At 42.0% G+C, this 144179-nt stretch overlaps 6 protein-coding genes across 11 annotated transcripts in view; 3 read left to right on the forward strand and 3 right to left on the reverse strand.

The window, feature by feature from the left end:
* Window positions 1–4890: 4890 nt before the first annotated feature.
* opn3 (opsin 3) lies at window positions 4891–11458 on the forward strand (the record flags this gene model as incomplete). Its single annotated transcript, XM_080037060.1, has 4 exons — window positions 4891–5209; window positions 7120–7439; window positions 10193–10444; window positions 11186–11458. 4 exons carry the CDS (start codon window positions 4891–4893, stop codon window positions 11456–11458), a joined length of 1164 nt encoding a protein of 387 aa, XP_079893186.1.
* A 1870-nt stretch (window positions 11459–13328) lies between these two features.
* Window positions 13329–24554, reverse strand: kmo (kynurenine 3-monooxygenase; the record flags this gene model as incomplete). The annotated part of the gene is made up of 15 exons (XM_080036457.1): window positions 13329–13576; window positions 13936–13995; window positions 14078–14179; window positions 14350–14432; window positions 14532–14589; window positions 14669–14816; window positions 15277–15398; window positions 17489–17560; window positions 17682–17847; window positions 19707–19794; window positions 22441–22489; window positions 23167–23256; window positions 23813–23910; window positions 24060–24129; window positions 24492–24554. The coding sequence occupies 15 exons, from the start codon at window positions 24552–24554 to the stop codon at window positions 13430–13432; spliced, it is 1416 nt and encodes a 471-aa protein (XP_079892583.1). The 3' UTR covers window positions 13329–13429.
* A 1489-nt stretch (window positions 24555–26043) lies between these two features.
* ide (insulin-degrading enzyme) lies at window positions 26044–53548 on the forward strand. Its single transcript, XM_080036348.1, has 25 exons — window positions 26044–26167; window positions 27186–27370; window positions 27865–28072; window positions 29733–29902; window positions 31082–31204; window positions 31974–32086; window positions 32353–32515; window positions 32838–32930; window positions 33188–33279; window positions 33533–33613; window positions 34188–34291; window positions 36728–36830; window positions 36959–37081; window positions 37495–37577; window positions 39024–39168; window positions 41549–41659; window positions 41743–41863; window positions 44470–44561; window positions 45359–45470; window positions 47632–47799; window positions 48433–48705; window positions 50048–50109; window positions 51252–51324; window positions 51415–51482; window positions 52511–53548. The coding sequence occupies exons 1-25, from the start codon at window positions 26082–26084 to the stop codon at window positions 52604–52606; spliced, it is 3048 nt and encodes a 1015-aa protein (XP_079892474.1). The 5' UTR covers window positions 26044–26081; the 3' UTR covers window positions 52607–53548.
* A 1309-nt stretch (window positions 53549–54857) lies between these two features.
* On the reverse strand, window positions 54858–78824 carry marchf5 (membrane-associated ring finger (C3HC4) 5). Its single transcript, XM_080036602.1, has 6 exons — window positions 78400–78824; window positions 68020–68222; window positions 58807–58937; window positions 58041–58224; window positions 57626–57792; window positions 54858–56500 (listed from the first exon to the last, which is right to left on the reverse strand). The coding sequence occupies exons 1-6, from the start codon at window positions 78438–78440 to the stop codon at window positions 56384–56386; spliced, it is 843 nt and encodes a 280-aa protein (XP_079892728.1). The 5' UTR covers window positions 78441–78824; the 3' UTR covers window positions 54858–56383.
* A 192-nt stretch (window positions 78825–79016) lies between these two features.
* On the forward strand, window positions 79017–121531 carry cpeb3 (cytoplasmic polyadenylation element binding protein 3; the record flags this gene model as incomplete). 4 transcript variants are annotated; one of them, XM_080036369.1, is made up of 11 exons in its annotated part: window positions 79017–79056; window positions 81394–82376; window positions 89613–89766; window positions 102469–102525; window positions 105797–105820; window positions 107596–107763; window positions 109131–109220; window positions 116864–116982; window positions 117812–117926; window positions 118894–119075; window positions 120731–121531. In XM_080036369.1, the coding sequence occupies 11 exons, from the start codon at window positions 79017–79019 to the stop codon at window positions 120956–120958; spliced, it is 2160 nt and encodes a 719-aa protein (XP_079892495.1). In that variant the 3' UTR covers window positions 120959–121531. The 4 variants fall into 4 exon arrangements, with proteins under 4 accessions (XP_079892495.1, XP_079892493.1, XP_079892494.1 ...); XM_080036367.1 differs by lacking the exon at window positions 79017–79056 and having other exon boundaries at window positions 81171–82376; XM_080036368.1 differs by lacking the exon at window positions 79017–79056 and having other exon boundaries at window positions 81171–82376; window positions 89613–89697.
* A 7799-nt stretch (window positions 121532–129330) lies between these two features.
* The window catches only part of btaf1 (BTAF1 RNA polymerase II, B-TFIID transcription factor-associated), a 25651-nt gene continuing 10802 nt past the window's right edge, over window positions 129331–144179 (reverse strand). For 2 of the 3 annotated variants that reach the window (XM_080036743.1, XM_080036745.1), the window contains 22 exons: window positions 142628–142776; window positions 142281–142455; window positions 141966–142169; window positions 140000–140420; window positions 139211–139395; window positions 138951–139107; window positions 138616–138725; window positions 138251–138452; window positions 137940–138088; window positions 137667–137819; window positions 137016–137137; window positions 134738–134905; window positions 134448–134525; window positions 134227–134356; window positions 133973–134114; window positions 133747–133877; window positions 133322–133444; window positions 132993–133145; window positions 132543–132754; window positions 132251–132410; window positions 131224–131394; window positions 129331–130470 (listed from right to left, as the gene is read on the reverse strand). In XM_080036743.1, coding sequence (XP_079892869.1) covers window positions 130330–130470; window positions 131224–131394; window positions 132251–132410; window positions 132543–132754; window positions 132993–133145; window positions 133322–133444; window positions 133747–133877; window positions 133973–134114; window positions 134227–134356; window positions 134448–134525; window positions 134738–134905; window positions 137016–137137; window positions 137667–137819; window positions 137940–138088; window positions 138251–138452; window positions 138616–138725; window positions 138951–139107; window positions 139211–139395; window positions 140000–140420; window positions 141966–142169; window positions 142281–142455; window positions 142628–142776 — 3636 coding nt within the window. In that variant the 3' untranslated portion in view covers window positions 129331–130329. The remainder of the gene's footprint in view (window positions 130471–131223; window positions 131395–132250; window positions 132411–132542; window positions 132755–132992; window positions 133146–133321; window positions 133445–133746; window positions 133878–133972; window positions 134115–134226; window positions 134357–134447; window positions 134526–134737; window positions 134906–137015; window positions 137138–137666; window positions 137820–137939; window positions 138089–138250; window positions 138453–138615; window positions 138726–138950; window positions 139108–139210; window positions 139396–139999; window positions 140421–141965; window positions 142170–142280; window positions 142456–142627; window positions 142777–144179) is intronic. The other variant, XM_080036744.1, reaches the window with a different exon arrangement.

Consider the following 144179-nt stretch of genomic DNA (forward strand, 5'->3'; position numbering starts at 1 on the left):
CCGCCAAATATGTGAGCTTCAATATGCTGATGACTGTGCCGTCATAGCTCACAGCCCGGACTCTATGCAACACGCCATCAACACAATATCCGGTCTGTATCAATCCTTTGGCCTACAGGTTAACACTCAAAAAACCGAGGTCATGTCCCATCTCACCACTCCCGCCCCCACACCCCCCAGTTTTCACATACACGGTGTTCCACTTAAAACAGTGGATCACTTCACTTACCTTGGGTCCACTCTGTCCTCATGCTGCTCCCTTGATGCAGAAATACACACCCGGATCAATAAGGCCTCATCTTCTTTTGAAAATCGTAACCTGAAGGTCAGCACCGAGGTTGCTGTTTATAACGCTGTCTGTCTCTCCACTCTGCTCTATGGGGCAGAGTCATGGACTTTCTAAAAAAGCTACAGCAGTCGTAACACTGATTGGTCAATATTAAGAAAGCCTAAGAAAGCAATTTGAAGTGTGACTACATATTCAGAGAAAATAAGTTATTTACCTCAGCACATAGAGTTTCCCTTTGTACAACGCCCTTGATGTGAAAAAGATCCAGCCTACAGCAAATAAACACTGTCAACAGTAACAACATCAAGATGATAATAAAGCCTTATCTATAAAGGCTTGACTGAAATACCCCAGAGCTATGATTGAAAACCACCAGTGAGTCAGTGGATGAGCTGTGGCGTAATAGAGACACTCACGTGTGCACGATTCCTTGTGTAATCATGCACATCCCAAACACACACTCGCATCTCTTGTGTTGTGAGATTGAGAAAGAGAGATAATAAGAAAGAGAGAGAGAAAGAAAGAAAGAAAGAAAGAAAGAAAGAAAGAAAGAAAGAAAGAAAGAAAGAAAGAAAGAAAGAAAATAAAACTGTATGCACTGAGAAACAAGGTCTGACGGAAATAAGTCACTGCATGAGTAAATCCCTCATTTCAACACAAAGTGACATTTCTCTGTGGACACAGAGCGAGACGACTGGTGGAAGAAGAGCAACTCCAAATGTCAAACGAGTTAGAGACAGACACAAAGTTGCTTCTGTCATCGTTTGGTTCTTTTAGTGAAACTTCGGGACTGCACAAGTTGAGAAGTGGTTTGACCACTGCCAGGCTCATAGTGCTAAAAGGTGTAGACTCCAATGAACACTTTGGATCCTGGCTGGAAATGCAATTATTCTATTTTTAAAGTGTCTACTTTCCAATTATTCACACCCTGTCATATCATCAGTCCAGCACCTTTGCAGAGAAACATATCACACATTGTACAGTATGTGTACTCTTTTTTATAATTGGCAGGAGAATAATTGGATCTACTAGTAAGGTGCCATGTCTGTGACTGCAATGTACCCTTTTTAGGCAGGTATTTAAAATGCTGTAAACTTAAAATGCTTTCATAAACAGAAGTTTCAATGGTTTTAATAAAATGCAGTAAATTAACAGAAGAGAAATCTAAATCCAGCTGTGCCACATTAGCTTAGAACTGGCAGAAATCTTTCAACAGGACAATGCTGCATTTCACAACGGCCGCCTGACCAAGGCCTTCTTCCAGGAGAAGCTTTTGGACCCTCCTGCATGTTCTCCTGATCTAAATCCCATTGAGAAAGTTTGGGGATGGATGGCAAGGGAAATGTACAAAAACGGACAGCAGTTCCAGACCGTGGATGCCCTCATGAAGCCATCTTCACGCCATGGAGCAATGTTCTCACCAGCCTCCTAGAAACATTAAGCACGCCAAAATGAATCTTTGAGGTGATCAGCAAGAACGGTGGGCCTACCCTTGTTTTGAAACTTTTTGTTTGCGTTTTTGAATTTTTTGTTACGGTCGGACAGGGAGGACACAGACACGGAGACAGCACTAGTTTAAGAAGGTTTATTGAACAAGAATCAGCTGGGGGTTGGGTCGGGATCCGGGGGGGGGGGGGGGGGGGGGGATCCAACTGTCCTGGGGAGGGTTCCAGGGAGAGAGCAACGGAGAATGTCCAGGGCTTGTTTGAGAAGAATCCAGAGCAAGCGGGTAGAAGAGGCCGGGGTGGAAGTGCTCGCTGGTGCAGGTTGGAGCCGTGGGGAGTCAGACCGGGAGAGCTGTGACAGGAGAACAACAAAAAATTAGTACGGGGAAAAAATGCAAGCGGAGCTGCAACAGGTAAGTAAAGAGAAGTAGAGCTACTGACTGCGTGAACTGAAACTACAATCTGGCAGTATCTGGAAGGTCGGACCGGGTATATGAGAGGCGGTTGATTGGTGATTGCTGGCAGCTGTGAGTGCTTGAGCTGACCACACACCTGCTCCAACCCTGCAATAAGCCAGACAAGCAAAAGGGCAAACAGGCAAAAAACAACACAGAGACAAGGAGGCCCAGGCAGGATCATGACATTTTTAAGGCTATGGTCTTAAACTTTTGATCAGATGTTGAACAGCCTGTTTGAGTTTAAATTATGTTTCAATTCAGTTTTTCAATAAATTGATTAATAATTGCTTTTGTCTCTTGCTCCTGACCTGATCTACTTGTTTACGATCAACCACCGCTAAATGCAAATACTTTGCTGCAAATTCCCCTGGTCTTCAGATTTTGTTCAGGAGTTTAGTATGGATATATAGATATAGATATATATACTGTAGCCCAGTGGCGGACTCAGACTGTTTGAAGGGCAGGGGCGAAAAAATAAAAAGGACACATTCTTGACAACATGTGGACTAACTCTATGGTGTTTTGTTCCCCCAGCGGAGCCTTAAAGGCAGCGCTACCTGGAAGGCCCCATTCGGGGCACTTGTTACATCTCCATGTAGCACTTACTTGTGGCACTTTGTAGTTTGCTTTATTTGCAGCTATATAGTACTGACGTGATTCTTGTTGTTCTGAGTTTGTACCTTCATTGTTGAATGCACTTAATGGAAGTCGCTTTGGATAAAAGCATCAGCTAAACAGAATGTAATGTAACGAAACACCAAACACTGTGTTTGTAGATGTTTAAAAAAAAATGGTTGGGGTCATACAATTGAAAGGGGGGTCTATTGAAAGGGGGGTCTGGGGGTCCCCCCCCCTCCCGGAAAAAATGTAGCTTCAAAGACACTGTTTCCTCTAATTCTAGCCTCTTTATAAACACTCAAATGAGTTGTTCACCATTGTGCACTTTCACATTTTAGCCAAAGAAGGGAGGATGCCTTGCTGCTTTCATCTTTACTAACATTTAAGTAAATTAGACTGGAGAAAAATCAATGTGCCACTACGCAACCATACAGCCTTTGTCCGCTGACAGCCAGCTACGGAAATATTGAAGAAAGTTCCTTCATGTTGAGGTGATAGCTGAATAGTATCGTCTCTCTTGCATGAAATGACCTACACTTGAATGAGGACCGGATCTTGACGTTCAAAAAATTTACACAAATTTTAAACGGATTATGCAAACTGAAAATATTAAGTTTTTCTAACTTGGCATCTAATTGCGCTTTTCCACTATGGGTACGGAATACTCTTAATCCGCTTTTTGCTTTGTTATATTATAGTAGAGGTTTAAATACCACTCGATGTAGTTGTTTGTCATGGCGACGCCACATGAAAGCAAGGCACGCCTCTTTCGCATTCCCCGTTCGTCGGCTACCAAAGAGAGGAACGTCTGCACCTCATTAAAGTACCACAACATGTCTTTTCGGTTTGCCGTATTCTTGCTCCAGAGGGCACATCATCATCATTTAGGCCTATTGTATGGAGGGGCAACCTAGGGCACTCAATAATTTTTGTTCACGTGTAAAGGGCAGCCAATAAGGCACTTTCTCTCATTTTCATCACCATAGAGGGCACTTTAGCAACACTTTTTCAACCATGGGCGCACCAGACGGGCAGAAGGGCACTAGAAGGGCACTAGAAGGACCAGACGGGCAGAAGGGCACTAGAAGGGCACTAGAAGGGCACTAGAAGGACCAGGTGGGCAGAAGGGCACTATCAGGGCACTAGAAGGGCACTAGAAGGACCAGGCGGGCAGACGGGCACTAGAAGGATCAGAGGGGCAGAAGGGCACTAGAAGGACCAGATGGGCAGAAGGGCACTATCAGGGCACTAGAATGGCCAGACGGGCAGAAGGGCACTATCAGGGCACTAGTAGGACCAGACGGGCAGAAGGGCACTATCAGGGCACTCGAAGGGCACTAGAATGGCCAGACGGGCAGAAGGGCACTATCAGGTTATTGTATGAAGGGGCACACTAGAGGGCACCCAATCATGTTTTGCACATGAAAAGGGAAGCAAATAAGGCATTTCCTCTCGTTTTCACCACTCTTGAGGGCACTTTAGCGCGCTTTTTCAACCATTGAGCCACGAGGGGAGGTGGGGGGGGGCGGTCCGCCACTGCTGGAGCCTATATATAATAAGGTTACATTTCAGTCTTATAGGAGCTACAACAAATCACTGTTGAAGCTCACATCATTTTCCCCGCAGTTAGTCGCAACAACGACTTTGGTTTAAAAATAAGTGTGAAATAATAAAGAAGCAAGGTGCACTATCGCTCGGTCTGTAAATGTTTTATTTAAATGATGTCAGGGATAACTTGCTGGAATGCTTTCCTTAAATGCCTCAATGTTGCATTTTGCCTACCATGTAAGGCTATAGACTAGATTAATCTTCTTTCATCACCAAACATACAGGTCAACAACAAATATTTTATTTTGAAAGTGCAGCTGGAATCAGAACGTGTATAAACGGTGTATAGAGAGTGGTATAGTGGTAAATTGACCCAGTTTCAGCAAACACCAGCCTCTCAGGTTGTTTTGAATGAACGGCGCGGGGACGGAGCGCTTGGAGGAGCGGCGTGGAGCCCACAGCTGAGGACGCGCGCTCTCACACTGCACGCAGCCAGCACAATGCTGCTGGAAACCAAGTCTTTATCTGCGCGATGAATCCTCCCAACGAAACCAGAGCCGAGAGAAGTACTGAGCATTACATTTTCTCAGTTGGCACCTACAAACTTCTCGCCTTTACCATCGGGACTATTGGACTATTCGGCTTCTGTAACAACGTCGCTGTCATCTTACTCTTCTGTAAATTCAAAAGGCTGCGGACGCCCACCAATTTGCTGCTGGTCAACATAAGTTTGAGTGACCTGCTGGTCTCTGTCATCGGAATAAACTTTACGTTTGTCGCGTGCGTCCAGGGCGGATGGACTTGGAGCCAGGCAACATGCATCTGGGATGGCTTCAGCAACAGCCTATTTGGTAAGAGAAATACAATCTCATTTAAAATACGTACTATGTCTTTATCATGATACTTATAAATATTGTCACACATCTTTACATCCATTACCCTCAATTATTTGTCTTTAACTAGAGTCAAATTATCTAAATTGTATTCTGCCATAAATCAGAATATGAAAAAAAACAGCCATATGCACTATTATGTAGATGGCAGAGATGAGCTAATCCACAATAATAATGACTATATTTAAGGCATGAAACAAGGGTATTCCACAATGTGAATCATTTCTCTAAAGATGTATTTCAATTAAAAGCATTTTGGAGTTTTTTCTTGTTTGTGCACTTCCTCACAGTTTACCCCCCCACCCACTCCTACTGAGCTGCAGTCAAGTCCCACAACCTTGAATCCCTCTCCAGTTATAATACCATTATTCTACATTTGTAAGCATGTATTCATTCTGAAGGTAATTGCTTCGTGAGCGAGAATGTTTTTGTTACAGCTTCCACTTCACTAAGCCACGGTCCGTCCACTATTTATTACCAGCACAACTGAGTTCTGCAGTGGACTGTGAATGAACTCCCAGGGTCATTCTACACCCCTTATTAATTATAGCAGGAGGAAGATGGATGGATGGATGTGATACAGACTCGAGGAAACCATCAAGCCCTGTGATGCTCAATCAGGAAACTAAAGACGGAGACACACTGGTCTGGGTGTGCCCTATTCTTCTATTATATTATTGTCCTTTGATCAAGAACCCGTTCACCCACTCATGTCCCTGTGACTCCATGAGCTGGCAACACTGCAAACACCAACTTTGTGTATCTGCTTTGCATCATTGTAAATACTGTAGGGAGAGAGGAGAGCGTCAAATCGATTTGCTCAAAGTTATGTATACATCCAGATTCATGATAATCATATCCAAATATACCGCATGACTTCATTCATCATTGAAATGACATTGAGTTGATAGGAAGTGGTGTCCTGCTTCATCACTCTCAAACAAGCATGACAAATTGACTATGTGGATTTTCCAATTACTGTGAAATGGCATGCTGAGAACCCACCTGGTCACTCCCTGGTCATTCATAGCTGCTGAAAGCGGTCATACAGTATGAGCTGGGTGACATTTTCACACCTGATATACTTCCAAGGTTGCCATGGCGTGATTTGTTATGAACCTATATCTCACGTCTGGATATCCTGATGAAGTGAGCACTATGTACAGCCAGCCCCCTGTTGTGCTGACACAGGTAGAAATGTAGAAAAATTGAAGGGTACAAAAATAAATCTCCTATCTCTATCCCATGTCCTCGGAGTCCTCTGGGAACGAACATGCCGTCATCGTTCAGCCTGAGCGTTTTTTTTTAACCCAAGGGAGATGGTCTCACACAATGTGGCCACAGGGGCTGCAGCAATAAGCCCTCAGTATGTTTGTGATCTATACATCTGTTTATTGACACTTTTCCTATTTCGCTCCCCTTAATCAGGAGATTAACTACAGATAGAGACAGATTACATGATATTGGATAGATATATACGGTATAGGCTATGTGACGTGTATTGAATGAAAGAGATACAGAATACATTTTACCCACTGTACCTGGGTCTGGCTTGCAGATATCTGTATATCCCCTCATATCAATGATGCACAATCTCCGAATATTTGAGGATAAGATGCACACTCCATTAGAACCAGTGGTGGGTGTACTGTAATAACTGTAAATACAGATTTGAGGAACATTTGCTTTACTTGAGTACTATCTTTTAAGTAATTTTATACTTTTACTGTCTGACAAATGTGCCTCTGTAGTGTAGACAACTGTTTTATACAAAGTACAATGAAGCTGAGTGGCCGCTGACCCAGATCCCACAGCGAGCGAGCGCTATGTATGACTCAACCCGGCTGATTGTCTCCCTCCCCTGCCAGGCATCGTTTCCATCATGTCTCTGGCCGCGCTGGCCTATGAGCGCTACATCCGGGTGGTGCACGCGCAGGTGGTGGACTTCCCCTGGGCGTGGCGGGCTATCGGCCACATCTGGCTCTACTCCCTGGCCTGGACGGGGGCTCCTCTGCTGGGCTGGAACCGCTACACGCTGGAGATCCACCAGCTGGGCTGCTCCCTGGACTGGGCGTCTAAAGACCCAAACGATGCCTCCTTCATCCTCCTCTTCCTCCTGGCCTGTTTCTTTGTGCCAGTGGGCATCATGATCTACAGCTACGGCAACATCCTGTATACGGTTCAAATGGTAAGACAGATGTTTGGCAGCTGTTCTTTTTTCCTGTTCAGGTGTTAGCAAAGCTTTAGTTAATTATGAATGAGTTGGACTCATCAGCTGAATGAATTACGTAGACTCAGTTGATGACTGTTGTGCTTCACCTGCTTTCACCCTTTTCTCCCTGACTGACACTTCTACTGTTTTTCTCTCTAAGTCTCCGGGAAACAGGTTTAAGGTGAAGTCAGTGATTCTTTTTGTCAAATCTCTTCACAATCCACTACCTGAAATGTTTGTGCGCTAAAGAAAAAATAAAACTGGTTTTAATACACAGTCTAAGCTCTGTAAACAGGCATGTTTGGGGCGGCTGTGGCTCAGGTGGTAGAGCGGGTCGGCCGATGATCAAAGGGTTGGAGGTTTGATCCCCGCCCTGCCACCTGTGTCATAGTTGTTGTGTCCTTGGGCAAGACACTTCACCCACCTTGCCTCGTGTGAATGTCGATAGTTAGCCTGCTATCGGTGTGTGAATGGTAACGTGTAAATGGGAACAGGTCTCCCTTGCAAAAGAGTCTTCAGACTCAATGGGATACCTGTATAAATAAAGGTTAAAAAAAAATAAAAAATAAATGTTGGTTGAAACGGTGGGCCCCTTTTTACTTGTTAACATAGCCTAGGCTGTGTATTAACACCAGATTGCTTTCCAGCACCAAGTGTAACACAAAACTGACATGTAGTGGATCGTGAGGAGATATTCACTGGTTTAGACAAAAATGACTGCTTTAAGCACATACTGTACAATTACTACTTCCCACAACTTCCACCTTTCATAATGTACATAATCTACTCAAACTGCCATTGTCTCTCAGTTTATACACGTGAACCACCTCTAACCTATCTCACGACAGCTCAATGTATCACACACACACTGGGACATGTCAACCCCTTTCAGCACTTTCACTTCAACTTCAATCAGCTTACGCTTAAAATGACAATTCAAGCTAAAAAAAAAATCTTAACTTCTTTCGACACTTAATTCTGTATTTATATTTGTTGCAATTACAGATGTGAAAAGTATCAAATGCATGCTGAATATAAAAATCCTGAGCACATTATTGCTTCCAGGGAGAGTATGTTCAAGTACAGCCTTTGTGAGACTCTTCTGGATTTCCATTTGAATGAAAAGAAAATCCCTGACCATCACTGGTCAAGTGCTGTGTTTCACTTCACATATTGCGGGCTTCATTATCATAATTATATGCCTCTGTGCCTTAAGTGCTTGTCCTTTAGAGTGGAACTTATCGCAAAGCTCATTGTTTCTTGTGCCTGTATCCAGACATACAAGTGCAGTCACTGATGTCATCAGTCGAGGTCTAAGGGTATTTTCTCCGATTTTACATACTTCTATAAATACCTATTTTAAATGTACAAAAAGATATATTATACCAAAGTGTTTTATATGGAAATGTTCAGGACACATTAGGCCTTTGTTTTCTGAGGTCTACTTATGTCCTAGACCATTGTGTATATAAATAATTGGCTTAAATGCTGAAAAATGTATTGCAATTTTTGAAAAACCTGGAAATGTGTGTGAAAGAAGAACCTTTAGCCATACTGTTAAATTGTTTTGGCTATTGAAATTGCTTCTCCTAAGCCTTAGCTTCAAAAATGCAGTGGAAATTTTCCAAAACACTGTAGGGGAGTGCACAAAACATGACAAATATGAAATTTGGTCCACACGCTTTTTGGTAGAAATGTTGTCTCTACTTTCAAAAAACATTAGGAAATTAAGACTTTGAACCACATATGATGATTCATGGGATATATACTAATAACAGAGGAAGCATCACAAAACATTTTTCAAACAAACCATTAGGTAAATATAAAAACAATAATAACAAACTACTTTCACACTACTCTATGCACTATTTACAAGCTAAGTGGTAGCTTGGGAGCTACTGGGTCTTGCTTCTCGTAGTGATTTATCTAAGCCTGTAAGGGACGGACAGTATCGCAGGAACATACCCTGGAAACAGGAGAACCTGTAGTTTAAGATGATGTTTTCATTTGTTTTTATTTCTCTGGGGTCTACGGCCAGCGCGGCCGTAGACCCCAGAGGGTTTTAATGATTACTGCAAAAACACTGAGGAAAGTGTGTCTGGTAGAAGAAGTTGGGAAGCCACAAGATTCTCTAATCTGTGTGTGCCTTTATCATCTTCATCTGTACTTGGCATCTAGCAGATGGCCACCAAAAAAAGAAAGAAAGAAAGAAAGAAAGAAAGAAAGAAAGAAAGAAAGAAAGAAAGAAAGAAAGAAAGAAAGAAAGAAAGAAAGAAAGAAAGAAAGAAAGAAAGAAAGAAAGAAAGAAAGAAATTAAAAGGATGGCCCAGACTCGAGGAAAGAGGGACCGTCCAGTCACCATAAGGTCGCTGGAGGGTTTTATTTGTAAAACTAGTGGTGGCTGGTACTACATGTACGGTGCCCACCATCTCTACCAATGTGTCCTTGAGCAAGGCACTTTACCCCAAACTGCTCCAGGGGCGCCGTAATGGTTGACCATCGTATTAAAGGAATTTTGAGAAACCTTCCTTGATTCCTACTTTTTCTCATCTTCCTTCACATGTTTATACACACACTTTCATATTCACATACCTAGGGACTGCCCAGTTAAACCACACACCTTCATCAAAACCAGCAACGTATGTGGTCACAAGACAGCCCAGTCTAACTGCTGTTGCCAATGACAGGGATCCTCATTATACCATCTTAATGTCTCCTGTTTCTTCTAGCTGCGCTCCATCCAGGACCTCCAGACGGTTCAGATCATTAAGATCTTGCGATACGAGAAGAAGGTGGCCGCCATGTTCTTCATGATGATTTCTTGCTTCCTGGTGTGTTGGACGCCCTATGCTGTTGTGTCCATGATGGAGGCCTTCGGCAGGACGAGCATGGTCTCTCCCACAGTGGCCATCATCCCATCCTTCTTTGCCAAGTCCAGCACGGCATACAACCCCCTCATCTGTGTGTTCATGAGCAGAAAGGTGTGTATTCCCCTAAGCTCCGTAAGTGGTCGATTGAAAAAAAACTGGAAGGAAGGAAGGAACTTTCAATTATAGGTCAAAGACCTACAAAGTCAGCTGTGGACTCAATTCTCCCCCTATGCTTCTTGCGATGGTGGCATTAGTGAAAAGGTTTGACCGACAGACAGGATGTTCTTCTTTTGCAAAGCTAATGTGTTGAATTAGGCTCAAAACTTGAGCAAGTGTTGAGAACTAATTCAAAACCAAGACAGCGGAATCGGATCGAACAGAAAATAGTGGATCGGTGCATGCAGTCGATGTCCACCCCTCCAGTGGCCACAGCGCTAATCTCTCTGTGGACAAACAGGGCAAATCAATAGCATTTCATTTAAAGGGTGTTGGCTTGTTCTCCTCTTGTGCTGCTTCAGTTTAATGGTTGAGTTAAAAAAGAAAACAGCCTTTGTGGGAGCCATTTTCTCAAAATAGTGCAGAATTCGATTTCCCACATGTTCTTTTTGTACAGGTGAAACCCTGAAAAGATATGGTTTCTGTTGCATTAACCAAGCTGTAATATGTAGAACACTCAGGTATCGTGTGAGTATGAGTAAAACCCTTACTTATAGTAGTCTTAGGTCTATTGTGTTCTTAAAGGCTGACATCTTGTGTGTTTGACGGACAAATTAGTGGGAAAAAGGGTGCTGTTATATCATATAATGTGTTAAATAACATTCTTCTATCCCTTCCCTCTGCTTCTCCTCACAGTTCCGGCGTTGTGCGCTGCAGCTGCTCTGTTCGCGGCTCTCTTGGCTCCAGCGCAGCCTCAGAGAGCGGCCCACGCCTCCAGCCGAGCGACCCATCCGACCCATCGTCATGTCCAGGCCGCGCGGCAGCAGGAACCGACCCAAGAAGAGGGTGACCTTCAACTCCTCCTCCATCGTCTTCATCATCACCAACAATGAGTTCCAGCAACTGGATGAGACCTCCAAGGCTCGAGATTCCCCAGAGGTTAACATCATACAAGTGAGGCCATTGTGATCCATCCACAAGGACTGGACTTGTCTGCCCCACCACTCAGTATGCCTTAGCAACTAATGCTCTGTTTCCACTGAGCAGCACGGTTCGGTTCGGCACGGCCCGAACAGCAGGGCGCGGTAACCCAAGATCTGGCTTGCGTTTCCACTGCCGACAGCACACTAACTTGGTGGATGGGGTTTACGCGAAATGGTGATAGCGGCGGTCAAAGTATAAATCTATCGGTCTGAGCCATTGAACGGCACTTGCAGCAGCAGCTATGTAACTATGGTGACATCTTGGCAGTGGAACACAGTGTAGCCCGCTGGTTCACTCAATGAAGAGGGAAAACACCACACAATATACAAAGAGCTGCTCGCTGTCCGAGGTGACAACACAGCGCAGTTTATCAGTCACACACAAATAAATGCATGCCAAGCAAGCCGCACCGAAATAAACCGCACTGCTCAGTGGAAACGAGGCTTAACATGCAATTCCAAGCCAAAAGAACCCTGTCTGACCACCCTCGACATTCTTGTCTGCACACTGTCACACACTTGTTACTATTTATTGTAAATGTCAGACCATGATCTCAACTAACTGTCCTTACAGTGTTTTGTCCACGCAGGTAGAATGAATGTGTGACATCTTCATCTAACATCAGCTGTGATGATACAAGTGCATAATGATTTAGTTAAAAACTAGTAAAATGTTTCTCTTAGAAAAATAATCACTTATTTTTCAAGTATGCCACACAATGTATGTGACGACGGCAGAACCGCGTTGTCGAATGTGGATCAACATGTGATTTTAAACTGATTTGTTTGGTTGGTACCCAACTGCGAGTGTGTAAAATGGGAAATAAGCCTTAGCCATAAACCATAATGCACAAACTGATATTGTTGTGAATAGATTCAATAAAGAGATGCTATTTTAAGCTACCTCGCTTGTGTGCCTCATCTCATTTTAATATAAACTCTTGTGTGACAAGAGCAGACACTGCAAAATGACATTTGGTGGATTCATATGAGGACTAAAGCAGTGTAATTAGATAACAGGAGATGAGGCTGTGTGCTCCAGGGAGGTTCTCCATTCATAACCTGCTGGGCTGTCAGCTATTAATAGACTTGATAAATGGATTTCCAGACCCCTGAGACGATATGTGAGTGAGTGGTCTTTGTTGTTGTTTTTTGTTGAAATATTATATATCATATTTTACATTGAGAAGAATGGTTTATGCTTCTTTTCAAGATTAAGATGCAAAAGACTGATACGCCTTCTAAGTTTCCTTTCTACTTAGTACAGATGCTTAGCTTAGAATAACAACTCAGTCAGCTGTCCTCTTCCAACAGTATGCTTCTGAAACTCAAACGGCAGTCATGAAACTAGCTGGTGAACACAGTGGAGCTTTTAGCAGCTAATGAGCCTGGTATTTCCCTCTGGAGTTGCATTGGCCAGGTGGCCAGATACACTACTCCGAGTGAATGATAATGTTGCTCTAGCACTGCCTGCTGATGTGTGAATTGCTAACAAGTTCAACAACTTAAAGGTGATATTTGGGTGTTTTGGCTGATCCCAAGTGGCCCAAAAAAAAATGTATTTGTCGATATTGTCAAAACAAAAAGTCCCTCATTCTGCATAGAGAAGGCGATATTGACAAGAATTGGGTCAAAGAAAGACACAATACACATCTGTACATGAACTCTCCCAGTGTTTAATACTGACATTTTTGCATTCACAACAAAATCGCATATGACGAAAAAAGAAAATGTTGGCCATTAAAATAATCAAACCAACCATTATCACCACTGATGAATGTTTTGAAGTCTCATTATCAACCATTATGAGCTGCATATGTTATGACAATCATTATGCCATTCCCCTGGCAGAGCCTCCATTATGTTCATTAGAGGATGCAATCAAACTCTGATTAAAAAATTGGACCCCAATCATTTATAGTGTGTGATGCTCCAGTCTTGTCTGCCACATCAGCGCTCAAGCGGCCTTGAGGGCCAAAAGCCTGTCCCACATTTTCTCAGCGGGGGTGATGAGCTTGCTAATATCGGGAGGGTATTTGACGAGCAGATAGGAGCCTCCCAAAATAGCTCCTGTAGCACTGAACAGCAGCCCACGGTTTATTACCTGTGAAAGAAAATAAATAAATTCGCTTAAATGATGTTCAGTTCAAACAATTCATTTTGAGTGAACAGGCCAAATCTTGTTTAAAAAAAATGTGATGAGGCTTCTCTCAACAGGTAATTTCAAGATGCTGGCGTTGACATACAGTAGTAAGACAATTTGCAACCAAGCTAGCAGACCTATGAGCTTGTATAAGGCACAGTGGTGTTTTGAGCTAAAAGCTCATATTGTCTCAGTGACACAGGGGGAAATGTACCCAGAGAGAGTCACATCCTCATTTGAAGCTGATAATACTGAAAATTCAAAAGAGTCCAAAATTACAATTTTAAAATATTCAAGCTAAGTGTATGACAAAGTCTTACTTTGTCTTGCCAATGCCAGCGCTCCACTGCTTTATGGTACCTTGTCCTCGTGAACGTGACCTGGAAACATTGAAAGGCAACAAATGATACAGGTTTCATGATAGACCTAGCAATGCAACAACTATCATTCTGTACTACTCACCATAGTGTACAGCGGAATAATTGTCTTTGGCATGAGGTAGTGGAGCATGTTATCGACATGTTTTCTGAAAAGGAACCATGTGGAGTTGACATGGGCTCGCATCTACAAAAGAAAAAAGTGTTAGTGAAGTGAATCATCTGTTCTTCATGTTGTATTATGCGACATAAACCTAATCTATTTCCAAAATATACCTTGATAACTACATTTTAATGGTTGCAACATTGAAAAAAAGTAAGAGGTGAAATTGGGCATATTAATTCAATATGTTTTACTTCAACGTAGTTGTACATGGCCAGGTCTGCAATTGCATGGTCGTCTGGAACTCGCACTCTGGTATACTCAGGGAGCACAGCACCTAGGCGGATACACAGATGAAAACAGACAGATTTCCTTATGAATTCTTAAATCATTCCTTGTGTCTCCTTTAATCCTTGTTCATTTGAAAAGCACTTACTGAAATCCTCATTTAACATCTCCATTACTTCGTCAAAGACAAGACAGTCTTCAAAACCCTATGAAAAGCAGGAATGGGTAAATGAGTCTCCATTAAAGAAATCCACCTTTTCTTCTTCTCAATTAAGTATCACTTACAGCATTCATTCCCTGTCCGTAGAATGGCACCACAGCATGGGCTGCATCGCCCATGAGGACACATTTGTCGCCGATATGGTATGGGGAACACTTGATAGACACCATTGGCAGCCCGGGCAATCGGAAATAATCCGTTTTGAGAGTATCCCTTTGAATGGGAATGACACATTGACAAAGTCATTTAGAGATATTCATTGTGACAGTTGTATTTCTATAAACAACAGATTGGGGCTTTAGCTTGCCATACACGAGCATCTGTCACATCTCAGTAAGCTGAAACAATCATGCCCTGTCTGCCCTGGTAAAGTCAAACACCCTAACAGAGCAACCAAAGCATGCAATCGCTTGTTTTAGCATGGACACTCAACTTTTTTTGTTTCGTTTTTTTTTCTCCCGCAACATACGGTTCACCTCAAGTTAATAGCTTGCCACACAAGGCAATGTAAGTGTAAGTCTGCAATTTTACATGTCATAGTTTGAGGCTGTGGATGTCCTGGAGCTGATGGGAATATGGAAAATCAAAGTGTTTTTCAAAGATGGCTTGGCAAGTTAAATGGAGAGATGAAAGAAGAGAGAGAGAGAAGGATGGAGAAGAGAAAGTCACTTACACTCCTATTAGTGGTATGGTGTCAGGGAAGTATTTCTGGAAAAACTCAATGACTTCATCTCCAGTGGTGATCTTGTCAAACTCCTCAAAGGGCATGAAGAGGGTACAAGTGAATGTCTTGTCCTGAATTGGAAAATAAACACAGTACACACAGTGTTGTTCACTCTCCAGTCTGCTGTGACACACTTGTTGTCAACAACTCGAGTCATCCTCATCCAAACAAAGACATTATTTGGCTGCAAGATGCCTTCCAAATTGAATCTTTTACCACCCATTGTTCAAGCAGCTGGAGGCTAGCCTTGTGTAGCCTTGACAGACTGGTAGTGTCATAAGAATGACCCTATATCAGTTTGGTCTCTGGTTGTGCTAATTGGACTTGCTAGGTAACATGCTGTGGTTGATGTGACGATGTGTAGCGTTTACCATTACATCCAAAGTACTACTCAAGTTTTCTTTTTCAAATTGATTCACACGATGAAAGCGCAGGATGAAGACAGTGATCACCAAAGTTATTACAATGAATTTTCTGGACAACATGTGCAAAAGCTGTATCAAAAGGTGCGCGGATCTATCCTGTAAATATACACATCTTTGGTGTAAGAACTATGACCAAGATAAGAATTGATCATCGAAATCATTAGGATTCCCGACATTCAACATACTGGTGGATCGACATACTGAAATATCAACAGATGGACAGACATGGGAGTTCCTTGAGCCATTCCCCAAGACTGGCTGAAAATAATTCATGCACATCCTAGTGAGAGTGCAGTGCAGTAATCAGGCAGTCCAGACCTCATCATAACGGTCTTGGCAAACAATTTGGCACACCACCAAAACATCACTCAAGAAGCTTGCTGAAAATACATAAAATATCTTATTGAAAAAAATTAATTGTTATGTCTAATCCGACAATTAGTAATCTAAATTCATGTCATTCCGCAGTCTGAAGTTGCATTTACAAAAATGAATCCCATTGGTGTCCTTTTCTACGTGCTCCCTTTGTAGTTCTACTTATACAATGTAACAAAAACAAAGCATCTCTGATAACATATTCTTAATGAACTTCTAAATAAATGAGCCTTGCGAACAATTTAAAAAAGGAACTCTTGCCCTGAAAAATAAAGCATAATCCTTTCAACCTCTGGGTTACGGTACGCACAGGACTTTTCACTTGCATTCTCTTTGTTATATTTTAATACAAATCCACTTTCCTCTCACGGGTCTGAAAAATGCCCTCCATGCTGAACTCAACAAAAATTGTCTGTCCCCAATGTTAATGTAACAGGCGAACTCCCACCCAGAACAAGTGATGGCTGGAAGAGCTCTGAGGATGTAGGTTTGCTATTATCTGCCCATCTGAGCAGGTGCTATCCATCAACATTGCAAAGTCCTCCCTGATGACCTTTTAGCACTGTCTCTTTTACCGTTGACGTTTCCACAGCGTCAAGGTATGTGTTGTGTATTTTTTCTTTGAGGTCCTGGGAACCACAGGCAGTTAGCGAAAGTGTCAACGTCAGATGCCTCGACCTGGCCTCAGCTAAAAGAACAGTGATAAGCTGAGTCAGCCATGCAGGGAAATCATTGAGGGATTAAGAAGGGCAGGAGAGACGAAAGGGAAGTCCGACCAAAATAGACAGCCAGACTGATGAGGAGGAGAGAGACTAGTGTGTGAAAAGTAGGTAAGATTCCAGATGACGTCTACACTAGGCTATGAGGAGTCTGTGAATTAGGCTAATTAACCCTTCGAGGACACCGCAGAGGTCGATGACGCCCTGAGATTTTCTGAAGTGATGATGCTTTTGTCTTTCTGCAACAGGTAGCATTCGCATCTGTAGTTTGAGAAAACAGTGTAGCTTTAAAGCTACAGTGCGTAACTTTTTCATATAAATGAATGTCGGTTACATTCGAGCCATCACCAGACGAGTTGACACAAAGTTGATTAAGCCTATCAGCTCCACAAAACTCTCACTGGTGTCACCCCCTGACACTGGCACAGGATCTCAGAAAAATCCCAAGAAGCACCCTGGAAATGTTTCAGTTGTTGATTCTACTGCTAAGAAAAAATGTACAGCAGAAGGTTTAATTAAAAACCTCTTGGAGGTGCGCCGACAGTGTTGTTATAATTACTCTGAATTCCTCATTGAGGCAACATAATTTACGCACTATAGTTTTAAAATACAGGAGGGAAGAAACATGAAACCTGTGCTCACCAAGTTGGGCAGGGCGATCATCATGAATGTGTTTCGTGGCCAGATGTGCAGATAATTCGGCTTCATGGCAAACTGGGGAGGAGGATGAAAGTGGGACAAACAAAATGAAATAAACAAGAAGACGTCGGCGCACGTGCCTTCAAAACTGTGAGTCCGACACGAGCAGAATTTCAGCACACAGACAGCAACTGACCTCTCCGTCGATGGGTGGAATGGTGAGCTCCATGTAGCCGTGAGGGATGTAGGTCTGGCTGAAGTCGAAGCGGCTGCGGCGGAGGAACTGCTTGCGGATGGCAGAGAAAGCTCCATCACAGGCAACGATCAGGTCTGCCTGGATCTGATCCTTGGACCCATCTGACCTGGGAAACAGACCATGTCACAGTTCCAGGGGTCTCAAAACACTCGGGTCTGCTCGGCATTATCCACATTTGACTCCTCAATGTTAGGGTACTCTAGGCAACACACACTTCACACTGATTATGGAAACAATGTCAGTTTGTCAATGTGAGCAAAACCATATTAGTGTTTCAATTACCAGCTTATAGGAACGAAATATTATCAATATATATATACAGTATACATAATAAATACTTATAAATGACAGTTTTTGAATGGAAATCCAATATGTGCACAGTAAACAATAAACATGTCAATTGACCCAGTGCAAAGTTTATCTGACGATATGTGGATTCCTTATGCCATTGTGACACTGGCATCAGAATTGTACCACTGGATTGTGATGGATCTCATTATCATGTTATTCAATTTAAAGCAATAAGGTAGATAAGTGTATGAAAATGGAGATGCAATGGCTATCTCTGAACATGTCCTGCTTTCTGTTTCAAATATTTTTTATTGAAAGCAATTCTCTTGACATTCATACGCAATAAGGAACTGCTTCAGTTTAAATTTTAAATTTTTTCACAAGCATAATATAAAAATGTCCTGCTTTCATAGTATGGTAGGAAAACTTTTATATACTATCTATGGAGTAGCATCATGCTCTCTAACTACATTTAATTAAATGAGATGGAAAGGGCAAACACGAGCTGTCACGGTTCAAGTGGGGAGTGAAGGGGAGGATGTATTCTTGCTGTGTGAGGGTGACTTTTAGATTGCAGGCGAGGGCGTGCTTGCAGCCTTTACGGAAACCTTGATTTTATCAAAGTGCATCAAAGTGGCATTAGCTACACAGTGACTCACTCTGATCCACACTGTCTACTAGGTAAGGTGAGACACTGGGTATAAAAGTGGGCAAATTAAATATAAAACATAACATTTATGATACACATCAAATTGAGTTTGCACATATTAGAAAAGGCTTAATTCAATTTGAAAACTCTGACAAAATTATACAGTTTGCGCGCCTTCATAACGTGTTCATAAATCCCTGCATGGGTGCGCTTATTCCCACAACTACGAAGACCAAAGGGTGTTCAGTGTTAATTGGATTGTAAATTGTGTGTCACATTTACCTCAAGGACAACCAATAACAAGGAAACTCAAACGTCACGCACAGAGGCTTCAAAGGCAACATGCTTATCACCATCCCATCCCAGACCTCTGGACAGTTAACATGTACAAGGCCACGCATGTTAACATGTAAACACACAGTGGGAACAGGATCAATAAAAGCAGGTTATAAAACAAAGTATCCACATGACCAGATCATCCTCCCCTCTAGATTACCCTACGTATATTGTGTTCATGTGAGAGCGTGCTGGGAGTGGGGGTGCACATATGCAGGGCCGCCCATAAGGGGTAGAAAGTGGGAAAGCTTTCTAGGGCCCAGCTACCAGGGGGGGCCCAAGGAGAGGAATTTTTTTTTTGCAATTACCTAATTTAGCCAACCTTTATTATGAACGCTATATTCGCAAGAGAACTTTCTATAAAAGAAAACATTTTATTCATTGTTACTTGGGTAAAATATATCACATTTTATATTGAAAAACTAAAAGTATCATGGGTCATTTTTTCCCCCTCAAAACCGTTGCATAAAGTCCGTATCTCTGCCCACTATTATTTCCAGTAGCCCACCCTAATCTAACTGGCTAGGACCGGTCCTGTGTACAGGTATGTGTTTATGTAGGAATAAGCGCATCATGCACATTGATACAAGTTCAGTATGAGTAAAGGGGGCCCAATGACTGGACCTTTTCAGGGGCCCAGTCATTTGTCTGGGCAGGCCTGCACACATGTAAGATCGGTAACTATTTACCTGGCAAAGGTCATTCGCCCTGTTTCAACACTCCAGTCCTGCAGCTTGTGGTCAAAGTTCAACTTTGTGTTTGGAAATGTCTCTGCCTCTGTGGGAGTAGAATGTTATAAAAGGGGCTTATATCACGTATGCAGGCATGACATAACAGCGAGCACTTTAATAGGACAGGTAATATGTTATGTTAAAAATACACAGGCAACCTTAACAATCCTAATAAAATGCAGAAAGGACACACACTGTCAGCAATTACTGAAATGAATCTCTCGCTGAAGTATGATGAACTCATGCTGATGAGCATACATCTCATAAACAGCACAAAATGGCAGTCGATAAATCTGGTGTTGTGTATGGAAAAAAAAGTATGTTTAGGTTGAAACACGTTCCAAAATCTCATAATCTCATTGTTCATTCCAGCAGTCTGGATTTGCACTGATAAAGAGCCATGGCTTTACAATCAGCTCCCTTTGCACACACAGGCAATCTAATTAAACACAGACCCGCACCGTCAAACATTATCTCCAAGCGCACACTCGGGCGCTTCATTAAATATTAGGCAAAATGTCTTTTTTTAGCCAGAGTAGACTAACACCTCCCCTGAGATCCGCTGGTGTAACCATGAGATGTTCGGGGAGTGTCTGCAGAGCATGAGACTCTTTTCAGACAAAGAAAGAGCACGTGCTTTAACTAGGAGCTTTCTGTTGCAGAGTTCATGAATAAAGAATGCGTCGAGAGCACAGACTGGAAACTTGACTTTGGTGGTTTTTCATTGAATTCAAGAAAATGGATCCATATGCTGAATACTATGCTGTTTGTTAAAGTGGACTGGTGTTATTGTGTAACTTTTAAAAGCAGTAGTTTCACCTTCTTCCACTATCAGAATTAAAAAGTTTATTAGCAATAAAGGGCAAGGTTGCTCAATTCAACTCACTGATAGCCCTTTCCCACTGACCAAAAAACCTGCATCGACCCGCATCAATACGGCTTTTTAGTCCAATGGGAAGGGTTCCACCCTGCATTCAGATCCGGGTCAATTGACCCTGCAGTACAAATGGTTTTTTTTTTCACCTCGCTCGGCTCAGCTTTGCTCGCCATGAATTTTGTTAGTTTATAAAATGAACAATTGTAAAATGTATTTTCTATGAGGCTGTTCAGCCAGAAAGTGACGGATCATAAGTAATCACATCTCTCTATAATACATACAGAATGACACATTGATTTAATGTGGCAGTGTCACAAGTTATGCTCCTCACCCAGGCGGTCAGTCTCTGCCACGCGAGTAAAAAAAGAAAAGAAAAAAACTGCAGGCGATTGCGGACAGCGGGTCAGCGCTCATTCTAAATTAAAGTCAGTAGCCTAATGATCACTGTGAAAAGCAAAACTATGAAATAAAGCTTTCTCTTCTCTCTCTCTCTCTCTCTCTCTCAGTCTCTGTTCACTTCACTGCACAGCTGGAGATCAGATGGGGGTCTGCCGGCAGTGGGAAAAGGGACAATGTCTATTTTCTACCTGCTAATTTTGGTGGGAAAAGGGTATGAGAGGTTTAGCTGCCAGAGAAGTAGGCCTACTTTTTTTTTTAAAGTAGATTATGGCAGCTAATGTTAGCTAACGTTAGCAGACTTTGGTTACATAATCAGTTTAATGACGTCATTTATATTTATTTCACCTCGTCCACTCACTTTCTAGGTCTACTACACAATAGACAGTAGTTAAAGACCTACTTCACCGGTGGACATATGAAGGTGTATTGAACTCTGTAGTATAAATGTGCAAAAGGTTTAGAAATCGCTTCATCCTAGCCTGAGAAAAGGCAGAAAGAGTGTTTTATGGTCTCACTTGTTTAACCATTCATTTTCCCATGTGTGACATCACACATGGGAAAATGTAGGGTTAGGATTAACAGGACAACTGGGCCAAGGGAAGACTGAAGGATGACTGAGGGAAGAAAAACCTCATTCATTATATTATAATAGCGATTTTATGATGATAGAACTCTGGTTCCGTATGGGTGAAGTATTCCTTTATTTCTACAGTAACATTTCGGACACTTAAGAATTTTCACTTCGTGTTGCATGCATTACAGTTGAGTTTTGTCGCAAATTACCACTACCATTGTTTTATTATTAATATAATCCAGTATAAAGCAGTAGGAGAAATTTTGCTTGTCTGGATTTAAAAGACAGTAATTCAGTAAAGAAAACAACAACAAAAAACATTGTTGGGATTCTCCTTTAAACCTTATAAACTCACAGGTTGTATAACATAATTTGCTAGATTTTTCTTTGATTGGTCCATGCAGTTGGCAATGACAAATATGACTGTTACACTGTTGTTTTATGCCAGTCCTATTTTATTTTAGTTTATGGCTTTTGGCTCCTAGACACTTGTCTTGCAGTCTATTGAACTGATTTAATTTTTTTCGTACATGTTCAGTTCTTATTTGTCCTGTGTTAAGAATGTTTATGAAACTTCTACTAGACTGCTGTTTAAACTTTTACACAAGAGTTAGTTTTTCAGACATGAGACCCGCAGGTTAAAGTACCATCAAATGTATAGAAGGGGTGCATGCCTGAAAGGGAATACAACTATTATATGAGTCAATGTATGTGGTCTGTTTCAATTTATCTCACTTACTGTATAATCTGGTTATTTCAGCACACATCCTACAAGGGTTTAGCATTAATGCTCCTAGGTCATTTTGGATGAATCCGAGAAAGGCACTATTAATGTCACTTACTTGTTAGCAGCTCTTTGTTCAGATTGGCCCGGTCCACTGACAGGATGTACTGAAACGAGAACAATCTCTTTTACAGTGCATTTCTACAGCTACCACAGCTTCACACACTGTGCAATTTAAACTAGAACAGGAAGCCTCTGATATTTATAATCTGTCTCCCTGCATTAATTAGTCTGCTTGTACATGCTTCCACCATCTTTTCTTGTGTATAATATTATTCTTGTTTACTTCTGTTTTAATCAGCTATGTACATTACCATGAGATTAAGAATGCCTGCCAAACCAGCTGCGGGGTAATTAAAAACAAACTATTTTCAGACTGATAAACCCAACATAGAGTAAAAATAACAGAAACACATTTCGTAAAACATAGAATACATTTCTATTTTCATGTAACAAAATGTTCCATCTAACTGCACAAGTTTGTCACTTGTGCTCTTCAACATTAGGTGCATCCTTGAGTCAACACACCTCTATGTGTGTGTTGACTCAAGGATATCAGTTTCTTGTGCTTTAGTCTACATCTATGTTGGTGTGTTTAAATTAAATGATCTGCAGGCTGTCTCACTATACATGCAGAAATTCTTACAGTATGTTTAGTTACAACCAATCACTTACTGACAGATCAGTTCTTTTCTGAATGCCAGCAGTATTTCAGTTGGCAAGGGAATCATTTTGTGTTTTGCATGATATAATATTTGTTCAATTACAACAATGGTCGGCTTACCTGGCCCTTCTTTCCATAAGGGATCGGGGACTGCTTCCCGCTCAGAGAATGGATCATTCTCGAATGCATTGGGATTCCCTGGGAAACAATCTAAGAGAAAATAATGAATACAGGACGTTTATCAACATTGACGATCAATTAAACTGCAATCTGCATATTGTCATACTTTTTGCACCAATTAATGAGTGGTTTATAGGTGGAAACAAAGTATAAGGCCATGGATGGTCAAGCTAGTCCATGTGTTCGCACAGTAAGCAAAAAACCTTGTAGAGAAAGCCTTGATTTGTTGTGCTGAAAAGTTATTAAAAAAGGGTCTGACGCAGAGTTCTCAGGCATGCATGACATGGCCAGTGCAGTAAATGTGGTAAAAAAAATTATTTCTGACCTCGGAAACGCAGAGTCGACAAATTTGCGTATGTTATATTTCATTGTTGGAAAAATGTTTAAGTTTCCACCAGCTGGCCTCCAGTTGGGTCTGTGATATGTGTAGTATTAAAGTATGTGCCACCAATTGGTTTCTTGACATATCCATCTCTGTGACCAACAGAACAAGAAAGATAGGGTCACCGTGTATTTGCAGTCCTGAGATCACTGTCACATCATTTCCATTTCATTATTTACACAGTTATTGGTTTAGACAGGATACCTTCTCCTCCATTCCAACATGCTTCAGTGCTTGCCGGCCCCTGTGAGACAAAGCCAGGTTGATGCTTCTCCCCTTAACGATTTTGGCTTCCCGGATATCTGAGAAAAAAAAATAAAACACAATCTTTCAGTCTTACCTTTGAGAATCTTTTGGAAGAGAATAATACTTGGTTGGCAATATTGCAACCTTGAAGTGGCTTTCCTCAGACAGAGGAGCATTGTGATTTCTGATTTGCTTTGAATACTACCTTCCCGGGTTTCAAAGAGTTCCACATCAAAGCCCCTTTTGGCAAAGAAGCAGGCATTCAGTGCCCCAACCTAAAGGGTGAATGGGAATAAGGATATTTCTTTGAACATGTTGCCAACATCTCTGTGTATTACACTGTCACACTAGATATCCTCATGGCTACAGAGTACTAACACCATAGGCTGCATATCAACTTTGAACTCTTTTGTAATCTTATTTCCTTTATTCCACACTTTTAAGTGCAAATACTCATTTGAGTGCAATATTCACAAAATAAAGTCATATTATTTTCTACCAAATAACGCTTTGTAAAGATGTCCCCTTTTAAGATAGGAGCTGTGGTGAAGGTCAATATGCAGATGAGAGATCAAAAGACAAGAGGTATCTACAAGGAATTCACAATCGACTTTCATTTTCATTTTCTTTTTCTTACCAAACCACCGCCCACCACTGCTACCACTTTTTTCTTGGTTGATCTGCCGGTTGACTGCTCCATTGCGTTGACTCTGATCCTCTGGAGGTCTGGCCCTGTCACTGTCCAGTTCAGAGTGAATTACAGAAGTAGGTGGTTTAAAAGAGGAGGAGCAGAGAGAGTCCCATGAATCAGTTCCTCTTGCAAAGTAAACACAAGCATTAGATAAATGAGGACTTTCCTCTCTGGTGTCAAAAGGCAAAAACCAGATAGGCATACTCCTTGTCCTTACATGAACTTATTAGGCTGGAATAAGAAAACTTTAACGCTATTATATCGTTTTTCTGTGTCAGAAAAGCACTGCTTGACTCTGGGATATCAAGCATACAGGGGCAAAAAAGTATCTTTAAAAGTCCATAACACATCCTGGTATATTAGCAGTTAGTTCCCAGAGATCATGTGCAACTGTTAAGCAATGAGGTGACTAGCGAAATATCAAGCTACAGGTAATGAATGTGATTGAAATGTTTAATTAAAGAAATATGTCGCCATCTAGTGGATGTGTGATGACAGCAATTTCTGCCTCTAAATAACCACAGCATTATAGGTGGAATCTTTAAAAAAAAAAGTTTATACCTGGTAAATAAAAGTTTTGTTCCAATTGCTCTCTAAACAGAGCAAATTGTATTCATTACATGTTCTTTTACAATTTTCTTAGTCTTTCTTTTCTCATTGTTATAAAATGCCCAATATTCAGCATTTGTTTTAGTAAATAGTGTTTATATGTGATACGACACAACATAGCAATGTCTCTATTTAATCTACAGAAATCACAAATATATTTAATATACAGCATTTAAATATCCTGTTTTACTAGGCTATGCCCATGATTCAAATATAAGCATATCTTTATTGCTTTAACAAGCAACTACTTTATTGAGCAAAGATAAATTATTTGGCACTTGTCTAAGACACTACAAAACATTTAATAAGAAAAGTAGGTAACAGAAAACGATCATTTAAAAAATAAATCAACAGTCATACAGGCCTAGGCTAGGCCTATATTTTAAGGGTATTCAATTCAATGAAGGGATCCGTCCAGCCAGGCATGCGCTCTTGATTTACAAAGTTATGGAAGTTAGGAATGATTTGAGTTTATTTGCAGACTTTAAGTATGACAACAATTACTACTACCACACCTTTCTTTTAAACAATGATGAGTCGTTTTCATTTCTCAGAACGTAATATAGGCCAATCTTACGCTAAATGCGCCGGAGTTTTTCTGGACATAACAGACTCATGGCATGGACCTATAAAGAAAGGTCCATGGACGTAACCCTTAATCCGCACCCAGACTACATAATAGATATCAGAGTCAATGACACAACGTAATTTCTATAAATATAATGGGTCTATTTATTAGCTGTAAACAAGTCACATTAACTATAACTGTATAGTTGATCCTCATAATAACGTATACTACTCACCATAATCATTCAATAAAGTTATAATCTACCCTGCTGAGTTGTGCTCTGGTTTGTGTTCGACTACTTTTGCCTGTTCCAATATGGCGCTGTAAAAGCCGAGGTTTGTTTTCCATGGGTGCAAAGTATGTTTAAGTGCATTAACCGAACAGCCCAGTTTACGAGACACCTCCAATCAGCAGGCAGCGGCATCTGTTTTAACCAACAATTTAGGTGAGTGTTCTCGGACAAATGTTGGAACTTTTTGTTTAGAAAATAATAATTCATTTCTCACCAAACGCGGGCCTAGTTTACCTTAGCCGGCCGGGCTGTTGAAGCCGGTTTGTCGACCTAAATGAAAACCCCGAGCTTCACTGACACTGTTAGCTTGCTGCTACAGGGTGGTGGCTAACACGGTTTGTGTTTGGAGCTTCGTTATCTTCTGTAAAATGTATTTCATTTTTCAACAACGAGGGGACTTGACGATAACCACATAATTTAATAAACGTATTCGGCTGCCATTCGGATCCTGACTCGCCTTTGTGACGCCGTTGTTGCTAATGTAGCGAGCTAACGCTAGTTTGCCTTGTGTGAGTGGGATTATTTGATGTCCTCTGGCGAGACACCGCAAATAATCTCTGTCGCACTTTGGGAGAAGCGGTTATAATCAAGTTTTCGCTAAACCAGGCTACTTAACATTTAAAATTTGATTTTATAAAATGTTTGACTCTTTAGAAATAGCCTACATTAACGCACGTTGTTTGTAGCCAATACTGTCATGCAAAGTAGTATTGTCAAGGAGCAATAGAGACTCATCCAATACATTGTAAGTGGGGTTGTTGTTGTTGTTGGCACTCTCCGCTATTTAAAACTAAGCGGTGTTTGCATAGCCAAGATAAAGGATTAGATAACATAATAATTAAATAACATCTTCCCACAACAATGGTCTAATGTTACAGCAACTCTGACCTGGCAGACACCAGCCGCTCTCACTGTGATGCTACTAATGCATTTCAGTAGAGTCTGAATGAATCGTGCAGTGTGTGGAACATAACTGAAAGTCACCTAAATGAGGGCTGTTACTTGTATTTGTTGATATTATCACCTGTGCTTATACCTAAAGCTGTGCCTAACCAAAAGTAAACGAATAAAAGGAGTCCCCCTCAATGCTTCAATCTATGTTGACCATTATGTCGGGTTGCAGTACAGACTCCTCAGCTAACATAAATGAATTGATTCCCTTCCACTGCAGGCTGGTGTCATCCTTGCCCCTCAAAATGACTGACCCGGCTGTCAACAGGGTGATCAGTGAAATCATCCGCTCTCCCGAGGACAAACGGGTTTACAGGGCCCTGGAGTTTACCAATGGCCTGCAGGCAATGCTCATCAGCGACCCAACAACAGACAAGTCCTCAGCTGCTTTGGATGTCCACATAGGTAAAGGTCTTTCTCTGTCACTATTGATTTGGCAGGTAAACATGTATTTTGAAAAAATTCTGACCTACATAAATCAATTCATCTGAACATCTGTAGTAGTTGAAGGAAATTATGATGACATTCTTATTACTTCTTATACTATTTATAACCAAATTCAATGAACTGGCTCATGAAGAGATAAAATGCTGCCATGCGACAATAACTTGTTTAGTTTTACAATGTACCAGTTATCACTATCAGGTCTTTCAGTACAAGCTGGGCAGGTTTGCTCTTAGAAGTCAATAAAATACTGTTTCTGTTTGTTTACATTATAATAATTTCTTAACTTAAAAAAGTTGAACATTCTCTGTGTGTATATACAGTACAAGTAGCCTTTGTTGTTGTTCCATTACACATCGACACTCAAAAGCCAATAGTTTTATCTTTGAACTTCATGAGCAAAGAGCTACAACCTCAACTCATTCTTTGTCGCCATTTTTTCTTTGAATTCTCAGGTTCATTGTCGGACCCGGGGAACATCTCAGGCCTGGCGCACTTCTGTGAGCACATGCTGTTCCTGGGGACAAAGAAGTACCCCAAAGAGAATGAGTACAGCCAGTTCCTCAGCGAGCACGCAGGCAGCTCCAACGCCTTCACCAGCGGAGAGCACACCAACTATTACTTTGACGTGTCCCATGAGCACTTGGAAGGAGCACTGGATAGGTAACTCCCTGTTCATTTGATGGGATTCATTTAGCTTTGTACCAAAAGTTCGTTTTTTTCATATCTCGTGTACATCTCTGTCGTGTGTGTCCTCCTGTTATTATTTTTGTTGTTTTTGGATGTGCCGAGATGGGTTCATTTGTGTTGACCTATATGACTTGTTCTCTGCAAAATCATAATTAGTAAACCTAATATTTATATATATGTAGACACTCTACTTAATTTAACTAGTAACTTTTATATTGTTCACTACATTAACATACACAAGTTAAAGGCTCCCCTCTTGTCTTTTTTTTTAAAAGTATGCCTGCATGCATACTTAAAAAATGCATGCATACTTGCAAACTGTCTAATTGGTTGTTTAGTTATCCGTATACAAAGATCCCCTTGGGAGTCCAAGTGTTAATCCACGTAAACTGCCAGGTGGTTAGTCTGTCCCTCTTTGGTTACCAGAGCCAGCGTCATTCTGCTCTTTATTTGTAACAATCAGCATAGTTCCTACCCCCACTAAGGCACAGGGTGAGACCCATTTCCCCAGCACTGCAGGGGGCTGTGCTCACGTGTCAGCTGTGGTGGTGTGGAGCACACAGTCAGCTGGTGGCGTCAGAATGTAACCTCTTGTTGGGATAAGATTATCTACTTATACATTAATGATAGTGTAGCACGCACCTCTTTATGTTTCACAGGCCAGTGAACTAGGAAGGCCACCTGGACTGTAGTGGTGGGAAAGGACAGTGCGCAGTGTGTTGAAAAATTGATGGCGCTGCCTCTTCGAAAATAGAAGGGCAATGTCATGTGTCTGGAAGGATTATATTTGTCTTAACCTGGCTTTAGTATTATAGCCATACGTATGCTATTAACATCTGAATAAACATATTTTCTATTACAATTACTTTACATTATGTAATATTATATTTTTAAGACATATGTTAACATGTTTTTTAATTATCAAACAGGATAGATTGGACATGAATTACATAGAAATGTATGTTCGCATACAGATTGACAAAAAACTTAAAAAATACAAATGATGGATACCACGCTCAACCTGGTTAAAGCAGCAGAAAGTCAGAAGAGTTAAAATGCCTCGCTTTTAAATAATCATAACTTTTTCTATGCGATTTTGTAACTTGGTAAACAAAGAGCCAGACTGTGAGTTCTAAGAAGAACAACCTAAGGCTTTTCATGCTATAATCACTTTTTAGATCCGGGGGTCATGTGTGCATGTGTTTTCCAAGAATGTTTTACTGTTCTCAACCAGCAGCTGCTGTGACAGATGTAGATTTTTAGTCCAATCTCTAAAAAGGGTTTTAGACATGACTTGGCACAATATGCCATGTGTTGCATTGTTCAAATCTACAGCAGTAACTGCCCTTAAATTGAAAGTAGCTATAGTTTTGGACATTAAAATGTTGTATCATTTCCTCATTTGCATGCCAGTTGCTCTTTGAATGTATGTAAATGGGTTTTCACCTTGCCCTGCTTTTTGTCCCTGGTTTACAACAGAACAGCATAAGGCTACTCCTGACACAGCAACCCTATAATGTTGAAAATGACACGGGTTTAGAATAAATAGTATGTTTAATCATCTGATTGATATGAAAGGAATTGCGGATTCTTCCTATTGATTTACTTAACTGTTATTTTGCAATCTGTGTAGGTTTGCCCAGTTCTTCCTGTGTCCACTGTTTGATGAGAGCTGTAAGGACCGGGAGGTGAACGCTGTGGACTCTGAGCATGAGAAGAACGTGATGAATGATGCCTGGAGGCTGTTTCAGTTGGAGAAGGCCACTGGCAACCCCAACCACCCCTTCAGTAAATTTGGAACAGGTAAAAAAAATCTCCCAAGGTGGCCACCAATACTCAATTAAACTGATCTTATAATACACTCTGGACTTTCTGCTCACTACATTCTACCGCATCCTTCCCTCTCTGTCTGTATCATACATTGAACACAATTATACTACACGGGTTGAAATGGTGGATAACTAATGTACTATTCCCTAGGGTAAGTGATCGGATTAGTTATATTTATTTAATACAAGTCCATTTCATATTACGCCACCAATAAAGTACACCAAAATATACTCACAGCATTAATGACTGTTTACTCGGCTAATAATGATTGTAGTGAATATTGTGAGATATTATTATTTAGCATACGTATCCCAGTTAACTTAACTTTGCTTACCAAACCACATTGTATTCTATAACATTATACGAAAGATATTAAACCCACACATTTTTTCACATGCTACATCGTCGATCTTTGAAATGTGTTAGACTTCCTATTGCTCTCAAAGCCTTAAGATTCACTCGACTGACATTTAGCTCTTGTGAGGGAAAGCAACTTGTAGCATGAACGGCCAGTGAATTCCCTGATCAGAATGACGTGGACTTGGAGCAGCTTCAAGCTCCAAATAGCCACCTGATGGCACTCTTGAATTATTTAATCTCTATTCCATGTAAGAGGATCAGACAGGCCTGAAAGTCATGGACTCTTAGCGGGCAGACTGACATAATTGACTCCAGATTGTTGTTTTGTTTTCCCGCCTGTGTCTCAAAGCCTTCACCACTGGTACTTGCCTTTCCTCAGAAGTGCTAGATGTAGGCTGCAGTTAGGGTTAGTAATAAAGTAGAAAACTCATTATAAAAATGTTGCCCAACATATCATGTTGTCTGAATCGCGTGACTCATAACTTTTCATGTTTTTGAACTCTGAATAGCAAAACGGTTCTCAAGAAAAAAGGGTCGACGCTCATCTGCATGTGCAGCTTTGTCTTGTCAAAAAGAGGAAGAGTCATTGTTCCTTCCTTGTGCCGTGGTCATTATCTCTCCATTTCCTACAATCTACTCATCTGTTTGTACACTTATGTGAATATACATATTATGAAAACTACATTTACAATTTTAATTGAACATTGAACGTTTTTTAAGGGGAATATTGTTAATAGTGCTAATAATGCTAATATATAAATATCATTTATTCATCAATATCGTCTCTTCTAGGTAACAAAGTGACCCTTGAGACCCAACCGTGTAAAGAGGGGATTGACATCCGTCAGGAGCTGCTGAAGTTTCATTCCACATACTACTCCTCCAACCTGATGGGACTCTGTGTGTTAGGAAGAGGTAACGTGATGTTTGAATGTTACACAAACCTCACTGGGCCTTTACAGCACTCTTGAGATTTGTCAACCCCTTGTATAGTCAATGACTCAGTACAACAAAGAGGAACAAACAATGCAAGTCGACTTGATATAATCTGCTATAGATATTCTATTTCTAGTCTTATTCACAAATGATCACCTATCAGTCAAATCAATTGTGATACTGTACCTCGGTATAATTAACAAAAACAAATGGGGGGCCATTTTCAAAACAGAATGGCTACTACCTAATGGTAGATTAATGGTAATGCTTGTTTTGTCCAGCTTTTGTTCTTTCTGTTTAACCATTTACAACAAGACAGTCGAACACATTTCCAAATAAACTAAAGCTCATATATTTCATAATTTAAAATGAAATCCATTGGTGGGTTTCTTGAATATGGTTTTTGGGCACTAAATGAATTATACCACCATCTCAGAATTAATGATAATGATTTATAGATGTTAGGATGCAATGTAACACATATTTTTAAGTTTGTGATTTTTCGCAACCTTCTTGCACAGTGTTTTTTTTTATTTATTTTTATTCAAATTCAGAACTAGCATTTATTCGTCAGAAATACCAAAGGAGATGAACATGAACCCTGTTAAAAAAACATAATCAAAGGTTTAAATATGATATAGTTATATCTTCTAATATAAGTGAAATACAGCAGGTTGTCCTGAGTTATGTTAGCACTAATATTATGAGCTATGTAAACTGTAAATGTTCCTCCTCTCTCTACCCACAGAATCATTAGATGACTTGACCGCCATGGTGGTTAAGCTCTTTGGGGAAGTGGAGAACAAGAGCGTGCCTATCCCAGAATTCCCTGAGCACCCTTTCCAGGAAGAACACCTCAGAGTAAGCCAGTTATCTATCTCTCAATTGTTTCTCACTTTATTATGCACTATTTGCACTTGTACCGTAAAATAACTAATGTAGGGCCATTTCCAGTGGTATAATTTATCTAAACAAGATGGTGTTTAAATTTTTTTCAATATTCAGGCACTAAATAACGTTAAAAAATAAAAATAATAATCAATAATCAAAATGTGTTTTCTAATTATCTTGTGAATACATTTTCCTAAGTAACAATTAAATGTTTTTTCCATTGCGTTCTGTCACAGCAATTCTACAGTGTGGTGCCCATTAAAGACATCAGGAACCTGTATGTGACCTTCCCCATCCCAGACTTACAGAAGTACTACAAATCCAACCCAGGACATTATCTGGGACATCTGATTGGTCACGAAGGACCCGGAAGTTTGTTATCTGAGCTCAAATCTAAAGGTAGGACATCAAGTAGAGTACCAACATGAATATAGGGGTTGTGAAAGAAAGTGCTGTACAAAAGCTCAAACTATTATGCATGGTTGATATTATTATCCCACATCCATGGTGGTTGAATGCAAAATATAATTGTATATTTATTTAAGCAATTAAGTACCGATATAAATCCCAAAATATGAATATACTTTTAAAATAAACTTTTTCCAGTTGGGAAATGTTTTTAGTATTCAAGATGTACTATTAAACTCGATAAGATGTTCGATTTTGAATATAAATGTTGTTCTTAATTTGACGCAATGCTACCGTAATCATTATTTTTAAGGCTGGGTGAACACGCTTGTTGGAGGTCAAAAAGAAGGAGCCAGAGGATTCATGTTCTTCATCATCAATGTGGACTTGACTGAGGAGGGTCTCTGTAAGTAGTACCACAGACTGCTTGTGTGTGTGTGTGTGTGTGTGTGTGTGTGTGTGTGTGTGTGTGTGTGTGTGTGTGTGTGTGTGTGTGTGTGTGTGTGTGTGTGTGTGTGTGTGTGTGTGTGTGTGTGTGTGTGTGTGTGTGTGTGTGTGTGTGTGTGTGTGTGTGTGTGTGTGTGTGTGTGTGTGTGTGTGTGTGTGTGTGTGTGTGTGTGTGTGTGTGGTGTTTTTTTTTAACCTTTTTCTTTGTCACTGCAGTGCACGTAGACGACATCATCTTTCACATGTTCCAGTATATCCAGAAACTGCGCACAGAGGGACCTCAAGCGTGGGTGTTTGACGAGTGCAAGGTAATTACTATTTTCTATAAAGCTACTAACATATCTCAATTATTTCTGGTTACTGGAGAAACCAATAGAGCCGCACAGACATTGACAACAGTAACTGATTTAGACCGGCTGACTTCTTAATATTGTAGCATATGTGATCTTTCTTGAGGATTTAGGACATGCTGTTTTATTTTCTGTGCAGTTCTTCTGTACGTAACTTTTGTAAGTGTTGTGAATTCACCAAAACATACCCCCTGTCTCTGTCTCTCTGTAGGATTTAAACAAAGTGGCCTTCAGGTTCAAGGACAAGGAGCGACCCCGTGGCTACACATCCAAAGTGGCCGGTTTACTACACGTAGGTTCCCCCCTCCGTCTGCAAAGGTTGTTTCCAGGGAGACGCAGTGCAGCTCGTTGCCTCTGTACCTGCTGTCGTCATCGGGCTGCATGGTGCTGCTCTATGTCTGAATTGAGTTTTTTTTTTTTTTTTTCGGAGGCACAGTCAGAATGGGGCTGGGCCACTGGACTGACGCAGCAAGCCTCCCTGACTTTAATACCAAATGCTCAATGCTGCACTTATTACAAGACTTATTATGTCTGTCTCCTGGCCAGGTTTGGTAGAGCAAATACTCTTTTTCACCCTGGATAATAAAAGCCCTCACAATATAACCATACTGTGAAAATATATTCTCTTAAAAGTTTGCAGGCTTAGTTAGTTATGCTAAAAGTCACTAAACTATGGATTGGAGATCAATGGACCATGAGATTTAGCAACAAATGTGTTTTACCAATTTCACTTCCCCTCCTGGGACGATTAAAGACTTAAAGTTATTTGTCCTGAGAGAAAGTCTTTCCAGCAGTGTTTTCCACCTATTCATCGCTCCCTCCTCCAGCAGTACAGTACTAACAGTGTGCTGCTCCATGTGTTTCAGTACTACCCTCTTGAAGAGGTTCTAGCAGCAGAGTACCTTTTGGAGGACTTCAGGCCAGATCTGATCGAGATGGTGCTGGATAAGCTGAGACCACAACATGTCAGGTGACTGTTCAAATGATAATCATTGTCCATGTACTGAAAGGGTTGATACCATGATCCATGCTCTTGCAGTAACAATTTCTTTGTTTATTCCTACACCTAAGTATAACAGATTAATGGTAGACATGTTCCAATCACAGCAGACTCCCACCTACAGTATGAACATGATTCATTTTAATTGATTTTAAGAAGTGAATGCTGCTGCAGACGGTAACTGAATGGATCAATGAGTGGTCAGTGTGGTGGATGTTGTGTATTTTATGTACAGAAACTAATCTAACTTCCTGTATTGATTTCACTGTAATTATTATGTTTTGATAAATAGGTGCATTGCAAGCCTTATGTACGTATAATAATGTGTGTAAGAAAGGCCTCAGGAAGTCTCCTGTCCTTTTGTTTGTCTGGTATCTGCGCTAGACACTCAGAGTGGAATATAATTATTTGTGTTGGCTGCCTGATGTGACGAAAAGCTGTTGGTCTTACTTGGTATTAGGATGAAACTGCATTTCAATTGACTGCCTTGAAAAAGAACAAGACAACTGCTGCCAGACAACTTGAGATTTGATTATGTCTGCAGCCTCAGAGGTTAGGTTTGTTTCATCAGGTGTGCACGCGAATACATTATCATGTTTTGCTCTGAATTGGAAATGCTCAAATCATCATAGGACTTTAGCATAAGCAATTTAGCCTGTATAAAATGTTTTCCAACTATTTTGTTACACATGCCCCATGTTATAGAAAGTAGGGATGTACCTAGCGACTCATTTCCCCAACGTTTATCCAAGTCAGAGCTTTTAGTATGGGCAGAGATCGTTATTTTAAGTGTCTTTTTATAACGTTTTTTGTTTAACGTTGGTGTAGACCAGTGCTTCTCAAATGGTGGGGTGCCGTGAGTTTTTTTTTTTTTTTTGTGTGTGCTAGCAAGCGTGATGTGTGCTTGTGTATGGTCATATTCGTGCGAAAGGCCGCGATTTGCAGTACTTTATTTTATTTTATTTTTTAAGTGCTAACAAGCGCGATGTGTGCTTGTGTATGTATTGTCATATTTGCGCGAAAGGCCACGATTTGCAGTAAATAAATGTCCACGTGTCTCTGTAGGCTATTTAAAAAGAAATCAAGCAAGTAGACTAATAATAACATTAATGAATTATAGGTTATCGCATCACAGAAGGCATATTCACACAGACTGAGCAGTCTTGTTTAAATGTTACAAATTGAGCTAATAAACTGAACTTTGAATTTTTTTGCTGCAGAAGTTATCTCAGATATTTGTTATCTAATTTGATAATAAGGTGATTGTATGCAGAATGCTCGTGCCAGAAACTCATACAGTGGTTCTGTACAGATAAATAAATAAATATTAGCAGGTTCTCAATAGTATTTAAATTTAGGGGGGGCGCGAAAAAAATTCTGTCCCCTAGGGGGGGGGCATGACAGAAAATAATTGAGAACCACTGGTGTAGACTACTGTTTCCTTATCAACCGACCGCCGAGTCCCGCTGTGTGTTGTTTTGGGTTTGTCTCCACCGATGTGCGTAAAGGCAGCACTATAACAGCGGATGGGAGGGGGAAAAAAACCGTCTGACAAATGAGTCATCACAGCGGTCCTTTCAGCAGTAGTCGAGAGAACACCTTTTTGCTTTGCTTTATGCTGCTCTCACCTTTTTATCTCTCTCTCTCTCCATCTTTTACTAGCCCACATGCCTACACACACACGTTCATTCTAACCATAGTTTAGTTTAGCCCTTTGAGAAGAGTCTAAAGATGGTCAGCCATTTCTGTAGAAAAAGCCTTTGTAACTGTTTTCTGTTCTGACTCAATTGATAACCACCTGTGTTAAGCATGTCTGATGGATCCCTGGGACAGTCTTCTCTGTGGCAGCCCCTCTTAACAAACGTCCCCCCACGTCTAACGTAAAGATCTTGCCTTATCTAGCTTTAACACCAACTCATATTATGGATTGCCACTCGTCTCGGGCAAAGGGGACACTTGATACGAGTCCATTCTGTAATGCTTCCCAATGAGGAGATTGCATGCGCTCTTTGGCTGACCGTGGCAGTTTGCAATGCCAGTCTCTTCCTTTACTGAAGTGGCTATTTTACCTTGGCGATATTCCAACCCTTTTTTGAACTCATGGTGGTGTTTCCCTACGTATCAATCTCAATGCAGTAGCTGTAAGTGAAGGCACAGCCAGTTATGTTTTATCAATAAAGTTCTCGAAACTTATACTCACATTTGTTTATTTCATCAAGTCCCTAATTGCAAAATCTATTATTGCCTCTTTGTGATTGAATACATGTTTAGGAACTTGTTAGACACACTCTTAACGCGGCACAATAAGAGCCTATATGAATTCTAAACACAGTTCCTTAGCTAGGGGCGGATGACCTGTTTTTTTTTATCAATTTAATGTGACCTTTTTTCTTTTCTTTTTTCCAGAGTTGCAGTGGTGTCAAAGTCATTTGAAGGGAAAACAGACAGGACTGAAGAGTGGTATGGCACGCAGTACAAACAGGAGGCCATCTCTGAAGAGACCCTCGAGGTGAATCCCCACAGACACAGTGCTGAAATCAAACACACAATAGTTTTTCCTTCTGCTTTGTGGTGAGTCTATGGCTACTGCTTGAGTTTAACGAGACGCTTTGTGCCGAATGTACGCCTGTGTTTCAGAAATGGGCAAGTGCAGACGTCAACGGCAAGTTCAAATTACCCATGAAAAACGAGTTCATCCCGACCAACTTCGAGATCTACCCTCTTGAGAAAGACTCTCCATCAGTACCCACTTTAATTAAGGCAAGTGTTTTTGCTGCACAGCTTTTATCCTCAAAGTATGGTCGCTCCTCATTACCTAAATGCAGTGGACCATCTTTGCGTGACTGCAAATTGTGAAAAATCCCATCATGCGTTTCATTTTAATTAGATGTTGTGATTGAGAAATATGAAGTATTTAGTAGTGTTTTTGCCATTATGTCAGGATCAGAGGAACTACGCTATAAACAACTACAGCAAACACTGTATTCCACTGTCTGAATCAAAGACTATATGAAACCCTCTGTGCCTTTGTCTTTCATTGCTTAAAGAGCATACTGTAATATGTTGCGACCAAAGCATGTGAATAATCACATTTCCAGGGACAGCAGATGATTATCTTTAATGAATATGAGAATGAGAACTGCTTGTGTGTGTGCTGTTCATTTCTCCCATAGGACACTGCTATGAGCAAGGTGTGGTTCAAACAGGATGACAAGTTCTTTCTGCCCAAGGCATGCTTGAACTTTGAGTTCTTCAGGTGAGTAATAACTTAACTTAACAATAGACCTTTGTACTTCAGCTTGACACAAGCTACTACCCAGTAAATCAACTTTTCAGAGCTCTTCATTTCCTCATAACACTAATGTGTGAACCATCAGTAGTAAACACTATTTAAAAGTAATCGGCCAACAAAATAAAGATGAGTGAACAGTATAAAAAAAAATTGAGATTCAGATGGGTTTTTACCAATACTTAATGATCATGTCATGTCAAAAAAGAGCTGTTCATTTCGCATTAACATTACCTTAGGGATAGTTTAGTATTTTTAAAGTGGGGTTCTATGGGGTACTTATGCATAGTCAGTGTGTTACCTTATGGAGATGGCAGTCACTCAGCACAGTCATTTTAAGGAGCTTTGCGGGGAAGTTGCTGTAGCAGCAGTCAGCCTTGTACTGTTCCAGAGGGGGCCAGCCCTAAAAACGGATTTTCGCCACAAATATAAATGCTAACCCGCAAAAATACATATCTAAAGCTACACTTTCCCAAACTCGTTTAAATGACTGCGCTGACGTCCATCTCTATAAGGAAACAGACTTACTATGCACAAGCACCTCATACAACCCCACTTCAAAAATACTGAACTATCCCTTTAACCTAAAAACACAGGTAGCAGATTAGAAAAGATTAATGCTCTGGCTTCTGAGGTGAAGACAGGAACAGGAAAGTCTGAGTAAAGCTCCAAACTGCAGTCCCTTAGTTTCCATGGAGCGATAAATCTACTTGAAGCCGAGCATGTGATCTTTTTAAAATGGCAAATCCTCATTTAGTATTTATTGTAATGTCGACACAACTGTGTTGAGGGGAAGACTGTCACAGCTTGGTCATGGAGGCGCACGGGCCTGTTAAAGCACTGGAAATACAAATGGGTCTTTAATTCGCCTTAGTTTCCCCATTATTAACCAAGTTTCTTTCCAATGTCATTACGGGATTTCCTGACATTCTCATCTCCAGAAGAGTAAATGTTTTCTGTGGCAAACAGATTGAAATAATTCACAAGGAAAAAAAGTTAAAGCTGCCTTGTCCAATGTTGCTATTATTTACTTATATAAGAGGCCTTGAAGCTTTTAAACACACCAACTTAACTTGGGAGGGGCATCCAGTGTTTGCAAAACTTACACAGAGGACGCTACCATATAAAAAAGGATAGGCTGGATTAGCTTGGTTGAGCCAATTGTCAACAACTCATACACTGCTAATGATGATTAAGTAATTAGTTGACAGGTTGTAACAAACTACTAAGTCGGATACCAAACCAAACATCATATACCCGAGAGTTTTTAGGAATTTGTGATGACTACAATTGATTTTATTTGAATGTATAGAATAATTTACTGTATGGTACTCGTATACTCTGCTCCTCTTGGAGACCAATATCTCTACGCTTTGTTTCTATGTTGTTTGACCACTGCCATTTTCTCTACAGCCCGTTTGCGTATGTGGACCCATTGCATTGTAATATGGCATATTTATACCTGGAGCTCCTCAAGGACTCCCTCAACGAGTATGCATATGCAGCCGAGCTAGCTGGCTTGAACTATGACCTCCAAAATACCGTCTATGGGATGTATGTAAGTATTCCAAATCCCCTCCCATCGCTGCATCCCAGACCCCGCCCCTCCTGTTTGCATCTTCCTCTCCATTCTTCATCAATGCTCATGCTCAGTGCTCACCAAACATAGCGATCACTGTCATTTCTCTCATTTGAGATGTATTGGGGTTACATGCTCACCTTTTTAGTTCATCAGGTGTAGCAGCGTTTCCTCCAATGTCACAGAATTCCTGCTTTTAAAGGTTCTGTGAGTCCTTCATAGACTATGGATGGCATTTTTTGCAGAGAGCTGGTCGAAGGCTGCATATACATACTCTTCTTATCGTTCTTCTCATGCTTGCATTTTCTTGTTTTCTGTGTTTTTCTTTTATAAAAACCCCTCAATCCCAACACATCTTTTTTTATTTTTTGTCCTTCTTTCCCCCCTCTTCCATTAGTCGCTACCTATATGCAGATCCCCTGCACTGCAACATGACCTACTTGTTTCTCAGGTTACTGAAGGATGATTTAAAAGAGTATACATATGCAGCCCGCCTGGCCGGGCTGGTGTATGGCGTAGCATCTCGGATGAATGCCATCGTCGTAAGTAGTCTTTAAAGTCTGGAAGAAAGTGGGGGCGGGGTGGGGGGGATGTGCCAATGAAGGGTCTAGCGTGAGGTTTTCACTGTGTGGAAAATCATGGCTTTGTTTTTCTACGCTTAGTTTGATTTGATTGTGAAGTGCTGTGTGTTCTGTCCAAGCTGAAGGAGTTATGGTAATCTCTGCTTGCTACTGCATTCCCTGCAGACACTAAAGTTTAGTTTAGCTGAATACAGTCTTCTCAAAGTCACACAGCATTTTATTTCTACTCTACTTCATTATTAAAAGATTTACCAAGGGGAATTATGCCGGAGAGAATCTGTTCATCAGATGAGAGCACAAATGTCTGTATTTTCTGGCTTTTCGTTTTCTTTTAATTATCTTGACACCTCAAATGAAGTGTTTGTCACACGACTCTTTCATTTCTAAGATGAGTGTTTTCTTTAGGAATACATTGATACACTTGATTTATACGAGGGTCCCCTGTGGCACTAAAACTGATACATTTAAAACTTTGTGCAGACTTTCAGGATCCACTTAACCCAGGCCAGTTCAGTCAAGGACACATGAGCGACTGATATTACAGATTCAGCTCCAACATTAATTCAGGGTAATATATTCCGACTGCGCTTGTGCCTGAGGCAGGAGGAGAAATGGTCTCTAGATGGCACGATTTTACCTACTCTGTATAATTAATTTTTTGGGTCTTTTGGCTGCCGCTCTGGTATCAATTGTGTGAGTGTCACACAGGTAGTAGATGAAAAGTGTCTCCGTAGCGAGATGCATGGAATGAAGCCAAATGATGCAGTTCCTCTGACATATTTATAGGCCCGTTTCTGCTGATGCTGGTGCACATTGACAGTGGAAGTGTGTCCAAGAGATTTGATGGATATAGTAAGGAGTGGATTGCTCAATCAGGATGTCTTTTGTTTCCTTAATATAGGAACACAGTAGTTATCTCGACAGTGTGTGTATAACTAACAGCCTGCCACGAATGAAACTGGTTTGCAGTGGTGGTGTTTTCCTCTCTTGCTTTATAACACTCTGCATCCCTCGTCATATGACCCAGTAACCTGCATTCATTAGCTTCCTCAGACAGCGAGCTACTCAACGTGTGTGTGTGTGTGTGTGTGTGTGAGAGAGATTGACTTGAGTCAGCAGTATTGGTGCGGCTGGCCGGGGGTTTGTCAAGGTTAACGATGTTAGGACAGATTACTTTGAGCGGGTGTCACCGCAGGGCATTAGCATCAGGGAGGATTGGGACGAGTCTGAGAGCGCAGCCACGTAGCTGGAGCTTTTGCTGAATCATGAAGGGCCCTAAAGGTGTGGATGACATTGCAAAATGGAGGCTTTAAATAACCTTGAATGTTCCCTTTTCCATTTAAAAAAAAAAGTAATTTGGTTAGGAAAACCATTAAGAGCTGCTGTGACTCCCCAATAGAGTACAGTGAGATATGTTTTCACTGCAGGAAAGTAATGTTTCCTCATATAGATCAACCTTATGTTATCTTTTTCATCCCCCTCCTGGTCAATGGAAGTATTTCTTTTTGTTTTTTTCTATTTTTATCTTAAGGTATATTCCACCACATATGAAGCAAATATAGACGTGCTGTTACGTAGGGGGAGTTACAGGCTATTCTTGACAATCCACTTGGTCAGCCAATATAAACCTTTATAAATAAATAGGTTTAAAACCTTCAAATCAACAAATGAAGCGACACAATGTAGCTTCATTTGCTAAACATGTGATGTGTTAAACACTTGATGATCATGGCAGACCCTTTGTTGATAATGAAACCTCTGTCTCTTTCATCTGGCAGCTGTCTGTTAAAGGTTACAGTGACAAACAGAACATCCTGCTGAGGAAGATCATTGAGAAGATGGCCACCTTTGAGATCGACGAGAAGCGCTTTGACATCATCAAAGAAGCGGTAAGCTCCCACTGCAGCTTCCCCATGTGGCTACTACACAGTTAGGATCAGTCAGGACACATACCTTCTCTTTCTCTCTGCAGTACATGAGGTCTTTGAACAACTTCCGGGCCGAGCAGCCTCACCAGCACGCCATGTACTACCTGCGTCTGCTAATGACCGAGGTGGCCTGGACCAAAGATGAGCTCCGAGAGGCTCTGGATGGTAAGACAGCTGCTCTTACTCTCTGTCTCTGTTTACCACTCTCTCCAAATCTCAGCCCTCGTGCCTTTTAAAAAAAAAATTTAAGCCCATGTCCCACTGGGGGTCAAACAAAGTTCACTGGAACACAGAATAAATCCATAGTGAAGCTTCTTCAGGCTTGATCCGAGCGAGTAAAGCTACCGTCAAACATATAGCCGTAAGAAAATTCACAATTTCTTGGTTTCATAGGCGCGAGTCCCTGGATTGAACCTCTGAGGGGGTTTGTCTTTATAGTCAGTAGAGGGTTACTCTTTCACTCTTCTTACTTTTTAAGTTTATTTTTAAACCTTAATTTGAATGCTAGGGCTGCAGTCTTTCTGGTTTCCTTTTATGTTTGTTGGCGTTCTTGTGGAAAATTAATCATTAAGATAAATTGTGTGTGTGTCTGTAGTAGCTCATCCTTGAATCTGGGTCAGACATGGCTTGAATTGTGATTAGCCTGTGCACATGAAGACAGACTCACCCTGCGTTCCAAATCGCACACTTTCTTTTTTCTGTTGTGCATACTACAGCGGATCATATAAAGTATATAGTTGCTACAACTGGGACATAGTTTTACTTATTCATTTCAACTTCAGTGTTTCCCCCAGCGCTTTATAGCTAAGGCGGCCGCCTTAGCAACGCCAGCCTCCCGCCTTGACTACCAACCGACCCCCCCCCCAAAAAAAAAAAAAAAAAAAAAAAAAAAAAAAATTTTTTTTTTTTCGTGCTGCACAATTAATGTAATAGCAAGCGCGATGTGTGTGTTGTGCATGGTCATAACTGCGCGAAAGGCCGCGATTTGCGGTAAAAAGCATGTGTCTCCCAGCGTTTCTCTATCAGCTGCTCTGTGTCTGCGGCTTTGCGCGCGCGACCGTACCGCGTGCGACTACGGCATGCACGCGGGAGAGTTAAACGAGCAGAAGCAAACCGAGATTTAACTGGTGGCGATAATAAACGCAGTGCAGTTCTATGGGGATATTTAGCTGAACAGAAAGAAGTGCTCTGCAAAGCTAGAATAGTTTAAGACTCCACATCACTGTGGCAACACAACCTTTCTATCAGCTAGGACAGCGCAGAGAAAAGTTTGATGAATGCATGAGAGTCAGAGCCGGCCCGAGGCATAAGCGAACTAAGCGGTCGCTTAGGGCCCCCGACCGCCAGGGGGGCCCCCTCAAAAAAAAAAAAAAACATTTTTATTTTTATTTTTTTTTGTTTCTGTGTTTGATATTAACATCATATTATGCAAATGTGAGTTAACATACAAAAAAAAAGAATACAATTTTTTGGTCTAGATAATTAATAGCCTAAAAATGTAATCAGTTCATCTGGGAGGTAATCCGAATCGGATCATGTCACGTTCACATCCATGCACAGTGTGTATTGAGTTTATTTAAAAACAATTGGAAATGGGGCTGCCCTCAGTTGCCCATGCACTGTGTATAGTCTATAGCCTATTTCAGCCTCGTCTGTGGAAAAAAAGATACAGTAGCTGGACAACAGAGTTCTTCTGCTTCGTTCCTCTCACTGAATTTAAATGCATTCATTATATTACAGAGCAATATGTCCCGTTAAAGAAAAAGAGCTTCAAGCCCAACCCAGAGGACCCTCCATAATATTTGATTTTATATTAATATTTGTATGGAAAATCCATGTGTCCTTCAATAGCTTCTAATTCATCTGACCAGTGTATCCAAATTATTTGTTCACACAAAATTTCTCAGATTCAGCCTCTTAATTTTTCTCTCAAAGTGCACCAGATTCATGCATTTCACTTTAAAAAGGTTAAAAAAAATCTCCCGGGGGGGCATACCCCCGGACCCCCCTAGGAAGGTCGGAATCTCGGCTGTCTAACATTTTCACACAGCTGCACAGTGGAGGCACTAGCGGAAAACACTGGGTGTGTGAATAATATTTAGCAAAGATCTATAGTTTCAGCAGCGCTAACATTGGACTGAAGGCTTGGGCCGGCTCTGAATGTATGGTCCATTATTTGTATTTAGTGTGTCTGTATAGTATTGCACCAAAACAGTAGAAGTTTTCTTTAATTGTGCTTTGTACTGTCTGCACGTTTACACATAATTTGTACCTGCACATAGCAAACAAAATTGCACAACTGTAAGGTCAGTGTCTGTTTTATTTCTTTACGGCGCATTGGCATCTTTGAGCAAAATACCCCTAAAATTTTCGCCGCGGCGCTTTGCGCCGCGCCTCCCCTGACACGGGGCAGTGACCACCTTGACTAAGACATTTTCTGGGGGAAACACTGAACTTAACATCGCACCTTGAACTGGCTTCTTGCTTATATATCCAGCTCATCCCTGGTTGTTTTCACTCGCCGGCTCCGTCAATATGACGTCACTTCCGGTGTGCGTTGGTTTGTGGGTCAGAATCGCCCAAAGAGCTGGAGATCTTTTTCTAGCATACTAAATAGCAGGGAGGTATGTGTATTGGAACACAGGGTTGGTTTTTGTGCATGGGTAATGTGAATGTGCGATTGTCCATCATGTGACCACCATTTTTATGTCCATGAAATGATGAGAAAGTGCTGTGTGATTGACTGCTGTTGTCTGTGGTCTGTCTTCCAGATGTAACTCTCCCACGCCTCAAGGCCTTCATACCCCAGCTATTGTCAAGGCTACATATTGAAGCCCTTCTCCATGGCAACATCCCCAAGGAGGTTTGTTACTGTTTTACATTCTTGCTGAAGCAATCTGAACTGTGTTACCTTTTGGGCATAAAAGAGGTTTTCAATATTTGCAAATCCATCCAGGCAAACTATATTTGAGTTTGTATATTTCATTTATATATGGTTCTCCAATGGTATCTCGCAGGATTGTTGTCGAAAAGGAAACAAAAACTATTTTAAGCTCCGGCGATCAAGTCACAATTTCTATGAGCTCCTAGCTGTCAAAGCACTGGCCCTGTAATGATGGCAGCGTCACAGTCTGTTGGAGAAGGAATTGGACTCACCAGTGGGAGCAATGATCCATTTCCTCATCATGGAGCTATAGCGCATAAGACCAAGTGGTTTGGCAGAGAAGCCTGAGGCTATATGTAGATGGATGAGGAATGAGGAGTAATGTATTGATTGGACAGTTTCAACTTATTAATGTTACCAACACAGTTTAATTAAAAGGAACAAAAACATTGCCTTAAAAAAATGAATTTGAACAAAAGCTATACTTGAGCTTTTATTACTTTCCTGTTGTTTTGTGGCTAGAAGAGCTATCACCATGCCACACCCTCCCTCCTCACAACTGAATAATGAAACCTTGTAGCTTGCTTGTGAACGTTAGAGGCCATTCTGGGACATGTACATAGAAAAGGTTGCTACCTAATAAATTGTTGGCGAGAGCTAAAAATCTGAGCCAAACGGCACATAATGTTTTTCTGTGAGTATAATTTTCCTTCAAAGTCCTGTGTTTTGTGGATTAAAACGTTGTGTTTTTCCCTCCCCGTCTGGCCTCTCTCCAGTCTGCTCTTGGCATGATGCAAATGGTGGAGGACACGCTGATTGAGCACGCTCACACAAAGCCCCTCCTCCCCAGCCAACTGATTCGCTACAGAGAGGTTCAGGTTCCAGACGGTAAGTTGGTTCTGTAAACGCACACACACACACACACACACGCACACACACAAACTCACACTCTCTGCATCCGATACACACACCGGTTAAGCACTCTTTATCATCACCTGCCAGGTCAGGCCAGTCTCCACGGCGACCACCCTCGCAGTGCTCTTGCCCCCGTCAACAGTGACGTGGCATTGCGTTTGCCTTGAGACTTGATTCAATTCAGAGGAACATAATAGACAGTGAGTGTACACAGACGTCATTGGGCAGAAGGCGTGCACTACTTCCCCCTCAGCTCAAAGACCAATGTACGTGCCAAGCAAAGCACCTGTGCTGCTGGCTCTGTGATTACATTAGGAAAGTGGAGGAAAGGCAGGAGCACACAGGGCCACCTGGAGACTTCCTGTGTCTCGTTGAGGGCTTTTTCCAGGCTGGGCTCCAAACCGCTAGTCAGACACAGAGCAGGAGGATGTAAAGGATGTAAACACTACGTTGGCTTGGGACATCTAGCTGAAAACTTTAGAGCAGAGGGCCTATGTCAAGTTACTCAAAAGAAAGCTATTGGTTTTAAATTTGTTGCAATTTTTTTGGGGTACAATTCAGTTTATTTAATTAGGGGGTGGGGCACATTTATAAAACACATGCTAATACATGGGTTAATACCAGAATTAGCCAAAAGGCTGCTTTTCATCTGTAGTCCCCTGGCCTCGATGTTAAAAAAGCATTTTTAAAATACAAATAGGCAAGGAGAGAAAGGAAAAGACAACACAAGCAGAGCAGCACTTTGCACAGAACCAAACAAAGCAGAGCAGAGAGTACAAAGAGCAAACCGTATAGACTACAACTAAAGTTAATGTATTCTGTTGCTGAAGCAAAACCACAATATGATTATTAGGCATTTAAATCAGTAGTGTAGAAATAATATGCAGTTTCGCCTATTAGTATGCAGTATTTAGTGCGTCACGGATGGTTTGAGATGGCTGAAAGACAATTTAGGCCACAGTGACGGAGAAATGTTTAATGAGATGTGGCAAAAGGAAACGCAAAGTGACACACAAGCCTGAGTTGTTCTCACTTCACTAAGCGCTTTGATTAATCAAAGAGCTAATCAGCCCAATACTGTTCATTCTAATGTAAGCAGAACATGTGACATGTAGAAGAGGGCTAGATCAAAATGGAATTAGAACAAACTGAAGCTTAGCGTAAAAGGAAGTGGGTTTCCCAAAGCTAGAATGGATGGCTCCTCTCGCTGGATTTGCTCAAAAAAACAATTTAAAACGCAGATGTTGGCACTTGACACACACAATCTGGAAAGTGTCACCGTTGTCCTCTTTCCGAACCCTTCTCTTTTAATGTATCAGGCTCATCCAGTGCTCAAGCATAACCACATATCCACCATTGAAAAAGCTTTCGCAGTCATCACTTGTGCAAGTTTCTCAGGGCAAGCTTTGGTTCTGTTTAGTGAAAGACTTGGATCATTTAGAATGGATTATATGGAGCTTGAGAGCCTTGGTGGTGAAATTCATGATCACTGTGGATTCTGGGTTAATGGAAAGGATTTAACTTTTCAATACGTTTTGCTCAACTACTGCAGTACATGCTGAGTGCAGCTCTCAACACATCTCTGCACAACCCTGTGATGTTTGACAGAAGTTGGCTTTATAATCTAAATGAAATCAGCCCACACATGATAGGTTGTCTTCCATTACCTGCTGTACTATCTGATTTATTTTTATAAACTGAGGCAAAAACATAAAATCACCCTTACCTTGACAAATAAGCTAAACTAAAGGTGGAGTCAGCGATTCTGGAGAACGCTTGTTGACAATCACATTTTGTCAAGACCAGTAAATATTTCCACATGATCGGCTACCTGTCCGCACTGTGTGTGCGCTGAAAGAAAAAATCCAATGTTAATACACAGCCTAGGCTATTTTAACGGGTATGTAAACAAAAGGGGGCCCATCATAGCTAGGAACATGACGTTTGGCTTTTACAGAGCCTAGGCTTTGTATTAACACTGGATGACACCAAGCATTCTCCAGAACGGCTGACTCCACCTTTTTTTTAAGTCTTCAGGCCAAACTTGAGAACGCTGCCCTCCATGTTTGCCTCTGTATTTCCTCCATATGGCGTCAGCACTGTAAATAATGACATATTGCTGTGCGTCTCTCAGGTGGCTGGTATGTTTACCAGCAGAGGAATGAGGTGCACAACAACTGCGGCATCGAGATCTACTATCAGACGGACATGCAGACCACCAACGACAACATGCTGCTGGAGCTCTTCTGTCAGATCATCTCTGAGCCCTGCTTCAACACCCTGAGGACCAAAGAGCAGCTGGGTCAGCAACAAACTCAAACTAAATACACCAAGAAAATGTGTTCCCACATAGCTTTTAATACACTGCATAAACAAACGTGGGAAAAAAATGATTTATTTTGATACCAAGAGTGGAACATTTATTCGGGCACTTTCTTTGAGCTACGACATGCAGCTTTAATCTGCATGTAGTAATTGGATTATAAACTAAGTGAGGTTTCTAAAGCGCGGTCAATCACACTGATATTGGGGAATGAATGGACTTGAGTCTCTGGATCACATTTCCTTTAGAAGTAGTGCTACACAGACATAGTGCCAGACCAAAACAATTAAATAGAGAAGGTGGTTTGAAGTTAGAAAGCTTCCTGATAATGTACTATTTCACTGTTGTTGTTTTTTTTACAGCAGCAGGGCGCACAGTTTGGTTTACAAACATATTCCAGTCTCACTTAATAATTTAATTTTTATCTTTTAGAATTATTCAATACTAAGAATTCCATGTAGATAAAATATGTTGTATGTAAACCAACTGCAGGCTCTTCAATTGTAAACAAATCCCTTTCCTCTGAAATCGCTTAGTGCACCTTCTTAACCCTCTGACCAAGCCGAGCTTCCCCTGTGTGTCCTGTGTGCTGATCACCTCTCCACCCCACAGGCTACATAGTGTTCAGCGGGCCGCGGCGGGCTAACGGCGTGCAGGGCCTGCGCTTCATCATCCAGTCAGAGAAGGCGCCCCACTACCTGGAGAGCCGCGTGGAGGCCTTCCTCTGCACCATGGAGAAGGCTGTGGAGGAGATGAACGACGAGGCCTTCCAGAAACACATCCAGGCCCTGGCCATCCGTCGCCTGGACAAGCCCAAGAAGCTGTCTGCCGAGTGCGCCAAGTACTGGGGGGAGATCATCTCTCAGCAGTATAACTTTGACAGAGGTGAGGCTCTCCAGCAGTCCCTCTTCCCCTCTTCATTATGTGAAGACTTCAGGACAAATGCCCCCTTTTTTAATTTGAAGTATAGTGGAGGATATTCTCTAAACTCCTTCTGATCTACCGGCAATAATAAAGAGCTTGTATTACCTGGAAAGTCGATAGATTCTTGAGAGTTATCAATATTTTGGTCTATCCCAGAGGTGAACGGTATGTTGCTTGGTGCTGTGCAAATTAGAATCGATTAAAGGCAGAAATACTCTCCGTAGCCGTAGCACAGCTCTCCTGCAGCGGCCTCCTGAGAGCCATAATGGATGGTAATGGGCCTGATTCACTGGTAATCTGCCTAAAGCCCTGAGCGATGGCAACACTGAACTGCTGCCAAGGAGAGTGCTGGTGATTACCGATACTAGCAGCATTAGAGGAGGGCTGAGGGCAGCCAACATGCCAAGGGCACAGAAAAACACACACCATCAGTCTGCTTTAAGTTAATTATTAATGAATACAGCACAGGGAAAACCTTTTTTTTTTTTTTTTTTTTTTTTTTTTTTGCACAAAAAGATTTATTTTTGTTAAAGCCCCTGTAAACCCAAATCCACACAATCCTTCTTCTTATGTATTTTGGGAGCTCGTTGCATGATGATCATACGCATCTGAAAAGTATTTTGAACCAATCTACCCGACCGTGCTATAAAAACGACTGTTGCCTTGGAGACCGGTTGATACGGCCACGCCCACCCAGTCCTGTCAAATGGTCTAGAGTTTTATAATATTTATTTTCGATCCAATTGTTTTGTAAAAGATTATTGAGACACCCAACTTTGATTTGATATATTGATTTTTACTATTTTAGACCAGGTTTAGAGGCATTAACGCTTTAGTTTTAATGAAACTGTTCTTGGCAGTGGACAATGCGTTGAAAAGCCTTCATGCCCGTGACAAACAATAAGCATAAATAAATATCATGCAAATCCTCAAATTTTGCACATCAGAGCTTTCCACAAGCAAATCAAAATCCCTAATAGCCCAGTGCTTTCATATGCATTAATATGCTGCAGTAATAACTTTGACCAATACACTGCTGAACAACGTTTACTATGATGGATCACTAGTGTTAAGGAACTTTAAAGTTTTGAAGCCTCAGTGAGATGAACTGAAACTGCTGGCTGTCTGCAAAGGGAAGCAATACACACATACTGGTAACGTTTGGACACTGGTCTGCAGTCATTTAAATTTCAAACAAACCCAGAGTATATAGTCTTCATTTGATGTGAAGCAAAGCACCTCTTTGACTGCTGCTGATGTTACTATGTTAACAATGTTAACAGTTTGCCCTGTTGTGTTTCAGATAACATTGAAGTGTCCTATCTGAAGACGTTGACAAAAGAAAACATCATGCAGTTCTACAGAGTAAGTAGTGTCACATGATGCCTCTTCCCTTCAATACAGACAGGCTAGTTTGACGGTAATATACAATACCATCTTCAATCCTTCAGTCAGTACTCTAGATATAACCCTTAAATTAGTTTTAACAAAATGTTGCAGCAACAAACACAAAAAAAAACATATTTAGCATTCTGTGTTTATGTCCAGAGACTGCACGATAGTTCCATTCTTTGATAAAAGCTTAGTATAACTCGTATAGTCCAATGAGTGTGGGTTGAGAGTGATACACATGGTTCTGCTGGATTCAGTGTGCCTGTCTAGCTTTCATCTCCCCCTGCTTCTATTCATAGCAGCGGAGGTGACAGTGACACAGGACGCTCACTGCATATCAGCTGCCATAATGACAGCCAGCCCGTTTTCAAGGGGGGGTATAAAGGGCCAAAGACACACAGCCACTGAAAGAATTGGCATTATCTCAGCCTGGCAGAAAACCATCACCGGCTCGCATTGCAAGAATAAACCTAATGCATTTCTAATGTCATATCGGCCGCCATCGCAGAGCTAAAGTCTTTTTTTTTTTTCATTTCATTTTTGGTTGACGCCATCTGACCGCAGACGAGCCCAAAGCTTCAGTCTAATATTATAATCCTCCACCCAGAGACAGTGACTGGAGCTAAATCTCTAAAAAGCTGTCACATGTCATCCCAGAGTCACAGTGACACACACAGCCATACAGACTAGCACAGGCTCTTCCTCTGTGCTACAACACTGGTCAAAATCAGTGTTAAAACCTCCTCACAATCCGCTACCTGTCCGTACTGTGTGTGTGCTGAATTTCTTTGGGCTGTTAATTAATACACAGCCTAGGCTCTGTAAGCTGGTATGTAAATGAAGGGTATATGTTAACAAAAGGCCCAACATAGCTAGCAACATGCCCGTTTACAGAGTCTAGGCTGTGTATTAACACTGTATTAATTATTTTTTTTTTTTTCAGTGTGCAGGTAGTGGATCATGAGGAGATATTCACACACTGATTTTGACAACAAGCATTCTCCAGAATCACTGACTCTTTTTAGATAATGTCTAAAAACTCCACTGGTTGTAGTACTAATGTGGTTGCACCAGTGTTCCTTCCCTTGGCCTCATCTGTCTGTCTGTCTCTGTAGGACCGTCTCACACTGGAAGCCCCAAAGAGACACAAGGTGTCAGTGCACGTCCTGTCCAGAGAGATGGACTCCTGTGAGTATTTGTGTTGGCTTCAGTCTGACACTTTGGCTGGCTTCATTCAGCGTCAGGTTCTAACTGTACGTCACTGTGTGTTTTCAATAGGTCCTATCGTGGGAGAGTTCCCCGCTCAGAATGATGTCAACCTGGCCCCTGCTCCTTCCCTGCCTCAGGTAAGGATCACACTGGAACACAGTCCTGCTGCAAAAAATACCCAACAGAGCACCACATGTGTTAATCTGCAGCTAAAAATGGTCCCCAAATGCACTATTGCCTCTTGTTTCTGTAACTTTAGCTAAAAACTACATAGCCCAGCTGTTTTTGTAAAGGAATTGAATCTTTTAAAAGATGGAATGATATATTTATGTATATAAAAACAAAATGTCTCTGGGTTGAGTGCACATACAGAACAGGAGAGTCTCAAAGTTCTACTGACAGAAGGACTTAACACAGTGATGACTTTGGGTTGTGTTGTTCTCCGTTGCAGTGATTTTATTAATTTTTTTTCTGGTTAAGACGGCTAAAGGAAAATGATGTTGCAGCAGCTGTTGTTGGTAGAAACACACTGGCTGCATTGTTGTTAGAAAGTGCTAACAGTGTAGCTACAGAAGTTACCATAGCAACAGTGTGGGTGTAGCCCATGTTGCCACTGGCACCAGATGTGGTTGAGTGGCTCGTCCTCAAAGGAACGGGCGCAATAGAGTAGTTGAAAGGCCAACCATTATGCAAAACGCACTTGTTCATGGTTTTCTAACATGAGTATGGGTCCCCGGTGTGACTAGAGACTCCCAAAGTATGAGAAAATACAACCCTCTCTTTTCTCCTCCACTTTTCTGAAAACCCATCATGTCTTCTCCCCTTATCACGTCACAAGGGGAGACGCCACGTCCCCTCATTATAAGCACCCTCCTAAATATCCCTGAATTTAATTGGCAGTTAGATTGAGGGCCAATCAGAGCAGACTGTGCTTTTTGGAAGGCGGGGCTTATAGACACAGGCTCTAAAACAAAGCTTTTCAGACAGAGGCTGAAAAGACAAGATTCAGCAATGGCACTGTGAGAAATATGAAGTTATTTTTTTTTGGACACTACAACATGACAACAGTTTACAGTTGAAATCCAAATTACAATTTTGAACCTAGGATAATTGTATAATAATGAGCATAATATGTGACTTTAAAGACGTCTGTTTACCTTCACAGCCCTCACTGGTTCAGGACATGACGGAGTTCAAGAGGAGCCTGCCTCTCTTCCCCCTGGTCCGGCCTCACATCAACTTCATGGCTGCCAAACTGTGAGGGAGGCTGGCAGGGCTCCACAGCAGCACAGGGGGGGGGGGGGGGGCACCTTACCCACTCCTGTCAGGAAGACCTTCATCTGACTGAGCCTGCATGGGCGTGTGTGTGTTTGTGCGGGTGCATGAGAATGCATGTGTGTGTTTGTGTGTGTGTGTGCAGGTGTGGCAGGCTGGAGCCACTAGAAGAGATGCTTGGAAACAAATGTGTATTTGAATCACAAAGTTAGCCGTGGTCGTCGACATAGCTGTGACGGCGATCAAGGTCCCACCAGACTCACCTCATGTTGTAAGTCTCTAAAAGGAGACACACACACACACACACACACACATCACAATACTGTGTAGGCTGTTGTAGAGGAACTAGAAATAACGTTATAAAACAAGCAAAAGAAAAGACAAGGGCCACATCCCCTTTTTTAAAGAAGTTAAAGTGTTCTGCAGAAGCTTGACAGCAGGAGGGGTTTTTATTTGAATGAGTCAGAGACCTGCTGCTTTGACAACGGAAGGCTTGTTTATTGTGATGAACTGTATAGGAGACACAGCAGCTCTATGAACGTCTTCACTTTTATTTGTCGCAGCGCTATGTTTTGTCATGTCACTCTCGGAGGCACCCGCAACTCTCCTGAAAACACAAGGGATGACCCTCAGTCAAATGGAATATTTTATTCAAATGTTTTGCTTTTCTGAAGAAAATCAGCCTTTTTATAATTATGGTTTTAATCCTCCCAGGTGTTGATGTGTTTTTTTTTTGCTTGTTAACTGGTGAAATGTTGGGACCCTTTGAGGAGCTGTTTTGAAGTTGCTAATCGCAGAGAACCGTGCCCATGTTTTGCATTTCACAGTAGTGTGTATTTCAGACATCTCAGGGGTACTTCAATGCTGTTTTTTACTTTCAGTTTTATTAGTGATTTATTGAAAAATAAAAAAAACACTTTTATCTGTCCTCTATACAATTTTTTTTTTGTGTGTGTAAAACTGAAAGGAAATAACGTCTGTATAGACAACAGTATTTTATGTTTTGTTTCTGTAAGCTCCGGTGCATGGAGGTCGTCTTTATTCTGGAACTTTTGCAGAGATGTTCTGCAGCTTGTGCCTTTCCAGGGGGGGGGGCATCGGTTAGTTTGTATCTGGCAGCACTGAGCATACTCCTGGGCAGAATCCTGGAAGATTTAATCCCACCCCCGGCCCCCTAAATAGCTGGACTGTGCATGCACAGCATATAGATGTCAAAATAAATAAGCAGCTAGCCCCTTTTCCTATAAAGAGAAACAATTGTGGTTCTGAATATATGCACTTCTCTCACTAAGCAATAAAGCTAATGATGTGGACAGATGGCGCTCCAGCAGCTGGCTCCAAACACTGATCCCAGTCCTGCGGGTTAGGAGCGTGTCCACTCTGAGCGCTCACTGGTGCGTGGACAGTGATGTCATGCATGACCTGCCATCTCAGGTGCTAACCAGCTTTGATACCACTGCTGGTGAAGCTGCCAACCACCCTGGTCAAACAGAAAAAAAATCAGATTTATAATTTACCCTCCCACTCGTCTCTCCTTTCTTAACATATATATATATACCTACCTGCTCTCAGGTCAGTTCCCTGCTCACTCATTTGATGTTGCGTAGTTTTCAAGACTGAATTGTGGAGTGAGGCGATTTTACCTGTATGATTATGCTGCATCAAAAGCTTCTTGAATGTTTTCCAGCATTTTATTACGTCTCAACCAGATCAGAACTTTAGAGTTTTTTGAAAGCCGCTTCATAATTGACTGCTACTTTGTAAAAAGATACTATTCACTTTAGTGGTCAAAACCCAAAGACAACCAGCAGCAGCAGCAGCAGCAGCAGGCAGGATGACCTTCACTCCCACAGTCAGTAGCTCCATACATAGCAACATATCAGGCTTGGGCGGGCCATGCACTGTTTACCTTGTGAAGTACCTAGTGATTTGTTTACCTTTCAGAAAGTCAGAAGTGTTATTATAATTTCTAGATGTCTTTGGCAAATCAAATAAAAAGATACTGATTGGCTGGTTGGGTTCATGGGCCGGTGATCCGGAAAGAGTGTTGACATTTTCAGTTTGTTCTTTTTATTGTCTCTATTGTGTTTCTAATTAATAAACTACTGAATGGAACTGTTTTATTCATTTTTTTTCACCTTTCCCTCCCCACAATCTCAATACACACAAATCAACATTTGGAAAAATACATTTATTCACAGAACTGATACCATAGACTTGAACATGTCTTTTGGCAGAGTGGAGACTTGACAGTGAATGCACTGGGAGGGGTGGCAGGTTGTAGGAGGTCGTCTGTCAAGCAGGCACAGTTTCTGTTTGCAGGGTAAATAGTCCAAGTGGCCGACTGTATGTCATGCCCTGTCACAAGAAGTCACAGGCTGTTTCCTTGCTGCTTCAGAGGCAGAAAACAGCAACTCGGGATTAGTCAGGCAGTTCGATAACTGCCACATAAAAAGTGAAATTGATCACATCATTTAAAACAAACCTATTGACTATCATGTAATGCAAAACCCCCATGTTCATGCATATGTCTTGTTTACGTTCTGAGATTTCCATTTCTACCCAAATACACTTGTTGCTTTAAAAAAAAAAAATCTGAAATCATAATGGCAATGTGTATATCCATAAATGGTGTGAAAAGTTTACTTACTAAAGGATGGCATGTGTCAGCTTTTTTCTAGGTAGAAATCAGACCTGGCTGAATAAAAGCCAAACCCATCTGCAGTGAGTGCAGGAAAGATTGCTTTTTTTTTTGTTTGTTGTTGAACTGACCCTTTAAATTTTCCACAAGAGTCCTGCCAGAATGTCAACTGCTCCTGTGACTCATTTTCAATGACAAAGTTTCACTTCTGTCTGCATGGTAATAACTTCAGGGGAAAAGACAGTCTGACCTCAGGCACAACTGTCCCATCAGATGATCACATGTTGGAGTTGGGGGAGTGGGAGTGGGAATTGTACGGGAAATAAAATCCTAAAAGTAAAAGTACAGACAGAAATATTTTCACATCTCCCAGTAAAGAATGCTGCACACAAACGTCACCCAAAGCTTTGGAGGGGCACAGCCGAAAACACATCAGGAGCTTCAAACAATCAAGGTGAACACTGCCAAGGCATGTGAAAGATTAGAGAGCCCCGTTAATGCAGAGTCTACAACACATCGCTATCTGTGCTGTGGATGTGTGTTAGCTTGTCTCTTCATTCCCCCTTATTGTGGGTAATATCGCATCAGGATTCACAATTGTTAGACACATTTTTATTGATTTATCATTATCATTAATACATTCCACAAACTTATTATACTTCATTCAATATAAACCCCAAACTTTGGCAAGAAGGGGGATGGGCTTTTATAACCTGCAAAATAAACATTATAAAACAATGATTTATTATTATTATTATTATAAAACTTTCTAATTACACATGCCCCGCATCTCTTTTTTCTTTAAAATACAGTAAGTTTACAATAAGGATTATTTGATGGTAGCAGCGCCTCCACCTGACAGGCACACAGCGCAGAGTTCTTGGGAAAGAGATGTGAGTTTGACGGCAAACATAATCCAATCGGCGTCTTTTCCATCCTCACTTAACCAAAGCAACAAAGTTTAAAAACAAAGTGTAAGTGGCGGCGGCGGTGTGGGGATCCTTGCTTTAATGTCAGTGAAGGTGCCATATAAAGGTCGATGGGTATGAGTTGTAGTAAAGGGGGGTTCATACTCAGAGTCTGACTGTTCATAACCCCCTCCTCTCCTTCCACACAGCCCCTTCAGGCCTCCTCCTGCTCGGGGAAGTCCAGGATCTTGCGGTGGGCTTGCCTCATGTACTGCTGCTGTTTGAAGTAGACCTTAAACGCCCCTTTGATGGCCACAAAGGCGATGCCTCCCTGTAGGAAACAAACACAAAGTGTTGAGAGAGAGAGAGCTTGAAGACACACAACATATCAAAGCTTAAGAAAGATATGCAGCACCTAACATCCCATAAACACACACACAGAATGCTGCATGCGAGTGATAATCTATACGTCATTCTACCGGCTGGCTATGTGGGGTTCAAATGTACATTAAAGAACAGTAGGTGTGATTGAAGCCACACAGGAACGTTGCTCTCCTATAGCAAACTATTTGTATAAAGAAGCAGGCACACAAGAGTGTGGTCTCTGTATTCTTTACCAACTGTTCCAATCGGGATACAAGTTCCCACATTTTAGTTAGCTTGATGCTAAATATTGATTCGACTCATGTCAATGCAGATCATTTATATAATAAGCTACAGCTAGCAGCTGGATAGCTTAGCATAGCTTTGGGTGTGCTATCCACGTACTGTAGTGACCCAGCAGCACCTTTTCATTTGGTTACATAGCTCTGTTGTTTCATCTCTGCAGAATAAAAGGCATCTACTTGTATGATGTTTTTACACTGCGGTTTTTCTACATTGATGAAATGTATTTTTGTTTTTGGCAAACTATTTGTTGGTCATGTGTGGTAATACTGATCGAAAGAATACTCCTCAATTTAAATAAAAAGATGAAAATATGAAGGAGGGGAAGAAAATAACAGAAAGAACATTGAAGTACAACAATGTGACTATGAAGTCTTTGGGCCATTGACTTCAGCCTTTTCTATCTGCTTCCTGCAGAGGTGAAGCTGTGAAGCAGTGTGTCACGAGGACAGAGTGTTCACTCTCTGGTTAGCTCTGTAAGAGAGGAGGCGGGGTTTCTCTTCTCTCTCGCTCATACTATTGCACAGTTAACACCAGCTGAACTGCAATCGTATTCATTCCATCACACTAATTCTGCCTAAAGGAAACAATAGGTGTGAAAGAGAACCGAACCTTTTGAAAAACTAAACAATGTATCATTCTCTAATCTGGTGCAAACCAAGGAAGAAAACTATCATGTGTGAATCCGCCCTTCATTGGCAGACTAGAAACATATGACCCACCCAAGCCTACAAACTGACTGCAGTGTATTGTCCTTATTGGACATAGGAGGAGTGTGTGTTGTACCCACCAGGATGGTCCTCTGCAGGTTGGAGTTGACGCTGCTGAACATGAGTTTGCCCACGATGGTGGCGATGGTGGGGAAGACCAGAGCTCCACACAGGATCCTCGTGGCTGACACGTGGTCCGCCAGCGGGCTGGCCTCGGCCGGGATCCGAGGAACAGGGCAGCCCAGGCCTAAAGAGACACACAGACAGACAGACAGGCAGGGAGCCGTGTAAAACATACAGTTATGTCTGTACCCGCGAGTACAGCTGATCTAATAAAGCTCACAGTCTTATTCATTTAGCATGATTTAGCAGAGAGGAGGCCGCGCACCAGCCGCGGTAACACTATTATCCACACTGTCTTCCAATCAGAACAGTGTTTGAACAGGTTCCAGTTTGCCCCACGGTAGTAGCAGAGTGAAGAGTGTGTGTCCTGACCTGGGAAGATGCTGTTGAGGATCTGCAGCTTGTTGGAGTACTTCCTCCACAGACGCAGCACGTAGTCCTCCCAGCGGATCATCTTGCCCAGGATCAGCATGACGGGGATGGTGGGCAGGCCGATGAGCAGGAACAGAGGGTCAGCCCGCTCCATCACGTCCAGGCCTTCCTTATGGCCCACCACCTGGAGAGCAGACGCACACCAACACAATGGAAAACTACAGCAGCAAAACTCACTTACAATTGAGGAAGAAAGAACCGGGAAAAAGAGCGATGGGAGGAGCACAAACAGGCTGCCGGGATTGGAGCGGTACTATGTCTCATCACAGGCTCTCTATTTTACATGCGTGAATTGCCAAAGAGTACAGTATTAGGGCTGTACAATATATCCAACATATATTGTAATCGCACATGTAATGTTGATACCAAAGTATATCACAAAGACTGCTTGACCTGCAATAAATGATAGCCTATTCCATGTGCTGTGCCATTCACGCTCTTCATGTCAATATATTTGGCCAATCAGATGAAGGCCTACTTCTCTAATGCCATGTAGACGCTAGTGACTGAGGTGGTTAACATGGATGTGACACAATAGCTCTATAGACATACAGACATTATCTGTTTATTGAAGTCTTTGTTTAATTATCTCAAGTGATATGGCTGTCACATTATTCAACAATGTTATCCCATAATTCCATGTTTTTTCCTGATTTTGCGCAGCCCCTATACGGCATGATTTCATTCACAATCAAAGCCAAAGTACCTGCATGACAGTGACTGCTCCGTACGTGACCGCGGTCCAGTAGATGGAGCCCACCATGATGCCGGCAGCAGCAAAGGGGCCGGCCTTAGAGATGAGCCGGTCAGCCAGGTCCAGAACGTACACCACAGGACCTGATGGAAGAAAAACAGTTGAGGGTAAGACCAACATGCAACTCTTCTTACCACTGTTTGGTGAATGTGATAGCACATTGGTCTAAAGTAACGTTTTAAAGAAAAGACGCATAATATTAACAAACCATTTGATACTGATCCCCTGCAGTGTTTCTTATACTTGTACATAATCTACTAGGGGTGTACAAGTGTGAGTAAATCATTACCATTTAGGAAAAATAATAAACAAAAACCTTTTATTTTTTAATAATTATTAAAGGTTTCAAAATGATTTCAATATGTTCTGGAGACAGGCATTCATTCATTCATTCATTCATTCATTTCACATCACAAATAACACAAATTATTTGGGGATGATAAAGGCTAGTCTGCAGAATATGTCTGTCCCTCTCAGTGTGTGTCCTGTTATAAAGCCCGAACTTTATAACAGCTGTCCAACCTGCATAAACGTGGACATGTAGAAAGCCATCATCAGGAATGAATGAAGGTGATAATGACGGCAAGCAAATGACAGGCGAATTAACGTGTGTGTGTGTGTGTGTGTGTGTGTACCCTAAAAAACGGGTGCTTCCAACGGGCAGGTGGCTGCTGGCGATACGAAAATGACGTCAAGTTTAACCGTGTACACGAAGAAAAAAAAATTGACGATAACCGTTTAGACATTTCTGTAAACGTTTCTCACCCCTTATGTGTAATATTGCCATATGCAGTGTATAACGCCATGTGTCGTGATGTGTATCGTGAAGTCCTTGCCAATACCCAGCTAATAGGTATTCTTCAATTAACATCAGTTGATGTCCTAGTTTGCCTTTTTACTATTCCTTTTATTTATTTCATTTACTCAGAGAAAATCAGCTAAAAAACGTTATGTAAATCCTTACAGGCAAGCCTTTAAACACATTTGTGTTACGGGGCTTTTAAAAATCCTCTAGAAGTCTGTGGACCCCGCTTACGAGACACTGAAGTAGAGTGAAGCTATTGCAGTACAGCAGGGGTCATGAGACTAGAGCTGGTAAAACAATCAAACTCAACACATATCTATCACTCAGGTACAAAAAGACAGGCACCAGCCATCATTGCACTGTATGTGTTGCTCTTCTGTCAAGTCAAGCTGACACGCAAAGAATTGAACCAACTCTGTGACTTTCCCTTTCTGCAGACTAACCTGTATTACAGTAGGAGAACTGAAGACACAAGGAAGCTCAGCCTAGATAAACATTGAGTGGCCAGGAAAAAAAAATGTCAATAAGAAAAATGTCAACAATGCAGTCGTGTGAAAGTTAAAGAAAAGGCCAGGTGTGGTGCACACCCTGCATTGCAGAGTTATTGACAGACAGGGAGACGCTTCCACGGTCAGGTTCCACCTAGAATAAACAGAAAGCAGGCTGGTTCTAGATTAGCAATGTGATACGGTTCAATGTAAAGTCTGGACCCTCCTTCAGAGCAGCTAGGACAGGAGCACAATCTAGAAAGGCTTTCTCTACTTCATCTTCCTCTCTGGCATTCCAGCTCCACTCCAGGGAAATCATGCAATATTTACAGGAAGGCAACCTGATTTCCTCACTAACACAGTCTCATCCACGTCCTATTAATAACTAGCCCGGGAGTCAGTGGGAGGAGACAAGCACACAGCACTGGGCCTTTATGTGTTACAGTGCAACTCTTCTTCAATAGACGTTTAGTTGTTGTGTTGCATTGGTGGAGGGAGCCAGAGATTCAAGAAGTAAATGATTGCCGACGACTGTTCCATTCATCTTTGTGAACATGACTATTAAGAACTTGAATTAAAATGCCCTGAGAAAATCTTCTTACTATAATAAGTGTCCTACATATACAAAACTATTTCGGCCAAAGTAGTTTGGGGGAATTTTCCATATTGAGCGCTCACTAAGTGTACCGGTAATACACCATGATACAGTGGACGTACAGTGAACAGGGTTTTTTCATCACATAGCGTCATAGTAGATACATGCATTGTAAATGTTCTCACTCAAGTGTTGGTGAACACATTATTAACACATTAATTTATTTGGGTTATTTTCTGACCTTTTCCCTTAATTCGATGGATTACTGTGCGAGTGACACAATCTCACATATCTACTGAAGTGGGTTGAAGGTCATTTGAACAAGATTTGAAACATGCTTGTCTCTCTTAAACCTAATTTTTTCCGACACTTTTCATCTAGTTGAAAAACCAAGCAGTGACGTGATATTAAAAGAGTGCTGAGTCATCGGTCATTGTGAAAGCAGGTCGTGGTTCAAGAGCAGTCTCCTCCTGTGGCCATGTCGGCAGCTGATTGATAAATATATTCATTCATTTCCGTGACAACGCTGCTGTGCGACCGGTTCAGAACAGATCGACCTTGTGGCAAAGCAAGCGTCAATCAAGTTGAGGTTAAGGACGACTGTGCTGCCGTTGGTTACAGGCTGCCGGCAAAGGGGACTTACTGGCAGAGCTGCAGAGCTATCTCCCAGTCATCACTCAGGATGTGGACCGACTTAATTCAGACACCTGAGAGCAGATACATTTTCCTGAGTCTGCAGAGGAAGTCCAAGCGGCGAGACCAAACTGTTAACATCTCCAACTAAAATATTTCCATCAGCCAACACATCTTGTCTAAAAAAAGAGCAACAACTTTCTAAAATGATTCTGGAGCTCGGTGGTTATTTTGGGGTTATGGGTTTTCTTTTTACAGTGGGGACATAAGACAGACAGACTTTATTTAAGCTGTTTGTACAGCCAGGCCACCGTGAGGCTGTTACCCATGAGCACTTGCCACAAGTTGGGTACAATTCGGCCACTGTTAGCAGCCCACCTATTTCTGCAGCTGAGTACATTCAGTCTATAAATGCTTTTGAGCAGCCCCGTGCTAGAGGCCTCCCTCTTCGGACACACTCCAAAGCTATTGGCCACTTGTTGAGGAAGGGACCCAAAGCAAGCAAAAGCCTTTGGCACATTTAAAGCTACTTATAACACAACGGAAATATCACGCTTGTATTTTCTGAAGTAGTGACAAACACAGTAGCTCTCTCTTTTCTGCTGCCAGCCCTTCTGGTGCCTTCCAGAGCTCCTTTAAAAACAAATGTTTTTTTTACTGCACCTGTTTGCCAACCGCATTGATCTCACAACGCTCGAGTGCGTTAAAATGGCATATTTTGATGACGGGGTTGGAATCTCTTCCGCTCTCTCCCTGCCTAAGCGTTACGCCATCGCGGAGGGCCTGAGGGAACTGGGTCGACCCTTAATGGCCACTGGCAAGGATGGAGAGCCTCTGGCAGCAGATTCCATAATTAAGATAATTAAAAAAAAGAGCAATTCTTCAATAGCTGGCCCACTGTTCCAGCTGGTTTGTTTACCCTTTTCCTACACAGAATGTCAGTGAGGGACGGCGCAGTAAGGACACTCCGTCCTCCTGCGTTATATTGCCAGACACATTAGCATGACAGGGTTGGCTTGGCTCAGTAGCAGGTGCTGGTGGGAATAGGGCCAGGAGCACGACCCTACTGCTGCAGCGTCGCTCACTTTCCCCATCTCCTGCGCCGTGAGTCAGCGGAAACAAATCAAAGCCCAGGGTTAATAGAAAGGCTGATCTGTGGCTCCAAACCAAACCCCACCCTCACACATCTGATCCGGTTGGCAGGTAGGGGTCCCATACCCAAGCAACCAAACATGAGTAATGATTGTCAAAGCTCTAGCAATGAGCCGGCCTTTTGCAGCAACCCTGAGGAAATAACCGTTGTGGCAACCTCCAAACAGTGCTCCTACCTGTCCACAGCTTCGTCTCCATCACCCAAATGTAAAGCCGTTATCCCCGTGTTCTCACCAAGCTGTGAAATTGCTGTTTATTCTGAGGGGCTAACTAAAGTTCCTGCATATACCACAGTCTGTCAAGCCAAGCCACGGAAAATATATAATCATAAAAAGGAAGAATATATATCTGAGCTTTAAGGTTTTTAGCTTTACATGGTGGAGCAAATTGGCTTTTGAACAAGCAAATCATAAGACCAAGGTAGAATTGTGTCTATAATCAATTCAATTCAATTCAATGACCTTGTATTCAATTTGTGAGACACTGACGTTGCCCTCATGCACAGTGACTACACGCAAACAACCATAATACAAAAGATTATAACTAAGGCAGGGAAAGGAAGACTGCGGCAATGATGCAGCAAAACAGACAACGCTGTACTCCCTCTGCTCACTTTGAGGTGCGCTAATGCCCAGCGATCCTGCAGCTAGAGAGCCTCACAGTGCTTATACAGTGTCAGCAAAGAGGTGGGGATTCTGTAATACTCCTCTGTAATTGTTAGCAATAGTCATAAAACAACATGTAGAAAAAATGCCCTGAAAAAGCCCATCTGCTGAAAACATGAGTGATGTTTAGTTTGTCCCTGGTTTAGGTTTCAGAACATAGTTTGCGCTGGAAATATATATGTTATGAAGCAACGTAGTAAATAATCTCATGTAAATAACTACAGCAAAGTAATGTCAAATGTCGATCCGACCCTGATAAAAACAGCCACAATGTGGTAAAAGCTCCCTATCCTGACCTGTAGTACAAGCACCAAGCCTAAACACTTTGCATGTCAGAGGCTTGGTCAAACTACATTTGCAGAGCTAGAGATGCAAACACTTGGCAAATCAGCATGCAGCTTTTGCATGTGGTGCTCTGCTAGAAAAGAATCCGGTCTGACACATCCTGTTCTTTGCCATGTAGAAATGTCACCGTCACACCCCTGAGTTATAGGGATGTGTGAATGAGGGCTTTCAGACGACAGGGAAGCACTGGGAGACAGCTGGGATTTCATGGAGTCATCAGCAGAGCCACCAGCTCCTCCCCTGACCCACTTCCACTGTCCCCTCTCTCTCTCCCAGACACATCCAGCCTCTCTGACCCACTCTCCACCACCTCTGTCTGACACTAGCTAATGGAGTTAGATGAAGAAGAAAAAACCTTTGTGCATGTAACCAACAATTGCCCGCCGTCATGTCTGCGTACATCCAGCTGCCGGGAGAAAGGAGCGACCTTTTTTTGTGTTCAGAACATAGTGTTTGGAAATCACATGATTTCAGTTGCTCTGGTTTTAAAATAAATATTGGACACATCTTAGAGTCATTGTTGGTTACCTGCTGTAGAGAACTCTAGGGTAGATTGATTAATGGTGGAGTCAGCAATTGTGGAGAATGCTTATTGTCAAAATCAGTTTGTCAAAACCAGTGAATATCTCCTCACGATCTGCTATCTGTCTCAGTGCACAAAACCAATGTGGTGTTAATACAAAGCCAAGGCTCTGCATACAGAGCCTAGACTGTTTATTAACACCAGAACCATATGTGCGCAGACACAGTACAGACAGGTAGCAGATTGTGAGAACATATTGACTTATTTTGACAAAAAGGTGATTTTAAGAACAAGAATTTCCCAGAATTACTGACTCCACTTTTGAAGAGGCACGGAAAATGCTGCAAATAATTGCTTAGACTTACTCTAGTTTTCAAACAGGCTTGGTGGTGCAGGGTTATACACAAACTGAAGCTTATCGAGTCAAAAGTCAATCAGCATCCTCTCTTATCCATTAACCAATAGTGGGAATGGCTGGCCAAAAAGGCTAGATTAATAAAACATTCTCAATGGGTGGGGGTCCGTAAAATAATGGCGGATCAGTCCTAAATTCTCCTTAATCACATTGAATAACTTTAGATCAGGATACCTGTCAACAAATCATGGAAGCCAATGTTACTAGGTTTGCAGTTGAAACATGCCAGCCATAGCCACAGAGTCATCTCTGGCCCTTCTCTTAGCTCAGGAGTTACTTCTCTCATGATTTATGACAGCTCCTAGCAGTAAGATACTTTGTGAATACATCCAACCCCCACAGCTCTACTATCCCCACTTCAAACCCAACTAAACAAAACCTTTGCAGTCCATCATCTAAGCTGAAGGGAAACCAAAGCCAGTCACTAAATCAAAAGGTAACACTAGCCTCTTGTTGCTTATTTAAAGTCCTCACTAAATGGACAGTGATGGTGGAAGGAGCCTGCTGTACCATTCTCTCACTCAGTAAGAGGAAGTTGCCTTTCAAAATAAACCACTGTCCCATCCATCGCACCACTGGCTGTGGGCCAAACCACTTGAGCATTTTGAACACATTACAAAGGAACAACGTTTGGAGTGGGCGTCAGGAGCACATGAGCTTGAAGGGAACATGTGTACCTTAAGGGCCACAACTCCCCTCGGCTGTTATACAGTAAAAAAAAGAGCTGGCCAAGAATAACTAACCACAAAGACCTAATGATGTGGCACACCCAGAAGACACTGTGTCGTGCCTTTAAAAGCTACTGTGATAATGTGTCTCAAAGCCAGAGCATGTGAGTGAGACTTACATTAGATAACACAAACATGTCGGTGTGAAAGATTCTGGTCAGATGAGCTCCCTCAGGCTGGACCAGAATAGATTTGCATTCAATTAAGCTGGTGTTTGGTAATTAACCTAGAAAGTACTTTTGGGAGAGACATTTCTGAAATTCCAAAACAAAAATACCAGATACATTTGTTCAGCCCTCCACTCAGCTAGCATTGATTTCAGCGCTGTAATCTGTAAGGATTAATAAAAGCACAGAGTTGGAGGAAAGGGTACATAACCCTAACCCATTCCATGAATGACTGTTAACTGAAATGACTGATGAGATGTCATGCATAATACAAGAACCCACCCTGAAACTGAAGCAGCTAAATGGAATTCAGCCTTCCTTCCTTCATATTATTATGTACACCTCTGATTTTCTGTGACAAATCAAAAAGACCTCTACTGAACAGCTTTTATATAATTTAGCATAAATACCCCAAAACAAACATTAAAATAAGGAGGATGAATGAATCAACTGTGAATTTAATTCTCATTGTATTTAAGTGACCTAGAAATTGGCCAAATGTTACACCTCTTCAAGTGGAAGATGACAGAATCTGTTATACCATCACATACAGCATAACAGGATCACTGCATTCAGTCAACCTGTGTGTGTGTGGGGGGGGGGGGGGGGGCTCAGACAGACACCACAGCCTTGCTCTTATGCAACATTTATTCACTAAAGCCCAATATCAAATCCTCTTTCCTGCTAGGCTACAACTGAAATTTCTGTTGGATCAGATATGTCATAAAAACTAAAGAAATTGAAATCTACAGTCAAACCCCATGTTCTAAGTATTGGAACGTCTCTTTCAGACCTAGATTGATTTGGCATGATTCTTAATGATTCTTCAAGTAACCTGGCCTTGCTGTCTGGAACCGTATTCACAACTCCATATAAGAAATGTCGGATAGCTTTTGTTATTTGTCAGCCAATAAAAGTAGTAAGTGACTTATTCATTTATCACTTAACTAATTTAAACAATTGAATGTGTTCTCAGGGCCTGTTTGGGAGCTGCTCTACTAGATTCTACTCTTCTTTCTGCATGTAATAGCTGATACAGAACTAATTAACAGAGCTGGTGGGACCTGTGAGCCAATTAACACCACATACCTGACGTACTGTATAGACAAATACTCAGCAACAGGTCAACCCAGTGGCAACCCTCAGAGGGAGATACACACATACATGGTTAATCACTGTAGAGGAGGCAGTGTTTAATGAAGTGGAGCTCAACCTTCTGTTTTAGCACCAAAGTGACTGACAGCACAGCCTTGGTCACTATAAATAAACCAGAACCTGTTTACCAGCTGGACATGGCCTGCTGCAGAGTAACATTGTCTTAAAGCCAGCAACTGTCTCAAATGGCAACTTCTTTCTCTATGAGGTAGAAGTAGCATTGGCCCAGCGGCTGATAGGGAAACCCAGTGACAACTGTGCACCATTAATGTGTTCAGGTTTTATTTGCTAAAATCTTCCGTGTGCCTGTAAATTACCGTTACAAACAGCTTGTGGAAAAAGTCAGTCACCCTTTATAAAGAAATTAAAAAGTGGGGAGGTTCTGGCTAAATAAAATGGCAGTGTACGGTGTATGCTGACAAGATGAGTCATAGCTGGTAGTGTTTGTGAACAATGGAAGCCCTCGTCACTCTGACGTATCAGGGTAATTGAGGCCGCGGCTTCTCTAAACAGCGGCTGGTCAATCAACCAGGAGCCGGGCCATAGAACACGTGAACACCCTTCTGTTCCCCGTCATTCAGAAAAGAAATATTTACCCAGATCACCACAGAACCTATGCTGGCTCCGCAGTCAATAAACATTCACTCAGGCAAGACAACCCGAGTAGCTCTCAGAGCTTTGGGTACAGTTACAGGCAGCAGCCATTAAGAGCACCCTCAAAGGAGGAGCTTCAGTCGTCTATTTACATTTGCGCCATAATGATGCCTCAACGTTGACAAGTGTTGGAACATTTGAGTTAACATGACATTTTGACAGGACAACTAATCAAATTCAGATATACAAGTTGAAAACCTATAGGATGAAACCAGCAGCCAGGCAATCCTTTTCACTTCATTCATAGTTCAAACATGCATCACACACTTAGGAGTACCCAAGCTATTTAGTATCGCACTCCTATAACCCTTGTTAGAGTCACAATGCACTTATATAAGAGAAAAAGATCCAAATTGAGGTAACAGAACCAGAGTTATTGCCTTATTTATTCCATAAATGTTTTTCCTTTGTCCTGGCACTTACATTACCCACAATCCCTCTGAAGTCAAGCCATAAAAGGCTTTAAAGAATTTTATATGCAGAAGTACTCCTGCCCTAATGTGTAAAATCAGTGGAGTTTACCTTTAGGTAGTAGTCTTTTTCAGATGTTCAGATGTAGCTGATCTAATGGCCTCTTAAATTAACAATTCAATCTTAGTCACGGAGCTTTCTATGCTTGACCTTTGCTAATATAACAGCAGGAATATTTGTTCCCATACCATTTCCTGACATTAAATTGTCTGCAAGCACAGAAACCGTGCTCTGAAACTTGAGTCCCTTAAAGATCAGCTGATGAAGCATCTTCACCCTAAACCAAAACAAAGCTAAGCTAGTTCCTCATGTTTAGCCCCCAGCATATCTCCCCAGCCTTAGATGTATCCTGTCTGAGATGAAACCCACCCAGTTTGGGGAAGACGATGAGGTATTCTGCGTTGCATTGTGGGCAGGCCACTCGAGCCGTGCTGTTGCCACGCTGCTTCTCGTCCACCCAGCGCTGCAGACAGGACTGATGCACCCACTTGGTGGAGCCGCGGCAGCGACACGGCCGCACCCACTCTGCCATGCGGTCGTCCTCGTCTGTGGCGAAGCACACCCAGCAGCTCCTACACACACACACACAGAGACACAGGAGGGGGATGAAGACAATCAAACACATACACAACCCGGGTAACCAGACAAATGGTTGGAGAGTTCTAAATTAAAATCAGATAGTTTTGGTAGTTGCATTACAACCACGTTTTAACATTTCCCTGCCAACAATTAACTAAAGATTGTTTGTGTTATATGTAATTAATGTGATTTCAAAAGAGAAACACAACTGTATTTGAAAGAGCTACTGCCACTGCTAACATTTGTTAGTTTGAGGTGAACTGGAGAACACCATGAACGAGAGCAAGCAAGACTAATGTGTGACCCATATTAAGTGTTTGTGTGAGGCCATTTTTTAGTATTTAGGGGACGATGATTGAGGCAGTGATCAAAGTCTCTCGCATACCTCCACACTAAATGGCCTCAGTGGAACACATAGACACAGGATCATTCTGGGCCAGTGACTGCATGAAATCAATACAGCCAGGATCAATACATAACCCCTATAGGCAAACAAGCTGTTATGCTGACTGCTTGTCCTGCATATCTGACAGCATGGCAGAAACTGTTACACACACACACACACACACACACACACACACACACACACACACACACACACACACACACACACACACACACACACACACACACACACACACACACACACACACACACACACACACACACACACACACACACACACACACACACACACACACACACACACACACACACACACACACACACAGTTTCTTTGGCCTTTCACTAAATATGGCCACTCTAGTTTGAGCTACATTCTTCTGACATTGCCTATGCAATTAAATCAAATGCCTACTCAAACCTCAATTCGTCCCTGTGCGAGTGAACACAATAGTCTGATGAACCGCAGCTATGATATCCAGTGGCTTGGTTACAGACAATCTAAGGAGACAGTCTCCCCTGTGTGTGACATCCAGACAAATGTCTTGTTCTGGCCTCTAGCCAAACCATATTTTAACATCCACTCCCCCCCCCCCCTCCTCCTACCCACAAGTATCCCAACACATCCGTCCTCTCCTCCCACACACAGAGAAAGTCCTTCTGAGGAAACTCTTCCTCCATTTAAAGAGGGGGATGAGGCAGAAAGAGTCCACATCCTCAAACATATGTCTCCTCACTTACATCAAAAGGACCCCATTCTTACGTTTGGCCAATCTGCTCTACCATCTTCCAATTTATTTCATTCATTTTGTCAACAATAAAACAACCCCACGCCATGTCTGTCCAACTGGGATGAAATTTGATATCCAAGTGCCCTGACCTTATCACAGGGTATCTCCCGACTGTGAGATTATATTGCTTTTTCATAATTAATCAGCAGTGTGCGACTCTGGCTGGGCTGTCTCACTGCATGCGGCTAGGTTCAACAATCTAGACCAGTGACATTCTTATTTTAGCTGCTATGTTCCAATGAAAATAGTCACAAGTTGGGCCTGATTAATTTTTTTTTCTTTCAAATGTAAAAGAGCAACACCAGGCCCTAACTACCAGACACCAGTGTGATAATTGTTGAAATATAGAAAATAATAATATAGAATGCAAAATGTAATAATTTTTCTTGAGGTCACAGTCAAATGGCATGGGACTAGCTTGTTACTGGGAGATCCAGTGGTTCAGGGGCTGACTGCTGCATCCAACCCATTGACAGCCTGACTGTCCATTTGTGACATTTACGATATCAATTTTAATAATTGTTACACTGAACCTTGAGCAGTTGGCATTTCACTGACTGAATTGAACAATTATTAGTCTGCACACACACCTCCTCCCATACCCCTAGCATAAATGCAATGAGGTAAGCCTGTAATAGAGATTTTTGGTAGAGGTATGTGTGTAGTTCATCCGGTCTACTTCACACTTAGCTGGTGTGATGCTGATGACCTAAGGCAGTGCTTCTCAAATGGTGGGGCGCGCATTTTTTGCTAGTGAGCGCGATGTGTGCTTGTGTATGGTCATAACCGTGCGAAAGGCCGCGATTTGCAGTAAATAAATGTCCACGTGTCTCTGTATAATATTTAAAAAGAAATCAAGCAAGTAGACTAATAATAACATTAATGAATTATAGGTTATCGCATCACAGAAGGCATATTGGCCTATAATAATACAAAAACACCACCTTAACTATGTTTACAGTTTAAAAATGTTTTGAATGAAATGCAAACCTCAGTTAATCATTTGCTCTTGTTTCTCTGTCCTGAGATTCACACAGACTGAGCAGTCTTGTTTAAATGTTACAAATTGAGCTAATAAACTGAACTTCAATTTTTTTTTTAAGTTGCTGCAGAAGTTATCTCATCTTATTTTATAATCTAACATCTAATTTGATAATAAGGTGATTGTATGCAGAATGCTCATGCCAGAAACTCATACAGTGGTTTTGTACAGATAAATAAATAAATATTAGCAGCTTCTGAACAGTATTACAATTTAGGGGGGACGCAAAAACATTTCTGTCCCCTAGGGGGGGCATGACAGAAAATAATTGAGAAACACTGACCTAAGGGGGTAGAGGACAAGCCGGACTATGGCATGCATCAATCCAGTACTTGGAGCGGCCTAAGGGGCGCTGCGCTAGTATTCACAAAATCTAGGGAACGGCATGCACCTCCAGGCACTATACTACCTGTTTGACATGAGATGGATAGCAGCTGCTGTTTACCGTCCCTCTTCCTTGCTTGTTCAAGCCTTATCTGCTTATTATCTTTGTGTTACTCTTCCACACTCCCACCTCCACCAATACATAATGCGGATGAGGTTTCATTCAGCCACAGATTCTACTTCACTCACGAACGTCCAGGTTGATCCATTCTGTGACAGACACGCGTCACGTGGCTTTAAAAGCAGACAGGGCAGTTTCTCTTCTCTGACAGGGTTGAGATAACTAGCTGCATGTGTCTGACCTGATAAGACCAATCTACAGTTTACTCTTTCAATTTCCTGTCTTCAACACCTGCTGTTGAAGACAGGAAATTGGAAGAGTAAACTGTAGATTGTGCCAGGAATGGAGGAAACTTTTTACTCACTAGGAATTAGGAAATGTTTTGTTTTTTTACCACATCAGGAATAATAAAAACACCCACACATGATATGAACTCTGCACAAATTGTATTATTGATTTTTTGTTTTTCACAGGCAGGGTACAAAGCATCCTGAAATTGGATGCCATGTATGTACCATGCCTTTAAATTTTTTTTTTTAATTATACATTAGGAAAAAAAAGGCCTTCAAGGGTTACGGGCCTTTTTTTCTGTGAACAGGTTTAGGAATTAGAGCGCAGTTAGTGCATTTCTAAATATGAAAATGGTCATCATGCAAGAATAAATTCCATTATATCCGTTTCCAATATCATCCCCTGTGGAGGACAATAAATACTGTATTTGTGAGTCGTGGTACTACTGTTCTGTGATAGAAACGTTAAACACGTCCAAAAACCTGTTATGAAAAGAGGTCGCGAGTAGTTGCCTACTTCTTTTCATAAGGTTTGTCTAGTAGCACATCCTTCATTGGCTCCATCAAGTATTCAGTAGTTGACTCAGCCAATCCCCATCATACACCATGTATATTTCAACCATCCCTCCCTGCTCCCACAGTTGAATAATGGATGTCAAATCTGTGGCCTTCTGTCATCGTCATACAGAGGTGTAGGTGTGCTGGTTTACTGGGACGTAGAGGGGGGGGGGGGGGGCTCGTCTGTGAAAGGCTCCATGGCCAACTTGGATTATTTGCTGGGGTTGCTGTTGGCATCCAATGGACCGTTGTTCCAATCCTCCCCTGGTGTTGAATAAAAGATGGCCATGCAGGAGAGGAGGTTTAGGGTCGAGGGGCTCAGGTGACATGGCCCGGGTTAAGTCAATGTGAGTGACGGAAACATCACCCCTCCATGCACACTTCTGTCCCCTGTTCTTAAATGCCTCAACAGGCAACTGCCCATCTCCTCTTTGCAGGTATGTGAGCCTGCACCACTCACAGATGTTTGACACTACATCTAAATGCCATTTTCATAATGCCAAATTGTTCTTCACTATAAAGCTGGAACAAGCCCGATAAGAATATAATAAGAACAAATATGCATCGTATGGCCATTTCTAATGTTTCTTCACCGGGGGGAATAAGAGAATGGAACTGAGGCAGCTATAAAATATATAGATGAGAATTGAAGCAGAACAGTGGACAGATGTCTCCACAAGACAACGGTACTGGATAACAAAACCCAAGCTCCCTTAGATTCACTGGCTCTTATTGCTGTAACCTGGCCCCGCAGCATGACAAGACCTAATATAACAGCATCGAAATGCTATCCTCTGTGCGAAACCTTAATCTCTAGTTTGCTGTAGCCTCAACCCAGTTCAACATAACACTGGGTAGATATAAGCCTGCAATGCATGTACCAAATGGTCTCCTGCATGCAAAGCAATTCCTATGCAATAATACCACATGGAAACTGTCTTGGAAACCTATCAAAAATAATTTTAGTTGATAACAAGCCGTGTGTTTCCCCTATCATTGTCTTGAGGGGGGGCACACATACACACACAAACACACACACACACACGATAACTACAGTGTCCAAAAAAGTCCAAAAGCAAACGAGTAAATAATAAATTAAGGGATGTCAACGGCAACCGTCTGAAAAGCAGCGAAAATATTCAAGTTTTTTTTAAAAGCACCCAACCTTAATCTAGCACCAGTGACAATGATGCTTAACTCTGCTTACTCAGTCATATTACAGCCTGCATGTGGATTTCAATAAATTGTGTGACAGATGTGAAACTGCTTGAAAGAATCTACTGGAAAAGTGCTCAAAATAGCCTGTTCTAAGCCAAATAGGTGAAAATTTGATGTCCGTTCAAAAAAATAAATCAATTATAAAATAAAACCTATGACAGATTGTTGTAAAATAATAAAATAGTTGTAAAAAGAAATATCTATTATAAAAAGAAAAGTTGGAAAAGAAAAAATGTCGTGCCATTATTTAAAAAGGTCCGGAAGGTTCTCATGAGAAATGTCCTAAGACATCAAATCAGATGATGGCGCCTTGCCTGAACTACGCTGACGCAAGGTGACCTGCCATCTCAAGCACGTACATGTTAAACAGGCATACTCAAGTGGGGCTTTACAGTTTTCACAATGAGGCTTTAATCCACCTAATGCTAAGCCACTGCTTTGAAACTTCAAGGGCAGGCAAACGGCAGTGTGTATTATCCTTTTTAGTTCCCCAGTTGTTTTGAAAAACCTTCAAGCTGCCAGGATCAAAAGAACATGGAGCAATGAGGAACTTGAGATCCTTCCAGTCAAACTAGGCCAACACTGTGATCCAATTCTGCTGGGGATGAAGATTTCAGCAATCCAACAAAAGCACAGAACTGTATGGTAAAGTCACATACGGAGGGGGGCGGGGGGGTTATTGACATGACGTGTGATTGACACCGTGTACAAAGTTGATTGTTACTACACAGCTACTTTCTCCTCATCTCACAAGTCAGGCTCCGTTCTTAAAGAAGCACATTAGCCGCCGTACAAAGGCCTCTTTCACTCAGCAGCAGTCATGTGACGGTGGGAAAGCTGGAGCTTCCTCAACACAAAGGCAGGGCACAGGGGCACCAGATTCAGGCCCAAAAAGATCTTTAAGGATGGTTAACGTCGGAGTATGAACATAAAATATTTATTTTCCTTGTCAGTTAAACAACAACCCAGGCTGATTGGTACCCTAGAAAAGGATAATATCTTGAGTCTCAGGGGCTTTCACACCTACCTTGTTTGGTCCGGACTTTCCCGTCCGATCTGAACTTTAAATCACAGGTGAAACACCTTCCGTGGACTACGTTCCGGACTAAACAGGCGGACCTTGGTCCGACCTAAAGAGGTGGTCTCCATCTGGATTATACTGAACCATGGTTCGGTCAGTCTCCAGTGTGAGGGCCGTTTTTTGGATGGTTCAGACATTCAGATCAATTACAGGAAGTCCTGGCCGGCTATAGCCAGTCACAAAGAGGAGAATTGAGCCGCTGACGGGGGAACTGTAGAAGCTGGGGGTTGCTGACGGGATTTTTTATCTAACTGTAGTCAAAGCGGAAGGTGTGCGTTGTCTGGGCGGCTGCCTTAACTATACAACACTGTGGGAAATTAATCTGAATACAGATTTTTCTTCATTCATTCATTCAAACTGTTGAAGGCTATACACCGAATAGAAACGCAGACGTCAGACCATGTGTCACACGCCCATCTACAAACCAATCGGTCCAGAAGGGAGAAGCAGCCCATGTAGGTGTAGGCTACCCGACGGTTTATAATGTCGCCTATACTTGGATACTGTGTAACTAAAGATACGGAAAACGGATGTACTTCATTTCAGCGCTCACAATATTGAAATAAATCAGCGCTCACAATATTGAAATAAGTCAGACACATTCACACGGCTGACACTTCCGTTCTGGCCCGTCATGATATAATCACTTAACAGGAAATAGGTCACATAGGCAATAAACACAGCTGGCAAAACCGCAATGTGAAACCAAACATAAGCGGATCAAATCCATACAGTGGACCAACAAAAATAGTCCTTAGTTTGGACCTTGGTGAGGACTTTTAGGTGTGAAAGCCGCCTCTGAGTACCTTTCAAGTGTCAGCATCTGGTTACATGAGTCTTTGGCAGATAAATCAGTTAGCATCAGCTGCTAACTGACTCTGAAAAGACGGTTAAATAGTTCTGGGTATTTTCCAGGTAGACAAAATATCATGGTGTCATTAGTTTCAATATTGAAAATAATCGCTAAATAATCTCCAGCTTCTAAAAATACAAGATTTGAATCAGCAGTCTCACCAAAGCATTTTAGCATTTCAGTTCCTAGGAAAAATTGGACATGTGCAAAGGCAATAATAACATCCCTCTAAAAATAGCGTTTTCGCTGATGGTTTCATTTGCTGTTACAGGTCATGTATGATAATCAGAGGAAAAATGAGACTGTTTCATAAACATTAAATTCATTAATGGAAGTTTGAAGATCAGGAAAAAAAGAAACGTCATGTGAAAAGTACTGCATTTGTAAAATGCACAAGAATGAAACACATTAAAATGTAATTAAATACAGACATAGATTACAGACTGAGGACTGGTGAACTTGTCCTACTTGAAGACAGCCTGTGGACACACTGACCCAAACCCATCCCAAAATTGACAAATTAGCTCTTATGCAATAGAGCACTATACTGGTTTATTCAGAGATCAACCAGGCCAGCAATCTGGACTACAAAAGCAGACGAGAAAAAAGTAAAACAAGGAGGTTGTGTGGAAGCCAATAAAAAGGGTCAGGTTGGATTGAAATGTGTCCCCTACATCTGTTTGTGAAGTACTGCATTGCAGGTGCAGCTGGCTGCTTGTGGCAGGCCCAGATAAGAGCCTGTGGAGCCTCATGTTTGCCATTGATAGAGGCTGGGTACACAACCGTCTAGAAGCACGGGGACATGACATACATCTTCCTGCTATCGGCTCCTCAAACACTATCAGGGTTATTGCCTCTGCCACGCACACACCCGCAGCACTCAGCAAAAGCAACTTTCACAAAGCTCACATACCCTTCCTTTCTTCCTGCTACTGGGAAATTATTTCAAAGTTCAAATTACAATATTGACAGAAAGTGCTGCGTCAAATGCCTTTTATATGCACTGCACAAGCTATCACATGCCACTGACTATTTTGAGGAAAATGGTACACCCATGGAACTAATGTGCACCTAATGTACTATCTGCTCAGTGCTCACCACCATCTGGTCACTCATGGAACATGAAAACAATAGGAGAGAAGGCTGTTTGTCAGAATTTAAAAAGTGAACCAAAACATATTGATTCACCTTTATTATAACATGCAGTATAATAATTGGCAGACATTAGTCCAAATGTTAAGTTTGAGAATTGTCCAGATTCTAATTAGGACTCTATGTCCACTTGGAAGACACTCAGATTTGTCATCTAATCATCTTTTGCAGTGCGTTGTGGCAATGCAAGCGTACTGTATTGCATGTGAAAGCAGTGAGATTCGTACATTAAAAGGAAAGTTCATTATAACCAATCAGAACTGCCTATTATGGGTAAGCAATAGATTCAGCCCAACAAACAGTTTCACTAAAAGTTATAAAAGCTGCAGGAAAAAAAATCCAAATGGAATATTTTAAACAATATAGATAAGAATTGATATTTTAACAAAATATTTCAAAATCAGCATTTTGTTGGATTAAAATAATTGTAATTTAAGAGCCCTCTTTAAACATTATTGAAACCTTACAAAGCAATCCAAAACAATTTGTGCACATAAACATTAAATCAACCTAAACGTACAACAGGTTCCAATTTGTTTTGAATTTTGGTGGTGCGGTAACCCTTTTGTTTACATTTGATCACAGCCTGGGGTTTTAAATATGTTCAAAAACTCTCACATCACTCATAGGAATGTTTCCACAAACATGTGCAATTGATCTTCTGCTCGACCTTGGCAGGTAAGAACTTTCTGTCAACACTGTATCACTAACATATCCAAATAGCAGGTCAGGTAAAAAGTTGTTGTTTACTATGTCTTTCCTGATGTGGTCAGAAGATAGCCCTCATTTCTCATGAAACAGAACAATTGTTAAAAGGTGCAGTCAAAATCACTTTGTCAAAATTATTCAGTTTCTCCTCACGCTACCTGTGTGCAGGCAGAATAATAATGTGCTGAATCATGTGTTTTAACCTATTGCCGAGAGAGGTTAGCTGCTGGCTATCAGTAAAAATAGGGGCAGCCTTTCAGACATGAATTTGCGGCTGCAGTGTCTGGATTTCATTTCTAGTGTTTGATGGTCAAAATGAGAAGCTACTGCTTTGAGCAAGGTACAGGGCTTCAAACTGCTCCTAAGGACCTACACAGCCGCTGACTGTGTACCACTGCCTTGACATCGCTAATGTACTGCGCGTTTGATTGGATGCGTTAATAGCTTAAAATAATTTCCCACCTGTCACGATTGATCTCCCCTTCATGTGACAATGAAACTGTTGAACCTGGCGTGCCCAAAATCTGCTGAGTAAAACTGTCGGACATTTCAATGTCAGAACACATGTTTGAACTTCTTGTGTCAGCGGTAAAACTTGCCACCGCAACACTTTCCTGGGGCTTCAAAAAGGAATTCACTAACTTGTGTGTACAGGCATTGGACAGCCGGGACAGTTTGGCGTAGGGACTCAAAGCTAGTCATGTGTCTTTGGGTGTCAGAAACTAGACCATATACTACCACTACATATTTCCTCCCACAATGGCACCTTTACTTTGTAGTGTCTGAATAGAGTTTCTCTTCCTCACTGGGTCCAAGTTCACAAAATATATTCCCATCATGCTGCCAAGTTGTATTTGTTTTCTTCTTTCCAACATTGTGCTCCTCCAAACACACACATCAAAAAGATTGCATTTGTTTTGGTCTGCTTTTTCCTTGTTTAGTCAAAAATATCTCCACATTTCAAGCCAGTGAATGTTACAACACCTGTCCACTCCACACTACTTCATAGAACGTATCCTGTAGATGCCAGTGTGGGAGTGTGTGTGTGTGTGTGTGTGTGTGTGTGTGTGTGTGTGTGTGTGTGTGTGTGTGTGTGTGTGTGTGTGTGTGTGTGTGTTAAAATAGTGCATATCCAAACCAAACAATTCTTCCCACGGAAATAATATGCAGTGTCTTATGCAACAGGAGATACACAAAAGGTTTACCCATTCAGACCAATAATGATTGCTATCCAATGCCGTGAACGTGACAATAACAGAAATCTCACTGGATACAGCCTGCTCCTCGTCCGAGCCAAGGGCCAAAAGTGTTCAGGCAACGTGTTTATGGAGAGTGACAGTTGAGACTATGACCTTAAGTTAACTTAAAATGCAGGGTAAATGTAAATAAAGGTGAATAAGTTCAAAGTAATAATGTTATGACAGTAGTGAAGTGTGGCGTGGGGCGTGTGTCCTGTGTCAACACTGCAAATAATCCAGCTAACGTTACTGATGCTCAGAGTTTTAAGTCAGTAGTCGGTAAAAAAAAATATATATAACTTCACATCAAAATTGACAACTTCCCCCATATCTCTCAGACTGATTTTACGATAAGCTACGTAGCTTCCTTTAGCATGTTAGCTTAGACTCACCTGTCCAAATTCTGCATGGCCACTGCACTCTCTTCCGCCATTGTCTTGGAGATAGGAAAGAACACTTAAACGGTGTTGTTTGTGGAGCGGGTTTAACTGATGTTACGAATAAAACATTAAAATGGCACGCGTGTTACTTTGCTGCAGCTGAGGTTGACGTTGATTCGCTTGCTAGCTAGCTGGGGAACTAACGCCAACTAGCTACACAGGCCTTTGTGTTGATACCGCGCGACAGCTGCAAAAGAGCCAACTATTTAGCATACAACTTTTCCTACGTGCTCCTGGCAGTCCTAATAGCATCCACCTTCGACCGACGCACTATTTCAGCTAAATATATTCTTTATATCGGCCACGGCCTCGTTTGTCACTAATGTTATAGCATTGGCGTGACCGCTTGACTCCATTGACTGGCCGTCTCTGAGGTAACGCACAAGTGCACGGCGGTGCGTGACTGCGTCATCACAACAATGACAGCGTCATTCCCCATTCGTGGGAAATGTAGTTTCAAGTCGCTTCCCTCCCTCTTACGGCCAACAATATCGAATTTGTGTTCCGAATCCGCTCCCGGCAGATGCAAAGAGAGAAACAACGGCTCCTTATATAGGCCTACAGACACCATGAAGATGCACTTATGGCTACAGAAGACTTCTAATAGCGGTAAGACCTTTCAGTTAGAATAGGCCTGGCTATTTTTGAAGTCAACACCTTTTGGGGTTTTCTTTAGGCTATGGCATTGTGAAAGTTATTTTTTAATTATGTCATATCAAGCTGGCCCGACCCTATTAACATGAGCAAGTAGGCTAATACAAACTTCTTATTAATTGCTCCCGAGCCTATTAAACAATAGGCCTAAACAATGCGTGTGTGGGAGAGATAGGCTAGAGGAAGAAAAATATAGGCTATAACCTATCTTTTTTTTACTGCTGATTTATGGAGTTGCTACATAAGTCAGCAGTTTTATTATTAGCCTACTATTCCAAGGCAGCAGTCAAGAAAGGAAATAACCTATTTGTTGATTAGCCACTGCAATAGTGATAAACTACAACTCCCTTCAGCCTTCACGGCATCATCCATGCGCCGCAGTCAATCAGCTGTTGAGGCAACTGCTGACTACCTCGGCACAAGGGTAGCTCATTTGTCATATCTAAACCCAGACGAGGCAAACAGAAATATCTTTATTTACAGAGTCCCCAAAAGGTGAACGATAAAGGTAACTCAAACTTCACGCTAGACAGGGAGGCGACCACTCTGAGTGCGCATGCTGTTATGTCGTTTGTGTTCATGGACACATATGGATTATAGGGGGATTTCAAGGCAAGGCAGCCTCATGAAATGTATCGGATGCCTCGATCGGCGTTAGGAATTGGCATTTGCAGGGTCAGGATTGGGCAGTGTCTGTGGTGAAGGGCCGGTGAGGTGAGCCACCGTAGGCTGATGCTTAATGTTGCTTTGATGACCTTGGAAGCGCAGCTCTGGGAGGAGAAAACACGGATTAACTGGTGGGCTGTGTGTTTGTGGTTGTGTGCAATGCAATGTCTATTGCGATTACCTTGAAAGTCCAACTGTGTCACTGCTATCACGCTGCTGAAATGATCCGGCATGACATCTGGACTGTTATTTTTAAAGTGTGCAGGCTATTGCATTGGTGTTATTGACAGGCCTCCGTGTAGGCTGCGTGGTAGCTCTCATTCCACATTCAGACAGTCGAGAGGAGCCTTTGTAATGTTGTCATGTGCTTTAATGTAAAATAACGTCAACCTTAGAGGATTTTACTCTATGGCCGTGCCTTGCGTGTGCTCCGGCTACAGAATAGGCTCAGTTTCTCAGCATATATCCTTACGAAAATAACACATAGGCTACTGTGGTTAAATTTTAGATTGCCTTCCTTGCTCGCTGCTGAATTTAATCAGTTGGCAACTTTATGGCTTTCTGAATGCAAAAATTGCCGTTTATAATATTCGATGGTGTGCTCTTTAATTGGGCTTTTGCAAGGCGTTGTCTCTGAAATGCAAAGTAAATGATAGCCTACTTTCGCATGCAAAGGTTCAGTCTTTGAATAGAGGACACCGAGTGGAACTGTCAGTCATCACATAGGATATACATTTAAAGTTATTACTATTTTTATTATACAAATGCCTTAAACCGCAGAGAAACATGAATATATCTTGGATAATATCGATGCCAACGGTGGCTGTGTCAATGCGGATCTAGGACAGAGTCCCTCTTTGCGCTATAATAAAATCCCTTATAGGCCAAATCACATTATTGCTCTATGAACTTATGTAGCCTATTGTCTAGTCAACTTATCTCACCAATGGAATAGTCTCCTGCCCTTACCTCTTACTAACGTATAAAACAGATTGCATTGGCTATTTTAATTATAAGAAGCCGGTTCATGGAATAGCGAGGGGTGTGATAAAGCGGCTCAGGTGCGTCACTTTCTGCTGCATACTGAGGGGGCGAAGTGTGCCTTTTGGTGGAAGTCCCTGGTCGTGCGCGTGTGCGTCGAAGTGCCACGGGTCAATGTATAGAGCTTGTCTTTTAACATTGTTGAAGGACAGCTGTATTTACTGACGTATGTAAATGAATATAGGGGAGGTCCTTGCATGGGCAAAAAACAACACACACACACACACACACACACACACATCAGTTTCACATCGCAGCTCCGGAGTTCCTGCGTGGAAGGAAAAACGAGACGTGGCGAAATCTGGTGAATATATGCTGCTGAATAGCCTTGTGCCCCCGGTGTATAATTAGTGGGATTACTGAATCATTCTCGTCTCGGGAAGTGTGTTGTTCTTTTTTTCGGCTAAATGGGTGATCACGCATTCGCCTCGCAGTTGCCCGGTCCCTCTTCTAACATCATATCCTTGTCGGAGTTGTCCCAATTCATCAGATCCTACTACAGCAACCCGGCGAACCCGGCGTATGATCTCCTGCATTACAACAATACTAATCACTCCCCGTCTCCTCTGTTTCCCCTCGTTGCAGCTCAGCAAACCATGCAGGATGATTTACTGATGGACAAACACACAGCCCATCCTCACCACCACCATCAGCAAGATCCAACGCAAATCCTAGACCCTCCCTCCACCTCCACCCCGCCGACCCCGTCATCGGAGCCCAATTCTTCTTCATCGGAGTCGGAGAGCCCGTCAGCCGGATCGAGCAACCATCAAGCGGCTTCAGGGCTCAACAGCGGCGGTAGCAGCAAGGACAGAGTTCCGATGGAGTCGCCGATCCTGCCCGGGTTGAGCTTCCACCACCAGGAGACTGGTGGAGGCGGCGGCCCCCTTTCCTCTCCGAATTCCTCCTCCTCGTCGTTCGGGAGCACTTGGTCCACGGGAACCTGCGCGAACGCGGTGGACGACAGCAGCTTTTTCCAGGGAATACCTGCGTCGGTGAACGGCACGATGCTTTTCCAGAACTTCCCCCACCACCACCACCACGTCAACCCGGTCTTCGGGGGAAATTACTCCCCGCAGATGCCGGGTCTGGCTCCACAGTCCCAGCAGCAGCAACAGCAGCAGCAGCACCAACAGCAGCAGCAAGCCCAGCAGCAGAGGAGATCTCCTGTCAGCCCCAACCAGCAGCAGGGCGCCCCCTTCCCCCAGAGAAACGCTTATCAGACCATTATGAATAACAGCAAAGGGATGTCTTCATCGTCGTCTACTTCGTCCGCATGGAATAATCATAATCACCAAAACGCCGGATGGAGCACAGCAGCCGCCAACCCCTGGAGCGGGTTGCAGGCAGGCAGGGACCCGCGCAGAGCGGTGGGCGTTGGGGTAGGGGTCGGTGTCGGCGTCGGGGTGCCGTCAGCCCTGAACCCCATCTCGCCCATGAAAAAATCCTACTCCGGCAACGTTATTGCACCCCCCAAATTCCCGAGACCCGGTCCGCTCAACCCCAAGCCCTGGATGGATGAGAGCGCCTTCAGGACTGACAACAGCAACAACATACTGCCTTTCCAGGTAAATAGGCTACATACAGGCTTACAGTATACCCAGCCAGTATTTTAACATAACACTGTTGATCATTTTGACACTTTAACCCGACCCAGCCCTCAAAAATATGGACCTGTCGGATGATTATTTTCGATGTATATTCAAGGAGTTCAATAGATATGCAACGAAGAATAGGCTAACAGAGGAAAAAGTCACCCTGAACTAATCAGCACTTCATAATAGGCCTAGATCATTGGCTGTTATGTCATGTTCAATTAGGCACATTGGTAATTAAGAGATAATTTCATTGCATTTCCCATACGTCCTACAATGTTTTTCAGTGATTATAGGTTAGGAATTGATTATGATCATTCAGCTGTATTTTCTTTTAATGTTTGTGTCTTGACACTGACAAATGACTATCGTGGTTTTTCCGGTAGCAGTCAACATTTAGGCTTTGTGGCTCGTGAGCTGTCAGATTGTGTCGTGGAGGTCAAATAAATCGAACGAGACCGTGAGTCATTGCTTAAAGTAGCCTATAGGCATATTAGGCGTTTTGATCGATCATGCCTCTTTTTATGCATCCACACACAGAGAGGGTCAGTCCTAGAAGTAGCCGATGTGCACGGTTTATTGCACTAAATGGTTAAACTTCCTCTGCCAGCTCACACTTCGTGAGGTTTAAAAGGACACATGACGCGTTCATGTGCTCTCCGTAACCTTTTACATTTTTACTGACAGCACCTGTAAATGCCCAAGTGATCACCAGTTCACCCAAATGTTCAGTTGATCATCTTGTTTTCAGGGATATATCTTATTAAAAACAGCACAGTTATCTGCAGAAATATTGTACAGCAGAGTAAATGGGAAACGTCATGTATCAGCCATCAAGCTTCTTTATTTAGGCTGTGCGTCTTGGTTTTCTGTAATGCGGTGTTGAATAGACCTACATGGTAATTTGAGGCTACATTGTGGACCTGTAGCCTGCACTAAGACAATAAATAAATAAAAACATGACCGTAACAGTTCCCTTGCTCTCCCTTCCTAATGTTTCTGTCGCTACTTGCAACATTATTGCAAGTTCTTGAGTACTCTCTCCGCAATTCGAAGATTTTCGACAGTATGTGAAGGCAACATCCATACTCTCTTTTAATTGGCTTGTGTTAAGAGTGTGGGCGGGGTTTGAACCTGAGAAGGAAACGGAGTAGAGGTGCAACCCGGAAGGTAGAGGAAAACAGATTTTTTTTCCACCACCATTTACCTTAAGAAGAAGCTCATATTAAACCCATATTGTGAGTTTTGACAAAATATTTGACACAATACAAACGTGAACATCGATATATCTCCGTAGTGCTAATATGAGAAACCTGAACCACTGGGAAAGCTAACATTTTCCGTGGTCAAAGTATGCTAACGTGCAACGAATCATGCTGTTTTATGGCTAAACACGAGGACTTACTACAAATAGAAACACTAAAGTATTACACTTAGGCCTAGATACCACTAGTACAAAGGTGGGTTACTATGTAGGCCTATAAGTCACCAGTCCACAAATACAAAACAATACCTTTGGCTGCCGGTGTGCATCATAACCTTTGGCCAGTAGCCTATTTGTCATTTAAAGTAGGCTTTTACAGTAAATGTAGACCGAGGAAAAGCCATGCACATCCTGTTTGTTCTTTTAATACAAGTGAATGAATTATGACAGTTTCAGTAGGACAAAGAAAAATATGAACAGGCCTACCAAAGTAAACTGGAAAGCTTCCCACCATTACTGTTGGCCTATGTCAATACTGACATAGCCTACCGACTTGTTGCCTGTCTTTTTGTCCCCATAAACTCTTCATCTATATTCACCAGCGCAATAGTGGACAGCAGAGAGTCCGTTTGATACTGGTTTGAATTTATTGCAGCCTTGATTTACCTGTCTGATAGCAGAAGTAGACTGAAGGTGACCAGCAGGCCCAATATTGTATTCCTTTTTTCACATGGCTAGTCATGTGTTTTGGACATTTGCAGGTATGCTGCTGCCTGCCTGACAAACAAGCTAACATAAAAAAAGGCTATAGGACTCGGATGAAATCGAAGCACCGGCCAATAATGTAAACTTGTAACTGCAGAGAGGGACTACGAAATGTAGGGTGCCCGGCGCAGGGTGAAATTCCAACCAAGCTTGAAAACGTATAGCCGTTTTCAGGAGATTGTGTGTGTGTGTGTCAGTCAGACCTCCCATAGGCTTTATTACACAGTTTCCTCTGTTTATTGCCTCTATCTTTATTTTCCCTCTATCAACTAGGCCTGCTCACACAGCCCCAGTTATCAGCAGTAATGACAGGGTGAAGGTGCCACACGTCATGCTGTATATAGAGTGGACTGTTTACTGAGGGAGAAACTCAAGCTAACAGCTGGGCTGGAGTACCAGTCCTCCACTCCCAGGGGATCCAGTGTTACCATGAAAGATTTGGGTTAAAGTGACATATTACAACTGTTCACTCATATGTATGTCACCTGACAAGATTAGTCCAAATGAATCTCCAATTATGCGCTGATAATTATTTATTTAGATTGTATATCTTATCATATTGTCGTGATACTGTGGAGGTTTTCGCTCTACTGAACGAAACAGAAAATACAATTCTTTTATGGCTTCCATTTCAATGAATTATATTGCTGTAGGGATGTTACAAGCTATATTCTGTAAATATTAAAATAAAATAAAACCTCAAACTTTTATTGAAGTAAAGAGCCAGATCGCTCTATGTTTAATGCCCTTATATCTTCCACACTTCAAGCCACCAGTTTAACACAGAACTTGGGGCTGCAAATATTTGAAGTCTCCAGTCTGACTTAAATGAACCCTGATGACATCATTAGGGCTATTTACACAGACTTTAGAAAGCCTCCCCCAGAACTACTCAACTACATTATCTGACTATTGACACACACTGAGGAGGATTCTCCTTGAAGTAAACTAAACTACGAGTCAATTTAAGTGCTCCTTTTTTAAGATCATATATTCAGCCTGTACCGATAGTAGTAGAAATATTGTTGTCATCATTCTGAATATCTAAAAGCATTTTCTGTGGTTGGGTTCGGGTATCTCGGCGGTGCAGTCGTCCCAGCTGTAGCTCGCACATAGCTGTTTAGCAATTACACCCATAATTGGAGACGAGTTATCACCAGGACGCAAGGTCAGGGTGCCACATGTCAACTGGGCTGTTAACCCAAGTGAAACTCTGCGCAAAAAATCACTGAGGCCAGGAGCAGCAGGCTGGGGTTAGACGCACCGGTTCTTCCACAGCCGGCGACAGGTGTATATTCTGTGTCATTCTCCAGATCTCCCCCCTGAGAATCCTTTCAGTCACCCACAGATGAAGCGCAGTGTGAAATGTGGAATCCTGTGTGCTCTGATGTGGGCTCTCCTACTACTACTCGGACTGCTGCTGCTGCTGGCCCTACGCTCACGGGCCCAGGAATGTGCGGAATTCAACTTAACGCGTCAGTGTGAGGGGCTTAGGAGACAGAAGTCACATGAGCTTCTCGGGACATGCTACTGATTTGTTATGATGTGAGTGTCGGTTATTGTGTGGTCCTGCTCTGTGATCCTAATCGATACCGTATCAGATCAAGAGCGGGTGTCGGACTGACAGGTGGAGTCTCGCGGTCGGACGCCATCTGATGCCAGATGCAAAGCGGCAGCAAATTCCACCACTTTTGAGGACGCGAGCATCATGTGAACTCTACGTATTTATTTAATGTCGTTCAGCTCAGCATTTGTGTCTTACCATCCACCTAAACTTGCGATCATCCTCTTTTGCCAGTGCTCATCATATCTCATCTCAGCTTTCAGAGAACAGTGGTGACAGGCAATGCTTTAAAGAAGGTTGCGCTCATAAGAAGCTACACTATGGTTCAAGGTTACTGCAATATCACAATGTTGGCTCACAGTAACCTTTGACCTCAAAAATCAATTCAGCTCATCGTTGAGTCAGTCATCATTTATTCATGACGAATTTGACGAAAACCCCTCAAAGCGTTCTTGAGAAATTGCGTTCATGAGGCACGACCTTGCCTTTTGACCTCCAAATCTGAATTAGGTCATCCTTGGGTCAGAGTGAACATTTGTACAAAGTTTTATGAAAATCCCTCAAAGTGTTCAGGAGATATTGTGCTCACAAGAATGGCCGGGATGGACGGACAACCCAAAAACCTAATGCCTTCGGCTATCGCCAGCTCAGATGCATAATAACTGGTTTATGAAGGGAACAAATCTGTAGATGACACATCCACCATCTGTGTGTGAATGTGACAGCTCTCTAAACAGACTCTAATGCCTTTAAAAGCAGGTAGTGGGTTGCTTCCTAGATGCTGCGTCTGGTTGTGATCTGCGCTCTCTTATATCTTGTTTATGTGTCATGAGGAAATATAAGCTGCAGTGTAGTCAGTAGGTCAGCGTGAACCTACTGGGTTTCACATGGGATGTGTTAACACAGTAAAAGTCTGTTTGGGACTCTTGTATATGTGATCTCTGTAGGTCATTTGACTACACTGATCTGTATGACCCCCTGCTCATCCACGGCTGTCAGAGCAGTGGGGGGGGGGGAGGAAAGTAAAAGCTCAGCGTTTCAAGTGTTTACCGTTTGTACCAAGTGGGCAGATTTTTATCTGCATGGCGCTGTCGGGTCCAGAGTGGGGGGTGAATAGCGCTTTTGAATGCTCAGCCGAATGGGCAACAATAGCCGCGGTGTGCAAACAATGTGGCCCCGGCTCGGGGCAGCGGACACAGGACACAGCTGCCAAGGCTACAGCCTCCAGCTCCGGTCAGGCCCAACTCCCAGGCTTTACCTTTGGCACACATGTCATTTTTCTCCTCGATTCATTCACACCCAGTGGGCGTCGAAGCGTTTCGGCAGCAGCGGGCAGTTTAACCTTTGACGTAATACTGACTGTCTAGATCTGGACACAATCTACACAATCCACCTCCATAGGATCAGGAAAATGGTTTGGAGAGAGAGGGCTTGTTAATCACCAGATGCATATACATATCAAATGACACTTGCTACTGGCTGCAGAATAAGTTTCAAACTGGCTGTATCTGGACTAGGAACTGAATTCCATGAAATCGACAAATAGGGTCTAGATATATTTGCCATGTTCATATACAGTGGAGGAAATAAGTATTTGATCCCCCACTGATTTTGTAAGTTTGCCCACTTACAATGAAATGAGCGGTCTATAACTTTAATGCTAGGTTTATTTTAACAGTCAAAGACAGAATATCAAAAAGAAAATCCAGAAAATCACATTAAAAAAAAGATATAAATTATTTTGCATTTCATTGAGGGAAATAAGTATTTGATCCCCTACCAACAATAAAGGATGCTGGCTCCCACAGAACAGTCCTTTAACTTTAAGAAAGTTCTCCTGATCTCAACTCGTTACCTGTATAAAAGACACCTGTCGTTAACTCTATAAAAGACACCTGTCCACAGAATAAATCAGACTACAACCTCTCAATCATGGGCAAGACCAAAGAGCTGTCTAAGGACATCAAGGACAAGATTGTAGACCTGCACAAGGCCGGAATGGGCTACAAGACCATTGGTGAGAAGCTGGGTAAGAAGGAGACAACTGTTGGTGCGATTATTAGAAAATGGAAGAAGCACAAAATGACCATCAATCTCCTTCGGTCTGGGGCTCCAGGCAAGATCTCACCTCGTGGGGTCTCAATGATAATGAGAACGGTGAGGGATCAGCCCAGAACTACAAGGCAGGAGCTTGTTAATGATCTCAAGGCAGCTGGGACCACAGTCACCAAGAAAACCATTGGTAACACACTGCGCCGTAATGGATTAAGATCCTGCAACGCCCGTAAGGTCCCCCTGCTCAAGAAGGCACATCTGAAGTTTGCCAATGAACACCTGAACGACTCAGAGAATGCTTGGGAGAAGGTGATGTGGTCAGATGAAACAAAGATTGCAAAGATTGAGCTATTTGGTATTAATTCAACACGCCGTGTTTGGAGGAAGAGGAATGCTGAGTACAACCCCAAGAACACCATCCCCACCGTCAAGCATGGAGGAGGAAGCATTATGCTTTGGGGGTGTTTCTGTGCTAAGGGGACAGGTCGACTTCACCGCATCGAGGGAAAGATGGATGGGGCCATGTACCATGAAATCCTGGCTGACAACCTCCTTCCCTCAGCCAGGTCACTGGATCATGGATGGGTCTTCCAGCATGACAATGACCCAAAACATACAGAAAAGGCAACAAAGGAGTGGCTCAAGAAGAAGCACATTAAGGTCATGGAGTGGCCTAGCCAGTCTCCAGACCTAAATCCCATCGAAAATCTGTGAAGGGAACTGAAGCTTGGAGTTGCCAAGCGACAGCCTCAAAACCTCAAAGATTTGGAGAGGATCTGCAAAGAGGAGTGGTCCAAAATTCCTCCTGAGATGTGTGCAAACCTGGTCATCAACTACAAGAAACGTCTGACCTCTGTACTTGCCAACAAGGGTTTCTCCACCAAGTACTAAGCAATGTTTTGATAGGGGATCAAATACTTATTTCCCTCAATGAAATGGAAAATAATTTATATCTTTTTTTTACGTGATTTTCTGGATTTTCTTTTTGATATTCTGTCTTGCACTGTTAAAATAAACCTAGCATTAAAATTATAGACTGCTCATTTCATTGTAAGTGGGCAAACTTACAAAATCAGTGGGGGATCAAATACTTATTTCCTCCACTGTATCTCTATGTCTTGGTATATTTTATTTTTGATATCTGTACTTCAGAGATTGATATAAATCAAGACAGATTGGGTTCCTCTAGTCCAGGAAGAATGGTGTCTGTGCTTTCACTGATATCGAAAATGAGATACGAGTCTTATAAGACTCATATCTCATTTTCAATATCAGTTGTATGTTTTCACCATCAACCCCAGGGCTGACACGAACCTTATGTTTTCCCGACAAAACCTAGTCTCAGACCATTGATTTATGTACGTCTAAATTTTCGAAGAATGCAGCGGTCTTGCTTTTTTAACAGAAATGGAAGCTGTTGGTACATGTGACTCGTTGCCGGTGAATCTTCCTAAGAGCAAGGTTAGCCACCAAGCAGAAAAGGACAGGTTAAAATTTGCCAATTTCTCCATGTTGTTTATGTTTTTTTTTTATCTTAAATGATAAAAGCGTTCATTTTGTATATGATCTACTGTGATGACTCCCATCCTAACCCCTTTCTTCCTGTTTTGCTGTGTTGCAGGACCGGAATCGGCCCTTTGATGCTTTTAGCTTGCACTCTTTGGAGAATTCCTTAATGGATATGATAAGGACTGACCATGACAAAGGTAAACCACACCCTGCCGGTGGCCCACCAATGACTATCGCTGATATTATATGGAGGAATCATTTTGCAGGTTAGGAATATTCATACGTCCATGCTTACAGCATTTCTTAATTAATTTTTTTGCTTCATGCGCTTTATATGATCTCTGGGTACAGTTGTCTTCCCTTTGCTCTATTTGCCAATCTCATAACCAATCGGGTATTGATCATCATGTCTGTTTGAAATTTAATTGGATAATCAACACTATGAGCCTTACCTGCAAAATCTTGCTTACCTTTTTGTTTGTGTGCATGGCTGTGTGGTGGAGCAGAAATCAGAAATCATACGTTGACCTTTTTTTTGGTGTGTGATTGTTGTGCCCCACCTGAGTCATCGCCTGAAGAACAGACCAGTGTTTCTAAGCAACCTTAATACACAGACACAGTTGAGATGCAGATTCATACTAAAATAAGTCAAAGTCATACTGTTTTCTCTCTCCTGGCAAGTATAGAGAATTTATGAAATCATGCATCCAATGTTGGCAAATCACCCTTCACACCGTTTTAAGGCCATCCAATGTATGTCAGACGGACCTATAAGGAGCCAATATTTCTGTAGCGCAGGTCTTTGGATCCAGTCTCCCAGATGGGGCCCTGGTCATGTTGGGTGTAGGGCTGTTTCACTCCCCCATCCTCCCATCTTAACAGTGGAAAGATTTGGTGGGAGGGGTAATGAGCAGAGCATGTCCCTTTCTCATGCGTTGAGTCTGTTTTCCCAATCTTGTGCTGAGAGAGCATTGTTGCAGCAATATGTCCATGCTGGCCCGGCCCCACTTCCCCAGTGATTGTTTATCAAAGTGCAACAGAGATACAAGGAAAAGACATGGAGGGGGTACATGGGCATGGGTGAGCATTCCTGCATGTCTCTTTGCTTGTTTACCCCTGCCTGCCCTCATGTAGACAGCGTGGGGCTGCGGTAAGCTACCGTGCCAACCACAAAGCAGCTCCGCCTGGCTAGCTCACCTACTCACTGTCTGAGCAAAGTCCAAAGTCCTTTATCTTAATGCCTGTTCATGGGGTGTGTGTTTGTGTGTTTGTGTGTCAGTGAGCGACTTTGTGTTTGCGCATGCTGGACACACACTTATTTTTTTAGATAACCTTTCATTTTGTTATATAAAGCATGTCAGGGTCAGTTCGGCTTTGTTCTACATGCCAAATGCCAGTCATTTGAAGAAATGTGGCGAAAATGTAACTTTATTTATAGCAGTTGGGTTTGGTCAGGTTGTAGAGACACAGGCCAGGTTCAAGTTAACCTGTTAAGCCAACTGTATTGCCATTTGATTTCATGTCATTCCTCTGTTGTGTTCATGTGAGCTGATTCCCTGTAGCAAAGAGGTGTTTTAAAAAAAAAAGTTTTGCCCAAACTCCATTCCATTGTGAGCGATGCATGTCATCCTTCCAACCTCATTTTCAGTTGACCCAGATGGTTCAGTTACCGTTTCTTAGAGCACTTACCTTGTTTTTTTTAAATGACATTCAATGTTTATTTATCTATTTTGATTTAATAGTTGTAATACCTGTAACTTGACTTACAAAAAACGTTGCATAGCTGCACTGATTTAACTTGTGCCTTTTTACATATGATACTGTTTCTTTTATTGATTGAAGCCCAGTTGCTTGCTAGCTATGCAGGTAGATGACTTCTTATCTGATTGATCAATTATTCTGGGTCCATGAGCACAACACCACACTCGAACCACAAGACAAATCCCAGATGTGTGTGGCATTTCAGGAAGTCTGAAACCAGGCTAGTTTCAGTCGTTGATTTCAGGCAGGTAGGTACACCCTCACACTGCAGCAAAGATGAAAGATTATCTAAAGCTGCAGTGGTGAAGTGTTATTGTTTTACCTTTTTAGTTGCTGGTATGCAGTGATAATGTTACAGACTGGCCAGGGCGGCCATTTCCAACGGGACGTGATATGGATTTGTTAAATGTAATCATCTCGTCTCTTTTGTTGTTGGGTGCTAACTTCAAAATTCACAGATCTAGGTCAGTAATTCTGAATTGTACCTTACAAAGCCAGGCTGGACGATAACAAGAGAAAACATATTTTATCTTTTATTTAGTTATTATTATTTTTTATAAGTTGTTTCCTAAGCCAGCTGCAATCATTGTTAGTCGGACAACCCACTTTTAGGATAGGAGGACCCAACAGTCAAAACTAATTAACCCAGTAGGCCCAGTTTTGTATTCCCAACTGAATGGGTCCCACCCATATCCATCCCATCACAGACATTGCTGGCATACTTCTCTCATTGTGACGGGAATAGTTGTTTTTCCTCGAGTGTTTTATGAGTCCCTGTATGTGACGCGAATGAGAATCGGCGGGTCCTCCAAAGAGAGTTTGAGGCGACCCCCACCCACTTCCCTCTGTCAAGACATGGTGGAGGGTAAAGCCAATCTCGATTCAACCTCTTTTTTTTCTTGGCCCCTTGTTTGGAGAAGAGTACGCTTCAAGGGGTGTCTGTGGGTGTATTTGTTGTCTGTGTGAGAGAGACTTTATCCTCACACACTTTCTAAAAGCTTTTTACTCCTGTCTGAGTCCAAGAGGGCCGCGGGGAAGTCTGAACAAACGGGCCCTTTCTGCAGCACCGTACACACACACACACACACACACACACACACATTGTAGTCTGCATGTTGTTCCCCAACTGGGTGCTCGGACACACACCAGAGACTCTCCCGTTGGCCTGGAAAAACACTGCCAGTTTGACAACAGCCACAGCGGCCACTGTCAGCAATGTCGTGTCACACACAGACACACGCAGGCAGGACACAGTCCAAATGGTTTCTGACATGTAAATCAACTGTGACATTGCACAGTGCTCTCTCAGTCTGTCACTGTTGTCTTCTTGCAAAGACGAGTCAACATACATGATACTGTGGGTGCAGTCAATGTTGTCACCAAGCATTTGAGATAACACATTGTGTTAATAGCTCCCTTCAGTCCTCATTTAAGCTGTGTGTGTATCCCACCCCACCCACAGTGTCTCCCTGTCTCTCTCTGAACACACACATCTCCTCAGCTGGTCTCACATGATCTTACTCATGTGTCAGTTACTATTTGCATTGTTTTTTTGTGTGTGAGTGCGGCTTTTAGAACATCGAACCCTGTTGACCTTAATGCAAATTGAAGCTCCACAGTAGAGCTAGATCTGCATTTATTTTCCTTATCGGTTTACTATGAAAATCAGTTAATGTTTTATATGTAATAGTTCAGCATTTTCGGGAAAGCTGCTTAGCCTAGCATAAGGCCTGGGAGAACAGGTAGCCTGGCTAGGTGAAAAAGTCAAATATAAATCAGCCCACCAGCACCTATTGAGCTCCCAAACGACCACGACGTGTCTTGTTTGTGTACTTAATCTGTACATAAAACTGAATTGTGGAAAAAAACAAGTAATGTTTCTTTACAGGGAATTATGTGCTGGACTGTTTCTTGGAAAGGCGCTAATGTTGATCTAAGCTAACAGCCTCCTGGCTTTAGCTTCCTGTTTAGCGTGCAGACATCAATCTTCCTACTCTCGGCGAGAAAGCAAAGAGTATTTGTCAAAATGTCAAACTATTTCTTTAACTGTCAGGCCTGGAGAATGTCAGGAAATAAGGGAATTTTATTTTATGTTCAAACAATATTTAAAAATCCTGAATGAAACGATTAAAGAAAAGCTCATACTGATGCTAAATCAGTTTATAAAAGATTAGTTGTCTGTTAATTTAGTCATGGATAACACCAGCTGTGGTCATTTGAAATATCTATATTTATATCTATTCAGAAAAAAGCCATTTTGTGTTATTTAACTCAAAATGTCTTTTTTTCTGAACACAGCGTTGTTTAAATTGAAACTCTGTTATCCATTGTTTTTACAACTTGTATTCATGAGGTATATTGTTGTAACTGATCGGAGGTGTCAGCCATAATTGAAGTCAGTTGTCCAGGGAGAGCAAACACTGGTGCTTGTTGACAAGATCATTGTTCAATGGATTAAGAGCTGACACAACAGGTGGTTTTAGCAGGAGGAAAATAAGAATGTGCAGAGCCTGTCAGAAGCGGTTGTTCATCCGACTTGTACTGCACTTGTACCTAGATAATATGGGTAGGTAGGTAAAGTTGTGGTACAAAGGTATTTGGTTATAGATTTAAGTTAAGAATGAATGATCAACTTTAACCAAGAAAAAAACATCCTCTTTCCATGTCTGTTTAGAAGAGAAGGTGTAGGTGAACTTTGTCTTTGTTTTGGTTCAGTGAGGGGTCAACCCAGCCTAACCTGAGGTGAAAAGACAACTCTTGAAACACTTGCCCTGCGTTCCAAATCGCATACTCTTTCTTTTTTCTATTCTACATACTACATCTGACCATAAATATGATCAAGTTAGCATGCAGTAGGCATACATTTGGGACATGCTTTTACTTATTTATCATAACATTGCGCCTTGATCTTTCCTCTTGCTTTTATATCCGTCGAATCCAAGGTTATTTTCACACTTCCGGTGCACACTGGATTGTGGTATCAGCATCACCCAAATAGCGTGCGGTTTTCAACACTAAAAATCTCTGGTGGATGTAGTAGACATCCGGGTATTTTTAAGCATACTAAATCTGACCACAAGAATTGGGACATCCTAAATCTTTTTTCTACCTTACTAAATGGCTGTGGAGTGGAGTGGCTGTCTATGTTAAATCCTGTTATTCTGTAACACTTTTACATGCTGTCTCTGTTCCAAATTGCTTTGAATTTATCGCGCTAGAATTATCGTTATCGTCAAATGATTGTTTTGTTGTAATTGGTGTGTATAGGCCCCCTTCAGCTGTAACTAGCTCCTTAAACGATCTAGCACATATGCTCTCCAGTTATGTAAATAGAGAGGTAATTGTGATGGGTGATTTTAACGTTGATTGGCTTTCTGGTGCCTCTGAACCTTTCAAAGAAATCTGTAGCAACGTTAATCTTACACAATTAATAACTGAGACCCAATCTAAAAAACCCAGCAAAATCAACTTTAATCGATTTAATCCTATCAAATAAAATAAATAAAATAGTCTCAGCTGGTGTCTTTGACCTTGGGATTAGTGATCACTGCCCAGTGGCCTGTATCAGAAGTATTCATTTAAAAAGATCTCAGCCTAAAATCATAATTAAGCGTAATTTTAAAGGTTTTAATGGGCAAGCCTTTTTAAGTGATCTCCGTCATAGTGACATTCAACTCACTACGGAAATTTCAGATGTTGAGTTAGCCTTAGACTATTTCATCAATACTTTCACCTCAATTATAAACACGCATGCGCCCCTTAAAAAGCATAGAGTAAAAAATAGATCAAACCCTGGTTTACAAGTGAACTTGCTTTATTTTCTGAAAGAAATAAAGCATGGTCTCTAGCTAGACGCTCTGGAGATAATACCAATTGGACTATTTTTAGACAATTTAGGAATAAGTGCACAGCCATGGTCAGGAAAGCCAAATCCGAATATTACCTTGAATTAATCTCCGACTGCTACTCTAACCCTGCACTATTTTGGAAAGCTGTGAACTATAATAAAAACAATTCTAGCACAGTTCCCACTCAGATCAAATTAAATGGTCACACTCTCAATGATCAAAAAGAGATTGGCTTAGCTTTTAATAAACATTTTGTAGCTGCTGGTCAACTCTTTCAAAATGGAGGTTGTACACCTTCTACAACCAGTAGTAACGTACCGCCTGTCTCTCAAACTCCTATTTTCAGCCTTGATCTTCTTCCCACAAGTGTTGTTGTAGATGCGCTCCTCGCCATCAACCCCAAGAAGTACATGGGAGAGGACAATTTGGACCCGTTTTCAATCAAGCTTTCGACACATATAATATCAAAACAAATAACCCATATTTTTAATCTTTCCATCTCCTCTGGAATAGTTCCTAAAATTTGGAAAAAAGCTCACGTAATTCCTTTACATAAAGGTGGTGACAAAAATAATCTTAATAACTACAGGCCAATTTCCAAACTCCCATGCCTGGCAAAAATTCTAGAATCACTTATTAATAATCAGTTAAAAACATTTCTAACTAGTGCTTCCATTTTGAGCCCATTCCAATCTGGTTTTAGGGCAGGCCACAGTACTGTCTCTGCTGTGACTTTGGTTGTAGACAACATTGTTACAGCATTAGACAAGAAAAAGCACTGTGCAGCACTTTTTATTGATCTTTCAAAGGCCTTTGATACTGTTGACCACCATTTGCTTTTACAGAGGCTGCATGACATTGGCTTTGATCATTCTGCATGTAGCTGGTTTAGGGATTATCTCTCTGATAGACAGCAGTCAGTTAAACTCGGGAGATACCAATCTGAGTTTTTAACTGTTACAAATGGTGTCCCACAAGGCTCAATTTTAGGTCCAGTTCTTTTCACAATTTATATAAATAACATTGTTTCATCGCTAAAAAACTGTCATGCCCATCTATACGCTGACGACACAGTACTGTATTGCATTTCCGATTCGGTGCACCAATCTATTCAGAACCTACAAAGCTCTTTTAACACCCTGCAGGACTGTCTAGTGGACCTCAGGCTGGTTCTAAATACAGACAAAACCAAATATATGTGTTTCTCCAGAGCAAGAACTACAAATTTGAATGATTTTAATATTTTTACAAATAATGGATTTTTAATTGAAAGAGTCACAGAGTACAAATATCTTGGCATCTGGTTAGATGATAAACTCACTTTTAATTTTCATATAAAAAATCTTGTTCGTCGACTACGACAAAAAATTGGCTATTTTTATAGGAACAAAACCACCTTCCCTTTATTTAGTAGGAAAAGGATTATTGAAGCAGTTTTCATGTCTGTCCTTGATTACGGTGATGTGGTTTACCGGCATGCATCACATTCATGTCTTAAACTCCTGGACTCTGTTTTTCACTCTGCTTTAAGGTTCATCACAGGAGATGCTTATGACACACACCATTGTCTTTTATATGAAAAGGTTGGGTGGTCCTCCCTTAAAGAGAGACGTGACGCACATTGGCATATTTTAATTTACAAAGCCTTGACCGGGAAGCTTCCTCGTTATTTAACTGAATTGCTGCAAATCTCAGATGGGCTTTATCAGACCCGCTCCACTGACATGCTTATGCTTTATGTCCCACAAGCCCGGTCTGAGCTAGGAAAGACAGCTTTTAGCTTCAGTGCCCCTGACTCCTGGAACAACTTACAGCAACAAATTAAACTAAATAACTTCATATCCTTTAACCAATTTAAACAAACTATTTTAAATCTGCCAAACTCTACCTGTAACTGTTTTAATTAGGCTATATTGTACTCTCACCCATTTAATTTTAATTGCTACCACTTAATTTCACCACTGTGTAAATGTTTCAATTGTTTTTCTCTTCACCTGTTGTTGTGTATTTGATGTATTTGCGTTGAATATTGTTAATGTATTGTTGTTTTTCCTTTGAATTTGTTTGAACTCGACGTCATTGAAAATGAGGGTCACCCCTCAATTGGTCTCTCGAGGATAAATAAAAGTTAAATGAAAAAAAATGAAAAATATAAAAAACATTGTTTCATCGCTAAAAAACTGTCACGCCCATCTATACGCTGACGACACAGTACTGTATTGCATTTCCGATTCGGTGCACCAATCTATTCAGAACCTACAAAGCTCTTTTAACACCCTGCAGGACTGTCTAGTGGACCTCAGGCTGGTTCTAAATACAGACAAAACCAAATATATGTGTTTCTCCAGAGCAATGCTAAATAAATCTTGTTTGTCGACTACGACAAAAAATTGGCTATTTTTATTGGAACACAACCACCTTCCCTTTATTTAGTAAGAAAAGGATTATTGAGGCAGTTTTCATGTCTGTCCTTGATTACGGTGATGTGGTTTACCGGCATGCATCACATTCATGTCTTAAACTCCTGGACTCTGTTTTTCACTCTGCTTTAAGGTTCATCACAGGAGACGCTTATGACACACACCATTGTCTTTTATATGAAAAGGTTGGGTGGTCCTCCCTTAAAGAGAGACGTGACACACATTGGCACATTTTTATTTACAAAGCCTTGACCGGGAAGCTTCCTCGTTATTTAACAGAAATGCTGCAAATTTCAGATGGGCTTTATCAGACCCGCTCCACTGACATGCTTATGCTTTATGTCCCACAAGCCCGGTCTGAGCTGGGAAAGACAGCTTTTAGCTTCAGTGCCCCCGACTCCTGGAACAACTTACAGCAACAAATTAAACTAAATACCTTCATATCCTTTAACCAATTTAAACAAACTATCTTAAATCTGCCAAACTCTACCTGTAACAGTTTTAATTAGGCTATATTGTACTTTCACCCATTTAATTTTAATTGCTGCCACTCTTCACCACTATGTAAATGTTTCAATTGTTTTTTTTCTCTCTTCACCTGTTGTTGTGTATTTGATGTTTTTGCATTGAATATTGTTTATGTATTGTTGTTTTTCCTTTGAATTTGTTTTGAACTCGACGTCATTGAAAATGAGGGTCACCCCTCAATTGGTCTCTGGAGGATAAATAAAAGTTAAATGAAAAAAAAAAGAAAAATAGTAGAAAGTATGGGTATTGGAGCGCAGGGCTTGTTGGGCTTATGTTTTGCTGAAAAACTGGATTTGACCCATTTTAACTCTTCAGCCCCGAAGTATAGTAGTAGTTAACAACACTTTAGACGGTTGTCACGTCAGAGGGATGACCTGTACTTTAAACTGCCAGTAATGACTATATGATGATAAGATGATGTGTTATGTTGGCCGTGATAAAGGTTAAATTACGCCTTGCTTCTAACAGACACTGTCAGGGTGCTCTGTTTTGTTATGGTGGAAAAATGCATGACTCCTGCAAGCATGACTGTGCTAATCCTGTCCAGGCAACGAAACAAGTCCGGGCTTGTTTTGTCTATTGAAATCATGGTTTGTCCAGATCGCTGGCATGAATTACTACTGAAAGAATTAGTATCAGTGCCAAGTTGTGCATTAGGCTTGACTGGATTCTGGAAATCCTCTATTATCATTATGAAAGGTATTTAATAGTTTTCTGATTATTACTTTTATAAAACATTAAGCAGCGGTATGAGGTCGGCGTATTAAGGGATTTACTTCAAGAAATAAGCCCCAACCATTTGTAGCTTATAGTGTTACGTGTTATGACTTCTTATCTTAAGGAACTTGCTGTAATCGTCTTGTTGAAGGTTGCTGGGTTCAGTCCAAGCTGTTATGAGGAAAAAGAAGTAGGCCATTCTTTATTTTTTTAAGATATATTTTGGGCATTTTTATGCTTTTATTGATAGTGCAGAGAGACAGAGGTGAATTGGGGCAGAGAGGGGAGTGACATGCAGAGAACGACCGCGGGCAGGAATTGAACCCGGGTCTGCTGCTGGGCCCGGCCCGGCCCGGGGGGGGAAGCCCTACCAACTGAGCTAAGGGCGCCCCAGAAGTAGGCCATTCTGACAGGCGGAGAAATACAGAATAGCTCTCCCCAACATCCCGCTCGATCTTTCCAATCGATTGTCGGCTGTGTGCAACACGTTTCTCTCAGTTTAGGTTTTGTCCTTTTCTACCACTTTTTTCCATTGTAGTGTGGGTAATTGAAGGTTTCTTTGGTTGTAGTCAGCAAGAAGTGCAGCTTTGGGGCATCCAGCTGCTGCCTGCTTTTTTTCACATTTTTGTTGTTGTTCATCAGTGCTAACATTTCTACACCTCGCTGTCGGCACACCCACTTTCTTCTCATAACTCCTGCTGGAGCGTTCTCCTGGAGGTGTTATTGGGGGCTTAACTATGTGCTGTAATGTAGAACAGAGGGAGCAAAGCATGACCAAAGCAGTTGAGAAGAGCTCCAGGTGGGACGCAGTCGGTGGGGATCAGCCACAAGGAATCTTGTGAAAATGTAACCGCTTAGGAACTTGAAGCATGGTACTGATCAGTAGCCCCTTAGTAGTTTCTGATAGTCATTCCCTGTATACCTAAGGTACCAACCGATTTTGGTTTCCCAGATATCCCCAAACATGTGCGATATGAATAATATACGGTATAACTGTGATGATAGACTGGGTTGTTGATCGAAACCAGTGACTCAGTAGCTAATTCAGGAGAATGTTGGCTGTCCAAACACTCACCCATTTGCCCATAATAAACTATGCTCTCACATAAAAAAAAAAGAAAACTGATGCTATGAGGCCCTCAAGCCAAAAAAAATCACACAAACTCAGTATTGCCATTAATAGTTTTTAGCCGAGCTCTTCCTTCTGTTAAAGCTCAACATCAGCAGACCAAATTCGCAGTTCATTGATGATAACAGTTGATAAAATATATATTAAAGGTCACATCTTGTGCTCATTTTCAGGTTTGAAATTGTAAATTAGGTTTACTAGAAACTGTTTCCATGGTGAATTGTCCAAAAGTACCAGTCTGCTCTGGTATCTGGGGGTCGGGCTTATCGCAGGTAGAGGTAGTGCTAACTTATGTTGGTAATGGGGGGCATGGCTTCTCCCCTAATGTTGTTATAAGGAGAGAGAAATGACTGGGGGTTTTTGAACACAGGTTTTCAGAGAGGTGAAGGAGAAAAAGAGAGAGGGTTGTTGTTTGTCTCTATTCACACCCGGGATCCATATTAATGTTTCATAATTTTTTAACAATAGGTGACCTTTAATGATTATCTATTTTTTCCTGTTTTTTTGTGCTGTCTTTTATTCAGACTTCTTTATATGAACCTCTCTAACTTCGACTATACTCATGCTCCCTAACAAGGACACATTTAGAGCTTCCCCCTCATCCACTCTGTACTCTTTGTCCCGTTCTTACCAAAGCGGTCACGGCGAGGTCACTGTCCAGCCTCAAGTTTTTCAGATGGGTGTAAGGGGAGGTACTGTTGGATCTGTGCCTAAGGAAGTGGATGGCATGTCTCCCGAGTGGCCGTGCTGCTGAGCAACCATCATGGGCAGGTTGAGAATAGCTCAGGCTCTTTGGTGAGGAAATGTCACCAGAAGAGGAGCAGCAGCGGCAGCTACTCAGGGGGCCCCTCAGGCCCTGCCACTCGACTCCTGGGGGAAGCAGATGGCACATGTCCAGAGCTATTTTAAGGTTCCAGGGGGGCAACTGTCCCCCTCTGTCACCCATCATGACTAATGTTGACCGAAAGGCAAGCACTGTTGCGACTTTTGCCCTTCCATCAGCAAAGTCGCAGCTTTCATTTTGCAATCGTTCAAAGAAGTGTATTAGTCTTCAGATTGTGACGGTGTCCGTATGGATCCTCTTGTTTTATTTTGCTCAACTGAGTGCAGGTGTACCAGCTCAAAGTGCTCAATTGTTTAAACTTCAGCCAGACAGTCAGACATTTGGCCTTAAACCCTATCATTTGGTTGAAGGACTAACAAATAGACCACCCACACATATACCAATACACATCATTCCATGACTAGGGCTGTTGAGATAGAAAAAGCAGTTGATGATTAAAGTGTCTACTTATTCCCAACACAACTTTAATTTCCCTACGATAAGTTGGAAGAAGCAAAGATAAACGCTACACAATGTCACACATATCCACGTGTTCAAACAAACCTGTGTGTGTGTGAATGTGTCGGCATGTCACACTCCATTTGGCCCCAAGCTCTGCTGTTGCCTGTGTTCAGACTGGCTGAGAGGAGTGTGGAAATCCACATCTGTGGAGCGGTAGGGTGGCCGCCCCCCTCGTCCTCCCTCTACCCTGCCCCTCTGGTTTTAAAACCAGGTCGAACTGCTAGTTCTACTCTTGTTTGCCAGGAAGAGGCCCCCTTGCTGTCCCTGCAAGCAGTCTTCAATGGCCATATTTGAAACTTTTTTAATGTCATCTTCTGTGCGCCATAACTGCTTTCAACAGGCAGCCTCTGTTACATGAGTGCAAACATAGCAGTAAAGCAATATATCCGTTGCAGTTGTCCCCTTCAACCTTTGCCTCCAACACCACCCCAGTGTTCGTGTTGAGGTGACGCCCCGTGCAAGTTGATGCACAGGCTGTGTTTCATTAAACCAAAATGGTATTTGCCAACTATCCATGTGGTATCCCAGTAAATATGTTGCTTCACCCTCAATCTTTCTTGTGGGGTTGGGCTGCTTGTGTTGCTGTGTGCTGAGTAAAAAACTAGTGTAGGCGGATTTTGACAGAGGGCCCTGATGATTTCTAGTGGGTGTGCCTCTACAGCTGCCACTGCAATTATGTAGAGAGGGAGGCGGCACTGTTTCGTCCTGAACCAGGTAGGCTATTTTTGCCTTGGTCTAAGTGCATTGTTTGTTGTTGTTGCCGTTGCCTGTATGAATAGGATGATGGCGGCAGACACAACCAGGAAAATACTTCCATTTAGACGTAACACACCACCCCTCCACCCAACATAAACCCTGACAGATGGGCCCTTGTAGCATGCACACATTGTCACCATAGCAGAATACACACTGTGGAATTCTAAACCTTATAGCTGCCTTGGTTTTTGTGTGTATGTGTGTGTACATATGAGATATGTAAAAACAAAGGAATGTTGTTTCCACCTGGTGTTTCAAATCTGTTTTCTGTGGTTGTCCTTTCTGCCATTGTATCACATTGTGGGAAATCATTGTTTAATTTCATGGCTGACTGGTGTTTTCACATTGCCAACAATAGAATGGAAGATTTAAATCAAAATGTCTGTCAACGGGTTGGCTTTTATCAGTGAATTCCTTGCTGTCTCTCTTTTGTAAAATCTTTTTTCCTTTTCTTTCTTCTACAGGACGTATGGGCCTCAACTTCCATCACCCTGGAGCCGACCACATAATGCCATTGAATAGTAAGTCACATTTCATTGTCATGCCTATCATCCTCTTCTCCATCTTGAATTGATCAGAATTGCTTCAGTTTTGCTGATGAAAGTGTTTTGAAAAAATTAATAATTCAGAATGGGGATCATTTTCCTTTCGGCACGTTCCCATTGAAAAACATATGGCACCTAACCAAAGGGGTTCATGTCAGTATGCACTGGGCACACCTGCCTACCCTTTACTAAGGTCTGAATTCCTTGACACTATAAACCTAGGACACAACTCTTACTTACACTTCCAAAAATACCCTGACATGTAAGACTAGATCCCCCACCCAGTGCCCCACCAACCGGCAGATGACCAGGAAACGAGCCAGAGAGAGAAATCATGTCTTTATCACATCTGCTGCTACACGGAGGTCACAAAGCAGATCCTAGGCCAGACTCGGAGTGCTCTTAAAGGTGGAGTCAGTGATTCTGATACTAATTGTCAAAATCAACTTTTGTTCAAATCTGGGAATATGTCCTTACGATCTGCTGCCTGTACGTACTGAGTGCCGAAAATCCAGTGTTGCTAGCTACGGTTGGCACGCACAGTACAGACAGGTAGCGGATCATGAGGAGATATTCTCTCTGATTTTGGCTAAAAGTGTTTTTGATGGGATCGGGGGCATGTTTTCTAAGGATCTTGCACCCACACTTTTTTGGCTATGCCCTCTTCTTTTAGGGCTTATTTCATTTTGACTCTTTTTCTATAAGCATCGTCAAAATATCAAGGCTGTCTGGACTGAGTGGTGATCAAACCAAATCAGCCAAGCCCTAGTTTCCTCTCTGGACACGTTCATTCGGCCTTCAGGGAATTGAAAAATGCTAAAGGCGAAGGATGTTTTATAGCATCTAAATAAAAAACCTGGGCGAAGCAGATTCTACCGTCACATCTCAACAATAGTGCTTCCTCATGTTGTTCCTTTCATCACACGTATCCTTGGAGAACGTCCCAGATTGAAGTTAAACTGTTGTGTCATGAGATTACGCTCAAGCAAGCGCAGATCTGCCCGGATCTTCCAAGGCTGTCAGAACTGGCTTTTTCCGCCGTAGTCTGTGATGTGTGTCGACAGCGAAAGCTTTTGGTTTCAAAACCTGAAGTGTGTTAGCCAGTGTCTCTCCTTCATTTCGTCCCATTAGCTTTGAGGCTTCACGCTGTAAGAACCTGTAAGAGCTCTACTTTCCCCGGATGGTGTCCGCACTTGAAGCGTAGTATGGTAGTAAGCATAGGTCCTCTATCCAGATTTACTGTTGACAGCTTTGTAGACGTGTCTGGGGCTTTGAAGCCAAGCCGAGCAGGAGACATCAAACTCATCATGCCCAAAGGAATCACCCAGTTTACTTTGAAACATTTTCTCTCTTTCCCAGAGGCCACACAGTTTGAAGTTGGTACTTATTGCACTTCTCCCTTTCCTCCTCTCCCTCTTTGGGGCTATATATTCTCTGGTTTCTTAGGGAATGCTTTTTCTTCATTTTGCCCTGGTTGCTAGGTGACTTTGTTGCTGCTAAGGCCAGACGGCGAGAGGGCAAAGCGGCAGAGAGACTGCCCAGGTTTCTTTTTTGGAGGATTGAAGAGCCAGATCTTTTTAATGAAAACATAGCAAGGGAGAAGAGCCACGGAGACAATGTATTCCTAGAGAGAAGCCAGAGGGGGCAGGACACACAATGAGGCTCTCACAATGCGAAGGCCCATATTGGTTTTCCAGGCGACCGGCCCGCTTTGTGCCTGATGCGTTTAGAGGAGCAGGAGGATCTGTTTAAGTACTGTATTACCGCTCCCGCTGTTTGTTTGGATCTGCACCGCTTCAAAGCCTCATTTGGGCTCGTCCGTGGCGTGCATTCAAACAAAGCTTGTTTGTGGAAACATTTCAGAGATTAGGGGAAACGCTTGAACACAGTCTTGTCGATGTGGTGTTTTTGCGCATTAGACATGAACATTCTGAAAGTTTCAAGAGCCTTTGAGTGCATTTCATGCTCTTTCACAGCCGATGGAATTCGCTCATGGAGATAGTTGAGTTGTCTTTACGTAAACCTTAGAATGGACATTATGTCATGTGATAACAGGTGGTTGTTCATGGGGAGAGGATAGTAGGATGTAATTGAAAGTCTGGAAAAAGCTAGAAAATGTGCCGTGACTATCAGGGTATGATGTGACTTTTTTAAAGGAAAAAAATGGAACTCAAGGTCTGATTAATACAATTATTAAGCTTTTCCTGAAGGTTTCAACTGCATCTCATGTTCCTCCCCATCGGATGGAAATGTCTCAGTTGTCATGGATCTTAGGTCAGTTAATTGGTCATAGAAGGAGAACATGAAATGTGGTAAAACACTCTGGAAAAAGCTAGTAAGCGGAGCTCCAGTTCAGATTGTTTTTGTCTAAATGGGCCACATTGTTTTCTGATTGTCAAAAACGAAATATGACACAAGTCCACCAAGGTCGGACTCCAGCAAATTCAAAGCTCTTATCTTTATTTCTTTAGATTTTACTTGACTGCGCTGGAATGAGCATTAAAAAATCTGAAAAAGATAAGACAGAGATAATTTAGAGAACTGGCACATGTAACCTTCGGATTAGATATGAATGAGCACAATGCTGAGCTGTACCTTCGCCTTGCCATAGATATAGATCAGTTCAGCGCTGACATCATAGCCTGCTCTTCACTGACCCCCCCTCCTTCTCTTTGCATGTTATCCACCCATTTGAGAGCCCAGAGGCTGCCAGCCACCTGCATACCCCTCTCCTTATCCTGTGGGAAGTTTCCACTGCCACCTGGCCAGCCATACGTGACCGGGGGGAGCAACTTTTTAATATGTCACCAAGGCCATGACAATGACTAACTTACTCTACCTTTAGTCCTGCGTGCACACTGCTTTATAGCCTCATTTGAGAATATTCACAGAAGATTAGCACGAACACGGGCCATTGGGGGGGTTCATTAGGAAGTGATTATGATCTCCAGCGGCTATGGTGTGACGCATTATGCTGCTAAATATCTTGTCCATTTCCATGGCTCAAACCTCACCTTTTGCCCAGCCCTACAACCCCACCTCCCCACCCATACAGCAGGCTGCAATAATCCCCACCCCCACCCAACCCCTGTTGTCTCACTGTTGCCTTAGAGATGTTCCTGGTCTTGGTTTTATTTCCCACAAAAACCCATGTTTCTGTGTCTCTTTCCTGCACCCCCCCCCCCTCCCCCAACCTCCTCTGTCTCTCCTTGTGTCTCTCTACTTCCCACACTGTGCTGACAAGCAGCCCGGAGCTATGGCCGCCGAAGAGGTAACGTGTGGCGTTTTCTCCGTGGGTTGTGTTTGCCATGCTGCCCGTGTTTCTCCAAGGGGCTGAGGGTTTTTTTTGGTTTTAGTGTGGTGTCACTATTTGCATTTCATCTGTGCCGTGATTGGATGGATTTAATCATATTAATTTAAAAAAAAATCTTCCCATGTCGTGCATTTAATCAAGATGGGCCAAGGGTCCACCAAATCTGTCTTTATGAATCTTGTTTTGCTTGATGGTGAGAGGGGGAAAAAAAAATCTGTCCAACAACCTTTTCTTTTCTCTCTATTCTGAGTCAGTATTCTACCTGTAATGTTTACAATGAAACAATAGTGCAAATGGGAAATAGGGATGTTGTGTTGAAAATACATCCCATTGTACAAGAAAAGTAACAGTTCTTGGGGATTGGAACAAGGATGGACTCCATGAGCTGCCACCAAATCAAAGAGCAAACCTTTTCATTGTTATGGCATTGGGTTGGCTATTTTTGGCTCAAGGGTTTGATAAAGGAGTATGCTGACTCAGAAGTGACTCATCCTCTGAATGGCAAAGATGGTTGCTGCCAACATAGCTCATCCCTAATTTGATGTGCTTTTTGACTAATTCTGTCTTTCTTCAGCAAGGACGAAAGCTGCAGTGTGACTTTTGTAAGGTCACTCTAATACTGGGCGGGGGGGGGGGCGCCATATCTTATAGTTGAAGCAGACAGAAGTCACAGAGATCCTTTTACTACTAAGGAGAAAGACGCCAATGTGGTTGCGGCTACATAGAACATATAATTACTAGAGCTGCAACGATTAATCGACAAATCGATTATTAATCGATTATTAAAATAATCGCCAACTATTTTGATAATCGATTAATCATTTTGAGTAATTTTTTAATAAAATGTTTCCAAATTCTCTGATTTCAGCTTCTCAAATGTGAATATTTTCTGGTTTCTTTAATCCTATTATGACAGTAAACTGAAATATCTGTGTGTTTTGGACATAACAATACATTTGAGGACGTCAACATGGGCTTTGGAAAATGTATCAACATTTTTCACAATTTTTTGACATTTTACGGACCAAAACACTATTCGATTAATAATCGATTAATCGAGAAAATAATCGACAGATTAATCGATTATCAAAATAATCGTTAGTTGCAGCCCTAATAATTACGTCTTGACAGCAACAGGGCAATCAGAAAATACACAATCAAATGTTGCAAAGACATCGCTGCTACAGCACAAGCCTCCCAACAGGAAACTTCCTTTGTTAAGACCTCAACTGGGACGATGCGAGAGTGTCACCAGACTTCCATTATCAGCATGTCACCTAATTGTCAGAAAAAAATGGTACTCACCAAGAAGTTTCCAAGATGACATTATGATATCATGCTTTTGATTTGATATACACTACGGCCAAATGTGATCCTTGAACATCTTCTTTCCTTTCTGAATCATTGTATGGTTGTGGGTGTCCACTTACGTTTGGCCATGTCTTTCTATTATGTGTTCCTTTTTTCAAATTGTCACAGAAATCAATTTCAACATTTTACCTGAGGGGGAAACTACTTTCAATTGACAGTATAGCTGTGGCTCTGTATTCACACCAAATTAAAGTACAATCAATAATTCCCAACTGGTTCTGCTACAACAACGGTTTCCAGATGATTAATTCTCTCCATTTCTCCTGCCCTCCTTCCCTCTCTACTCCACACTCTATGTGTCTCTGTCCTGCCGTCCTCCCTGTCTGTCTTCTTGGTGTCTTGCTCTTTTCCTCTCCTCCCAGGCCGTTCCTGTCTTTTCCCCTTTGAAGACGCTTTCCTGGACGATGGCCACGGGGACCCCTCCTTGACCCCGGGCCTGAACTCACCGACCCGCTGTCAGAACGGAGAGAGGATGGAGCGCTACTCCAGGAAGGTCTTTGTCGGAGGCCTGCCCCCAGACATAGATGAAGGTATGGACCAAGGATTTACTTTCTTCTTTTACAGGTCAGGGGAATAGTTTTCACTTAACTTCAGACTGTTTTGCAGCAGACATTCACAGCTAGGAGCCTCCGGCACAGTCTTTGGCGGTTTGCCACTAACAATTACACTGAAGTATTTGAACTTTTCTTAAAGGCACCTTGAGACTCCTAGTTGAGAATAAGAATTTAACCAGTGTAAACTTCATTTTATAAACCAGTGGTGGTAGTTTTAAGTTTTGACATCAATGGACTCCCTAAACAGAGACATTTTATCAAAGTTAAAGGAACAATTCACTCGCTCACTCATACACACTCTTTCCTTGAGTTAGATAAAACGATTAATACCACATCCATATGTGTGCAGCCACTGCCAGCAGCTGGCTAGCTTAGCCAACCTTCGTTTAGTCTAGCACACAAGACTGGAAAGAAATAGTGTGGCTCATACAAATATGTTGGTTAACACTTGGAAGGCTTAAACAAACAAGAACTAATTTTGTTAAATTTTTGACAGTCAGGCTGGCTGTTTTCACCCTGTTTCCAGTCTTTATGCTAAGCTAAGCGGCTGCTAGTGGGAGACTGTCCATCTTCTCATGTACTTTCCAGAAAGAAAGTGAAAATTTGTATTGCTCAAAATTTCGCAATATTCCTTAGGGGAATCCCTTGACAGTCCTTGTTGGTAATATTAATTTGAATCACAATTTAGCCAGAGTAGGTTTGATTAGAATTGGCTGATTACTAACTGGGTCTGCCGTACAATTTGAGACTTATACAGAGGGCATTGTAACCAGGTACCAGACTTTAGAGTATCAAGTCACTGAAACAGTGGAATTGTATTTGTTGTTGAGACCGGAGCCACCAAAACTATAGTTATTTCGGCTGGTATATCACTCAGAGAATGTCCATATACTAAAAACAACTCATAACCTTCTTTTAAACCATGAATTTATATATGACCTGCAATGCTTTAGTCGAATATCCTTACGCAGTTATGTCATGGACCTGGAGCATGCTAAAGAGATGAACGTTAATATGGGATGTTTACTTCCTTATTATGTGTCTACACTTTTGCACTTGTGCACGGACTACTGTGTTGATGCACAATACGTGGCCTTAGCTGGTTGAAATATTGATGAGTTTCCACTGCATTTGTCAGTCCAGTTTAGACTGGATGATCCATGCGTGTGTGCCTGTTTAATGCAGTGGCTACTACTTCAGCAGGAAAGTGTAGAAACTGTGTTTGTCTCAGCACTTTCAGAGTCTTTCCTACGCATTTTAGTACCTACAAAGGCATGAATGTTATCTTGTTACGTCATGACTATTCACACCTGTCATTTCCCCTGTTTCCCTCATTCTTATAGATGAAATCACCAACAGTTTCCGTCGCTATGGTCACCTGGTGGTAGACTGGCCCCACAAAGCCGAGAGCAAATCCTACTTCCCACCTAAAGGTAACAACACTTTCTCAGAGCACTATATGTCTTTTTCTCAGCAGACATCAAAGTCTACACCAATAAATATCACCCAGGGTGGGTCACCATTGTAGAGTTTTGTAAAGAATCATTTTACCCAGAATTCACGCTGGGCACACATGGAGGTGTCTGTTTATCTGAGCTACCCCCTGTAGTCATCTCAGAGAAAGACACATAGAGTGTATAATGACCGAATAGCTTGCCACCGAGAGTTTTGACCCGAGAAGTATTTGCTCGAATGACTACCTGAGGAGTGTGAATGTTGTTCCCCTATCTGCACAGCCTTCTCTAGTGTCATTTTCAGGCAGGTGATCAGAACCTCTGCATTACACTCTCTTTTGGCCCGGGAACTTGCCATGTGTCATATAAGGAAAGCTATTAAAGACGCTGGAAATAACTAACATTCCATAGGCAGATGGTAATACGCTGTATCTGGAGGACCTGCGAATATAGCTGCCAGTTTTTCTCCCCCACTCTTGTTTTGTAATTATTTTTTTTAGCTCTAGAGGATTATTTTGAATAGGCTTGACTCCTACTAATATCCAAAGCCCAGGAGCAAAAAAAATGCAGCATCCTTTTAGGGGAATGAATGAGCTTACGGGTGGCTAGTGGACGCGGCCATGTAAGGGGAGGAGACACGTAGGACTAATGATCTGTGTAGAACTCATCTCTCGCTCTAATTTAAAAGCCCCCTCCACTCCCAACACTCGGGAGGGAAACTGCTGTTTATGTCATGCTTTCTCCCATATTAAACTGGCAAAGGGCAGATGCCTAGTGACAGAGTTTTTGAGCACTAATAGCTCCGGGGGTTTAGGAGCAAGTGCACATCTGGGTGTATGAGTGAGTCCAACAGTTGCGTGGACTGTGTGTGCACCGGCTGATACACAAATGTGGGATTCACATCAAGAGGTCGGCCGGCCTCTCCTCCTTTTACAACGTCCTTCCAAGCTTGACCCAATGGAAGATAGCTGTCACTTTTCCGTCCTGCTTCACATTAAAGTGCCGGCCATGTGAGTCCGTGCAGTTATGAAAGTGTTTTGGTTTGGGGATGACTCATAGGGACTTCAGGGACAGGGCTAGTACCCAGTCGGTACTTGGGGACGAGGTTGGAACAGGGTTCAACCAACTGTGTCCCATGCAACTATGATTTTCGCTTTTCTTTTCTCATGCGAGACTGAAAAATCATATTATTTTAATTCAAAGAAAGTATTACTCATGCTGGGGAGGGGGTCTCTCCTATTCAAAAAGTGAGAGATAGCAGAAGTAAGTTCAACCCCCTGCCCACCATTACATTTTTTTTATGATCCCTAAGAACCGAAATACGATACGATATTTTATTTATTTTATTACAATTTTATTGTCGGAGCAAGTCTGACATTTGTCTTGCATCGGAGCAGCTCCATTTACACTCCAGCACTTCTATCGTCAATGTTGTTTGCAATAGGCTTTAAATGTAATGGAGCTATTTCTGTCTGCGATTGGGGATGGAAGGTGGAGGAGGGGGTGATGCTGTCTGTAAGCTGAATGCTGAGCTATACAAGCTACAAATGCTCATGTCACGCTGCAATAACAGTGTGTCGGACTTATTTGAAGAGCTTCAAATAGGTTACAACTGCAGCCGGTCAGCGCTCCATATTTTCCCTTTTATAATTGCAACAAGAATGCAGCAAGGCTCAAAATATCGGCAACAGAGAAGTTACTACAGTGGCAGCATTACATCGTGCTCTGTTTCTCGGGCCTTTATGTGTCTTCTCGCCCTCGTGTCAGGATTATAATGAGTGACTTCTTTTAATGGAGATGATTAGCAACACTTGGTCAGGCAACTCCTCTACTCTATCACTGGCTAACTCTCCAACTGTTCCAATCCTGCAGGGTCTATGTTTGTTTTTAGGAGAGCAGATGTGTCTGTCTCCATCCATCCTGCCAAGCCTTCTTCTTCTTCTTCTCTCCCCTCATGGTCTAAGCTGCTTTTTGCAGTCTGTCTGTTTACATTTTATGGCAGAGTTATGACCCCCTGTAGATTTCTTTCTCTCTCTCCACTCTCTCAGGACATAGATAATATACATGGAGGTTTGGCTTCATCTCCGTTTTCACGGGAAAGTGTCTCCACACTTTTGGAGCAGTCCGATACATGTTTTTGTAGCTAGAACATTTTTTTTATATATATTTTTTTTAATTCATGTTTCTCTTGAAAGTGTCTGGCTGATTTATTTCTCTGCCATTCTGGTCACTGGGAAAGTGCAAGCCTATGTGAAATAAATCTGCGGACACATGTCTGTCGCTGAGCATGAAAAGATAAGCCTGGATTTACAATGTCGCTATTAAAGCCAGAGACATGCACATTGTGACACTGTGATCACTGGGTTTATCTAGTCATCATGGTTTTGATTTCAGCAAAGTCAACACAACTTTCAGTGGATGAGGTAATGGAGAGAATTTGTTATCAATATGGGAATTTGATATAGCAGTGGAAAGATGTTTGTGTGCTACATGACTGACCCTATAGGGTTATCAGTTACGAAATCCACTTTCGGGGAGTTGGATTGCCTAACACTGCTATGCTATGCTGTAGGACTATGTGATTTTCAGCCTATAAAAGTCCCTCAAAGAAACAATTTGCCATTTTTCTAAAGACATTCATTCACTTTCTTCCCCCGAGAGTTAGACGAAGAGTGATACCACTTACATGTTAGCTTAGCTTAGCATAAAGACTGGAACCAGGCCAAAATAGCTAGCTAGCTATGATGTTCTAATTAGGGAGCTATAAGGAGGTGCTAGTCGCCAGATGGTTGAACCTTTAGACAGGGTTTATTTTGTGTCTTAAATAATGCTAAGCTAAGTGCCTCCTGGTGCTCGCGTCACAATAAATGTACGAACATGAGTGTTAGTAATCCTCTCAGTGATCTCTGATGAAAGCAAATATATTTTCCAAAATATTTCCTCAAAAAAATATTCCGTTAATGTCGTAGTCCCATTTACCCTTGTAAAGCGTAACCTTCTACTATTTTTAGCGGTTTGCTGGTTAAGTGCTAGCAGTCAGTTTTTGTTTTCATGGCTTATATGACAGATCATCATCGGAGTTGCTGTTTAGGTAACCGTTTCTCTCCGCATGAGTCAAACTGCTTGGCCTCCGCCAGAGGAAAGACTTTGTCCTGTATGAGGTCATTGGTTTGTGTGTGCAGCTCACGAGGCTCACTGCCTATCGTTTGTGTGTAAACGCTGCTCTTTAGGGCTGGAAAATGCTGCGGGTGTACAGTGTTCTCCCTTCCTCCCCCAGACAGCACTGGGAGCTCAGCAGCAGCAAAGCCCTGTAAATCTCAGGCACGAGCCACTGCAGATCTGCGCTCTCCTCCCGCGGCGTAAGCCCCTGCACTGCGCAAGCATGATGGAAAAAGACAAGAACCCCAGCACCATTCACACCAAAATATCAGAGTGTTAAAAGTGACAGAGCCATATGGAGTCCTGTACAGGCTGCATTAATGGGAGGCTGTACTTGTTGTAGCAGTTTGGCGTAAAGCAATGCTATATTAACTGTACTAAACTGACCCAATTAAGTATCCGTGTTGTTTAGGTTATTGATACTGTGTCCCGATGGAACCTTTAGTGGCAGAGAAAAAAAGAGCCAGTAGAGAGTAATACGACGAAAGTAGAGACTGATAGTCATATGACACTTACTCCTAAATATGTTTGCTATATGCTACTTTACAGCAAACATCCTGAGGAATAGGTTTTCTTTTTCATACATACAATATAAAAATTATTATAAAACAAAAAAATTATAAGCAGATGCCTATTGATAATATTACAAAACTGAACTGCAATGCGGCCTTTTTGCATGGGTAGCACAGGTGAAAAAGATACTGGATGACTGCGGGTTGTCATATATTTGGATAAATCAGAAGTACAACAACATTAACTGGCTGAAAAGAACTGTTGAGCAGAGGTTGCAAGATCAATTCATTCAGAAATGGCAGAGCGAGCTTACAAGCATGACTTCCTGTGACACATACATTGAATTTAAACAAGAGTTTAAATTAGAAAAATATTTGCTATATGAAAACCAAAAGTCCAGGCAGGCTATATGCAATTTTAGAACAAATAACACCAGAATACCCAAAGTCACTGGAAGGTACAAAGGGCTGGAAAGGAGTGAAAGATCTTGCAACCTCTGTGACTCCAACTGTGTTGGTGATGAATATCATGTTCTTTTTGAGTGTAAAAATGTAAATGTAGTGTACTATAGAGAAAAATACCTGCCAAAATATTATGTGTATTACCCATCTAAGATAAAATTGATTTTGCTTTTGAGTTAAAAAAAAGCCAGGGGTTATTGTTAAAACAGGCGCCTTTCTGAGACATGTATTGCCATTGTTTAAGTAATGTTTTTGTTTTTTGTTTTCTTGCCGTACACCATTGTTTTGTTTTGTAATGATTTAATTTGAACTGTGTGCTCCATGCCATGTGCTATGGCCGTGAGCCTTAATAAATGAAATGAAATGAATGAATTAGTGCTGTTAAAAGTGCCCAATAATTCATGGATGCCATTAGAGAGTGCTACTTTATAAGATAGTTTAATTTCTTTAATTTTCTTCTTTCTACCTTAAGTTTAAATTTGTTCCACTGATAGTAATGGTCTATTTCATATTTGCCTGAAAGGTAGGTGCCCTCACCTGTGAAATTTAGCCCCCGCAAGGTTTGAGTGATGTAATCCTGTAGATGGGGCTTTTTCGTAGATTTCAGTGTGAGGCGAACACTTTGATAAGGCTTTCATAGACCACAGGGTCCATTAAAGTTGTAGCTTTGCATCTGTCTCGAACTTTCTGTTTGTATGTCACTCATTCATGCTGCTTCTCTCCTCCTCTCTCTGACTTTTTCTCAGTTTTTTCTTTCTTTTTCCATCTGTCTAACTCACTCTCTCTCTCTTTCCCTCCCTCCCCCCTGCCCTGGGTCATGGAACACGTTGTTCCCTCTTTCAGACTGTATGAGCTGCTGGCTAGCTCTGCCTTTTCATGCTGGGTTTTTTTGTGCAAGAGTGTGTTTTTTTTCTCAGAGGGTGGATGTCAGTGCCAAAACCACATGATTTATCCCGATGACAAACTCCTCTTTATGTGACTCAGCGGCATGGAAACGGGGGTCTTGTGTCGGCACGTGTGTGTGTGTGTGGGTGTGGGTGTGGGTGTGGGTGTGGGTGTGGGTGTGGGTGGGTGTGGGTGTGTGTGTGTATTTGGGGTGTTTTTTTGCAGCCGGTCCAGAGAGGAGTTACCTCTGTGTTGACCAATTACATAAAAGACAGAGGTCAGATGGATTAAAGCAGCTGATTACAATTAGTTTTGCATAGTAATTTTTCATTTGTGCCTACGTTGTTACAGCAACATTATAGCCCCACTGAGCCTCTTGTTTGACTTTGCAGGGCCCATAATAACAAACCTTCCGACAACTGTTAATTAGTAAGAGCCTCTGTGGTTCCTTTGCATAATGTTAGCTGCATACAATCACTCAACATTGTTTATGCTAATGTGTTAGTGTGGGGCAAAATCTGACACAGGGCCAAAAGGTTAATCATGGATAATTATGGCCCCTGTGCTGACATCATTCAGTTATCATGTTGCAGGCTTCTTGAGGACACAGAATACTATTACTATCTATTATAATATACTTATGATATCTGTTGTTGGTGTATTCATCTCATTTGGGGCCTTTGTGAAGTATTTACAGTAGCAGCCTACTGAGTGAGCTAGTGAGCTAATTATGGTGATCTTTTCTTTTCTGTTAGGCTATAAATAGGCTAAGAAAAAAAAACATAAGCCGACAATTTACTCTTTGTGAAACTAATATGAATTTCAGACCACTGAATATTGGTGTTCAAAGTTTGACTCCAGAACAGAAGGATGTCCATTGCTTCTGTTTTTGTTTTTCTCTGCAACCAAATTTCCACAAACTAACTAAATAGTTCTTGGTGTCTTCATCTGACATTTATTTCATTGATTCAAAGATGACTATGTTTTGTTGGGGTAATTATTAATGATTATAATAATTTCCCAGTCTCCAAATTGCATTCTTAATGCGACTTAACAGTTTAAACCCAAATATACTCTTGTCATTTGTGTAATTGAAGCATCTTCCACCTGACTGTGTTCCACGGAATTGTCTTCTGCTATAGACTCAAATGTCAGAATGACACTATCTTTTTAAATGCCCTACGCAGGACACTATCACATCATTGTGATGGGGGACGTGTCGCACAAAGACGAGAGACGCTCTGTTCTATTCCACCTGTAATGCTCGCTGCCTTTTCCTTTCTCGCCTTGCTTTTATCCCCCTCCCTCCCCTTCCCTCTTCCAGCAGCACATGCTCATATCTCTGCCTGGCCCAGATACACACTCTCTGCTCTGAACTATCACATACCACAGTTGGCTGGCTCTGCCGAGTCAGGTTTTATTTCCCCTTTGCCCCCTCATCTCATCTGCTGCAGCTCCACTCAGGAATGCTCAAAGTGAAACATGACAGTTGCACTTTCCTCTTCTCGCCATTTTCACTCGTGCATTTGGCTGCAGAAGTGCACACGTCTATATCTGAGTTTGTGCGTGCGTTCGTGTGCGAGTGCAAGGTTGATACTGGAAGAGGGTTTTATAAAAGCAATCTTCTGGAGAGAAACCGGGACACATGGCTTTTGTCGTAGCCCCAAGAGACGCTAAAAAACAAAGTGATTGGAAGTCGGAGGAATTATCCTGTAGAAAGCAGTCCCTGGGTGTGTGTAGCTTTATATACAGTCTATGGTGTGTGCGTGGTGGCCTTCTGCACTTGTGCATATCTACCCAACCCACTTGCCCTGGCAGCAGCTCTGATCCCTTTTGTGATGATATTGCGAAGTTAAGAAGTTTATTAAGAATGGACTTTGGGCACTTGGCTCTTGCGTCTTGGTCCTTTCTCACTATAAGTCAGATCCTTATGGCTTGCAGATCCCCATAGCATTGTCTGATGATGGGTGTAACTTATTGAGCTGGGCTCTCCGTCCCTCCCGAAACGGCTTAACAGCTCCGACCTTGGATGAGGTCTCTGCTCTCAGTGCTAAATAATTCAGCAGTACAGAGTGACTGTCTGAATGGCTTTCTTTCTTTCTTTCTTTCTTTCTTTCTTTCTTTCTTTCTTTCTTTCTTTCTTTCTTTCTTTCTTTCTTTCTTTCTTTCTTTCTTTCTTTCTTTCTTTCTTTCTTTCTTTCTTTCTTTCTTTCTTTCTTTCTTTCTTTCTTTCTTCCCCTGTTAAGACATTACTGAACTCTCTCACTCTCTACCTGAACCAATTCTCAGGGAAGATCAGCAGCCTGTTGGGATGATCAATGTTGCATGCTCCCTTCAGGAGTCCAGCTCTCTCAGCCATTGTAATATCAAGGCATCAAGTTCAGGCATCAAGGTGCCGTCTTATGGTGGCAGGTGAATGTCATGCTGTCTGAAACTGTGAATGATTACAAAAGGATGGCGCTTAGTCACAGGATTGTGGACTGTGTATAATGTAGACTTTGTATAAAATACTTAAATGCCCAGAGGACATAGTTTAACGCATGTCGTTTTTGTGGGGGAATATCTGCGTTTTTCCTAAAATCTCCATTTGCTCTGTCTTTCCAGGCTACGCCTTCCTGCTCTTCCAGGAAGAGACTTCAGTTCAGGCCTTGATCGACGCCTGCATCGAGGAGGACGGCAAGCTCTACCTGTGTGTTTCCAGTCCCACCATCAAAGACAAACCGGTAAGCAGCAGAAGCCATTCAATTAGGTATCATTTAATAGTGCTGGGTATTGGCAAATACTTCACAATATGATATGCATCGCGATACATGGGTCACAATGTGATATATCACGATACATTGTGATATGATGCATATTGCGATATGAGGCTTTGAATTTGGAAGGGGCCTTTCTAATTTTGTCATCTGTGTTCTGCTTGCAGTTTTCACTCTTTTTCTTTTTTCAATATATTGATTTTTCGAGCTGGGATTATACAAAAATCAAAAAATTGTCTTGATCAATTTTTTAAGCACAGGCCTATTATTTAATAAGATTTAAGTATTCAGCTCCACATTATTCCACAGTTCTTCCTAAACTACGGTTTCCTTCATTCAGGCACTAATGTGTGTGCAGTCAAATAAGAAAATGGCTGATGATGACCTGATGAAGTTACTATATAAAAGGTCATGAGGTGACCGATGTCAATAATATGCTTCGTCTGACAGTTTACCATGTAGTATATCTGTTCAACATGTTCTGGTAATTCATCTTCCAGATATATACTGTGTATATGTACAACGTTAACTCACTGGTGGCAATAGATGAAAAGTTAATGGAGCACAAAAGTCAGTTGGATTAACCCCATCATGAACAATGAATGTCTGTGGTAATCCTTTTAGCAATCTGTCCAATAGTTGTTGACGTTTTTCAGTCTGGACCAAAGTGGTGGACTAACACACCGACCAACAGACTGACATTGTCCTCCATAGAGCCGTGGCTGCAAGCATGACATAAAGTGTACAGCACACATTGCTTTCTAAATGACCAAATGTTTCCTTCTGTCTTACGCAGGTCCAGATCCGTCCCTGGAACCTGAGCGACAGCGACTTTGTCATGGACGGCTCCCAGCCTCTGGACCCCCGCAAGACCATCTTTGTAGGGGGGGTGCCGCGGCCCCTACGTGCAGGTAGCCAACTGAAGTGAATGGAATCATTTTTGTTGTGATCTCCCCCCTATTCCTCCAAAGCCTCTGAATTGGCTTCATAACGGTTGGGCTGGCGTGGAGCTCGGAGGCTGGAGGCCATAATGAAAGTGCTCCCTGTGAGAAAAGCAATCCTCTACTTAGGTTTCCAGGAAGCGGGCCAAGCGGTCGTCATGTTAAGAATTCATGGTGTAATGGAAGGATCGGTCCTTCTGTTCTTGGGATAAACATCGCTGGCTTGTCTGCAATGTGACCCCTACTCATTATACCGGCAGTTTGAGACCGCTGCTCTGATGAACAGTGGAGTAGGGCTAGATTCTGTCCATCGGCTAATAACAGCATCATTGATCACAAAGTTAAACTTTTAATTTTTTCTGTAAGTGAGACTTAAGGCTTGGACAAAAGAAATGCCAAAACTCACAAACGTTCCTAAGAGGACTGGCTTTTTATTGTTTATCAAAAGGATCCCCATTAGCTATTGCTGCAGCAGTAAGCTACTCTTCCTGGGGTCCTGGGTTTTATTTCAATAATACATGTGCAATCCAATCCATATATGTGCTATACACATAAATACCTATAAATAAGAGGACACCCTCAGTCACATTCCGTAACCATCTTATTATAAATAACCTACAATTTAAAAAAAACCTGTTCGCACAGAACAAACATTTAATAGAAAAACAGTTAAACAAAATAGAAACATTTTAAACAGTGTAAGAATCATATAAGACTTACACAGTCACTTCCCAGTATTCAGTCCGTCATCTGTGTGCCAAATAGATGCCTCTGCATTTGCTTTTTGAAGGACGATCTAGCTTTAATTAACCAGATATTCAGGGGTAACTTATTCCAGTTTGTCACGGCTCTATACATGACTGCAGCTTATTTTTTGGATGAGCACGTCCTTGGGCTACAACAATACAGCACTAAGCATCTTCCTCTCTCTCTCCAGTGGAGCTGGCTATGATCATGGACCGGCTGTACGGAGGCGTTTGCTACGCCGGCATCGACACCGACCCCGAGCTGAAATACCCCAAGGGAGCCGGGCGCGTGGCCTTCTCCAACCAGCAGAGCTACATCGCAGCCATCAGCGCCCGCTTTGTTCAGCTGCAGCACAATGACATCGACAAAAGGGTGAGCGAGTTCACGGGGGGGGGGGGGGCACTTCATTCACAATACATCCTCCCTCTTAAAGACAAGCAGAATCTCCACCACCACAGCTGAGGTTTTTCTGTTTCCATGTCATTCCTATGGCAGGCTGCGGGCCCGTGCTGAACTCTGCCTGAGCCCTCTCCCCTCGCGTATCAGAGCTTTCATTATAGGGAGATTTTCTGCCAACTGTTCAGTAATGGCCCACCATAGCAGGAAGGCCAAGCCCCCCGGACGGAGGAGTCCCCGACAGATGTTTTAAGTTGCAGACACACAGGGTTTAATTATAGTAGTTCCCTATACAAGTATATCCACCCGGGGCTGTGCTGCAGCCTGGGGTTATTTTGAGCACGTCGGCCCCATTGCAGCGGGACAGATCGCGACCGAGAGAGACTGGTCGTCAGCCAGGAAGCCGAGCCTGTGCAGGGCGTGGCAGTCCAACCCCTCACACACACACACCCTCTTTCCCCCAGCCATCCCCATTGATCTGCAGTGGGGGTTTGGGATGTTTATCTTACGCTTTTTACAGCCTTTGAAACCAGTTTATTATTATTATTAGTAAAACAAAAATGTAACATCACCAAGACCGCAACAAAAAGGATTCTTGTTGCCTGAATGAACGCTTTCAAATCATCTATTTATTGCAGAGAGTGAGGTACAATGGCATATTATTGAGAATCAGTTGAAAGTCGTGATATGGAATGGATGCCTGTCTTATTTCCAATTTTTCTCTTGTCTTGCTTTAAGCATCCAAAAGTTCCATTAACTGTAAATGGCCCTTGATGAAAGATGGGACACTATATCAGGCCAATCATACCCCCCTTCCTCCCAGTCAGTCCACTGAGTAGATTCTGGTATTTCATAGCATGGCTGCCTGCCTGGACTTCTTTTAAGTAGTCTGCTTGGTTTATATCGTGCTGTAGTTTGCTGCAGAGTTCCGCTAAGACAGGGACAGTCTCATGTAGTTGAAGGATTTGATAACCTTTCATTTTGTGGCCGCGCTATAACAAGATTAGCATCCAGCATCCAGCCCTGCCTGCTCGTGCACAGAGGCGTATCCATGGCGACTGAGCTCTCATTTCTTGTCTCTGGGCTCAGTAAGTCCACTGTGTGCTAAGAGGTGTTGTGGCAAAATATGGCATGAAATCAAATTAAAGTCCATGTCTAATTTATCTTCATTTTAGTCTAATTTAATGTGAAGCTTGAAATGCATGTGATTTTAAGGTATGTCATCATTACCGGCGTATCCTACAATACATTTAGACTACAATGCTTACCCGATTTGAAAAGTTCCTACTAAGTTTGACTTATCTTAGTAACACATTCTGGAATCATAGCCATGTAACACTTAACCACAATACTGCTGTAACTACACTGAATCTCGCATATAGGCCAACATCTGCCCCAAGCTGCTGACCGAGCCGCCCATTGTAGAAAAGAGAAAGTTTGTGAATGATAATATATTTTTTAATATTTTATTTAAAATCCCCATTAGTGATTTATTATTAACTAATTTCTTTTTGACTAATTGCTCTTTTTAGTTTCTTTTTAAAACTGTATTAACTGCAGTGGTAGTATGTTCCAAAACTCAACTCAACTCTGCCTCTGGTTTCTCTGTGTCCCCCCTCCCCCCCCCCCAGGTGGAGGTGAAGCCGTACGTGCTGGATGACCAGATGTGTGATGAGTGCCAGGGGGCGCGCTGCGGGGGGAAGTTTGCGCCCTTCTTCTGTGCCAACGTCACCTGCCTGCAGTATTACTGTGAGTACTGCTGGGCCAGCATCCACTCAAGAGCCGGCCGAGAGTTTCACAAGCCACTGGTGAAGGAGGGGGGCGACCGGCCTCGACATGTGTCCTTCCGCTGGAGCTGATAGTGTGGGGAGGCCCCTCTAGAGCAGCCATCCCCCTGAAAGAAAAAATACAACAACTCCTGCTCCTATTCTACTCTACAGACCCGGGGACAGCGCTGTAAAAAAAACCCACCTCCCACTCCCAACTACTCCAACTACTCCACCCTGCTCCCCACAAACACCTCATATAAAAAGGATACGGTCAAATACATGGGACTGCGGTCATACCACATGGCTCTGAACTCATTGTCTATTTCTAGGGTTCCCCCTCTGAAGAAGCATTGCAGGGGGAAAAGGAACCGCGAAAGTCTATCAGCTTAGAATTTGCACTTTGGCACAAAATCTCACTTAATACAAACATACACACACATACACACACACACACACACACACACACACACACACACACACACACACACACACACACACACACACACACACACACACACAGGATGGTATGGCAGACGCCTGGCTTCTTTTACTTCCCCGTCCTGTTGACCGGTTGGTGCGGTACGCCGCCGCGCCCTTTACAGAGACAGGGTTGGACCATACAAATATTTAAAAAAAAGTATATATTTTTTGTTTTGTACCTATCTATAAGTAGATAATTTAAATCGTATGTAAATGGAGCATGCACTTATTTTCAAAAGGCTGTAGTTATATTGCCCCCAGTAAGTAAAAGAAAAAATCATTACCAAAGGCAAATAAAATCAATGCATACAGATAAGCAAAATAGATGGCATAAGATGTAGCAAGATTTAACAACTATCCAGTAGTGTGGGCCCGTATCGCCCCGAGTAACAATAACACGGCTATATTATCTTTCTCAATTTTTGGAAATATTAATACCTCATACGTGCAAATCGGATTAGTTTGCTTTTGAATTCTAGGTCTTTATTTTTATAATAACATTATTTTTTAGTGTTATTTTAATGTAATGCTGCAATAGCTTTGCTGCTAAATCCATGGTATAAACAGATACCATACAGTAAGTACTTTCTTCAGGCTAGGGTGTAAAATAAGTACGTAACAGATCCAGAGAAGCACCTGGTTTTGTAGAATGACAAGCTGTCATAAGGGGGATGGCTAACCTTTTGTGGGGGGAGGGGTGGTTCGCCCCTTAACTGCATGTTTATTTCAGGTTGCTGCATGCAATAGACTTTTCAGTATCATGTCTACTATTCGACTCTGCCCAATGTTTGCACAACACACTATAGACGTACGTTCGACTCGCACGAAACTGGACAGAAACAGGGATGACTGGCAAGGAATCATGGGAAAAGATGGTTCTTGCCCAAACAGGCGGTGAACACATCCAGACGACGGGGAGAAAAAAAAATTAATAATCATGAATCAACATAAATGTAGGATAACAATTTAAAAACTGTCTATGATAGGTGAAGTACTTTTTTGCAGTGATTGTTGATATTATTGTGCAATTTTTTTATACAGTATGTAGTTAGGTCTGAGTATGCCTAGAACTGTGATTCGCTTTAACTGTCGTTAATGTCCGACATAGAAGTCCTGTGAAACTTCATAACTAGTGTATGCACACGTATATATGTTCTCTCGTACACACATACACACACACACAAACACACACTTGCACCAGTATACAGTGTACACACAGGAACACACTCGCGGACGGCTGTCTGTCGACTTTTACGCACACAAACACACACACAAAAAAAAAACAGGCCTACAAACACATAGTCTGATCCGAAGAGAAGACGCAACAATGTGAGCTTAAACCGAGAAATAAGGTCTCTATTTTTTATTTTTTTATTTTATGTGTTCCACCGTTGACAAAAAGCGTACGTTTACGTCCCAGAATGCAACCAAAGAGCTCACGTGTTTCAACTTTGAACAGACCACCCTGCTCATATGTGGCTGCAGTCCATTATGAAGAGGGCAGTTGTGGGTGGGATGGGGGGTTAAAATGAGACATGGAAGCTACTGGAGACTTGAGGTTGCTATAAACTGAGCTGTGCACATGCTCTCACTACATGGCTGGGCTGGATGGGGGTGGGTGGCTGGGGATGGGGGAATAACACTGCCAGAAGATGCAGATGTGCAAACTGGGGTTACCATATTTAACCAGATTTCTTTTTCTTTTGTCCTGCGAAGCTTGAAGTAATGGACCTGCTAAAAACATGGTGGACATATATATCTTTTAGTTTGTATCAAAGGTGCACAGTTCAAACAGGATAGGGTGGGTGGAGGGTGTTTGGCAGTTATGACATTTAAAGCTATAGTGTGTAACTTCTGTCGCCCCCATGAGGAATTCTGAGTCATTACAACAACACTGTTTGTGCATCTACATGAGGTAAACCTTTGGTGATCGCGCATGGATTTTTTTACCTTCTGCTGTACGTCCAGGTTTTTTTCTCAGCAGTAGAATCACCAACTGAAAAAAAAATACCTGAGCTCTAGCGCCAGTTTGTAAACCGGTGCGTTTACAAACACACCAGTTTGTAAACGCTGCAATACTGAGAAATACAGAGAGAGTATTATGGAGCTTATAGGCTTAATCAACTTTGTGTAAACTCATTTGGTGAGTGCTTTAATGTAACCGATATTCGTTTATATGAAAAGGTTACACACTATAGCTTTAAGTATTGGCTGCTGAAGTTACACTGGTTTTAGCAGTTTTGTGGACAATCCTGCATCATTGCGTCGTTAATGTGCGTCGTCCCCCTTTATTTTCTATTGTTTTTTTGTCCGTGAGTCGTGATTGTCCTGTGCCGGCGCCCCACAGTCCCTCTACTCATTCTCCTTTTAGTCGCAAACTGTTTATTTGCTTCAGGATAGAGGCTTTTGTTGTCCAAGAAAAACGAATTGAAACCAAGCAGAAGACGTGCTTTTTTTTTTTTTACTGAATACAAATACAAAATAACTTAAGAAGCTAACCATGAGTAATAATAAGTATCCCTTTGAAAGTGAAATCTGGGTGTTTTTTGTGACATTTCTTTCCCCACCCAGACAGGTTTTTTCTATGTTTGTTCCTTCTCTACGATAGATCTTTGTTATGCACTACTCTTTGTATCTGAACAGTTTTTCGACGGTCAGCAGTTCTTTTTGTTAAAAGACAAAAAAAGAGAGAAGAAAATATAGCGTGCTTTCTGACTGACAAGATCTTTTGCAATACCTCAATTTTGAAATATATTAGGAGAGAAACTGATATTTTCTAAGTAAGTTTATTCAGATGAAAAAAAAATATATATTAATTTAATTCTTCAAGAGAAAATGATTTATCAGATGGTTGATTTTTTTATTTTTATCATGCTTATTTGCTTTTATTTTAAGAATTTATTTTTTTGAAAAAGACAACAACTGAAGGAGCTAGAGCTTTATAACTAATATAATGGTGTAGTTAGTGAGAGTACAGTCTACTTTATTGCAGTGGAAGTTTGGGCGAGTGTCCCACTGGTCAAATTGGTTGAAAAAAACATCAGAGGAGAGAGAGCTCTCTAGGAATAATAAAACTATATATCAGGTGCTCGCAGAGAAAACTGAACATATTTCCCACGTTTTTTGTATATTTATAATCAATCATTTACTATGCTGACCAGAGTTGTGAAAGAGAATCTTCTGTTCATTATTTTTTTAAGAGAAGTTTTTTATGTTTCCTAAAAGTATGTGCTCCCTTTTTTGTTTTGTAAAAAAAAAAGCAACCGTGAACCCAATTTTGTTAGCCTGACATTCGTCGGACGGAGACTTTGTGACAGTCACTGAACAGCTGGAGCTAGAGAGACAAGAATGTTCTTTTTAAACACACAACAGACACAAGTGTTTTCACCTGTAACTTGATCGAAAGCCCCCAAAGGTGCATCAATTGAACGGTGGCCTTCTCTTCACGCAAGACTTGAATTAGTCCCATTTTTCTTAAAGGCTAAACACCTTGATTCTTTGTTGTAATGTGCAATACTGTTTGTACTGTTTGTAGAAAAGATAAAAACAAGAAAAAAGAGGCATATATCTTTATTGCAGAATTATTTTCATTGCAAGCATTGTGATTCACTAAAATCATTTTCTACTGTGTATTTACCTATTCTACCTGCTAGTACCTTCCAGTAGTAATGTAGCCTTTGTACTGAGAAAAACAAACAAATATTTCATTATTTTTAGAAAGTTTTTGCTAAAAAAGAAAATAATTTAAACATATTTACATTTTTATTTTGTGTTTTTTTTCTTTACAGACTTGTATCTCTCAACCATTAATAGTTCTATTTCTGGGAGAGACTTTAATATCTGGTCAATGTCATTAATATTTTTTTTGTATTTTTACTTGGAATAAATTAATTTTATGATGCTAATTCTTTAAAAGTTTATTTTTATTTCGTTTGTTCACCTTTTTTCATTTTTTAAGCTGAAAAAAAAAAACCTGATTTTTGTAATATTGTTACTACAGTGTCTGGATTCTTTGAACTGCTAAGCTTTCTGTGTTAACTCGCTGATGTTGCTTACATTAGTGTGTGGGAAAAAAAAGAGAAACTCCTCACAAACAACAGATCTGGTGGTTGGTGATGTTTAAGTGATTAGCAATGTAAACAAATGAATGGTAAAATAAAATAAAAATGGCCGAATGGAGCATATGTATGTTGTGATGTAACTGTGGAAGATGGACAACACCACTGACCATTTACATTGCTTCTGCTATTAAAATACTTCTTCTAGTACTGCTATTAGGCTACCACTTAATCCACAATTACTCAGCAACATTTCCTCACGTGAGAGATATTCTAAAGAAACAGCCATGTCACACGTCACCCGACTTTTCTCTTTGGTTCAGTCCCTGCAGAGTTCACCAGTGTGATTGTATTTAAGTATGAATGTAAACGTAGATATGCACTGTATCACAAAGTTTGGGAAAAGCATGTATCGCTATAGAATCTTTAATCATTCATAGGACGCAATAGTCAAGTGTCTTTTCTCTCTCGTTCCCTCCTTTTGTTATTTTTCTGTACCTTATATTTCCCCTCTTTAAATTTCTGCCTTAAAAAAAAAGTTTAACATGTTTGGAAAATGCGCTTATTCCCCTTTTTCTTTTGCCAAGAGCTAAATGAGAATATTAATAACTGTCGTGTGGGCTATGTATAGGAAGTACAGCCAGGAGACTGTTGGTTTAGCCTAGCATTAGCACCCAGCCATGATGTAGGCCCATAAAGCTTCTAGTTTTTGCACTAAGGTTTTTTTTAATGACTAGTGAAACAAAATATAAGGTGTCAATTAGTTACATTTAGAGGTGCTGGAAGGCAAATGTCTAGACAGAGCTAGGCTAGTTAGTGCCCCCTGCCTCCAGTGTATTAGTTAGGCTAAGATAGCCTATCAGGTACATCATATTTATTTAACAGAAATGAGAGTGGTATCCGTCCTCTATCTTAAACTTTATGGCTAACAGTTGGACGAGAAAGCAGTGTCTATTTGACACTGCTTTCATGTGTTTGTTAGATGTGGACAGCTTTATAAATCACTGGAAACTGCTTTCTTGAACAGCAGCTGTGACTTCCTGAAGTCCTTAATGTAAACTGTGTAACAATGTAGCCTAACAGATGGTTTTGCACTTCGTTTTTTAATACACATTTAGCAAACTTGATATGACGTGTTAATTTGTGAGCTTCAGAGAGCTGCTCTCAGGTGAATGATGTTCCCTTCAGAACAGAGCCGGTGTTACGCCGAAAGCTGTGACCTGCCAGAATGTGTGACCCTAGAGGGCGCTGTTCTTATTCATTAACCCAGTCTCATAGTGAAATATAGGCGCAACACCGGCTAGCTGTTTCTATTCTTTATGCTAAACTAAGATAATTGGCTTCAGGCTCAAGCTCCATATTGAGTGTACACACTCACACAAGGGTGGCATTGATAGGCTATTCTCAGCTTACTCTCAGACAGCAAATAAGCGTATTTCCGAAAGTGTCTAACATCATTGTGAAGTGTTTTAAAATGTCCCCTTCTCTCTACTGTGTTTATCCAAAAGGAGACTTTAAAGCTCATATGAGAATGTTTTCTTTTCTTTTTCTGGCTGGCCTTTTTCTACCGTTCATACAGCTAATGCTAACACAACGTCCCCCCCAAAGTCTTTAACTTGCCCCTTTAATGCTTCTCTCTCTCCCAGGGCTCAGCAGTATTCACCATATTCGCCATACCACCAAATATTCATCTATCTGCTGGCCTTTTCTTTTCCTTCTTTCAACTTAAAGCTGGGGTATATGATTTCTGATTCAAAGTTAACATGAGCTGTACACTTTGACCAATCAGAGCGAGGCTCCGATTCTCTGTTCGTATTGGCTGTTTGGACTGCCCATTCACTTTGGCACAACTTTGTTGGTGTTGAGCGTGTAAGTGAGGGACCATAGGGGAGGGACCAAAGAGAACAAGTGGAGCAGTTGACGTATTTGAATTCGAATCTCTATCCCAACTGCCATTTTCTCCCCAAATCCTCCACCCCAGCTTTAACAAAAACAACTATTTATACCTGAACTATACCACAGCGTGTATGTGCAAATGAAAAAGATCATGATTTGGATGGTGGCAGCCATTTGATATATCCCTCTCTATACCTATGTACTGTATTTCATGTAACTAGACTTGGATGGTAGTTATAGCCTTCAATACTGTATATTCACTTCTGCTTCATGGGTGTTCTCTGGGTAGGTAAACACAGAAGGTCTCGTCATGTTATGATCTAAAAAAGAAAAATGGTAATGTGCTTTCTTTCACAAACATCCCAATGTGCATCAGTTTGTTTTGTAAGGCATCTGTGCTTTTATATCCTATTTTTTATTATTTTCTGACTGTTGACAAGGCTTTCTGACTTAGCCTGAACTATTTTTCTTTTTGCAGTATAACTGATTTGAAAACATGGAGCTCGATGCTGCTAATGCTTAGGCCTACTACTGCTTCGGAGTTTGTAGTTTCCACCTTTTTCATTTTTTCTGTACTAATAAGCAAATCTTATTAAACGTAGTTGTATGACGCTGTGAAACCTTGTGGTCTTTGGCATGGCATCCTCTCCCCACCCCTTATGAAAGAGCTGTCCAGCACTAACTCGCATTACTGTCACTTTATTCACACTTATGGCCTTTTTAGTGTCATGGATTCATTCTTCAGATTTAGAGAGTGAAGCAGACAAAGCATCCAAAATGAACTTGCTGTAGACTACTTGACAAAATAATCCCCTTTGGTCTTTGAAAACAGGCCACTAAAAACAGAGACTGAAGGATAGTCAGCGTACCAGCCTGTATCCTTGCTCTGCCCTCGATTGCTCTTCCTCACAGTACCGGTTGTGTGCATCTCTACTTGAATCTGAATTTTTTTTACTTGTATTTTCTACTTGAATCTGAAAACTGTTTTAGAACTTCAATTTGTGTGTGGATGTGGGATTTCAAATATTTACTGATTCAGATTCAAGTTGATCAATTCAAATTCAAATAGAATTATTAATACTTGAATTTGAATTGCTCTAATTCAAGTTGACCAATTCAAATTCAGGTTCAAGTGACACATATTTCTGCCCATAGTGGCCACTTAGTCAATGGGCCAGACCATTTTATACATCCCTTGAAGAGGTTTTGATGTGATAGAGTAGACCTTTCATATTGGTAGCTTTTTAGTGGTTATCCCCTCTCAGGAGCTTTCCATCTGCAGAAGCAGTTTGGCCATTTGTCATGAAATTCTAGACTTTCGGGTTGTGTGGAAGCAAAGAAAAGCTGTAAAGGATAGGAATATTGTAAGCCGACACCTCATTTTGAAATTAAAGTGACAGATATATTTTACTCAAGAAAAAACAACCCAACCCATTTTATGTGGTCTTCACATTCCCGTCTTTGAAATGTGCAGGTAACTAACTAATGCGTTTTCATACATAGAAAATTCCAGTGTCCATTATTCCAAAAGCTATGTATCAGTCAAATTCTGACCTGGAAATTCAAACAAACAGATCTGGACTACATCTGATAATCCAAGAAGACCTGTGCTGTCAGTCACATGATCCAGGAGCTCAGATACTGGAAACCACTGGAAACCGTGCATTATTCACTCCATCTGAAACTTTGAGCCCAAAATAATGAAGATTGTAGAACAAACCTTACCTTATTGTCAAAGAATAATTCAAAAGAGTGCATCTTTTGGTATCAACTATGACTGCTTCTCACACAATGCTTATAAAAAACTACTGAAAGTGCTCAGAATAATTTCTGACTTTTGGGACAACCCTATCTAGATCCTCGTTTAATTTTTTTAAATGTTAATGGTCCTTCAATATATATTTTTTGTGAATGATTACCATGACCTTAGGTTCATCAGTGTCTCATCTGTTATTATTCTTGGATGTGCAACCACACCATCTACTGGCCATTAGCATTCACATGGAAAGTAAAGAGATGGACATGTAGTTCAAAAGGCCTGTAGAATTTATTACAATTCCACAATCATAAACAAAAGGCAGCAATTACAGAATTATGTACAAGTTAATTATTATTTTTTGTTTAAAATACTTGTGGCAAGTTTCAGGTACCAGTTTCAACTTGGCCCCCATGTTCAGTGGGGTAATGCTGCTTCGAATGCAGAGCTTTCCCAACTTTTCAAGCCTCTCGATGGCCACAGGTCATCGTGAGCCGACTCTCCTCGTGGGCCAGGAGAAACTAGCGCCGCCTGGAGGATGGGGCAGCCATCTTTGTACTAGCACAGACGTCACCAGTGTGCTAGAAAAAGCCAGTGTTTCTCCAGCGAGGTCGTCACTCTCACTCCCGTTTCCCTTTGTTCTACAAAAACATGTTTGTATGCATGAGTCAGAGAGGAGCCGACATGTGTGGCTGTGTATCGCAGTGCGTTAAGACCTTGTGAAGAGGGGTGGGGGACAGATGGGAGGTGCAACTGGGTAATGGTGTCTGCAGCAGTTAACACTATATTCTGGCAATGCAACGTGGGAGGACAGGGAGGGCAGCGAGCTGTAACAGCAGCACCTGATGCTAGAACTAGAACGGAAAACTATAATTATGACACACTGTGTACTGAAGAGGCCTGTCTGCTGATAACTAATGTAGAAGAGCTCAACTAACTATGGAAAATGAGGTAAAATAACAGCGGAGATGTTTGTAGCAGATGGTACATGGGCATCACGTGGGATGTCTGACAGTCAGGACCTTTTAACACATTTGAAGTACCGTGTACCTTTGGATTTGTAAGCACTAAAATAAAGATGTGTCATATTCTGGCTGTGTTTCAGTTATTGCTTTGGGACATGAACTGTAACTACTAGCCATGTGTGATTCCTTATAGGGGATGGGGGATGGGGCCTGGGAGTGTGGCAGATCATTGCAGCAGTAGGGGCTCCTCAGGCTCTGACCAGGTCCTGCTTGGCCAGAAGATAGAGACTGTGTTGTTGTTCAGTACTAGTGCAGGGAGTGCATGAAGCTGTCCAGGTTGTACTCTGTGTCATACTGCTGCTGGTCCCATAACTCTCCCAGGCCGTCCAGCACAGACTTCATGGAGGCCTTCGCTGAGCTTGATCCCGACTGCTCACCCTTCTCACCCTGAAAACACATTTAAATACAAGTTCAGACAAACGCCATGTATGTTTCACAGGTATATCAGAATGCATGAGGCGGTGTGTATTTTTAGGAATGAGTTTACAAGCTTAAATGTAACCCTAGCCCTTCACAGCTGGTTTTAAAATGTGAGCTGTATCTGGATTATGATCCTTTGTATTTACACACTCCAGAGTAACTTTTCATTGTTTGCAATTAGATTAAATCGTGCAGCACTACACCCAATATTACATTTAATATGACGTGATAATGTCAGGTGCACTGGTGCAACCAGTGAAAATACATAGACGCACTCCACAGATATGTTAGGCGCATGTGCGCCCAAAACAGGCGCATTCTGGAGCTTTGACATGGTATTACATTATGAAAAGTAGATAGGTGTGGATGGCGGAACTGTCAAACAGGGCATGTCCCAATATAAGGAGAACCATTCATTGGTACCTGCTACTACTAATGAATTTGAATTTAGCTAACTATTGATTTCATAGTGATTCACTTATATTAAGTGTGTATATATTCCTTTGTAGGATAGATATGATGCTTTTAACTTCCACGGTTTCGAGTATTCTCAGGTCCAAGTAACAAGCATGAATTCAAGTCACTTGTGAGCAAACATTTTAGCACTGCAAAGAGTGACATCCTGACAAATACAGCTTGTCATTTTGCTGTGACATTACAATGTTCTGTTCAGATGTCCATATGGGAGACATGTTTCTCCATTGTAAAAAGCCTTGTCACCTGGTCTAGAGTGAAGAGGTTGAGGAGCTGGTCTGTGCCCATGCTCTGCATGCAGGCGTTGTCCTGGCTGATGACAGTGTTGGCGATGCTCATCTTGAATTTCTGCAGACCCATGATCTTCTCCTCCAGTGTTCCTCGTGTGATCAGCCGGTACACGTTCACCACACGTTTCTGTAACCACACAAGCACAATAGGAAATGTTAACACAATGCAGTGGATGTGTAGGACTGTGCCCATCTGCCAGTTTCATTTCACTTGCTTCATTTTTCTCTCACTGGTTTCAGACAAGAGCAGCGGTGTCACACGATCCACGGCTGCTCAAAGGCCATGTTTAATAATGAATGGAGGAAACACTGAAGAACAGGTCATATCCTACTGGAAGAGCCACACAAGCATCTTGGACTCAGTGTTCTCATGCCGGAGTCACACTACACAACCTTTTGTCTGTAATGTGGTCATTTTTTTTATCAGGTTAGACCATTAAAGAGCCATACATTCTAGCTGTGTCAGTACAGAGAGCTATGACAAACTATACGATGCTCAGCGATCAATTACCGCCTAATGTCATCGGGAAGGAGTTGCTAGGCAACGCCAGGGTAAATTGACAGTGGTGCTAGTATGTTGCTCGCTGTTTTGTGTTCCTAAATTACAAAAACAAGAACCAACCATAGATAGTAGGAACCAACAAACTTCACTCCTCCTTCCCTTCGTTAATAATGTCATGGAAACAACACAAGCCGCATAGGGAGGTAAACAAAACAATCTAACATGCTAGTCTTTTTCTCAGAGGGTCGTGACATGTCCTAGATGTAGCTTCGTTGTTGTCCACTATGTCACACTACAAGAGGTTAAAAGGATCTCGTTCCAGACATGACACCCTTTCAAATGCCAATCGTCAAGTCTAATGAAACTTGACTTAATGAAAGCAAATAATCTTAATGGTTCTTGGGTAGCCTGGGACATGGTCCATAATGTTTACACAGCAGCATGTCAATAACGGTATGCCAAATGTATCCACAAACAGTACCTGTCCTATCCTGTGGGCCCGATCCATGGCCTGCAGGTCTCTCATGGGGTTCCAGTCATGTTCCACAAACACCACGGTGTCGGCCCCTGTCAGGTTCAAACCCAGACCTCCAACATGTGTGGTCAGCAGCAGCACGTCAATGGATGGGTCATTGTTAAACCTGCCGATACAGGGAGAAGAATGACACGTTGGTGGCAGCTCACACTACAATAACAGGCAGCATGAGTTAAGATTCCGCACCGAATGTCACATTAGTTGCTATATATCGTCCATGTAGCTTCGCTCCACTGACCTGGAAACGATGGAGTGGCGCTGGCCGGCCGGCACACTGCCATCCAGCCTCAGGTAGGTGACGGAGGGCAGTTTGGGTTTCAGCAGGTCGTGTTCCACGATATCCAGCATGCTCTTCAGCTGACAGAAGATCAGCACACGATGCTGGGCCACCACTGACTCTGTGCCCCCCTCTGAGCCTCCACCAGCACCAAGACCACAGTCCACCAGCAACTGCACAGCAGAACACACAGTACAACCACAGTGAGCACAGGTCAACAGTAGAGTTGAATTCCATAAAAAACCCAAAATATAAAGTGTAAGTGTTTAATCTTCGCTGTCATCTTTTTTTTAATCTCCATTTGTTTGCAAGCATGTTACATTAATGTAAAGTTTTGTTCAAAATCCATATTATGAATTATGTGAAATACTTTAAACTGAGTAGAATTGATGTGGTGCAGATGCACATCACCTGTTTGAGAGCAGAGAGTTTGGGCGCATGCTGCAGGTCCCTCAGGCTGGTGTTCTGACATAAGAGCTGCTGGCTGATGCGTTTGTACTCAGGATGCTGTGGGGTCAGGACCAAGCTCGGGTGGTTACACAACTTACGAAGGTACTGCAGCGCCTGAAAGGATGGAGCAATGAAGGTAATGTTACTGAATGCTCATAATGAAATGCATACGTTTAAGATATTTATAAAAAACACACACAAAGCAGTTCAGTGAATAACAGAGTGTAAACAAAGTATCAGCTTTACATTTGACGCCAGGACAACAGAAATATCTAGATAAACATCAGTACCTGGAAGACATGGCCTGTGGCCTTCAGTTTAGGCTTCTCCTCCTCTTCTGTAGAGGACGTAGAGAGGCTGTCATCCACACTGGCCTTGGCTCTAGACTTGGCAAAGTCTTCATATAACTGAACCTGCAAGAGGAAGAAAGGATGTTAAACTACAGTTGAGCCTATATCAAGTTGTACTTCCTTAGGAGAATTCCTAAGATTAGAATTATGTAAGTTTACATCCCATTTACATTAAAACCCAAACAGAAGGCCTTATCCTTTTTTTAAATCATATATCATTATTAACAAATTCCAGTGTGCTCTGAGATCCCTTATTACTCAAAAAATCAAATTGCCAAATGAAAATGCCATGCTAATGTTTTAAATGGGGTTAGCATGTGGATACTGGGATTGCCCATTAGACAGTAGTTGGGGACCATGCGTACCTGTAGGGGACTGAGGTTGCAGTAATAGTCCTGAATGATTTTAGGAGGAAGATCCTGGAGGACGTCCTCCTTCATCCTCCTCAGAAGGAAGGGAAGCACCTGTCGATGTAGGGCCTCCATCGCCAGCACACCTGGAGGGACAAAGCCATGTTAACCATAATCATAACAATGCTCGTCATGTCATTGGGATGCAGTCTTTTTAAAGAATGATTGATTGCCCACACACCTGCCTCCTGTTCCCGTGAGGAGCTTTTGGCATCCCGGCTGGCCAGGATTGGTTTACCATAGCGAGCAGCAAACTGCCGTTCTGTTCCAAGGAAGCCCGGCATGAGGAAGTCAAACAACGACCACAGCTCCAGCACGTTGTTCTGGGGATACACAGAGTGTGGGAAAATATTCATGCTCCAGCTAGTAAATATACAAAGAAGGAGGTATAATTAAAACAGGCAAAGCTATTCACTAGCTGAGACGACGCCTCACCTGAATGGGTGTTCCCGACAAGATGATTCGGAAGTTGGCAGCTAACTGCTTAATGGCTTTGGAGAGTTTGGTTTTCCCGTTTTTGATGACATGTCCCTCATCAAGGATACAGTAATTAAATTTGATATTCCTAAAAAAGAAAAAAGGATATATTAAAAACTGAGCTCTTGCCTTAAAACACAAAAGAAAAATAAATCTATGATCAGAAGAAGGAAACTCACCTAAAGAAGTCAATGTCGTTCCTCACGACATCGTAGGAAGCTATAATGAGATTGTGCTTTTTCACTTGGTGCTGCAACCTGGATAAAGAAAAGATTTGTTTAGCTTGATTCATTTTGTCAGGTGATCCAAACGAAAACTCTGTATAACAACAACTAAAGCATAATAATGAATCTAAAAAAAGCTTTGTTCCGCTGTACTAGTGGTCTAACGCCTTACGGATGAGGACATTAATCATTCCCTGCGTACGTCCAGGCTTTTTGCCCTGCTATAAAGTCTGACTAAGCTTTACCGTATGCGTTCAGTAGGAGGCCCAGTGTAGTGCAGCGGGTGGAGGTACTCTCTGGAGCAGAACTTGCTCACTTCGTCCACCCAGTGGCCAGTCAGTGTGGGAGGACACACCACCAGAGAGGGCATGAAGCTGCAGTCTGCCGCCTTCGTCTTGGCATATTCCTGAGCCCTGAATAGACAAGAGTCAAAGTTACTTATACAGCAGCATTTTGAACAAAAAAGAGCATTTTATAGTTACAATGATGTAACTATATGAAAATGAGATCAAAATCACTGTTGATGTTGAAAACAGTCAGATGCTGCCTCATCTATTGTTTGACAGCATGTTGCCAGGTCATTATAGTCAGAAATGAATAGCACCTGTAGAAGACCTATTCATATTCACTGTTACATCAGCCATAACTTACATAACCTTGCTTTTTAATAGGACATTTAATGTGCCGACTGGCAAAGGTACTTTTAGTTTTATTGAATAGTTCATGTTATTTATGTATAAGAATAATCGTTTGAAACATTGAAAGAACGATGACTGTATCATGATCAAGTACTTCAGCCCTTTCTGTAAGTATTAGTAGTGTTAAAAGAGGAGGATTAAAAAAGGTGGAGTCAGCGGTTCTGGAGAATGCTACAGTGAATATCTCCTCTAGAACTGCTTCTGTTCCGAATCGCATACTCTTTCTTTTTTCTATTCTACATACTACATCCGACGATAAAAATAATCTAGTTAGGATGCAGTAGGCATACTATTGGGACGTACTTTTACTCTTTTATTTCACCATAACATTGCGCCTTGATCTTTCCTCTTACTTTTATATCCGGCGCATCCCCGTTTGTTTTCATATGGCGGCTTTGTCGATGTGGCGTCACTTCACGTGTGCACCAGATTGTGGGTCAGAATCGCCCAAATAGGATGCAGTTTTCAACAATCTTGGCCGGATGAAGTAGGACATCCGGGTACTTCTAACTAGGGCTGGGCGATATGACGATATCATATCGTGGACGATATGAAAGTGTCTACCGAGAGAGATTTGGCCATACCGTTTATATCGCGGAGAAAAAAAGTTCATGTGGCGGGAGCATAGATGGAGCGGGAGGCAGCTGTCCCTCCGAGTCCCTATAGTTACACTGCAGTTACACCGCCGCGCCACACGGGGGCTCTGCTGCAGAGTTCTGGGCTGCAATACAGCTTCTCTACCCGCAACAGAAGAAGCCTCATCTGTTGCTCTAGCTGTCTAGCTCATGGTCTAGCTTCGGTGCGCCGTCACTAAAGTTAACAAACCAACTCCGTGTCACGGTGGCAGAGCAGCCGTGCTGTTATTGTTGGAGAAAGCCTTCAAGGCTGGTTTTATGTAACTTTAAAACATGTCAAACTTGAAAATATTATTTCTGTTGAAGCTGGAGTTAAAGTATTACCAGACATTTGCTCATTAGTTAATTTTGACACTTTTTTAAATGAAGATGAGCAAATACTGCTGGAAAATTCAAGTCTTTCATTATTTTGATATAGGCTACTATCAATTGGAACATGTAGGCTCTTTGGTTGATGCTGTCATTTTTATTTTGTGCTGACTGACTAAAGCCAGACTGGTGTGGTATTTTGCACCAGTTTTTCTTTTGTATGGATGTATTTAAATTCCAAGCAAAAGATGAAAATAATCTAATGTGATTAAAGTTCAGTACGGTTATTGTAATCCATTGAATTTTAAGGAAAAATACTATATTGTGATATATATCCCTATCGTGATATAAAATTACCTATATCGTGATATAAGATTTGGTCCATATTGCCCAGCCCTACTTCTAACCATCCTAAATCTGGCCACAAGAATCGCGACATCCTAAATCTTTTTTCTACATACTATATAGTAGAAAGTATGCAATTCGGAACGCAGGGTGTGTGTGCGCTGGAACAAAAAATCCAGTGTTAATACACAGCCTAAGCTCTGTAAACAGGTATATTGCAATCTACAGTGCCCCCCCCTTTGTTTACATACCAGTTTACAGATCCTAGGCTGTGTATTTAGACCAGACTTTTTTTAAGCAGATAGTTAAGTACATATAGTGAATCGTGGAGATATTCACTGATTTTGAAATAAAGTGATTATGACAAGCTTTCTACAGAATCATTGACTTAACCTTTTAATAGATAATATATTTGTACTAATATATCAGTTATTCCATATCTCGTGTCAAGTGACAGAAGGGGAGTCAGTGTGCTGATGAAGTAGAGTTGAAAGTCAAACAACAATAAGAGTGACAGTGTTTTTTTGGACTCCTACCTGAGGTAGTGATCTCCTGCCAGAATGCAGATGGACTGCAGTGTCTTCCCGAGACCCATGTCGTCACACAGGATCCCGTGCAGCTTGTACTTGTTCAGGAAGGACAGCCAGTTCACGCCATCCTGCAAGATCATACAAAGACACACAATGAAGATACAGAGACTAAACTGCTCACTAAAATACACAGAAAACAAGCCTTTCCATAGTAAATTCCATAGTAAATATTCCCCTAGTCAGTTAGGATTGAGAACATGGCAGCAACTGAGGTGACCAATAACATTAACAATTGTAGTTCCATATAAACTTGATTTCTGTACCGCTCCATTAAAGATTTGGATTGCCTGTGGCAAAAACCTCATTCCTGAACGTGGCAGAAATGTCTCCAAACACAGGTTGGACATCCATCTGCTGCTTTAGGAGGTATTGCAGAGGCAGCTACCACTAATCACTAACACACACACACACACACACACACACACACACACACACACACACACACACACACACACACACACACACACACACACACACACACACACACACACACACACACACACACACACACACACACACACACACACACACACACACACACACACACACACACACACACACACACACACACACACACACACACACACACACACACACCTGCTGGTACTTTCTGAGCTCAGCCTTGATGGGCACAGGGATCTTGTAGTTCTCCAGTTTCCTTCCATCTAGTAGTTGCTCCAGGAAGTGGCGTTCTCTGGCCTTCTGACGGATCAGGTCAGCTGACATGGCTGGTGGGTCTGGTATACCTGCCTGGTAGCAAAGTGGGGTACAAAGGGGATCATTATAATCTGCTGATTGTATTAGCGAGTGAGTGATCTAATAATCATTTTGCATTAAAAACTTCATTTTAGCTTTCTCCTTGTGTCGTACCTCTAGGGGCAACAGACGGATGAGTGTAGCAAAACACTGTGTGGCCATGAAACGAATGCTGTCACTGGGGTCGCTCATACGGCCCAGCACTGGTACTACCAGCAGCACAATGTAGGGAACAATGTCCACATCAAGCTGCTCCATGACACCTGGGAGATTTAAGTCAAGGAATGTCTTAAACTGTCAACTTCAAGGCTGATGATGATACTAAACAACTTCCACATAACTTCCCCACACTGTTTAGCCCTAATAGTATACTGTGTGAGGTATGGAAAGTGGATTTTTCAGTTTTGTCCCGGTGTAAAGGATACAGGCTAACGCCTCAATGGCCCCCTCCTGTTTGGTGCAGTCTCCAATAGCAGCTAACCAGGGGAGGACACACTCAAGGAAGCTGTTCATGGTCTCCAGCATGGCTAGTTTACTGAGCACGCCCACACAGCGCGCTGCCATGTGACGCACCGCTGTGTACGGGTGCTGCAGGCAGGTGAACAGATGGGGGAGCTGCTCCAGTAGCTAGAGGAAAAAAGAAATGATCTCCATTACTCTTGTTAATTCATTTGAGAGACCTTTGATGGTCCAAGAAATAATTCAATTATATTTAACAGTTAGTCTTGCAGTTTTAAGCAGTGCTAAGACCTCAGTAAATGGTGCAAAAGGTAGAGTAAAGCAGTCTTACTAAAGGTTTGAGTTCAGCAGACATGGCTCCAGCCATGACTTCCAGCACTTGTAGGGAGTTAACCAGTTCCTGAGCTGCAGTGTCGCCCCTCTCCAGCTCCACCTGCCTGTCTGGAACACACAAGAGACCAATCATTCAGAGTTATGACTAAATACATCCAAACATGGAGTCCTGGATGATACCGAGTGGATTATCTTGGTGAAATAGAAAGTTGAAATCTAATTGAGAGGTTGCCTTATATCTTATGGTCATATATACTTGGGACTCTTATCCAAATCAAATCACCCTGAGAAAACTACTAATGTCTGCTACCAACGCTAAGCGAATCAACATACCAATGCACCGATGTTCAGTCACCACTGTCCTCAGTGGACCCACTGTGTTCTCCCAGAGGTACGGCAGAGACTTGGTGAGGTCTGCACCAAAGTGCCTGGCAACAGTTGTCAGGGAGAACTCTGCCCCTCGTCTCTGAATAAGAAATGGCTTCTTGTTCTAAAAAAGAAAAGAAAACAAATCTTATAACAAAATGGTAAAACACAAACTGTGGATGAAAGGGCTGAATGTAAGGAAAGTGTAATCTACAAGCCCCCTGTACCTCATCATTATCAGTGGTGATGGTGCTGCCAGGAGGAAGCTCTGTGCTGGGGTTCTTTGGGGCTTTAGGGGCCGGCCCTCTCTTGCTGGTGATGGCAAACGCTGCCCTCTGGTGACGGTACAGAGTGATGATGCCTCTGGTTTTGTTAACCATGTGATGCATGGCATCTTTCTCCAAAGCAACACCTAATGGAGAAATAAGGAGAGCGAGAAGTGTGGTCAGTAGAATGCAAGCAGGCACTTCCTCGTTATGTGTCTACACATGCTTACAGGAAGACTGATATTTAATTATTGAAATACAGAAAAACATATTTGTAATGTGTTTGGGTTATGTATTTTTGTTTCTCTTGAATGTAAGTGTTGCATGATTTTGTGTCTATCGGACATGCTCGAAAATGAGATGCTGCATTTCAAGGGGCTACAAGAGAGTCTGGCTGCAGACCTCCACTGTCAGGCTCGTCCGTTGCAGAATTCCACTGGGAGGCTCACCTCCACTGTCAGGCAGGAAGTAAAGCAATAGAGTTTTTGAATGACCTAATGCTAATGACTGACCGATCCGAACGGTGTAGGCTACCTTCAACCAACGTGCGCGTGCATGCGCAGCCTGAGAGTAGAGGTTAGCCTGACAGTGAAGGACTGCAACAGAAGAGCCAGACCCCTCTCAGGGGCTGTCCTTTAATACATTCAAATAGAATGATTGAAATGTCAATGAAAACACGGTTCTGAAATTCTGCTGGTGGCTGACAAATTGTGTTCAATGAAAATATGGCCAAGCTTCAACAACTCTTACCTTTGGCATTTTCCTGTGTGGGGGGTACGGGGCAGGCAGACGAGGGCGTAGATGCAGAGTCCACGCAAGCCGAGGAGCAGAGGTTTTTGATGATCTTGGGGTTTGGGCACGGCGAGCGAACAGCACACTGCTGCAGCAGCTTGGCTATAAAGGAAGCAGTGTAGCCCTGGATGAGGGTGTTCTCCTCCCTCTTGATGGCCTCCATCAGAGGCCTGACCAGGGGGTTGAGCTTGTCTGGAAGCGTCTGCAGGTTCACCACAGCACAGGCTGTGAACAAGTGGACGCGCAGATGCAGCTGCTGCCAATCTGTGTTGGTCTCCATCACCGTAGCTTGAGCCTGCTGTCGTTTACTGTCCAGTGCCTGCCACTGTCTGGAGTTCACGCTCAGAGCCACTGTTGACTCTGTAAAGATGGAGGTTACCTAGGAAACAAGAAGGGGGTGAGTGTGAGAAATGCAGAGGGATCCATAAATCCATCGTCCTTTGAAGTAGAGGATCAGCTAGGTGCCAACCCATTAACAAAGATGTCAGTTCAGGGGGCGCCCTTAGCTCAGTTGGTAGGGCGTCCCCCCATGGGCCTCGGCCAGCAGCGGACCCGGGTTCTATTCCAGCCCGCGGCCGTTCTCTGCATGTCACTCCCCTCTCTGCCCCATTTCAACTCTGTCTCTACACTATCAATAAAGCATAAAAATGCCAAAAAAAAATATCTTAAAAAAAGGTCAGAAAACCAATATCATAAACAATCATGAAAAACCTGAGAGTAGCCAAATACATTGATTGCCTTAATAAGAATAAAAATGAACAACCAAAGACAAGTTGTCGTTTCATTTAGCAATAAAATAAATTTTACTGGTGGAGTTCCCAATGGCTCTAGGAAGGGTTGTGATCTCCTTCACTTTGTTTCGGGCCTGCAGCCATTTCTGGTCCATCTGGATATATTATCTAATTACACCTTGTAAAACAGATGTTCATAGCTTGATTGTGCATCACAAGGCACATGTTGTTTCTTCAGGACAACCCGGGCTATTAGAATATACATGCTGCAGTGATGTCAGTTGAATGTAAAAATAGTTATGGGACCATGAAGAAGAAAAAAGTAAAAAAAAAAAAAAGTGAAAATTTTATACAACACCCAAATCAATAATAACATTTCTAAGGCCAAAAACACTTCTCCTGTGTGTTTGGAGTTAGAAAATTAACAAACAACCATTATAACTTACAAATACAAACATTTATTTTGAAAAAAAGTCCATTAGTTCCTTCTTTATACATAGATAGAGGCCTTTTACAAGGAAACACAGCAGAGGGGACTGCAATCGTCTAAATTAGGATTTTCAGACTTTATTCGATGTCCCTGAAGCGACTCAATAGATGAAATGAGGAATTAGAATGGCTGACATGATGACGTTATGGGGGAGGAAGAAAGCTAAACACACTCTGGTCAAGAAGACCTAGGAAGTACTTTTCTAATTGGCTGAGAATCTACGGCAGCTTGCGTTAACAGAAAGTGGACTAGAAGCACCACACGGCCGAGACAAATCATAATTGTCGGGCGAAATATTGGATCTAAAAGTCAGATTTTTTGCCAGAGACTCTGGAAAGAGGCACAAGTTCATGGATGGATGTAAAAAACCCTATATGGACTAGAAAGGAGCCGAAGTAGCAATAGAAAGGCACAACTGTGAACTTTAAGCAAAAAAAACAAAGGTACGTTGATCGTCCTCTCCAAATCCAACTGCGCACTAGGGATTGTCCACGATCCCTCAAAGTGAGTTTTTATTTTTTTAATATAACAAAATATATTTAGATTTTTGGTTCAGGTGCGATATCCCCCTCTCGCCATTAAATTAAATTAAATTAAATTAAATGACATTTTATTCAGGATTACAGTGGGTGGTGAATAGGTTTCTGCTTCGTACAATCAATTCAAATGGTTTTATGTAATGCATGTGTGTGGTGTGACCTACCAGTTCATTGGCTTGATCAATAGTGAAAACGCTACAATTGAGGCGGTCTTGCAGGTCTATTTGGGACTCGGCTAGCAGTGCAATGAGCTGCTTGCATTCATTCTGCATGCGTGTGAAGGGGATGGCGATCTCATCATAGTACAACTGCTCTGACAGAATGGCCAGAAGACGAGGCTGCACCATGGAGCACACCAACTGACAATCCTGTAAGAGAGAGAAAGTCTGGAAAGTAAATAAGTGTATTCGTCCTCTAAATGCCTGTTCCGTTCTTACAGCAGTAAACAAACTCTGTAGCAGATTTTTTTTTTTTTTTACCTTCTGAAGTGCGGCCCACTCACAAAGCACCATGGACACGGCTATTCTCTGAAGGGCAGACTTGGAGTTGAGGTGGAAGAGCAACAGCTGGCCTAAAGACTCGGCTGGCCTGATCTCCTGAGAGGCAGCATTGAGCTGAGGGTCACAGATAATCCTACACAGAGCGCCCAACAATCTGGATCACACAGACACAAAGAGAGCACAGAAACACTGTCAATTAGTATTTCAAGATGCCAACTGTTCCATGAGGCAATTCTGGTATCTTCATTTCTTGAGCAAAAGTCACAAATCCATCTATAGATCAGGACTGATAACTTTCTACCTCCAATGCAACAATCAACACTTACCTTGCAGCCATGAGGCGAGCACGAACCACCACATAGTCCCTCGTCCCCGGGTCGTCTGCCACAGTCTCTGCACCTGCTATATACTCCTGAACAGTTTCCTTCACTTGGATGATGGTCCCTTGGCGAGCCTTTGCACCAGCCTTATCCTGCTGAATCAACACAACATTCATTATTAGACTTAAATGAACAGTTACAACTCCACATTCATTTAATGCAACATTATTAACGTTGTTTTGGGCAGACAAAGTTCAACCATATTGTTGCATTTAATGAATTAAAACATGCATTTCCTACTTCGTTTCAAATACAAAATATTTATCAAAAACACAATGTTCACTCTTGCCGAGGTTATTACAAATTATGGCATATCTCTCGCACGGAAATTATCATTCTGTCGAACAATCAACGGACTGCATTGTGTAGCTCTGCCTTCTTGGGAACCTTTGGGACTGCTTGGTACCTCAACGAAAGGGTGACACAAAATATCTATGGATGGTAGACTTATTTTGGTACCCTTCCTAACTTTTGACAGTGGAAAAAAAATTATTGTTTGCCGTGCCTCAGTTGAAATTAGGTTATAGGTACTTGTTACCCTCATTTGCAATGATGTCGAGTCAAACAAATGCAAAGCAAAAACAATGAAATTAAGGTTGGCAATAGGGATGTCCATGGTTAACTGGTTAACCGTTAACCGTTAAGAAGATCTTTAACCGGTTAATACTAAAGGTTAAACGGTTAAAAAAAAAAAATTAAATAATATTAATTTCTCTGAAATCCGGACTCTTATTTTGATATCGCTAAACCGGATGTAAGAATGCCAACTGTCAGTAAAGAATGAAACGAGTAGTGTAGGCTACGCTCAACTTTATAATAGGTCCATGGTACGATCCCAGTCACAACTTATGGTCACAACACTCCCGTGTCATATGTTTGTATAATTGAATTAACAGCGTGGGCTCCCGCTAGCTTAACATAGCGCTAGCATTAGCCTTCTTGAGGTGGATGCTGTCCTGCATCTATCACCGTCTCAGTGAGTGTGTGAGGGAGTGACAGACAGGCAGTGAGTGCCCGCCCCCTGCACAGACAGAGAGGTCTGCCATGATTGTGTGCCAGGATCAATAGCGAAAATCCGTCATAAACAAAAGCGTTAACTAAGTATCGTTATGCAGTACTGATTACATCGGAGCTTATCAATATTACGGTCTGTCAAAATGTTGCCCCGTGCTCAGCACTACTTAGCACCGGGTTTCGGTAGGCTACCCATCCCCTAAGCCTGTGTGTGTGTGTGTAAATGTCCCTCTTCAGTCACCTATTGCACTTTCTCCTCCTACATTCGCATACTAGACCTCTTCTCACAACAGACAAAGGTGCCGTGTGAATGTCAAAATGTAGGCATTTAAATTGGCTACTGGTCCCTGAATTGTTTTTAAATTAATATGCCGGTCCTTGGAACAAAAAAAGGTCGGGAGCCCGGCTATAATGCTTCATGTATTTCACTATAAATAGGCTACATTAAATCTTAACGGTTAACCGGTTAATAACCGTTAATTCT

The sequence above is a fragment of the Ammodytes marinus genome, assembly GCF_949987685.1.
Source record: "Ammodytes marinus genome assembly, chromosome: 11".
Classification (NCBI taxonomy): domain Eukaryota; kingdom Metazoa; phylum Chordata; class Actinopteri; order Uranoscopiformes; family Ammodytidae; genus Ammodytes; species Ammodytes marinus.

What these genes read in the sequence shown, in the direction of transcription:
- ide (XM_080036348.1), top strand. Translation starts at nt 26,082, where the DNA reads ATGTTTAAGTGCATTAACCGAACAGCCCAGTTTACGAGACACCTCCAA. An exon ending in ACTCTGTGTGTTAGGAAGAG is followed by an intron (nt 31,205 to 31,973) that starts GTAACGTGATGT and finishes CTCTACCCACAG; the next exon opens with AATCATTAGATGACTTGACC. An exon ending in AGAGGTTCAGGTTCCAGACG is followed by an intron (nt 45,471 to 47,631) that starts GTAAGTTGGTTC and finishes TGCGTCTCTCAG; the next exon opens with GTGGCTGGTATGTTTACCAG.
- marchf5 (XM_080036602.1), bottom strand. Translation starts at nt 78,440, where the DNA reads ATGGCGGAAGAGAGTGCAGTGGCCATGCAGAATTTGGACAG. An exon ending in GCCATGCAGAATTTGGACAG is followed by an intron (nt 68,223 to 78,399) that starts GTGAGTCTAAGC and finishes GTGTGTGTGTAG; the next exon opens with GAGCTGCTGGGTGTGCTTCG. An exon ending in CCTCAACAGCATCTTCCCAG is followed by an intron (nt 57,793 to 58,040) that starts GTCAGGACACAC and finishes GTGTCTCTTTAG; the next exon opens with GCCTGGGCTGCCCTGTTCCT.